Source organism: Eucalyptus grandis, chromosome 11, assembly GCF_016545825.1.
Source record: "Eucalyptus grandis isolate ANBG69807.140 chromosome 11, ASM1654582v1, whole genome shotgun sequence".
In the NCBI taxonomy this organism is placed as follows: domain Eukaryota; kingdom Viridiplantae; phylum Streptophyta; class Magnoliopsida; order Myrtales; family Myrtaceae; genus Eucalyptus; species Eucalyptus grandis.
The window spans coordinates 19711156-19855334 of NC_052622.1; the positions used below are offsets into that span (position 1 = coordinate 19711156).

Below are 144179 nucleotides of genomic sequence, written 5' to 3' on the forward strand. Positions count from 1 at the left end.
TCATTTCCAAAATGAGTAGTTAAAGAGTTCATTTTCTAAGACTAGCAAAGATGCACTCCGCCATGCGTATGAAAAAGCTAGACAATTGAATTTTTTTACAAAATTGCCTTATTACGAAATATTTTAATTGTAAATTTACAAAAAGAAATTTTTGATATAATATGAAATGTTTGTACATATATATGAAAAGATAAAAAAAAAAAATCAAGACATAATTATTGGCACAAGATTGGTTATAAGATAGAAAAAAATCAATTTTAAAGTTAAAATACGTGAGAAGTAAATCAAAATAATCAATCATGCGTTCTTTCATTGATAAATTATTTATAAGATGACCAATTGATCATATTTTGTGAAAGAAGAGAAGGACTCATTTTTCCTTACAGCATAGTCAATGTTCATGTACCCCAATTGAAAAAAAAAAAAAACTAACTCTTTCCAAGATTTATAGTTTTCACCATTCAGTATGGGAACATTGTCTTTAAATTCAGAGAAATTCACAGGTTGCAAAACTACATATCAATCAGTCATGCTTATGTCACAAAAGTTGAGGCAAAATATACATGAAATCATGTTTTACTAATGTAAACATGTCACAAATATTAATCACATAATATAAAAACTACTTGTGGGCTAAGTTTTTAATTTAAGTAGATTCATAATTACATTATGAAGAAACTACCATATTTTAGTCATTTTCCTTAATCCCTATGGGTAAATTAATAAAAATGATATAATATTTCATCCTAATTAATCATATTAATGTAATGAAAATTCATGTAGGATAAAATTCATCATATTAATATGATTAAATACAATTAATGTCCATAAATGTGATCTGGAGGCTCTTAATATATAATTTAACTAATTAAAGATGTTGTGGCTATTCTCTGATTAATTAAAATATATGGATCATTGGATGTTTAATTTCACGCATCAAATACACAAACATGCATGAAGGAAAAAAAATAGTAATTTAATGCCACCAAGGGCAAAACAATAATACTTCAGCCAATGCCAAAATTGTAATTAATTCGGCAAAGGGTGAACTGTAATAATAGCCAAGGAAGAGAGGCAAAATTGAAAAATTAAAGGGTCTGCAATCCTTCGGGTGCGTGGCGTGCACGCTATTGATACCTAAATTTTGATTAGGCTTTTAATTAGGTCTTAATTTATGTATTTTTTCCTTTTTTCGGATAATAAAAAATAGATAAAAAAAAAAGAAAACAACAAAAATGAAAAGAAAATAGAAAAAAAAAAAACAAAACAAATGCAGCCCGTTGGGCTAGGCCTTTGAGCCCAGCCCCTCCTTTTTTTTTCTCGTGTAGGCCCCCACAGCCTGGCCCACGTGACCTGGCCTAGCCCATTTTTTCCCTTTGTCTTCTTCCTCCTGTCTTCCTTCTTCCTTCTTCCTTCTTCCACCTCTGCAAGTCACGCGCGACGACAAAGACGCGCTTGACGACAACCAAAACAGAGAGAGGAGCATAGGCCGGTGGCTGAGGGGACGCAGCATTGAAGGCGAGCATGCCTTCATGGAAAGGGAAAGAAGTGACACAATTCGGCCAACGAAGGAGTGTCGGTCAACACACCAAAGATCGTCGACCCGACCTTCACTGACCGCCACCCCTCGCCTATAAATAGAGGGCACCAGCTCCATCGAAAGCAGGACCTAAAGAATGCAAAGCAAGATTGAAGCAACTGAGTTTCGAAAGCTTCCCTCAAGAGAATTCAATGGAGGCCCGAACGCTCGCAAGTTGAGATTTGAGAGCTCGCAGCCGGAGAGGGAGTGGGTCAAGTCTAAGCGAGCCAGCCGAAGAAGAGGAAGGGCCATCTCGGCACGAAATCTGGAAGGGGGGAAACGTCTACGAGATCAACTCCCGTTGCCATTATCGTTCCCCCCCCACCCCGCACCATCACTGTTCAATCACTAATGTTCGCCGTCTGCCCCAACTCCATCGTAGCCTTGACATTGTCGCCTCAACCAAGCCCAAATGCCGGCACCTTAAGCTGTGCCGCTGTCACCTTAACCAAGCCTAAACACCATCGCTTCAAGTTGCGCCGCTGTGCCGTGCCCTCGCCGCGAACAAGTAGCAGCTACCTTCTGACGCGTTACCTCTGTCGATTCACCGTTGTCGTCACCGATCCACCATCCCAGCCCCTCCATCGATGCCGTGATTAGGCGAGAGGGAGGAAGCATCTCGCTGGGTTAGGTTCGGGTCATAAGCGGGTCGCGGCTGTGAACCGGGTTGGGTGTGGGTTGCGAATCAGGTAGGGTTTTTAAACGAATTGGGTTGGGTAAGCATGGGCCAGGTCGTCGGGTTGCTGGGCTCTTAGAAATATAAAAGGGAAGAAGAAGAAGAAACTGGACTGGGACTACGCATCAGGCTCAACCCGGCTGGGGCTCATGCATCAGGCTCAAGCCGATCTGGGCTTGGGCCCGTCAAACCCAGTTCAGTTTTTTTTATTTTCCAGAAAAAAAAAAAAAAACATCCATATTTTTCCAAAAAAAAAAAAAAAAAAAGTAGGGAAAAACCAAAGAATGATTTATATTTTCAGAAAAAAATCATAAATCCAAAAATTCTTTTTATGTCCAAAAATGAAAAAAGACAAAAAAAAAAAATGTTTTTCCTCTACAAATGCATGGAAAATCCCTCAAAAATCCAAAAGCCTTAAGAGTTTAAACAAAATTAGATACATGAAGCACACGAATGATTAACTAGTGTAATCAAGTCCCTGAACTTAGTTTTCTGGTTGCGCATGAGTGAATATTTTTCCCAATATTTCGCTTGGGTTTCTAATCGACCCACCCAAAATTGATTAGTAGTGATTCTATTTTAGAATTAACTTACAAGTTAAAGATTTGGATTATCAAGTCGTGAATTGGTGGACTTGGGAGAGTCCGGGTTAAGCTTAATAAACATAGCCGAACCATTAGCTTTAGCAGGCGCCCAACCCTATTCGGGTGCCGAAAAAAGAGGTCGTGACACACGCGCGCCTCATCCACCGTGCAGGTGCATGTTGCACACACGCCTGCAACTTTACCCAAGTAGTTTCGTGCACGTGGGCCCACGAGCCAATGGTTGCACTCATGTGGATCCCACAACCTATGGTTCCGCACGCATGGATCCCTCATGCTTCTTCCTCTACATGAACAAAAGCCTTTTTCCCCCATTTTCGTCATTTTAGCGCAATTTTGCGGTCCTTTACTTCGTTAGCAACCCATCTCAAACCAAAATAATTCATGTGTTTTTTAGACCACACCGGCGTGACTACATAGGTCCAAATTTCTACAAAAACGACCAAGAAATTGGCCTCGAATCAAACTAAAATTCCCCAAATACAAACCCTTTACCACCATGACTGCCGTGCAATTAGCCTTCGGCGAACACCAATATGCTAAAATAACCAACGGCTATTCTTCCTCATGACATTGCGACCATATGGTCTGAAGTTGAGGGGTGGGTTGCCAGAATTTAGCAGGGATTGGTTATTTTCCTCTTGATCTCAAAATGGTTGAATTATTGTTCATTCAAAAGCCTAAAAAAATACACCAAAAATTCTACAAAAACAAGGCAGAGGCACTAAATATGCTCTTATACTAAATGTTTGATATACAAATCATATGCGAAAAACAAGATCAAATGTAAAACAGACCTCCAACCATTGTTTGAATTTGCATTTGTTGAAAATTCATGAAGATTCGATGAAATTATGGGCACACTCTACTAGCCCAATCCCCTCGCGTACTAATGATGTATTGCCGAATGAGAGTTTTACATTAGATTTTGTGATTACCTTTACGAAATAAAAAAAAACGTTCTTTTTGTAAATCGTTTCCAATCAAGGCGATTACCAAATAGACAATTGTTACAATGAGGTACGAAACATGGAAAAATTATATATGAAATAGCTGCTAATTAAAAAGAAAAAAAGTGAGTCTGAAAATGTGGAATCATATATATATATATATATATATATATATATATATATATATATATATATATATATATACCTATTTTGCTTTGCTCCTTAGCTTAGCGGCATTAAAAGCGCCTCCTCCATAGCTTGGCGGCTTAGCTTAGCGGCATTAAAAGCGCCTCCCCCATAGCTTGGCGGCATTGAAGACGTGTCCCATCCAGCTGGGTCTCTTGCCGACCTACACGCTACTCCTATTCTTCACGTGTGCATGAGTTATAGAGAAAGGAAGGAAGGAAGGAAAGGGGGAGGGGGCCGAAGAAGATGACTCTCCCTCTCTCTATCTCTCTCTTCTTTTTCTATTCTCCTTCTTTTGTCTTTTTTTCTTTTCATTATTTTGTCATTTCTCAACCCCTCTCTCTCTCTCTCTTTGCACGCCCATAGACTAGAGAGGGCTAGCCCCCTATCTTTAACTTTTCGACTTTCTTCCCTTCTTCTCTTTTTTTTCAATTTTTTCACGTGCAGAGCGCTTCCTCTTCTTTCGTGTATGTGGGCAATATCGAAGAGAGAGAGACCACTTTGTGTCGGTCCATGTAAAAGAAAGAAAAAAGCTTTTTTTTTCTTTAATTGATAATAATTTGTTTATAATTTCCCGAAATGCAATAATAAAATAATAAAATAAAAATAAAGCTTAGTTGATGCAAATAACATTAATGCCTACATGATGTGAAAATCCTTCTTGTTACGGCTGTTGACATATACATTTTGGCAACCCATTTAGTTATTTATTGCATTAAAAAATTAGTGAATAATTCTTTAACCCCTACGAAAAAAATATAGAATTAAATTGCATAGCATATAGTTTTAGGAGCATTTTTTTTTATTTGCATTTGCATCAGGCTGGTGACAGATGGATTTGAATTGGTAGTTTTGAGCTTTAATTTGACGATTTAGACTAATCTCACGAAGAAAACAATTAAGTTTGAGCCCGTTTTCTTCTTCTTCTTTTTTATGACAAAAAATTATCTTGTGAGAAATAAAGATTTGATACTTTCGGTGATATAACAGTGGATTTTTCAATATCCTCAGATAGGGCAAGTGTGACAAAGAGATATTGCGAGCTCATCTTTGCAAGATTTGGAATTTGAGAAAAATTTCATTGCAATATTGAATCTTTATCAATATGTGATAAAATCGGTAGAGGATTGCGTTTAGAAGGTGATGTTTGTGGATGTTGATTTGAAAATGAAATAAAAGCTTCAGTCCCTCACCTATAAATTGGCTCGCATACAGACGGAAAGGAGGGGCACACAATTGAGAATACATGGCCAGGATATAGAGAGCCACAACATAGAGAGAAAACACACGTGAGAGAGAGGAGTGTTCAGCCAAGCATCACGTGGCTGAGCCTCTCGGGTGATCTTCATTCACTGTCCATCGTGCACTGCAGTCTTGCTCAGACACGTCTGATCGCACACGCAGGCTTCACTTTCTTCGAGGTTTTTCTAGCCATCGTGCTCCCTACGGCACCGGGTGATTGTCCAATACTTCCTGATCCAACATCGAGTCTCGAGTTGCGCCTCCAACAATCTCACGGACATACAATACAACGACGATCCATAGAGAGCAAAAGAGAAAGGAAAATCGTGAGCGCGGCAGCCATAAAAAGGAGACCATCAGGCAATCTCCCGCACGTGCTCATACTAATAAATTGAAGCATTGTTGGGAGAAGGCCTGTCTTGGAATTTGAATTCTTTCCACGGCTTGAAGTGTGGAATTTCAGTGAGTGGGCTTCTCTGGGTCCAAGAGAATCGTGAACTAGGGGAAGAGTAGCAGCCACCTGCCACTTCACACCTTGCCAGATTGAAGGAAACACTACACTAGTCGTCCACGCTTGTGTAGTGTTGTCCTCTTACGGCCACGACGAGCTGCAATTGCAGCCAGATCTTCTTGCTCCGCAACCGAGACCCAACTGACGACGTTCAGCAAAGATATCACCACGAGCAAGCCGTGCTCCATCATCCGAGAACTCAAGTCCCGTGACGATTCGCCTGCGAACCGTGAGCTACTCTTGGGCTCCTCATCACGCGGTCCGTGACTTGCGACGACCAGCTGCGAGTTACCTACTGTCTGCAGCGAATCGCCACCACGAGCCACCAGGCTTAGCACCACGATACGAATTTGGAAGCCAAAATTCGAATTAGGTGAAAATCTTAGTTACTTCGATTTCCAAATATTCCGTTTCCTTATCTGAAATATCATTGATGCACATGATTGAAATTTCCGATATGTTATCATGTCCGCAATATTGAATAGCCCTCTTAAATTAGGGACTATTCCCTAATTTCACAACATGCACACGATTGATAGTCCGATTTCCTGCCTGAAATACGACTCGCAATCACACGGAAAATTGCCAATCCGATCTTGTGCGTGGAATATGATTCGTTAATTTATGGATATCAATGTTATATTGCTGGATGTGCTGTTGTGTTATTTAAATCGATTTTGCTTTCGTAAAAAAAATCCAAAAAAAAAATTTGAGTTAGATTAGGTTCATGCTAGAATATTTCTTGTTTTAGGGTTATTTTGCATAGGCAACTTATTTATTTTGAATTTTTGAAAAAATGAAAATCCAAAAAATGCATTCATTTAGGATGTTAGTTTTTTTTTTAAATTTAAATTGCACATTTAATTATGTGTTAATTTTAATTTCGAATTCCATAGAAAAGAAAAAAAGAAAAACTAAAATTAGGGCATTCTTTGCACATCATTACATGTTAGGATAAGATGGCATGTTTAATTTTTCATTTAATTACAGGTTTAGATAATTTCTCCTACATAAGTTGCATTTTAGGATTACTTGGTTAAGATAATATTCTAGTTTAAATTAGGATTTGGCTTAACCTAATTCCTAATACAAATTTGATGATATCTTAACCTGCATAGATAATTCTTGCATTTTTCTAATTTCGAATTTCATGGAAAATGCCAAAAAAAATTGTCTTAGAATAAACCAATTCCATTCTCTAGGATAGATTGCATGCTCATTAAGAAAACACAAAATATTTCACTTACGTCATATAGTTTAGGTCATATTGCCATGTTATATCATTTCATATTAGATTAGTAGCACGCATTGCATAAAGCATGATTCTCATTAAACAAGTGAAAATAGAAATTAAGTGATTGCCTATCTAGGATTGTCGATGTAAATTCCGATCTAACACTACATATTGCTTTCAATGTCATGAGGTAAGTCTTGCATTTTATTCACTACTTTATCTGGGTATTAAATTGGTGGTTTGCACACCCATATGATCATCTCACATGTTAGGGAAGCAAATTAAAATCAATTTAAGCTACTTGCCAAACATTTTTTTTTTCAAAATAAAAGATAAAGGTACTGAAAGGGCATTAGAGAAATCTAGCGTAACCAAGTCCCCAAAGTCATAATTTCTTATTCGCAAGAGTAAAGTAAATCTCTCATTACTTTACTTGAGTTTCCAATCAACTCACCGAAAATAGATTAGTGGCGACTCCTATTTGAAAAATCAATAGCATGTTAAGAACTTGAACCTAAGTTGCAAATTGGTATGAACTTGGGAGAGCTCGAGCTAAGTTTAGGCTTAGTAATCCATTAGCCAAATCCTAGGTGGTTCACTCAAAATTTAGTCACAACAATGGCCAAATTAGTCCCTTATTTTATATACAAAATTTTAATCCTAAATATTTAATCAAATTTAGATATTTGTTCTCTTCATTAGAATAAGCAAAAGTATTCTTGATACTATGATAGTGGTAACATACATTGCAAACGATCTCTGTATAAAACTTTTACACTCAATAACATCTGGTCATTATCATTCTTAAGTTAATAAAGTCAGACACTTGAATGAAAGTATGTTAAGGAATCGGAATATTTTTATTATTTACTTGAAGGCCCCACCAATTAAACAATCCACGCATGAAACATTTTCTTCAATTTTCAACTTAAAAAAATTGGTAAATCCCACAAGAAAGGTTGGTAATCTAGACAGGTAAATTAAGGATAATCAAAGATATGAAAAGTTGGTAACTTAAAAAAAATAAATAAATAACGTGATAACTAACTCAAATAATAGTTAGTAACACAAAATTAATGGGTAAAATAAAAAAAAAAGTTTGTCAATTACTCTAATCAAGTTATGAAATTTCTAAATAGAGTAATAAATTCCATCAGTTGTAATTACGATGAATAAAAGTTAAAAAAAATGATTGCATTATAATCTTTAATGTACTTTGAGAATAATTTTCAAATCATGAATAATTATAAATTATTGTGAGACTCACTTCTTCAAGAATTTGTGACTCACAATAAACTGTTATTCTCACGATACTCAAAGGACTATTATACTGGCAAAGCCCAAAATTTTTCACTCAATAAAAAGTTGAATCTTAGTAGAAACAAATGAATATTGGTGAGTAACTTAAAAGACAATGGGTAACACAAAAGTAGTTGGTAACTTAAATAATGATCGGTAAATTCATGTAAGAGTTATGTTGGTAAGAAAAGTAAATAAGAGTTTGTAAAAGATAAAAAGAAAAAAAAGGTTATTAATTTGGAAACTGTAAAAAATACTTGATTATATCCTAAAAGGATCGATAAGTTACAATAAGTTAATAAAAAGTCGGTAAGTTACAATCAGTTACCAACTCATTCAGAAATATATTTCAGGGAAAAGAATCTGTTTTTTGAGAAGCGGAATAGTAGAATGGCCCCTTTTTCTTAATAACTATCAAAGTTGAACAAGGTTGTTCCGTGGCTATGTTATCTAGTTTATAAAGCAAGAAGAGAAAGATTAGGCAGAAATCCAGGACATTACATCACAGGATGATCATGAAGCACGTGCAAGAGAATAGAAACAAAAGCCTCGTCCTTCAGTATCTGTATTCAGTTGCGTGGTTATCCTTGCCACCTTTGCCTTACACGAAAAGGAAGTAATCCTCAACGTATTCTTTCTTTCTCTGGTATATCCATTGAGATTGTCTGCCACGTCCTTCAGTAACTGTATTCAGTTGCCATGACAGTATGTGTCTGTATAGTGAAATGTCATTCCAATATACTTCTCTTTGGCACTTCTGTGGCATCAGAGCCTTGGCGAGGCAAAGAAACATGTCTACAGACACCACCCGATATCATAGGAGAATAGGGTTCAGCCATCGCCAATGGCTGGGAGGCGTCACCACCACCCTCCGTAAGCCATGTGTCTCACCTTGAAGGAGTTTCATTTTTTTGTTCAAATTTCTTCTCTGTGCTTTATAAAGTTTTTAATGCCGATGCTGGCACCACGAGCTGCTATGTAAGAGCCAAACTGGCTTTCAATGGCTACATCAGTATTTCCATAGGAAGTTGTTTAACTTTAGGATCAACTTGAATAATGAGATACGTACAGTTCAAGAACCTGATTGGACCCAGATTATCCATTTTTCGTCTCCGTGTATAACTCACTATCCTTTAATTCATAAACCTGTGTAGGTAATGTCGGCCACCCTTTGACTGAAGTGTCGTGATAAATGTTCCGTTGTCTTTTGGGTTAAAGACTATGGCGTGGTCAATGTTGCACAAGCAGCAAAACTCAAGATGAGAATGTGCTTTCGTAATACAAGATCCTGGATATCTGACCCCGCCATTTAATAAAAGGTGTGACTGACCTTTCTCAGCTTCTCCTGCCCGAACTCCATTGCTTGCTTGTATTGGGAAGGTGAGGTTGCTCTGTGGGCTCAAGCTAAATCCTAAGCAGACATTTCTTTCATCTAAATTCTCTAGTGTTACTCGACATGAAAACAATGAATATACTAGTCTTCTCCCTGCTCTGCTGCCTCTCTTCAAAGTCCGTTTTGTCGAGCTCCGACCACTACAATGCAATCTTCAACTTCGGCGACTCCCATAGTGACACCGGAAACTTCCTCATTACTGGGGCACTCGCATATCCGGAAATCAAAAACCTCCCTTATGGAGAAACTTTCTTCCACCACGCAACTGGTCGATGCTCAAACGGACGCCTCATTATCGATTTCATAGGTATTCCATGCTCTTGCTTTAATTTTTTCTCTAGCAGGATATTTTATTTTTGAATGCTGACAATAAAGTATCGATAACCTCAAAATTAACGTAAAAAAAAAAAAAATGAGAATGCAGCTGAAGCATTTGGACTGCCATATCTTCCACCATATCTGGCAGTAGCCGAAGGTCCACCTGTCCGCATGGGAGTGAACTTCGCAGTTGCTGGTGCCACGGCGATCGACGGGTCTTTCTTCTCTGCTCAAAATATTACCTTGTGGACCAATGACTCGTTGAATGTTCAGCTTGGCTGGTTCAAGAGTTTGAAGTCGTCTCTCTGCACCACCAAACAAGGTAAATTTCTACCTTGAGTGATAGAGAAGTAAATCAATGACGAACCAAATGAGGGGCTAGCGAAGGCTGTCTGCCGCTTGATGCTTGATGCTTGACGCTTAGTATAACTTTGATGAAATAGGTGCTATAATTTATCAAATCGCAAATAAAAAAACTACTTTATCTTGCCTCCTTGAGATGTGCTATAACTTTTCATTTTTCTGGGTGCAGATTGTGACGAGTACTTTAAAAAGTCTCTGTTTCTGGTGGGGGAGATAGGTGAAAATGACTACAACCTTCCCTTTCTCTTTGGTCGAACCATTGAACAGCTACGCCCTCTGGTACCACAAATTGTTGGAGCCATCATTCGAGCCGTCAGTGTATGTCACACCAACTTATTTCAATTTTTCTCTTGTATTCCACACGAAAGCAATCTAGACTGAGTTCATAAATGGAGCAATTACACTAATTTGGGCCTCTTTCCTATCCCCATATCAAGGACACATTAGGACATAAAAGACCTATGGAGTAGTACTTCATTGGCATGAGCTTAACGTTAAATTCACGTATTAAAATTAAGGATTGCTTTGAAATCACCATGTTTCATCTACGAGCACATGTTGGTGAAACGCATGTTTTAGTCAAGAGCTTAACATTCATTTTTTTCGCAATTAAATCAATGCTCACTTTGTGAGCACGTTGGATATGGATTAAAAAAACAAATTTGACTTTATCACTACGCTACTTGAAAAAAAAAAAAAAAAAACTTCTTTCATTAGCTTTACAAAATGTAAACCCTAATAGTAATAACCAAGAGGAAATTTAGATGCCGCAAGAAAAAACATTGACATAACTAAAATAGTCACTAATACACATTGACCCGCGGTCATGGTGACTATTAGATAAGTACGATGATGTCCATGATGCATGAAGCAGACCCCAGAAGTGATTCATGTATACTTGCAAAATCATCCTTATGATTTGTCTCGAGATTTTTGATTTTCTCATTTCTCACTATTATCAAGTATCCTTTTTTTTTTTTCCTTTTTTTTTTTAATCATCTTGATCATGACAGACTCTGATAGAAGAAGGGGCTGTAAATCTGGTGGTGCCGGGACAATTGCCGACAGGTTGCATCTCCATGTATCTAACTTTGTTTCAAAGCGCGAATGAATCGGCGTATGACCCGAAAACCGGGTGTCTCGAAGCTTATAATGCTTTATTCAAGTATCACAATAACTACCTCAAGCAAGAATTGCAAAAATTGAGAGAACAATACCCTCATGCAAGAATAATGTATGCTGATTATTATGGTGCCTCCATATCTATCTATCGCACTCCAAAGTTCTACGGTCAGCCTTCTTTTCCCCTCTTCTTTTTTCTCTCATATGTCATTGTCAACTTATATTTTTTTAATTAAACTAATAATCTTTTGACAACACATCCATCACCATTCAAATAAGTAGTTATAGATTTATTTTCAAATAACAATCGAGATTCATTGTTATAAAGATGATTTTGAAAAAAAAAAAAATTGACACGGTCTGTACATCAAATGAAAGCCAACTTTTTCCTTTTTCGCCCATAGTTTTATCCCTTTACCTCTAGACTCAAGATTGTCCTTAATCAGAAAAAGTGCCAAAAAAGTCCTAAACATTTTGCCTTTGTGCCGATTAAGTTCTAAACATTTTTTTTTGGGTACCAATTCAGTCCTAAACATTTTTAAGTTGTGCAAATTCAATCCTTTTCGACCAATTTTGGCCGAATTTTGCTGATTGGATGCCAACTAGCTGACGTGGACAATTTTTAATAAGATATATTATTTTATTATTTTATTATTTTATTTTTTATTATTTTGTCTTTTTCCTCCAGCCAGTCGCCGAGGTCCGGTGATCGGCCCGAGGCAACCGCCGGATCTAGCGAGGCGAGCCTCACCCATAGCCGGCAAGGCTCGACCTCGCCAGATTCGGCAAGGGCGAGGCTCGCCCATGGCCTGATCTGGTGAGGTCGAGCAAGGGCCGTCAAGGCTCGACCTCGCCAGATTCGGTGAGGTCGGCCTCGCCCTTACCAGCGATCGCCTCTGGCCGATCGCCGGACCTCAGCGACCGGCTGGAGGAAAAAGACAAAAAAATATATATATATATATTAAAATATTATTAGAAGTTGTCCACGTCAGCACCGATCAGGCCACGTCAGCCGACCAATATCCAGTCAGCAAAATCCGGCCAAAATTGGCCAGAAATGACTGAATTGGCACAACTTAAAAATGTTTAGGACTGAATCGGCACCAAAAAAAGGTTTATGATTAAACCTGCACAAAGGCAAAAGGTTTAGGACTTTTTTGGCACTTTTCCCATGCTTAATCACATAGGGAAATTAAGGGTAGAATGAAATTGATGGACCAATATAATGAAACCAAATCTTAAAGCATCATTTTGTGCTGGAGTGTGGCTCCAAGTGAATTGATTCGATATTTATGGGATTGTCTCCTAAATTAAAAATCCACATCTTGCAACTTAGAGGTGAGCTAAAAAGACTAGCAGTCCGAAAGCCCGACCCACCCTAATTCTATGGCCGGAATTTTAGGCTTGTCCTTTTTCTTTTTCTTTTTTTCAGTTGAACCGGTCTGAGCTTTCGAGTTTGAGATGCTTAGGCCTGAAATAGCCTAGTCCATCCCTAACTATTTTTTAAAAATAAAAATCACATCGGATATATAAAATATGAAAAATTTAGCATAAATATGCTTGAAACACTTTAATATAATGATAAATTACGTTTTCTTTATCATATACTTTTTCTCAAAAAAACATTATTTTTCTCGTATATACGTACACAACAATTATTGAAACATTCCTTATCAATTATATGTAGTGCCATGGGAGCTAACAAGTACATTGTCTTTTGGTTTGTGAACTAAAATCCAAAAACTGAATTATATACATATAACATCAGCAACTTTCGGTTGACGTCATTGACATGAACACAGATGTAGTTACATGATTTGTTTTAAAAGTCTATAACTGAAGGTACACTTTATAATTATTGAAGACCAGGAGATTAACCTGTTCATAATGAACGAGTGCAATCACGCAGGGTTTTACGGAGGGGCCCTAACGGCTTGTTGTGGAGGAGGCGGTCCATACAACTTCAATACGTCGGCGTATTGTGGTCAGTCCGGCTCAACTGTTTGCAAAGACCCATCGGCTTTCGTCGATTGGGATGGGATTCACTCGACTGAGTCTGCTTATCATTATATCGCCAGGGGGTTGATTGATGGTGGCTTCATATCTCCACCACTCCTATTTCAATTTAATTATTTACATTACACCAAAAACGCGGTAAGACAGTTTGTGCTATCGAAGGTTACTTACCTATTACCGGAATAATGAAGATTGGTATGTTACACATATAAACATATCACAAATATTCTCGTCTATAAATTTATCTTCCAACTTCACTCCCTATTTGTCTTGATCGAATTTACTAGGTTTGGTTTTTTCTCATATTTTGCCATATTGGACACGATATCAGGTAATTGTGCTTAGTTTTCAAGTTGAAAGTGTCGGCCACTCTGGAAAATTTAAAATACTAAAAATTTACTCATGTAAATCTTCATCTTTCGCAAACTTGGATAACGATTATTAAGATAATAAGATCAAGCCAACACCATTAGGCTTTGGGCATTTATGGCTATCGACTATAAGGCAAACCTTACACTGACAGATCACAACGATGACCCTGGTTTGATCCATGTGCGCCAACCCCTAAAAGGAGTAATCAATTTCTCTTGATTACGAAAATATATTGTAATTTCGAAAACTCATTTTAAAACGTGTGACAATGCTTTTGTACTTAGTTATGATGATACGTAAAAGTGACTTATGCTTCAGCTTGAATTTATGACATTTCACTACAAAATGTAATGGTATTAGTATGTTGGTCACCATATATGGCAAGTAATTGCCTTCAACTGAATCCATGATAAAACAGGTCAATCTTAGCTATCAATCCTATGAGTCCCATGTGAATTCCACAAAATTCAATTGTCGTAATTGCACCTAGTTGTAGATTCGGGCCTAGGCAAGAATACCTCATATATAAGGATGAAAAAAATTATATTCAACACATAGATATAAAATAATTGGTCAATCATGGAAATAACTCAGGTTATGTTGGATTGATTGTATACTATAATCCATCTTAGAGCCCGTTTGCTATAGCTATGGCTGAGGAATCTATGGCTGAACTGTAGTCATGTGTAGTTGTAATAGTGCAATGAAGTGCTGCAACTTGTGTGTTTGGTGCAGTTGCCTCTTCAAAATTGTCACAAGTTACTACAGTTTTGGAAGTGCTATAGTTATGAAATGTTTATCAATCATTTTCACAACTAAAACCTATGTAGCACCGACACTCTCCGGGAGCCTTCGTGTCGTGTTCGACACTCCGACACATGTCCGACATGCTCCGACACGTCCCGACATGCTCCGACACGCGGTCAACAAGTATCGAAAAATCCAACGCGTATTCAACTTTCTTCGACACGTTCCGACACGTCAGTCTGGAATCCCAACATGCAATTCTAACACGCACGGGATCAATTTTAAAAATTTCTAATACTTGAGGGGTCAAAATATAAATATACAAAAAAGAAGTAATAAAAGAAGTAATAAAAAAATGCTATAAATATACACGCATGGTCAATATTTTCTTTTTTTCAGTTTTTTTTTTTTTTTATGGAATTGTTTTAGTTTTTTAAAAAGTCTATTACTATGAAAGAAGTAATAGAAAATGCTATATATGATAAATAAATAAATTTAAAAATATCATTTTAGCATTTTTCCTTAAACAATGTTTTTTCCTCTAAATTTTATGTGTTATTGTAAAAAATTAAAATAATGAATTATATTATTTAATGTTTTTCAAGTAAATTTTTTATTATTATTATTATTATTATTACTACTACTATTATTATTATTATTATTATTATTTATGTATTTATATATAAAAATATATTTAATATATAACGTGTCAGAATGTGTTGGAATTCTCGTAGCGTGTTCGTGTCGGTGCTACATAGACTAAAACTATTAGGGAATGCCATATCAAATACTCTCTCTCTCTCTCCAAATACCTCGTCTCTCTCCATCCAAATACCTCGCAAGCAGTTAGAGGGCTCACACGAATTAGAATGAAGATAAAGTCCTCATTGAATGATTAAACAAGGACCAAACGCAATCTTCTCGCATCAAGAATTAATTCCTCAAAATAGTTCTCTCTCTCTCTCTCGAACTCCTCTCGATAGTTCACAAAATTCATAGACGATTGAAATATTTTTTATTCATTCATTTTCATAAGTGATTTAAAGAATGAATTTTTGAAAAATATTTTCTAAATAATTTATTTTTCGCAACACAAAGACACTCTATATCTCAAGCTTCCAGTTATTTGCGGAGAAAAATTGCTGTGGTTAAAACCAATTTGAGTGTTGTCATTAAGCAAGTACGTACGATAATATTCACTGCAGCATATCTCAGTAATCGGACACCAACCAAAGTCCTCAATGGTAAAACACCATTTGTGTAATTTTTTTTTAAGTATATGTTTTGGGCGCACTGTAAATGTCAAGCACCCCTTTGATAAGTGCGCTTTGCCGAGAGAATATTCATTGACTATTTTTTTTTTTTTCTCAAAATGGTTACGAACTTTTTTATCTCTGAAACACAAACAATTAATGTTAGCCGCCGTAACGTCACTTTTCGAAAAAAATGTTTTTATCTAGCGCAACATGATAGTTTCTCCTGTTTTATCTATTACTTTCGCAGACGTTAGTGTGCCAAATCAATATGTTTTCTTAATACGTGCATGATTCTTTACCAATCATAGACTCCACTATAGCCGCCCATGCCGCCGTTGATGTGCCGACAAGTTACACGATGCGTCGTTCTCAAAGAGGTAGGCAGCCTCCACCAATTCTCATGCCGGTCGCTGCTCTCTTTTCTTCAAAGTAGCGGCTTATCAGTCTAGAATTATTCTTTATTATAATTTATGAAGGGGGACGTATCTAAACTACTCCCCCAAGTAGCAACTTTACCGCTCTTAAAGATAATTTCGTCAAAATAAATAAAAAATAACTGCACTGGAAATCTTGAAATTTATCATGAAAGTATAATTAAATCATAAAATTTTAAAAAATGGAATCAACTCTTACAATTTATCAAATTCTAAAACTTTTAAAAAGTACAAACATGTCTCAAAATTTGTCAAATTGGTCCAATCAAATTCTTCAGATTATTGTATATTTTAAAAATTTTAGGATCCAATTGCACTTGCTTGACAAGTTATAGGACTTGAACGTACTTGTTGAAAGTTCTAGTACTCGATTGTAATTTCTGACAAATTTTACAACTCGATTGTACTTTTAAAAAAATTTAGGATTCATTTGTACTGTCGTAATAAATTTTAAGATTTCCAATGCACTTATCTTGTTAATTTATTATGCAGGATTCAACGCATCCAAGTTGCGAATATTCCTTATGATTTGACTTCTCAAATAAGCAAGAGTTTCTTTACTCATTTAACCCATTCGATTGGATTTCACAAAGGCTTTACCCATTTAATAAAAGGGCGTCTTTCCTTAATTAAATTGCAAGTCAGCTATTGAAGCTTTGTCTGCCAAAACTCTAGTGTCTATATTGGGAAGGTGAGGTTCCTCTATGATATAAAGGTCAACCCCAAGCAGACTCTTCCTTCATCGAAGTTTTCAAGTATTGTTTGACATGAAAGCCATGAAGATACTAGTCTTTTTCTTGCTCTGCTGCCTCTCTTCAAAGTCCGTTTTGTCGAGCCCTGGGCGCTATGAAGCAATCTTCAACTTCGGCAACTCTCTGAGTGACACCGGAAACTTCCTACTTTCTGGGGCACTTGCATTTCCAGGCATAAAAAATCTTCCTTACGGTGAGACATTCTTCCACCACCCAACCGGTCGATGCTCAAACGGACGGCTCATGATTGATTTCATAGGTATTGTATACTCTCTTTCTAATATCTTGTCTACATTTTTGATCACTTGTATGAAGTCATTTATCATAAATGTATTTTGGTCCCTCCTAAATAAATGAAGGTTTTACCAGAAAAAACAATTTGACTCACAACTCAAATAGCACATCATTACAATGCTATCTCATATGAAAACAGCACATGATCACACTTCCAAAGATCATCTGACTTATGTAATCTAGACGACTTTGCATGTCCAATATATAATCCTATTTAAAATGAGATTAGGTTTTCTAGCAGGAATTTTTATTTTTGATCCTACTAATAGAGTGTTTTTAATCTCCCGATGAATGTAAAAATATGAGGATGCAGCTGAAGTATTTGGGCTGCCGTTTCTTCCACCATATCTCGCAGTAGCCAAAGGTCCACCTGTTCGTACTGGAGTGAACTTCGCAGTTGTTGGTGCCACAGCACTCGACCCGTCTTTCTTCTATGCTCAGAAGATTGGGCCACTCTTGTGGACCAATGACTCATTGAGTGTTCAGCTTGGCTGGTTCAAGAATTTGAAGAAGTCTCTCTGCACCACCAAACAAGGTAAAATTTCTACCTTCTATTGTCAAAAAAGAGGCTAAAGGAATTACTGATTCCGTAGTTTCAATGATCGATTTTAATTTTTTATTATTTTTTCCACTTCACCATTTTAGGTGGTGGTCAACTTTAGCAAATCTAAACATATTATGATTTCACGAACCAATACAAACAAAAAGACTATAGTTAAAGGACATACTCCGAAGTTAAAAATGTATACACACTGATTGAGAAAATATTGGGTATCTCTTATGTGCTAACGTGACAATTAAGAAGACCCCTAAGAGGGCAACACATGCCGCGTGTGGGGGCCCAAATTGTCAGGCCATTGAACTCTCCTCTCCTCTTTCTCTCTCCTCTTTGCACGCAATTCTCTCTCTTCTGCCTCCCACCTCCCCTTCACGCTCTTCCTCCTCTCTCTTCTCTCTCCTCTCTTCTCTCTCTCACGCTTTGTCTCACCCGACTCTCTCTCTCTCCTTTGGTATGACTTTTATGGAAATATGTGCTATAATTTATCAAATTGAACATAAAAAATTCTCTATGGTGAGAGAGATAGGCGACATTGACTTTTATAAAGTATGTGCTTAGTAGAACCTTTACGCAACACGTGTTACAACTTTTATTGTTTATTTTTTGGGTGTGCAGATTGTGATGACTACTTCAAGAAGTCTCTATTTTTGGTGGGGGAGATGGGTGGCAATGACTACATCTTTCCCTTTATTTTTGGTCTAAGTGTTAAACAGCTACGTGCTTGGGTACCACAAGTCGTTGGAGCAATCGCCCGTGCCATCCGTGTATGTTCCACAAACTTACTTTAGCACGAACTTAACGTTAAAATCTAGTTATAAAATCAAGGGTCCTCTCTGAGTCATTACGTTTTATTTAGGAGCACATATTGGTGAGACGTTTCTCTTAGGCATGAGCTGATAATGACAAAGAAATGCCTCAATCACTACACTGTTTGGAGAAACTTCTTATTTCAATAGCTGTACCAAATGTAAACCCTAAAACTAATAATCAAAGTTGCAGTTGAAATGTCACAAAGAAGCATTGACAATAACTTAAATGGTGACTAGTATTCGTAGCACATGTTAACAGAGAGAAAGAGAGAGACCATCAGAGACGTATCATCATCATCATCATCATCATCATCATCATCATCATCATCATTATCATTATTATTATCATTATCATTATCATTATTATTATGATGATGATGATCATCATCATCATTTCACACTATTGTCAAGTTTCCATTTTTTCTTCTTATATTCCTTAAATCATTATAACCATGACAGATACTGATAGAAGAAGGAGCCGTGGATATGGTGGTCCCAGGACAGTTTCCAGTAGGCTGCTCCGCCGTGTTTCTAACTTTGCTTCATAGCCCTAATAAATCGGCATATGACCCAAGTGGGTGTCTCAAGGCTTATAATGCTTTCTTCGAGTACCACGATAACTACCTCAAGCAAGAATTGCAAAAATTGAGAGAGGAATACCCTCATGCAAGAATTATGTATGCTGATTATTATGGTGCCTCCATACCTCTTTATCGCACTCCAAAACACTATGGTGAGCCTTCTTTTCACCTATCTTTTCTTTTTCCTCACAAATTCCATTGACAGTGCATATTTTTTGCTTGAACTAATGCTCTTCTAATAAACCGTTGATGTATGACTTTTATTTTTTACGTGTCACATCCATCACTATTTCTATGAGTAATTATAGATTTATTTTCAAATGACAATCAAGGACCATATCTATAAAGATGACTTTCTATTTAATATAAAAGAACATGCACCGTCTTTACATCAAAGGAACGCCAACTTATTTGTTTTTCCCCACATTTTCTCCCTTACCTTTAGAGTCTTAATCACAAAAAGCAATTAAGGATGGAATGACAACGTGGATGGACCAATACAATGAAGCCAAATCTTAAAGCATTATTTGGTAATGGAATGTGGCTCCAACTGAATTGACGCAATATACATCGAACTGTTTCCTATATTAAAGATTTGCATCTTGGAACCTAGGGTTTGACATGCTTAGGCCCGAAATGGCCAGACCAACCCTAACTACTTTTCAAAATAAAATAAAATAAAATTAGGAATAACATATGAAGATTTATAATAAACTCATAAATAAAATTTACAATAAAAACATAACTAAAATCAAATGACCGAGAATAGATATGCCAATATGAGTTGAATTGGATAAAGTTGCTGCAAACATATAGAAAAAAGATTTTTGAGGCCAAAAATATAATGACTAATCCATTTTAACTTGAAAACAATGAAAAGTCATATTGGATTGAACCTTACTCTGCTTGAGCCGGTTTAGTTCAATTTGGGCATTTCTTGTATTATCGGGTCATCCTGGAGATCGGTCATGAGAATCGCAGGCCCGGTTTATTGGTGATGCGGATGCGGGGCAAGCGAATGTATTTTAATTTCATGAAAGGAAGAACCCTAGTGCTTCGTTGATTTCATGAAATACACCAGATGACAGCACCCCTTTCAAATGTTAGTGAGTTAGAATTAAAATTCAAAAAGAGAATTCACCAAACATTTTCGAAATAAGGAGAAAAGGTAGGAAAATGGTTTTTAGCATAATCAAGTCCCATTTATACTTGAATTTCCAGTTCATAGAAGTAAAATGTGTTCATCCCGGAACTGATTAATTGCGGTTGATATAAGTTTGGCAGGAGTCCGCACTAGGAAACTGTACTATTTCTTCAATGAGTAGTTCGCAGCTCTTAATAAATTGAACGGCACGCTTAAAAATATTTAATAAAAAACCTATTTTGCGGTTGATATAAGTTTAGAGGAGTCCACACTAGGCAACTGTACTATTTCTTTAATGAGTAGTTCATGCCTATCAAGTAATCTGTTAGCTTTTTCTTGATAGTTCATCTCAAGAAAGGCCATGACAACGATCCCAATAGCAACCTACATGGTTTAGTCGAGAGAAAGAGACCAAAGATGAATCGAGGATTGGTGAATCAAGTTGAGAATTGAGGTTCAATTTGAGATGTTAATGCAGAAGGAGCTTGAATTAAAGGAGACTAGACCTAATATGGATCTCACATATGAGAGGAAGATTATTGAAATACCTATGTGGTTGTGTTAGAAAAGTCCTACATTAGAAAATTGGTGTAATGTAGTGGTTAATATATCATAGTTGATTCATAATCATAACTTATTGACTTAAGTTTTTGAGTGAAGGTGAGTCTCACTAGATATGTTGACATGTTTGAATTTGGGTTTCCTCTTGATAATCTCTCCATATGAAGGTACCGAGCTTTTGTTGCATGCTCTGAACATTTTTTAATCTTAGTCAGTGACTCTTCTTTGCTATGGTTAAAAACAATATCAAAGTCGTCATAAAACAACTACATATGATAAATGCTTATGAGTTCTTTAACTCTAAAACTGAGGAATTTTGGGCTATGGGCACTGAAAGTTCTATAACTTGTCACAAAAGTACAATTAAATCGTAAAACTTATAAAAAGTGCAATCAAGTCCCAAAACTTATTAAATTGATTTAATTAAATCCTTCTATTAACTCAATCCAATTTGACTAATGGAGAATGTTGACGTGACTTTTTTTTTTAATTGTTATCTTATACAAATCTAATTTAAATTTAATTTTAAAATAGGCCTTTTTTTTTTTTTTAAAGGGAAGGCTAAGGAGGAGGGCTGCATTGGCAAGGGCCTACAACCCTCGCCGGTAGAAGGTAGCAACCCTTGCGTGCAGCCCTATTCATTTGATTTTTTTTTTTAATTTAGCTTATTTTTAATTTAATTTAAAGAAAATTAGTATTGAAAATCAGATTTAGACCAAAGCGACATCATTTCAATCTTATATTTCATGATTTAACCACGTCATTGCCACGTAAAAGAGAAAATTATTAAAAAAAAAGTCACGTTAGTATTTTCTATTAGCCAAATTGGACGAAGTTAACAGAATGAATCAATTGAATCAATTTGATAAGTTTTAGAATTTGTTTATACTTTTTTCAAGTTTTATAATTCAATTTCACTTTTGTAAAAAATATTAGGATTTCCAATGAACATATTCTAGAAATTTTTAGCTCAAATTCATTAGCACTTATGCACCGGCACAATGCAACAAAATGGGGTTATCAAGCAAAAACATGGCCATTTGCTCAATGTTGCACCCGCATTAAATTTCTAGCCATTTGTCCGTCGAAATTTTTGGGGGCGTATGCATCATCACTGTAGCATATCTCATTAACCGGACACCAACCAGAATCCTCAATGGTAAAGTACCTTATAAAATTTTATTTTATGTAACATCTTTTCATACCTACTTGCATATTCTTATTTGTTTATGTTTTGGGCGCCCTGTCGGTTTATGTTAGCCGTAACGTCACTATTCGAGAAATTGTTTTTCCGCAACACGACAGATTCCCCTGATTTGTCCGTACCCACCCCAGACGTTAGTCTGGCAAATCAATCCACGCTTTCTTTAAAAATACGATATGTGAATAATTCGCCACCGAAGTGGCGAAGTCCTAATGACTTGGATCGAATAAGCAGATTTACTGTACCCTTATGACTCAAGATAGGATTAGATAAGGGGGAGGGTACCATTCCTCGTTGAAACTGCAAGTGAGCAATCAAAGCTTCTCCTGGCCAAATTCCCATTGGAAGGTTGCTCTCTATGAGATAACATAAGGGCTAAAGCTCAACCCTAAGCAGACTCTTCCTTCAGTGAGACTTTCCAGCATCGCTCGACATGAAAGCCATGAAGATACTAGTCTTCTTTCTCTGCTGCCTCCCTTTGAAGCCCGCTTTGTCAAGGCACAGTCGTTACCATGCGATCTTCAGCTTGGGCGACTCTCATAGTGACACCGGAAACTACCCCCGTACCGAGGCGGTCGCATTTCAAGTCATCAAAAGCCTCCCTTATGGCGAGACTTTCTTCCGAAACGCGACTGGTCGATGCTCGGACGGACGCCTCATTGTTGATTTCATAGGTATTCCATTTGATCTCTTTTATCTCCTCTACCTTTTCCAATCACTCATATAAAGTCATATACTATAAATGCATCGCCATGCATTCTCAATCATATACTATATCTGCATCGTCATCCATTCTCAATAGATTAATGTTTTACAAAAAAAACGATTTGAGTAATAACCCAATGGCACATCACTACAATGCTATCTCATATGAAAATGGTTTCGTTATTTTCGCATGAGGCAAACTATATTGAATTATTATTTCAAGAGATTTTAAAATACGAGCAAGAGCAGGTTATATGAAAATAGGAACAGCATAAGTTCCGATCAGCGTGCGTTAAAGAATGTCCACACGTCCAAAGATCATCTGACATTATGTAAACGCTTTTTTTAGACAACTTTTTATATCTAACACAATTCCTATCTGATATTCGGGGAATGAATACCCTCCAACTTTAGGTTTTCTGGAATGAAATCTCTTTTCAAAAGCTACTAATGATATAATAATAAATATCATGATGAACGTTAAATATGAAAATGCAGCTGAAGCATTTGGACTGCCATATCTTCCACCATATCTGGCAGTAGCCAAAGGTCCACATGTTCGTATTCGTAAGGGAGTGAACTTCGCAGTTGCTGGTGCCTCGGCAATCAACTCGTCTTTCTTCTCTGCTCAGAAGATTGCGTTGTGGACCAATGACTCATTGAGTGTTCAGCTTGGCTGGTTCAAGAATTTAAAGTCATCTCTCTGCACCACCGAACAAGGTATATTTCTACCTGTTATTGTTCAAGAAAAGGGGTAAAGGCATTACTGATTCCTTAATTTTTCTAATCGATCGTGACTTTTTTCCTTATATTTATATATTTTTTCCACTTCATCACTTTTGGTCTGGTCGATCCCTATTGCCGGTTCAGTTCAGCAATTCTAAACATATTTCGATCTTACCCAAACAAAAAGACTAGAGGATCTAATGGGAAAAGAAAACTAATGGACCTGATTGAATATTTTGCTCAAAATTCATGGTTTAGTGGTGCCTTTATTCAAAACAAAATAATTCGATGCACGAAACATGTATCTTTTGACATATTAGGGAAATAGTCATGCTCGTCTATTTATTAACGTATTTGTAGGGTCCATCTTATACATTAGCGATAGAGACGTAAATCAATGAATGACCAAAGGAGGGGCTGGCGATGTCTGTCTTCTACTGCTTGCAGATAAAAAATTCCTCCATCGGTCGAGCTGTGCTGTAATTTCTTATTTTGAGGTGCAGAATGTGATCTTTGTGGTGACACTGACTTTTACGAAACATATGCTTGGTATAACCTTTACGAAACGTGTATCATAAATCTTGATTTTTGGGTGCAGAATGTGACGAGTACTTCAAGAAATCACTGTTTCTGGTGGGGGAGATAGGTGAAAATGACTATAACTTTCCCGCTCTTTCTGGTCAAAGCATTAAACAGCTACGTGCTTTGGTACCACTTGTCGTTGGAGCAATCACTCGTGCCGTCAGCGTATGTCACACTAACTTACCTTGATTCTTGACATGTATTCCACACGAAAGCAATCTAAATTATGTCTATTAATGGAGCAATGAACTTAATTTGGGCTTCTCTTGCCATCACCACAAAAAGCAAACACTTCTATATAAAGACTAATGGTGATGTATTTCATTGGCAAGGGCTTAACATTAAATTCACATAATAAAATTAACAATCGCTTTGAATCATTACGTTTCATCTATAAGGGCATATTAGTGAAATGTTTCTCCTAGCCATGAGCGAAACGTTCAATTCTGGTAATGAAATGAAGGATCACTTTTTTTTTTTTTTTTTAAATGAGAAAGAAATGCCTCATCACTACACCTTAATAGTTTTTTTTTTTTTTTTTTTTTGGTGCTGGAGGAACCGGCTTGCAGCCGACAGCCGCGCCGTAAACACCCAGGTAACACTTAAGCAGGAGAACCCACCACCCCTGAGTCACACTTAATACACCTAGCGCATTCCCTGGATTTTGAACCTTTCACCTCTGGGCTGAGGATCAGCAGGGCCTTATCCAGCGGAGCCACCGCGGCCGATGGTTACACCTTAATAGTTCTACTAAATGAAAATCCTAAAATTAATAACCAAGACAAAGTTAAAATGTCACAAACAAACATTGACAATAACTAAAATGGTGACTAATAAATTTAAGATTTTGTGCCAACCAAAAGAAGGTCCAGCTTTTAACATTATACATTGATTTTGTAAAAAGAAACTAGAAAACCTATTAGAGAAGTCCGATGATCTCTATGGTGCATGAAGCACTTCCCAAAAGTGACTTACGTATACATAAAAAGTGATCTATTTAATTTGTCTCAAGATTGCTTTCTTATTTATTTATTTTTTCATGTCTTACAATTATCAAGTTTCCCTTCTTACTTTTCTTGCTCAAGTCGTCATAACCATGACAGATGCTAATAGAAGAAGGGGCTGTAGATCTGATGGTGCCGGGACAGTTGCCGGTAGGTTGCACCTCCATGTTCCTAACCGTATTTCAAAGCGCTAATGAATCAGCGTATGATAATAGAACTGGGTGTCTCAAGGCTTATGATGCCTTCTTCAAGTATCACAATAACTATCTCAAGCAAGAATTACAAAATTTGAAAAGGGGCCTTGAGAGATCTGTACTCTATTGGATGGTAGCATCGAGACTGAAGAAAAAAATGTCCTCTAATAAATCCAGTAATGCTTCGCCCGTCCCTACTGAAGAATATCGTGCGGCTTGACCGAGGCTATGACAAATGCTCTTGTAGCCATATTAATAGATATATTAATCTGCCAAAATGTTGATTAAGCACGGTTTATCTTACCAAAGGTTACATACTCCGCTTGAGCCTGATTCTATTATCGTCTCGAGAATTTTCCGTGCTTCCACCGTAAATTTCTGCTGGATCACGATATCAGGAAGCATGACAAGATGCAGCTACAGTTCGTCTAGGCATTGGCTATGGAGTTTCGTGATATTTTTTGTCGTTAGTGTTTATGACGAAATTTTGCTTTTTGGGTCTGCGTCGTGTATAATATGAACATAGAAGATGGATGTGGAGTAATTACAGACAATGTCAAAAGATGGATCCAAAATCACACATTTCATTGACTCATGACATGTATAAATACAATCAGTGGGATCTCGATCAGACAAAAAAACAGAAAAAAGAAAGGGTGGGTCCAATGGTTGGGAAGGAACTTGAGTCTTCAGATGATCCAAACGTCATAGCATAATTATCAAATTTTGGTTGCTGGAGGTGGAAATGTTGTTCCAGAAGTACTTGTTTCTGCGGACGAAGGAGCTGGGATTCTGCTGGCATGTATGGTCCATTCTGGATGGCATTCCACCTATTGTAATTCATGGATTGTATGAAAATTTTCATCCTCCATTTCTGGTAGATATAGTTGAATCCATCACATAATTGTGGTCTAGAGATTGGACTGTCGTCATAGAAGGATGCTTTTGTGACGTAAGCCATACTTGATCTTTTTGCTTTTAAAAAATAGCACTTTAGGAATTTTAGTGACATGCTCCGATACAAATTAAAATAGCTAAAACAACAATTATGACAACTCTGCGATCCCCTTTTCCTCCCAGATTTCAAGATTTTAGTCCTCACAAAGAGTTACAGTCTAGGAAGTATCAACACTTTCTGAAAATTTTTGTGTCGTATCGAACACTCCGACACGTATTCGACACTTTTCGACATTTAGTCAATAGATGTCGAAACATCCGACACTTGGTCAACTCTTATGATATTCTCCAACATGCGAGTCCAGAATTCCAACATACGAGTTCGGATACCAACTTGTGATTCCGATACGTACGGGGTCAATTTTAAAATTTCTTGATAAATGATGGATCAAAGTATAAAAATATGTAAAAAATAAAAATAAAAATATTAAAAGGGAAAGAAGAAAAACTTATTCTTCTCATCTTTTCTAACTTTCACTTCGTGACATATAATTTATCCTCCAAAATTTTTTTTCTCTTTTCTTCCGACATGCTTTGACACGCTAGTCCTAAATGTGGATTACTTTTATCTTTTTCCAAGTTTTATGGATTATTCGAGTGGAGTTGAATTTGTCGAACTAAAACAATGAATGATACTAATAAATGGTGGATTAATATTTTTAGTGTATATTCATTCTATTTTTATTATTTATTTATTTGTGAATTTAGATCAAATTAATTTGATTAAAGAATCATAAAAATTATAATCTATCATGTATATATAAAAATATACATTTAATATATAAATAGTTCCAGCATGTCGAAATTCTTTAGCTTTTGAGAAATGATGTGTAGGCGTGTCGTGTCGTGTCACGTGTAAAACTGTCGATGTCAATATTACTTAAATTACAATCCGAACACGTAGCATTGCACAAGCGAAAGCAAGAGTGCAAGTTCAGAATTTCCGGCCATCTTCAAAGTCACCTTGTGAACTATTTATGAAGGCCTTTAATCTGCACATATTTGAGGATACTCTGAAGACAAAGCAGGGTTTTTTCACTTCCATTAATAGAGCCTTTTGGTTCTGCAGTCTGCCTAGCTCTCCGAATTGCCTGTCCTCACAAATTTGGCCCAACTGCCGGTTCTGCTTTAGCCTCCTTGGCAGGGGTAAGCCGGAGGATTATTCTCTAGGGTTTTCTTGTCGTCTACGGTGCCTGGCCTCTTCCATAGCGAATGGGATTAACGTGGTGAGAATCGGCATGTTTTTCAATGTAATATTCACTTTTTCTGCGATGATGGATTTTTTCTTCTTTTTTATTTGGTCGGATCCTTAATAGGATTGTCGATGAAGATGAAGCAACTCATGCAGGAACCTTTTGCTCCGACAGCGGCACAGTGATATTCTTTACTTTTTCCAAATCACTGCAATGGTGATCCCGTGGTAGTAAGTACCGCAACATGATTCGAGACACGGATAACCTTCATATGAAATTCTCATTTATTTTGACCTATTTCCGATTTGCTTGTGTATTTAAAGGAAAATTCTAAACTTATCAAGATTGATCTGTGAAAAATTAATTTATCAAGCTATGCGTTCCATTCATCGGCGTTATGATATGCCACTCGATTAAATCAGTCAGTGTAGAAACAACCGCAACGAGCATGCGAAGATGCTCGCCTAAATTGCTTATTAGTCAGGTGAAGCTGAACAATCAACTCTACTTGTGTATCATCTCTGATTCATCGTTGTCATTAAGCACGATTGAAAATGAATCCAACGACAATTTATTTAAAGGGGATGAATACTATGTTACTTGAAAAGGAAACGATTAAAAAATCGATTGGATGGAGCGAAGTTAAGCGTTACAAAAGTCGCATCGACCGAGGAGGGGTTCCTTGAAAAAAAAATGGAGGAGAAGACAGCATGCCATCGATGTTTTCAGTTGCGTGTATATATCATGATCGGGTGACAGAGATATAGACAACGATGGGATGAGAAACATTTTCATATTTGATGTGTCAAGATTTCTCACCCAATCATAATCTACCGTATGGGGTAAGAAACACTTTTATATTTGACGTCAAACGCTACACTAACACATCAAATATATCAAATCTCACACAATTGTAATCTATAGTATGGTGGGGTATGAGGCACTTTTATATTTTGACGCCAGACGCTACACTAACACATCAAAAACGCTTTTATATGTGAAGTCAAAATGAGAAGCGTCTGGCGTCAAAATATAAAAGTGCTTCATACCCCACCATACTATAGATTAGAAATCTTGACACCTCAAATATAAAAGTGTTTCTCACCCCCTCTTAATCTATCATTTGGGGTCGAAGGTCTCGTCCCCATCATATAGGCCTTCACCTCTATAAATACCCCATTGAATATCATGCCATTTTCTTCGCCCTGTTACCTCTCTTCCTTTCCCTCTCTATCCCTCACTCTCATCACTGCGATCGACAAACTGTTGGTCTCGTTCCCACAGGTAAGACCCTTGCGTCGCTCGCATCCCTCCATTTTCTCAGACTTGGTAACTAGGTGAGTTACACCGGGTATCTTATCTGTAGTTGATGTTTGTATTAGGATCCAGAAAAATGGCGTCCCACGTTGCTGGATATCCTCACATAGGCCCCAGGAGGGAGCTAAAGTTCGCCCTGGAATCGTTCTGGGATGGAAAGAGCAGTGCGGAGGAGTTGCAAAAAGTTGCCGTTGATCTCAGGACATATATCTGGAAGCAGATGGCTGGTGCCGGCATCAAGTACGTTCCCGGGAACACCTTCTCATACTACGATCGGGTGCTTGATGCCACCATGATGCTTGGTGCTGTTCCCACCCGATATGGTTGGAATGGTGAAGAGATTGGATTCGATGTTTACTTCTCGATGGCTAGAGGGAACGCCTCCGTCCCTGCTATGGAAATGGCCAGGTGGTTTGACACCAACTAGTAAGTGACGCATCTCAGACAAGTATGAGTGAATCTTTTTTTTTTCCCCGACGTTTAACTAACCCATCCATCTCATACGTCCAGCCACTACGTGGTGCCTGAATTGGGTCCTGATTTCAACTTCTCTTACGCTTCTCACAAGGCCGTTGCTGAGTACAAGGAGGCCAATGAGGTAAACGTTGGTCTTATTATTTCCTCGTTCTTGCTATCTCAGCTGCCTGTTCGATTGGGTTATTTTAGGCTCCACCCAGAAATGAAGTGTTTTGTGTTTTAGTGTCCCGATCCGCATGCAAGCGGAACCGGAATACGAATCGGGTCGGGCTATCGGATTTTATTTTATTTTTTTGGTCGGAAGGCATCCTTTGCATTCTCTTAGACCGAGAACACGAGTACGAGAGAGATGGCGAAGAGTGGGATGAAGAGGAAGGAAAGTGGGGCGCAAAAGAAGAGAACAAAAGAAAGTAAGGAAATGCCTAACATGTGAGAAAATATGAGGTACGTCTCATTTGTCGGCGTGACAAATAAGAAGAGCCTCGAGAACACGACACGTGTCGCGTGCGAAGCCAAATTCTCAGGCTATTTCTTTTCTCTTCTGTCCTCTCTGTCTCTCTCCTCGCTGCGCCCCCTTTCTTGTGCCTCCTCTGCACTCTCTCTCTACCCTGCACGCTCTCTCAGCCCGCTCTCTCTCTTCGCCCCAGTTGAAGCTCTATGTACACCTTCCTCTCTCCCCCAAAAAGAACTCTAGCATCACCCAGCAAACAAGAAGAGACGAACAAATATAATCGTTTCTATTCCTATCTTAAACTCGATCGATTTCCCGTTTCGATTCGGATCCCTATTTTTATTTTTATTTTTGTGGGTTTCTGTGCGTTTTTCGATCCGACCCATTTTAGGCCGCTTCTGTCTTCACCGGCGCGAGGAATCGGGGCTTCTTGGAGGGTGTGGGTTCTCCACCTCGTCGTCCACGCCATCCCTTGGCTGCGGACGTCGCCGCCATCGCCACGACCCACCTCCGATCTCGATGGCAACAGCCGAAAGCCTCGGGTCTGCCCGACCATCCCCTGACTCTCCCCTCTTCCGACTTCCATCCTCTGCAACGCTCAACCCGGGGCCAACAGCGGTGGTCGACGCTCCCGCAGACCAGCTAAGGCCCCCGCTTGCCTCGCTAGACCTCGATCGTGGCTGATCCGAGGCCAAGCCCAGCCCTAAATCTCGATCTCGATCGAGCTCCCCCGCCCTCTCTCGGCGCTCGTCCTCGTCGACAAATTCTGACTCTTTTGTTGGTTGTAATTTGTTGTTTGATTTTCGTCTCCCTGGTGCCGTTGCATAATTCTAGCATTAGTTAAAGCTATATCTGTTTCCGAATTCATTTGCTAATTTCCAGCTTGGAGTAGACACTGTTCCGGTCCTTCTTGGCCCAGTCTCCTATTTGCTGCTATCCAAGCCTGCAAAGGGTGTGGAGACGACCTTTTCTCCTCTCTCCCTTCTCCGGATAATGAACTCCTCTCTCGCAGTTTTCATTTGCTCTTGTTTGAATACGTTTCCTGACCAATGATAACATCATGCAGGGAAGTCGTGTCTGAACTTAAGGCAGCTGGTGCTTCATGGATTCACTTTGATGAGCCCGCCCTTGTGTTGGATCTCGATTCTCACCAACTGCAAGCATTCACTGAAGCATACTCGGAACTAGAGTCATGTCTTTCTGGCCTGAATGCTCTCGTCCAAACCTATTTTGCTGATGTTCCTGCTGATGCATATGAAGTTCTTACCTCCTTCAAGGGTGTCATTGGATTTGGATTTGATTTGGTCCGTGGAAACAAGTCCATTGATTTAATCAAGGGCGGTTTCCCCACAGGTAAGTATCTCTTTGCTGGAGTTGTTGATGGGAGGAACATCTGGGCCAATGATCTTGCTGAAACACTCAGCACCCTCCATGCTCTCGAGAGCATCGTGGGAAAAGGTACTACTTTCTGCATATGTTTTTCAATATATTGTGATCTGCATGTTATGTATCCTTAAGTTGATATCTGAAATTCCTTATTTATCTGTAGACAAAGTCGTGGTCTCCACCTCTTGCTCTCTTTTGCACACTGCTGTTGACCTCGTTAACGAGACTGAATTGGATGAGGAAATCAAGTCATGGCTTGCATTTGCTTCTCAGAAGGTCGTTGAAGTCAATGCTTTGGCCAAGGCTTTGGCTGGACAAAAGGACGAGGTACAATCCGTTATATTTTTGTCAAAGATGATGCTGAAAAGTGGCATACTATGCCCACACTGTCATTGTTGGTATTAGGTTTAGCAGCGGTGGTGATCCATATTGTTAGTTTATTTTCTAGAATTAGTTGCTTCTACTCTATTCCAAATAGACATCGGCCAAAACCAATGCAATTACCTTGTCGTGGGTCTCTTTAATTACTGGCTGCACAGAGTTACATACATGTGGCAATGACAAAATATGAGTTAATGTAATCTAGGCCTGTTAACTGGCACCTCTAGGGTGTTTGTCAAGCATAATGTTCAATTTCCAAAGTATTGATTACTAATGTTGTGAGAGAGTATTTCAATGCTTACTGCCAATGGCTCTGTTTTCAGGCATTCTTCTCAGCTAATACTGCTGCTCAGGCATCAAGAAAGTCCTCTCCAAAAGTCACAAACGAAGCTGTCCAAAAGGCTGTATGTTGCCCTACTAAGTTACCCTTCATTTTCTATGCCTTCCTAAAATAGCAATTAGAATTATATTACTGGTGTCTTGAACTTGTGATATCCTCGTCTCTCTCAGGCTGCTGCATTGAGGGGCTCTGATCATCGCCGTGCCACAACTGTGAGTGCTAGACTTGGTGCTCAGCAAACGACGCTTACTTTGCCAGTCATACCAACAACCATCATTGGCTCCTTCCCTCAGACTGAGGAACTCAGAAAAGTGCACTCTGAGTACAAGGACAAAAAGTGAGTAAACTAGATCTTTCTTTTCTAATTAAACAATGATGGATGTGACATGGGGCCGTTATCCTTTTCGTTATGACCCTCGTTGGTCCTTTGACTGCACTTCGTTATAGGATCTCTGAGGAAGAATATGTTAAGGCCATCAAGGAGGAAATTAACAAAGTTGTCAAGCTTCAAGAGGAGCTTGACATAGATGTCTTGGTTCATGGGGTGCCTGAGGTAAGACAGTCTTTGAATCTGGCATTGTAATTAAGACAGACTATGTTGGATAAATAGGTGGCATCTTATGAACTATGTTTTCTTTCTTTAACATCTTGATCTGGATGTATCCAATACAGAGGAACGGTATGGTTGAATACTTTGCGGAGCAGTTGTCGGGTTTTGCTTTCACCGTTAACGGGTGGGTGCAATCTTATGGATCTCATTGTGTGAAACCACCCATCATCTATGGTGATGTGAGCCGCCCCAAGCCAATGACTGTCTTCTGGTCCACCACAGCCCAGAGCATGACTGCTCGCCCAATGAAGGGAATGCTTACAGGCCCTATCACCATTCTCAACTGTTCCTTTGTCCGAAATGACCAACCTAGGTATGGAAGAAAGTGACCTTCGTGTGTACATGGGATCAATGAAAGAACAAAAAATTTTATTTCTCCTTTTGGGGCTAGAATAATGGATATTTATTTCACAGGTTCAAAACTTGCTATCAAATCGCCTTGGCCATCAAGGACAAAGTTGAGGATCTTGAGAAGGCAGGGATTAATATTATTCAAATTGATGAGGCAGCTTTGAGAGAGGGTCTACCACTGAGAAAGTCTGAACAATCTTTATACTTGGATTGGGCTGTCCACTCTTTCAGAATCACTCACTGTGGCGTCAAGGATACTACCCAGGTTCCTTCATAGCTCCATTTTTTTTTTTTTTTCTTTCTTCTCTCTCTCTTTTGTGTGGGAAGATCTGTTTTCCACGTATAATGATTTCACTCGGTGCCTGTTATTGATTGGCGAGATCCACACTCACTTGTGCTACTCCCACTTCAACGACATCATCCTCTCAATCATCGACATGGATGCCGATGTCATCACAAGGGAGAACTCTGGCTCTGATGAGAAGCTCCTCTCAGTTTTCCGCAAGGGAGTCCAGTATGGTGCTGGGATTGGCCCGAGTGTCTATGACATCAACTCTCTCATGATACCTTCAGCTGAAGAGATTGCTGAGAGAACCACCAAGATGCTCACAACAAATGTATTGTGGTTTAACCTGACTTTGTACTCAAGACTCGTAAACACACTGGGGTCAAGCTTGCGCTCAAGATCTTTGTTGCTGCTACCGAGCTCCTCTGCACCCGACTTGCCGAAGCTAAAAAAGAAAAGTTTGAGTAACGTACTCGTCAGTCAATTCTTCTTGAAGGTAAGGGTGTATTCCTGTCGTATTATTGATCCAGTAAGTGAGTTTCTTTATGGAATGTGAGGAGTCGTAGTCCTGGTACTTTAAACCAGGGAACTATGACTCGTGAGTGAGGTGGTGGTTCGCTCTCGCTCCTATTTAGCTTGTTCTTCCCTTTTTCAATATCCTCTTTTGCTTGTGCTTGAAAAAAAAATCACCGCTTAACTTGATTATAAAGTTTTCATTTTCAATGCTCGATCTTAAAGTGTTATACATGCATCACAAGCTTGATGTATTGAAGTTCACAATGCTTTCTCCGTTAGATTATGGAACTAACCCTGAAACTTGTGATAAGATATATTCTAGGTTTCAGGGTATGTAGGACAAGTTCCGAACTCAAAAAAATGAGGAACATATTCCAATGGATAGGTTGCAAGCACCAAAAATGAGGAAATTATAAGAAATTTGGAACCGCTCACTCCTACCGGACTATATAAAGATATTCACTGTTATCATTTTTTTTTCCATTAATTAAAGTTAGCAAAATTGTGGATCGTCAAAGTAAGATATTTATCTCAAATCAATGATATAATAATCCACGTTATCAAGTAATAAAGGACATGTAGATGCCCTATTTTTTTTTTTCCTTTTCTAACTACTAAAATAAAAGAAAACGGACATATTGACTCATCTTTTTTTAAAATCAAACTTATTATATAAGGTTTGACTTATCGTTTGAGTAAACTAAAGGATTATATTAAATATTGATTAATTATTCAGGGATCATATTGGATAAATTTAAAATTAAAAGATGGCACGAGGCAATTCAGAAATTATTACTGTCATCCTCCCTTAAAGTCAGTAAGGATTCTCCTGGTCCGAACTTTCTTGCTGCAGCATTGTGGCATCACGCACGATCTTGAGGGTCGTTGGGACATAGTCCATGAACGAGACAAAAAAGGAATGGTTTGGCCAAATTGGGAAGGCCAATCAATGTCTATGTTGTGGTCGCCTCTCATCGGCTGGCACGATGGAAGTTGTCGGGGACACCGATCTGGTGACTGTCTCCCGTAGAAAATAAGGGCAATGAAATGGCCAAAAGAATTTGTAAAATAATAATAATAATAACAGCAATCTAGTGCATGAAGGAGTACACTTAAAGTGGGCCCCCTCATTATTTATCCTTGATCTCTCTTGCGATTGCAATCTAGCGCATGAGCATGCGTTCGGGTGTGGGTCCCACTCCCTTCTTCGCTAACAACGTGCCATTCATCGGAGGGCAAATTGGGTAATTTACATGCACGTAATCTCTCCAAGCATGGTGCGGTCTCCGTGGAGTGTGACCCCGCCACCAACTCCACGCAACTTTCCTTTTTTTCATTTATCGTTTTCTTTTCCTTGACCAGCGCATCTACCCACCATCCCCTAATTCAAAACACTGTGCGAAGATTCTTTTTTTTTTCATTTCTTTTTTTCTTTTCCTTAAATATTTACTTACTCTTCTTTCATCTTGTCTTCGAAGTTTCTTAAAGCAAGGCTATGGATAAAAAAAAGGCAATACTTTTTCCAAGGGGTAAAGGACACCACATTAAGTAACGACACGTGTAAACACAATCAATGGGATCTTGATAAGACAAAAATTGGGGAAAAAGAAAGGGTGAGACAAAAATTGGGGAAGCAACTTGTATCTTCACATGATCCAAGTATCATATCATACCTATTAAATTTGGGTGCTGGAGGTGGAGATGTTGTTGTAGAAGTAATTGTTGTTGCAAACGAAGGCGTTGGAATTCTCGGCATTGGTATATATGGTCCATTCTCGATGACCTTCCACATATTGTAGTTCATGCATGGATTATATGAAGATTTTCATCTCATATTGTTAATAGATATAGTTAGATTCATTGTGCATTTGTGGTCTTGAAATGGATTGTCTTCACTAAAGGATGCTTCTATGATGTGAGCCATAATGATCTTTTTGTTCTTGAGATAGCACGCTTCTAGAACTTTGAGTAAGGTACTCTCATACCAATTGAAATGACTAAAACTGCAACTAACAAGAGGTGGTTGATTATTTTAAGAAAATTAAAACTTTGTAATGAAATATATGAGCATGACAAAAAAAAAAAATGAAATTTATGAGAATGTGCTTTTGTAGAAGGAGATTAATTATTCAAATGTAGTAACTTCTATTAGACATATGTTTAAAAAAAATTAAAGAGATCGACAACATTACAAGACAAATTCCTAGTGGCTTAGCCTTCCACTTGGCACACTTTACTAGCTCAAATCTAATTGTCATGAACAAGATTCAAATCCATTGAGCAATCGCCGAGATTTTACGGTTTGTAGATGGTGCTCCCACTACAAGAAACCTAGAAGACAACCCTACAATCCCGTCTCCTCTTGCATAGAATTACAATATGAAGACAAACATCGCATAAACGAAGGCTAAAATGTATGTTGCGATCCAGCGAGAATGCAAGTTCGGAATTTCCAGCCATCTTCAAAGTTACTTTGATCCGTTCATGTAGGCCTTTTGTTTGAGGTGAAATCAGCATGTTTTTCAACGTGTTGGAGGGGTGCACCTTTTCTCGTTAGTACATTGCCGGATTAGTCAAATGTGCTGGTGGCCAAAAAGAAAAAAACTAAGCAATTCAATCATCTTGGTAAAATTGCTCCGAGCACGTAATGTTGTTTACTCTTCCAAATATTTACATTATATATTTTCCCATCCTTTCTTGCCTTTTTCTTTATCATTTTACATAGGGCAGTCTGATGATGTTATTATTTAAGATAGCATCACTTACATTTATGTGTGCGCGCACACCTTGAGCGAGAGAGAGCAATGGTGATATGGTGGTGATGGGGATCACGACCCGATTTCGAGATGCAAGCAGACAAGGGTGAGTGGGGAAAGAGAGAGAAGGTCCCTTCCGATCGAATCATGCCATATGGGGAAGCGATCATAAACAGTGACATAATCGGACTGCCCTATTCTTAATGGCCAAGCGCGGGACACGTGGGGAGTAGCGAGTGAAGGAGACCTTAGCCTAACCAATATAGGCTCCGTTTGGCAACCACTTTACCAAGTATCTTTGAGCCCCTCAAGATCTTTAGGCTAAAGTGGGGGTGTTTGGCAAAAACATTTGAAGGCCCTTTGGAGAAGGCCAGCCTTGTGAAGGCTGAAAGCCCAAGGCATGGGTGCCTGCCTTGGGCATTTCAGCTTTCTCGATAGCGAGGGTACTATTTATTATTATTTTTTACGAAATTATCCTTAAGAACTTTTTGTTTTCCGTTTTGCTCTTGTGAGGATACTTGTTCATCTTCTTCGTCGAGGGTGGCCCGGCGGCAATTTGCTCGGGTCGCGCGACCGGGCGAGGTCGCGCGACCCTCGCCGACGGCGATCGAGGTCGCGCGACCCTCGTCGAGGTCACGCGACCCAGTGCGGCCCTCGTCGAGGTCCCCGACCTCGGGGCGGGTTGCGTAGTCTTGCGACGGCCAATCGGGGTTCTCGGAGGTTGAGGCGGCGTCGCGCGACGCGTGCGACCTCGCCGGCCCCATCCGTGGTCGCCGGAGGTCGCGACGGCGCCACGCGACCTCGCCGGCCCAGATCCAGGGTCGCGGAGGTCGCGAAGGCGTCGCGCGACCTCGCGGCCCGGATCCGGGTCGGCTGGAGGTCGCGACGGAGTCGCGCGACCCGCCCGGATCCGGGTCGCCTGAGGTCGCCGAAGTCGCCGCGGCCGGAAGCCTTGCCCTTCTTTGGTTTTCATTTTTTCATTTTTTTTATTTTTCTTTTAATAATTTTTTTCACAAAAGTCCTTTGTCCCCCAAACATCATTTTGCTCAAAGTACATTTCACAAAAGCTTTTAAAGTACAATTTACCAAACACGGTTTGTATTTTGGAAAACACATTTAACTCAAAGGGTTTTTGCGATTTTCCTAAAGACTTTCCCAAAAGTCTTCCCAAACGCACCCATATTCTACCAAATGAAATGGCAAGCGGACGTCCCTCTCGACCGTGACCTTGGTTTTCCCCTCCTTTAAAGTTCCTTTCCAGTTGGACGAGGACTTACGGGTTTATCGTTCTTCCAAGTTACTTATAAGGTGGTTTATTCATCCTCGTACCCAGAACCCGAATCCGAAACCCCAGCCGGATTAGTCAATTTGTTGGTGGGTCCCCCCGCCTCGCCTCGCCTCGCCTCGCCTCGCTCATCAAGGGGAGTCTCCTCAAACGGTCTGCACGTGATCTTCTTTACTTTTCCGAATATTATTATTAAATATTTAATGTATATACATATGTATTTTCCTATGTTGTAGATAGAGAGAGAGGGAGAGGGGCGGGGGGTTTGGGCAATGGTTGTCGCTTCGTGATTTCGCGATGCATACGGACTATCTAGAGTTATATGAATTTCGACTTACCTCTAATTCGTTTGTTAGGAGGAAAATACTACAACTTATTAAGATTCGTTCGTACTAATTAATTTATTGAGCAATAGCTTATGTTCATTAAGGGAGGAGATTAAAACGCCATTGTTACTTGAAAATATCCAGCCATTTTGTTTGGCGAATGGAGATACGGACAAAAATAGCATGTGTTTGTGGGGGAGCGGGACCCGCTCATTCAGCCAAGACCCGAGAAGACCACCGCCCGCCCCAGAGAAACCGCGTCTAACCCTAAACCATGTAAAATAAAAATCCTAAACCGGTCCCGCTCCACCGAAAACCACGTACCTTCTTCCACGCATTGAATACCTTTGAGCATCATTTATTATGTGGAATTACTTGTACTTGATATGCTTTGACAGCCGGAGAAATCTGTATTCTATTTTATTAGCGTCATGACAGGAGGTTCGTGGGTCCTCACTGAAGAAAATTGTGACATGACAAATCCTCTTGCACGCCCTTTAATCAGCTGGACCCCCACCACTAGAGCCCTCAGAAACCTCACCAGGAAGCGTAACGGAGGGCCACGTACATCCAATTCATTCATGCTTAACTCTTTTGGAAGATGGGGAGTTTCAAAATTTCTCCACCCCAGCCACCGACTGGCTTTTCAATTTCTTCTTTTCTTTTCAATATATATGTGTTGGGGGGCCGGGGGTGTCTGTCTGTTTGGAACGCGTGAAATTTCTTTCTATAAATATCAATTTTTTGACGTGGCTCATCGATAAGATGAAATTAGCAAGTGAAACTTAAACAATATAGTGTGGAGATTAATGTAAAGAACCCTAATCCAATTTAAATAAATTGGGTAAAATTCAATTCCCTTCTTGAAGAACCCTAGCGGAACCTCAGTTTTTTAAATCAGGCAGAATCACCTTATCGAATTCGCAGTGGGGAACAAAAGTAGGTGAACCAACTCACGATCGTATCCACGCAAAGGCAAGAACGAAGGTCAATTCCTGTTGCCTCGGACGAAGAATTTTCCGGAGTTTGTTCTGCGGGCGGGGGGTGTTCATGTTTAGTGCGGTGTGGGTAGTCGGACCCTGGATCTGAAGAAGAGGATGAACATGGAGGAGAAAATATCTGGTCAAGCAGAGCAAAAAAAGAAAGTAGCGCGGCAAATAATGCAACCTATGTTTTTCCATTTTTTAACATTTCCACTAATTTTGTCGACATTTCGCTTTAAGTAATATCCCTTTTGGGAAAAATTTCAAATGAGGACTCAGAATGTCCTTTTATTAGTATTTTTTTGTTAAAAAAGGGTTCAAATTGAATGTTATTCAAATAAACATCTAAAATGGCGATAATAGTTTTAACAAGTCACCTCTTAGATACATGAGATCATCGCTTTGAATTCTAGATACATAGTGTGAATCTTCACTATAGCGATGTGCAAGACAAGATCATCCCCAAAAGAGAGAATTTATAATCTCATGAAGAGCAAGAGACTTAGGGTTTGGTACATAAAGGAGCATGTTGGATTCTGAAAAATGGCAAGTATTTTCATGCCTAATAAATTAATGATATTCGGGTGGCTATGGTTTTCTAAATTTTGAATTCCCTTTAATAAGGAGGACCGTCCATTGTCTCCCTACCACGAAATCACTCAGCAACCCCCACCTGGAAAACCAACGAGAGAAAACATAGGAATTTCAATTCAAAGCTAATCCACCATATTGTTTTTGTGCACATAAGGATGTGTTAGGTAATATTTTATCTTAGGAAATAATTTCTTTTTAGAAATTTTTTTAATTTCTATTTTTTGAACAATTTTTAAATAAAACAATGTGTTTGGTAATTACACAAAGCTTATATTCTCAAAATAATAATAATAAAAAAGAATAAGAATGCGGTTGGTACAATCCATAATTTTTTTTCTTAATGTAGAATTAATTTTAATTTTTAATAATTTTTTTTTTTAGATTTTTCGTTTTTCCCTCTTTTCTTCTTCTTGCTCTTCCTCTAGCCGGTGGCAGTGACCAGCAGGTGGCAAGGGGCGGTGGACGATCGGGAGCGATGGGCGGTGAGGAAGAAGAAAAGAAAAGAAAGAAAATGACTTATTTCTAAAAAGTGTTTCCGAGGATAATAAGTTATTTTTTTCTACTTATTGTTTTTGTTCCAGATTTATTCTCTAGTCACTTTTCTATTTTGAGGAATAGAAAAATTAGTTGATATTACTAAATAGATTTCTTATATTTTTCTGTTTCGAGAAACAAAAGAATGGAAACTTTGAGAAATAGAAACGATAACAAATAGCCCATTAGCATTCACAGCCACCGCCCTTTTTTTCAATTTCTACTTTTCTTTTCATACATACGTATATAGTATACTATGATGGGGTGGCAAGGACAAAGGGAGCAACGCTTTCAGCACATCACATTTCGTTGTTGAATCGATATATTATGATGGGGGAGCAACACTTTCAACAGTGCTTCAAGTGAAAAGACTCCCTCAGTTTAGAGAGAAGCTTAGCTTTGCTTGTTAGCACATAGTGTATCAAGTGGGGTCCTTCAGCAGCGACGCTTTCAGCACAATACTTTTCGCCGTGAATCAATATATCGAGATGGGGGAGCGAGACGAAGGTGACCCCACTCAATATATCATGCCTTCAGCAACAACGCTTTCAGCACAACACTGACTGTTGAAAGTGTTGCTCCCCCATCATAATATATCGATTCAACAGTGAAAAGTGTTGTGCTAACTTATTATTTAACTTATTGCCGATGGCTCCGTTTTCAGGCATTCTTCTCAGCTAATGCTGCTGCTCAGGCCTCAAGAAAGTCCTCTCCAAGAGTCACAAATGAAGCTGTCCAAAAGGCTGTATGTTCTCCTTCTTAGTTACCCTTCATCTTTTATGCGTTCCAAAAATACCAATGAAAGTGATATTACTGGTGTCTTGAACTCTTGATATTCTCATCTCTCTCAGGCTGCTGCTTTGGAGGGCTATGATCATCGCCGTGCCACAACTGTGAGTGCTAGAACTGATGCTCAGCAAAAGAAACTTACTTTGCCAGTCGTGCCAACAACCACCATTGGCTCCTTCCCTCAGAGTGAGGAACTCAGAAGAGTGCACTGTGAGAGGTGAGCAAACTAGATCTCTCTTTTCTAAGTAAACGTTGATAGATATGACATGGGGATTTTGTCCATTTTATCATGACCCTCATTGGTCCTCTAACTGCACTTCATTATAGGATGTCTTGGGAAGAATATGTTAAGGCCATCAAGGAGGAAATTAAGAAAGTTGTCAAGCTTCAACAGGAGCCTGACGTAGACGTCTTGGATCATGGGGAGCTTGGGGTAAGACAGTGTTTTAATCTGGTATTGTAATTAGGACAGATTACGTAGAATTGATAGATAGATATCTGATGAGCTATGTTTCTTTCTTAAACATCTTGATCCTAATGTGTCCAATGCAGAGGAACGATATGGTTGAATACTCTGAGGAGCAGTTGTCTGGTTTGGCTTTCACCGTTAACGGGTGGGTGCAATCTTATGGATCTTGTTGTGTGAAACCACCCATCATCTATGGTCCATTTTGAGCTGGTCCTTTGTCCGAAATGACCAACCCAAGTACAGAAGAATGTGAACTTCACGTGTACATGGGATTGATCAAAGAACACAATCTTTTTTTCTCCTTTCAGGACTAGAATAATAGATATTTATTTCACAGGCTCAAAACTTGCTATAAAATTGCCTTGGCCATCAAGGACAAAGTTGAGGATCTTGAGAAGGCAGGGATTAATGTTATTCAAATTGATGAAGCAGCTTTGCGAGAGGGTTTGCCACCGAAAGTCTGAATAATCTTTCTACTTGAATTGGGCTGTCCACTCTTTTAGGATCACCAACTGTGGTGTCAAGGATACTACCCAGGTTCCTTCATAAGCTCCATTCCTTCTTTTTCTTTTCCTTTTCCTATGTGTGAAGATCCATTTCACACGGATACTGATTTCACTTGGTGGCTGTTATTGATTGGCAGATCCACACTCACCTGTACTCCCACTTCAACGACATCATACACTCAATCATTGACATGGATGCCGACATCATCACAATTGAGAACTCTCACTCTGATGAGAAGCTTCTCTTTGTTTTCTGCAAGGGAGTTGAGTTTGTTACTGGGATTGGCCCCAGTGTCTATCACATCCACTCTCTCATAATGCCATCAACTGAAGAGATTGCTGACAAAACCACCAAGATGCTAGCAACAAACATGTTGTGGTTTAACCCTGAGTTTTTGCTCAAGACTCGTAAACACACGGGGTCAAGCTTGCGCTCAAGATCTTCGTTGTTGTTGCTGAGCTCCTCCGCACTGAACTTGCCCATGCTAAAAAAGAAAAGTATGAGTAACCTCCCTTGTCAATTGATCCTTCCTACACGAGGGAATATTCCTGTCTTTTATCACTGATCCAATAATTGAGTTTCTCTATGGAATGTTAGGAGTCATACTCTTTGGAGTATATTAGTTTTGTCCTTGTACCCTCTCCCCAGAACATGTGGTGCGAATATAAGGATATAGATAATGAATAAATTATTATTACCCTCTTGTGCATGGACGTCCTGCTTTCAATTTCTCTTTTTGTGGGTACCGTCCCTTCGAAAGGAACTTTCCTGCTGTTTCATTTGAAGACACGATATCTGCTGCCGAATGCATTGGCTGCTAAATGATATGGCGATCTTAAAACTAGCTCGTCCATGTATGAACATATCATCTATAAAATCTATTGGTTGTGGTTCCGAGTGCTGAGCTCGAGGGTAGCGCAAGATACTTGAATTGATGTGCTGCAGCGCAAAACTGTAATATTTGAATTGCCGTATAGGCTCTGTCGAGACTCAGGATAACGAATTGGCCATCGCAAAGGTTAAGGTTGTGCTGAGTTAAGCTTGTACTCATGTTATGGACTAATCATACGTTATATTCCGTCAAATTCAAAATAGCTGTTATATTCTTATGGTTTCTATGGTTTCTTTCCACCCGGTCAAAAGCAATAAATGCAATAAGTCAAGCTAATGTTAGTATCCATAAAATTTGATCTGCTTGACCTCCTCTTAAAACTTCTGCCAGGAACAGAAAAAACCTAATCTGCATACAAAGAGTGTGGATTTTAATTCATTCATCCGAGCTTTACTTGCTTCTAAGTGCATCCTTGTTTGGACTACTCCACTAATCCATAGTAGTCACGCATAGGTGGTGATTATAAACAAGCATTATTAGTAAAAACTTGGTCCAAATAGACAAATATACATTTAGAGTCTTACGAAATCTCACTATTCAAAACTTAATCAGCCTGACGTAAAAGAGTTAAAATCAGGAGGGAAAACGACATTTTTCCTATTCTAAGTTGAATAGTGATACGTTCTCCGAATAATTGCATCGGAAACACAAGCCGACTGACGTGGCTATTGTCCATATACAGTTCTGCCATTTTCTGATAAATAGGTAAGACATGGAAGCTTTAAAAAATGGAACAATCTGTCGATTTAATTTCTCGTTTCTTGAAAAATTTAAGGAGCCTAATGATGTATTGGAGATGGAACGACTGTTTCGATGCCAAAAAAATTGTTATCAATTTTTTTTTTTTTTATTTGGGTTGATAAGTAAAATTTAAAATTTCACATCAAGTATTCAAATCAGAGCTTCTTCCTTTTGTAGTAACTCGGAAAATATCTTTCATTTTATGAGTAGAGTTTTATCCGGCACACGATGAGGGAAGTTTATCTGTAAACCGCTTCATTGCAGAAGGCACGTTGGGCGCGGACGTGCTTAGCGGCAGCAATCGTGTTCGCGAGCGCCTGCTCGACCTCGGTGTATCGACGAGTCTTGAGTAAACAGTCAGGATAACCCACACTCCTTTTGGTTCGAGCCAATCAAAAGTCTCCGTGATTCTGTACAAAATCTCTTCAGTTGATGTCATTCTCGGAGAGGAGAGGCCAATCCCGGCAACATACTCGACTCCCTCGCAGGAAATCATCAGAGCGAGTGCTCTTGATGGTGACGACGTCAGCATCCATGTCAATGATTGGGCGGATAATGTCGGGAGTAGCACACCTGAGTGGATTGCCATAAATTCAACCAAGTGGAATCAGTATACGTACTTGTCAAAAAAAAAGAATCAGTATACGTAGAAAATGGAACAGCCCACATAGAAAAAAGGATCAAAAGGAATGGAACCTTGAAGGGGACCTCGGTCGTATCCTGGATAGCACAGTTTGTGATTCTAAAAGAGTGGACGGCCCAATCCAAATAGAAAGATTGCTCAGACTTTCTCAGTGCAAACCCTCTCTCAAAGCTACTCCATCAATATGAATTACATTAATCCCCGCCTTCTCAAGATCCTCGACTTCATCCTTGATGGCCAGGGCAACTCGATAGCAAGTTTCGGACCCGTGAAATAAATATATATTACTCTAATCCCAAAAGGAGAAATAAAAATTATGCTCTCTCATGGATCCCATGTACACATGAAGTTCATATTCTTTCGTACTTGGGTTGGTCATTTCGGACAAAGGACTAGTTGAGAATGGTTTTGGGACCTGTGAACATTCCCTTCATTGGGCATGCGGTCATAAATTTAATTTTCCTCTACATGAGATTGAGAGTGCATTCTTGTCTTCAATTGTTAGTTCAATACTTGAGTTTTTCTATGGATTGTTAGGAGTCATACCGTTTGGGGTATTTTATATTTGTCCTTGCACTCTCTTTCTCCCTTAGAACTTGTTTCGCGTATTTTTTGGTCGTTATGTTTGGTGTATTTAATATGATAGAAAATGTAATTTTTTTTTTTTTTTACCTCTTGTGCATCAACATCGTTATTTCGACTTATTTTTTTTATGGGTTCTGTCCCTTGGGGAGAAACTTTCCTGCCGTTTCTTTTGAAGCCACCTCTTGTATCCCCTGCCGAACGCATTGGCTGCTTATGATACACCGAGCTTAAAACAAGCTTGTCCAGTGTCTATGGATGAACGATTCATCTATCAAATATATCGGGTTGCTGCATTGAGTGCTGACTTTGAATGAGCACGAGTTCAGGTAGCGTGAGATACTCGACTTCATGCGCCTCAGTGCAAAACAGTAACTTTGAGTTTCTGTATCAGCTCCGTCGAGACTTGAGATAACTTTGAGTTTGGGCATCTGATGTGTGACCTCATATCAACATGTGATGATAAAAGGTAGGGAATTTTTTCTATGTAGAGTACAAGTGCACTATAGTCTGGTCCTTTCCTTTGAGATAGATCTAATGCCAACGAGCCTTGCTGGCCCAAGCATGATACGGCCCGATACAATCGGCGCCTGTGCGGGGTCGGGCCCGTTAGGAAAAGGGGGCTGTTAGAAATGGGGTCTGTCGGCTTTTGCATTTTTGTCAATTGTATCTTGAAAGATGTTTGATTAAACCCTCGACACGACACCTGCTTGCAATGCTCTCTGTGATTGCCTATATTCTCGTGATTCAACCGCATGGTTTTGAATCTTGCACCACTTTGTTAAATGACGATGACAGAGCAAGAGGGAGAGAGAATTTTGCACTCTGTTTGATTAGCGTCATGACTGAAGAAATGAATCTCCCCCGTCATGACTGAAGAAATGAATCTCCCCTAATACTCGATGGTAATGCTTCGGGCGTCTTTACTGAAGGCAACTGCGCGACTTGACGAAGGGCCATGACAAATGCTCTTATAGCCAGAAATGAAAATGAAAAATGACAAGATTAAGAAGCACCTTCATTGCGGAAACGTTTGATCTAGCACGACTTATTACCAATAGTTATGTACTTTGCCTAAGCATGATTCTATTATTGTTATACGAAAGTTTCACCGCCTCTGTCCTGAATCTCGTACTGGCGTTATCCATGTCGGTTCGGCTAGATCGCAATATCAAAAGCACGCGACAAGATGCAATTGTAGTTGGTCTTACCATTGGCTAGGGTGTTTCATGACATTCTTCACCGTGAAGCATTCATGAGGGAATTTTGCCGTTGGTTCCATACACTTTGACTAGTTCACCTCCCGGTCAATCTTAAGAGCGTACTCTCCCGTTGACATGGCGCATTTGGAATCGGATCACATTAAAACAATGTTATAGTATTACGGTCTTACATTTAAATTAAGAAAACTACACTTTTAAGAAACAGTACGATTCCCATGGAATCTCATTTATGGGAAATCTTTACGTATTATAAAAAAGAACGTCGCTTCAAAATTTAGATATTATCAGCAAGTGTTGATTCGTTTTGAGGCCCAAACTTATGCTTTTTAGTGTGCAAACCATAGCCCCACAACCTTTCTTGTTGAGATTGGGATTTCAAAGTGAGGACCGAGTCGTCAAGAAATGTATACAGAGGGTGGTGAGGAGGGAAAGGAAGCACATAGGAGGTCGGTCATATATGAAACGAATCTTGCAGGGAGAGAGAGAGAGAGAGAGCACGATGGCGATGGAGTCCGCGGCATGATTGCGACACTTGCATAGACTAGACTAAGTGGAGAGAGATGGGGGTTCACTTTTTATCAAGTCATTCCATTATTAGGTGCATCGTCATGTGACAGATTTTTACTGGAGAAATCATCTAAAATTGAATACATTTCTACTTGTCTCTTAACTTGTTTTCGGAAGGAAGATACTAAACTTGTTAAAGATTGATTTATAAAAATTGATTTTACTGAGTAACACGTTTTTTTTCTCTTTAACATCATAATAATCACCTAATAAATGAAGTGCGCAAAACAACCTCAGTGAATCTACAAAGACTCTCGCTAAAATTAGGCTTTTAGCTAAGTGAAAAGCCCATCTGTGAATCTTGACCCAATCTTGGGATCTAGTCAAATAATAATCACACCTCTAGCTCAAATTTCAAAGCCGAGGGCTTCCAATTATACTTCTGTTGTAGGTCTTGTGGTCATATCTTCTTTTCATTGTCCGACAATTCATGTCGGAGTGCCACGTCAACCCGCGATAGCATTAAATATCAAAATGAACGTGCTCTGAAAGGAAAAAAAAAAACACGACACAAACGGTTCATTCTAGTCGTGGTAATGGATGCTAGTTCTTTTCTTTTTTCTCATTTTGGTCATTACCTTTTTGTTTGCACCGGTTTCTCTTGTACCCTTTTATCAAGCTCCGCGTTTTATTGCTAGCCCTAAAGAAGACCCTTGGATACATGGGGGTGGCGTGCTTCTGGCATCTATCTCGGTCTTTGAACATGGTGGATTCCAGGAAGGAAAGGCCCGTGCTAAGCACGGCGTGCTTTGCAAAGGTCTTTTGAGAACGGCTTCGTGGTCGAGATTCCGTTCAGCTGGGATCAACTTCAATCCGGTCATATCAAAGTGCCTTGCGAAAGTTGAATTCCTACTCTTGCGATAATTTCTTAGCGGTCATTTTCTTCGATTACTCATTTGAAAATACACAACGCACAGGCTTTCGTCAGCCTCAGACAAATAAGCCACAAACCCACCAATTTCCGCGAAACACACTTTATAATTATGTGTTAGGAGGCATTGGGCTTTTCAGATAGAGATCGTTTAAGGATCGTGATTTTGTGGAGTTAATATTATTGGGTGCGTTTCCTTAAGCCGAGTGGGGTCCAATTTTGTGGGTCTTATTCATTCAATTAATTAAATATGGAATTCCTCGTGATTAATATGCTTGGATTCTCGACCCCGGTATATATGGTCCAATCCCCATGGCATTCCACAGATTGTTTGTGCGGAGATTTTTATCCTATGTTTCCAGTAAATATGATTATATCCACCTAACATTTGTGGTATAGAAATGGGTTGTCTTCACTGAAGAATGTTCCTATGATGTGAGCCATAACGATTTTATAGCACTTCAAAAACTTGAGCAACATGCTTTGATGCCAATTAAACTGGATAATGACACAAATTGTCATTGACCTTTGGGCTAATGTAAATATGATTTCTAAATTTTCAATTTGTTCAATATGATCCATAGACTTTTCAATGTAGTTATTGCATTATATAAAATTATTTGATATTGTCCTTCAATTAATTCAAGCTCAACGACAACATTAAATATTTTTATATAGTTTAAGAACAACATTATACATTGGACTAAAATCTAGGAACCAAATTGAACAAATTAAAAGTTTATGAACTCTAATGCATATTGAGTCAAAGTTCAAGGACTATTTATAACATTTTCCCATTAAAATGGCCAAAACAACAACTGAGAATGGGTGATTGGTTGTTTTAAGAACATTACAATTCTTGAGTAAAGATGTACGAATGTGCTTCTGTGGGAGGAGATGAGTAATGCATATGTAGTAACTTCTGTTAGACATATAATAAAAAAATAATAATTACCTTTTGATCTACTTATATACGCCTTTAATATTCAAAGCGTAAGCCGAAAGCTATTTCAGAGTTAAATGAGAGATGTTGACTGTCTTCTCTAGCATTCATACCTACAATCTGTGCAATTAAAGTATACTCTAAAAGACAAAGCAGGGTGTTTACCATTAATGGAGGTTTCTGCTTCTGTAGTCTATATGACTCTCCGAATTGCCCTCGCAAAAATGGCAGGACTACCAAATCTTCTCTAGGCTCCTTTCTGGGGTTCGAGAGCTTGGAGATCTTTTCTAGGTTCTTTCTGTACTCTAAGATGACTCTAGCCATTTTTAGGCAAATGGACAATATGCTCATATCTGCATGTTTTTCAATGTGTTGGTGGTCCCTCGTCCATCACGTTTTTAATTAATAAAAGAAAAATAATTGGATAGCGGTCTTTAATTTATTGTGAGAATAAAAATATATTAAGACAACAAAAAAATCAAATAACAAATAATTATAAATTGTTATGGGGCTCACCCTTTCAAGAATTTATGAATCACAATAAGTTGTTATTTTCACAGTAACTTAAAAATTGTTATGCTAGCCTCGTAAACAATTGGGCAAAAAAATTCGCAACAATCTTTGGCCCAATCGTGGGAAGGAGACTAAAATGCTATTTTTGTTACTTGAGATATCTTCATTTTTGTTTGGCGACGGGCAGCCCCCACGCCCTCCAATCAGGAGTGCAATGCAGTGAAGAAACACCCCCCTCCCCCGGGAACCAAAATCCTCAGCATCCCCAGCCACCGGCCTACTTTTCGATTTCTACTTTTCTTTCAATAATATATATATATATATATATATATATATATGTATGTATGTATGTATGTATGTATGTATGTATGTATAAATGCGCATATTGCGATGGGACAAGGACTTTAACCCCAAACGATAAATTAAGTGTGTCTGGACAGACATTTGATTTTTATTTTTTCCTTGATCTTAATCTAAGGACGGATGGGCCGACTTTTTCCTAATACATATCATGTAAAACTTCGTAACATATAAATTTTGATACGTGATTTCACGCAATACAAACTTTCGGAGAATTTGCTGAAGCTAAACAAAAATATCATAAATTTTTTTGTGCACACATTCTGAGAGTAATATTTAAATTTGTCCAAATGTGCTTTAGGCTTGTGGGCTCGTGAGAGCCTAAGCCAGCCGTCATGCCCACGATTGATTTACTGAGACAACCAAAAGAATCCGACTCTAAACTAATTTAAAGAGGATAAGGCACATTTGAAATGATTTTTATTATTTATTTTTTTCATTAGTATTTGTAATTTCAATTTGTATTTGAGAATCAGGCTCTCATGGTGCCTTGACTTGAGAACACATGTTATATTATTAAATTATGTCTTGAAGTTGGGTAGCCTGTATGAATAAATGTCCAAGTTTGACCGGACAAGGAAATAAATAAAAGAAGAAGATCAGATCATTCATTTGTGTGGTTGACCCAGTAAATTTCCCTCATGGATCCTTTGTGTCTATTATAGGGTAACTTCACCATACGGTAGGAGCTCGAGAGCTCCAAATTGGGGCCGCCCGGCCTGCTTAGTAATCTAGATAAGCTGACATGACAACATTCCTATTTTTAATGTGCCGATGCCCACATAACCAACTTCTCGAATTCTCCTTTGTATGGTTGACAAAGTCGTTCTAGGATTTACTTAAGTCCGAAGAGTTTGTTGTTTTGTCTTATCCAAGAGTAAAGAGAGAAAGGAACGAAAGCTAGGGTTTGCTTTTTAACTTTTGTTCTTTCCTGTAATTGCGGCGCGAATATATACAAGAAAAAGCTTGTGTGCAATGAATTTATATTTAATCGAGTTGGACTTTAGGCTTTTTTTTTTTTTTTGGTCAGTGACTTTAGGTATAATTTAGGAATAAGAAATGTTCACACATGTAAGTGACTGTAATTTTGATTCTTTAACTATAGCTGATTATTTATTACTAGCTCTCCCTATAAATGTAGATACTAACACTGAGATTGAACCGCATAAATCTTTTGTGTCATTTATTATTTATTATTTTTTCTTTAGTTCTCTCGCATTGATTTAATTGCAAGATTTGGGATAGTTTCCATTTTGTCCTGCCACATTTAATTTAATGAGAAATGTTTGATTTTTAAATAATTGTCTTAGGATGCTCTTTCTATAAAATCATTCATTGAGCGTTGAATATCTTGGATATTTCTTTAGAATTTCATGTGCTTCTCTCTAATAATGCTCTTCGCTTCCCGTCTAATTTTCCCAAGTTTCTAGCTTTGTCTTAATTTTCGCGACAAATTTAAAGCTGACGCGTTCTCTGTTGACCGACAACTTTCCAAAAGCCGAAGGAAGAGAGAGAGAGAGAGAGAGAGAGAGAGAGGGAGAGGGAGGGGAGAGAGGAGCGTCCAGCCCAGACGACGTTATTACAGGTGTCGGATGCGCGCGAGTTGTCTAGATCCGCTGATTTCGCACCAATAAAAGAATCGGAAGATCATATATTTATCGCTTACCGACATCTACACTTTATCTAAAATATTCTATCTCGTGGCATGCACGATTAATGCCTTGACAATCGGATTGTCCGAAAAAGAAATACGTTTGACAAGTATTTTCGAGATACTCTTAACACGACTCTAATATGAAAATCAATCAAGATACCAAAGTGCTTCTGAAATCGACTTCTCAACTCCTTATCCTTTAAAAATTATCAATTCGGCTCAATAAAGAAGAAATGCTTGCATTTTAATGAATTGTGCTACTGGACAGCTTCCGCATCGAATATCACACATAGCAAATTCTTATGTAACATTCAATTCAAATGAGCATAGAATTACATAAACCAAAATTCCCCAAAGAAAATATCAAGCGTGTTCTTTTCTTTTTATAAATATATTATTTATCAAGGATCTATCCCTTCCATTAATACACGCCGCATACACGTAGTCACCGCCAATAATATTCAAAACGTAAGTTTTCCGAAAAATCAGGGCGGATAAGGCTCGTGATTATCTCTCCTCCGACGTCGTCGTCATCGTCTTCTTTCTCCGTTTTGAGCACGCCTCCGATTATAAATTGGGGAGCCAGGCCGAGCCCAAACCAGAGTCAGATCCCATCTTTGCTCTCACCTGATCAAACCCATTTAGAGCGAGAAGAAGAAGAGGAAAGAAGGAGAAGAGGAGAATGTCGGGAATCATCCACAAGATCGAAGAGACCCTCCACATGGGAGGAGGAGGCCACAAGGAAGGCGAGCACAAGGAGAAAGAGCACAAGGGCGACCACCATGACAAGGAGCACAAGGAGGGCTTCTCCGACAAGATCAAGGACCAGATTCACGGCGGCGACCACCACCACGACAAGGAGGGTCACGAGAAGAAGGACAAGAAGAAGAAGAAGGAGAAGAAGCACGAGCACGGCCACGAGCACGGCCATGACAGCAGCAGCAGCGACAGCGACTGAAGCCCCCCGACTCACAGTCAGGTGATATTTCACGTTAATTCCTTTTATCCGAGGCATGGATCGAGAGAAACATGTCTTTGCCGGACGGATAGCTGTTTTTGTTTTGCCCTTTAAATTTGTCAGATCTGAGGGTGCGTTCGGTGTTGCAGGCGACCGGCACCGGATAGGAGCGAGGGCGTGCCGGCTGACTTCGTCCTTCTCGTATACTCGTATCATATTAGAGGAAAAAGAAAATAGCGATAGGAGTTTTGTATTTGCTGCTTCGCTTTTAGTCCGATGGCATGCTGGACGTGCATCTTATGTAACTACTAATGTATTTCTGAAAATAAAATGATTTTCATTAACATTCTCGTTCCAACTAAGTTTCAACATGTGCCACATGAGTTCCATTTTGGGATCCACACAATCAATGATTTGGATTTATATCGATCCATGTGTGACTTATGGTCCGGTCGATAAGTTCTCACTCACAGGTTTCCGCCGTAGGATACATTTGCTAGTTTTGGATTAGATTTGAAGTGACGTAAATGGTGGCAGGGGAAAAGAACACGAATCATTTTCCGGGGAATCGTTTGTTGGATGTTCGACGGTCGCGAGTATCATTGTTTAGACATCGATGTATGCAACAAGGAGGCCCATCGTCCTAGCCTAAGCCCTTTTTATGAATCAACCAAATCTTCTGGAGAGCAATGAGGAATTAGGAATTAAACTGAGTAATAGAGTTAGCTTCGTACCGATGAACCAAATAAATCTCGTTTGTTGGATGATTTTAGCTATCACGTGAATCTCACTTTATGCAACGGTTAAGTTAGATAGAATCCATGTAAGACATTTTCTTATAGATATTTCAAACTCCAACCAGGCATTATGATCACCAACTCGATGAATTGTCTAAGGGCGTGATCCTTACCAAAAAAAAAAAAAAAACTTCATGTAATATGTTGAAAATGGGAAAATTGTTAAATTTTTTTAAAATCTATTTTATAGTGGCTAATTCAATATTAAATCTTTCAATTTTGTCAATTCAGTTATAAACTTTTTAATCGTGTTAATTTAACAATAGACCTTTTAACTTACCAAACAAGTCGTAAATCATTTAACGAATTACTAATTTAATCATTTCAATTAATTTTGGTCGACCCAATCCAATAAAAAAATTCCCCCATTTTTTTATTGATTTGTAATATTTTATTCTTTATTTATTTTCTTTTCCTTTCCCACTTTTTACATAGAGTTAGTAGAGTTGCTAGCCACTGGCCAAGAGCCGGTGATCTTTGTTGGCCACTAAGCAAGGGTCAACGTCGGGCGACCCTAGACAGACCATGGATGATGGCTTCAAAGCCCTTGCCGGCTTGCGGATGAGGCTAGTTGGATCTAACGAGGACAAAGCGGCCCTCACCCGCCCTCTCTGTGGTGACAATAACCTGGGTGAGGCTTGCAATGCCCTTGTTAGCCACAATGAGGGTCGCAACCCTTGCCTACGGTCAAAGAGGGCTTTGCAGTGCTCACCCAAGGTCTGATGAGGGTCACCAACCCTTGCTCAATGGCTAGCAAAGGTCAGTGGCTGCATCGGGCCTCTAAAAAAAAAAAGGAAAAAGAAAGAAAAGAATAAAATATATAAAATAATAAAGAAATGGGAATTTAAAAAAAAAATTAAAAAAATTATCCATGCTAGCACAGTAAGTCAACAACACTAAATGAGCCACCATGTCACCCACATTCAGCCAAAATCAGCTGAAAGGACCAAATTTGCAATTTGTTAAAAGGTTTAGGACAAAATTAGTACAATTAAAAGGATTATGATTGAATTGTCATTACTATAATTAAAAGAATTATGACTAAATTGGCAAGTTGTCAAAATATTTAGGATTGAATTAGTCGCAGTACAATAAGTTTATGAATTTTTAGATAATTTTTTATTTGAAGACAATTAAGTATTTCGCATGTGATCTCGCATCAATATGTTATACGGTAAACTCAATGGAGAGTACAAGTGCTCTGTAGTCTAGGCTTTGAGATTGATGTACAATAACACCATCGACACGATTGGGCCTGTGCCAGGCCGGGCCGGGCCGTTAGGCAAAAAAGGGTATGGGAAATGTGTTTCGTGGGCTTAACCATAATTGTCAATTGTACCTTGAAAGATACCAGCTAGAATATGCTGGCAAAGGTCTCCGGAATTGCATATACTGTCGTGATCCATCAAATGGGTTTGAATCTCGGACTACTTGTTGATGATGATAAACAACAGGGCAAGACGGAGAGAGGAAATTGAGTCTTCGTGTTGCACCATTGCACTCCGTATTCTATCTGATTAGCATTAGGATCAAAGAAGCTAATTTCTTCTAAGAAAATTATCCAAAATTTTTTTAAATCTATTGTACTTTAATCAATCGAATACTAAAATTTTTAATGTTACTAATTGATTCATAAACTTTTTCACATTTTTCTTATTAAGTCTATCTGATCAATTTTAGCCAGAAATCGCTAATATAGATACGGACAGTGCCACGTGAGATGAATGGTATTGATTTGGACAATTTTTTGTTTCATATTTTTTTTAATTGAAATTTTGTTATTCTTTCTTGTTTTTTCTTCTTTTTTTCTTCCGTCCCATCACATCAACAGACGGCGGCCTTGTGGCCAAGTTTGGGCAAAAATGTTTATCATTTATGGAGTACATACCATTCTGACTATTTTGGTCGTGCTTCTTCAATCAACTTCCGGAAAGAGTGTCTTCTTAGTATATTCTAATTTAATTTATCAGTCAAATTTTGGATTAAAGCTATCTTTAATTGTCTTTAACTGGAAATTAAAAAGGGAATCTACTTTTGGAAGGGCTGACGTTAAATAAATAAATAATCACTTTGGGACTTAGGAGAGACGGTGTCAATTATGATTTCTGTTTTTGAATACGACAGAACTTTTTTGGACATAAGTCAAAGATTTTCACGCATCTAAGAATTAGAATACTTTCGCATATCATTTATTAAATATAATTTTTATCCTCAATGAGAAATTCGGATAAGGCTTTTGATGTGGTTGAAACTCGAACCAAATGCACGTTTTAGTATCGTTTCATGAAATTTCCACAATTTTAAAACTTCAAATTTTGAAGTACTAAAATTTGGATTTTAAGATCGTTTCCGTTGGTAATCATATCTTCCATTGAGGTTTACATACTACTCTCATTCATTCAATGGTGGTTGGTTGTTTTAAGAAAATTAAAACCCTTTATCAGTGAAAGATGTGAGAATATGCTTTTGTATAAGGAGATTAGCTATGCAAGTGTAGTAACTTCTATCTAACATATACTAGAAGAGTTAAAAGAGATAAAAGATATTTTAAGATGGGATTTATATTGGTTTGACCTTCTATTTTTGGCACACTTCAAGTAGAGACGCAAATAAGGTAGTGGATTGAATTGCAAAATTCCAGCGGTGTGGATCTCTACCTCACAATTGGTTTTCTAACCCCCCAAAATACCCTTTGAGCTTTATTGTATTTGTAATCTCGTTTTATGTACTTGAACTCGTTGATAGAGTAATGCAAGTTCTATTTCTGACACCCCCAAAAAAAAAGGACCTTTCCCTTGGCACTCTTTACTCTCTCAACTCTAATAGCCATGAACAAGACTCGAATCCATCAAGTAATTGCCGAAATTTTACGGTTTATAAACAGTGCTCCCACTACAAGAAGTTTAGAAGACGATTCCACAAGCACAAGCACCTCTTACAACCCTATCATCCCCGCTCTTCCTAGATTTCAAGAATTTGGCCCTCACGTAGAATTGCAATCTGAAGACAAACGCTGCACGAGTGAAAGCTAGAGTGCATGTTGCAAGTTGCAACATATTGAGATTGCAAGTTCGGAGTTACTTTTGATGTGTTTATAGAGGCCTTTAACCTCCAAAGCGATAGCTGGGAGCTGTTCCAGAGTCCAATGAGCCGTTGACCAGCTTCTCTAGCAATCATCCCAGCAATCTGCACACAATTAGAGTATCCTCACAAGGGCAAAGCAGGGTTTTTCCATTAATTGAGCATTTTGCTTGTGTATGGTCCGCATGACTCGGAATTGTCTTCACAAAAATGACAAAATTGCCAGATCTTCTCTTGGGCTCCTCTCTAGGGTTCCAGAGTTTGAAAATCGGATATATCAGTTTAATTAATCAATTTTATAAAGCAATCTCAACAAGTCTCCTATTTGGCCGTCTCCTAGGCAAAATGGACAATGTGGTCCAGGCAGCATGCGTTTTTCTATGTGTTTGTAAAGCAAAGACCGGGAGAGAGAGGGGGGGGAGGACCGGGGACGGTAAGCAGAGAGGGCCAATGCGGATGGTGGCGACGACAGTTATGACGAGAAGCAGAGGGACTAGGGTTAGCGGAGAAAGAGGGAAGGAAGTCCCCCTTTTGATGGATACATACGACATTTTTAATGGGGAGGCTATCTGAAATTTGAATAGATTTTGATCTATCTTTTCCTTATTTGTTTGAAGGAAAAAGATAAACTTACTAAGATTGGTATGTAAAAATTGATTTACGGAGCAATACGTTTTGTTGATTAACATTATGATATATCCTTAACTAAATCAATTGTGTAAAATAATTGCAACGAGTTTACGAAGCCGTATGCTTAAATTACATTTTAGTTAGGTGAAGCTCATTTGGGATTCTTGGCCCACTCTTGGGATCTATTGAACAATCAACTTTACTCAAATTAGATGTGTCAAAATGGATTTATAAACTCATTTCTTAATCTATATTTAATGAATTTAGTTACTATATGGATTAGTTATATTCAATAAATATATTTAGATCAGTGAAACTTAGGACAACACGTGTTAAATGGGTTTACAATTCATTAAGATCCAACCCACCTTTATGACCATTTCTTCATTCTCTTTTACTGTCGCTCAATTCCGCACTTGCTCATTCCGTGATCTCACCTTAGTTTTGAATATGAGATGGAAGTGTTTTAACTATACCGATCATGTCGGGTCATTAGATTTATATTGTATGGAAATAGATCACAGCGAGTATAATTAATTAATTTAGATTAAATAATTTTTTATTTGACCTAAATTCAATTTGATCCACACATTTGATGAGTCGAACTCAAGTATCGTAGCCACCTGTGTCACCGTATCAAGAAGGCATCTGCATCATTATACAAGATGGAAAGGGAATTACAAAACAGTTTATTTTGAGGACGGGGATTAAAATGCTCTTTTTCGACGAATGGAGACGCAGGCAAAATAGCCTTCGCGTGTTTTGTGGGGGAAAATGGGGGCGAAGCATTGAGACTGACGATAGACGAAAGGAGAGGTGCGACCGACCGGGTACAGTTTTTTTTGGTGGGTAAAATTGCGAAGAACGCTTTCCAAAATGACTGAGATTATACAAAGGGAGAGGTGGGACCGACCGGCTACAATGTGGTGATCGAGGATGAAGTTTTTTTTATAACAAAGATCAGGGATGAAGTTTGAGGAAGTGAGTCCTGGAATGCGATGTGACATTTTCCGGAGTTGTGTTTAGACGGTGAAGTTTGAGGAAGTGAGTCATGTGATAGACGAGGGTCCCATCGTCTAATTCTACGATGACGAATCAAGTTGGTTCTTCAAAACTCAAGATGGGACCCATCTTGAGTTTTGAAGAATCAAGTGGTTTTGATCAAGTTGGTTCTTCAAAACTCAAGATGGTCCCATCTTGAGTTTTGAAGAACCAACTTGATCAAAACCAACTTGATTCGTCATCGTAGAATTAGACGATGGGACCTCGTCTATCACATGACTCACTTCCTCAAACTTCACCGTCTAAACACAACTCCTCAAACTTTATCCCTGATCACCACATCGTAGCCAGTCAGTCCCACCTCTCCCTTTATAATATCATCCTCTGCCTCGTGGTCTCTTCATTCTCTTCTTTCTCTCTCTATCCCTTGCACTCTCGCCACTGCATTAGACTCCATTGTTCTCGATTCTGTCTCCACCGAGGTAGGATCCTTGCATCGCTAGCATTTCTCCATTCTTAGGCTGCACAACTGAACGAGTTACACTAGTTACTTACCTGTTGTTGATGTTTCTTCGATGATCCAGAGAAAATGGCGTCCCACGTCGTTGGATATCCTCGCATCGGCCCCAACAGGGAGCTGAAGTTTTCCCTGGAATCGTTCTGGCATGGAAAGAGCACCACCAAGTATTTGCTGGAAGTTGGGGATCATCTCAGCTCATCCATCTGGAAGCAGATGGCTGCCGTCGGCATCAAGTACATTCCTAGCAACACCTTCTCATACTGTGATCAGGTGCTTGACACCACCGCGATGCTCGGTGCTGTTCCTCCCAGATATGGTTGGAGCAGTGGCGAGATCGGGTTTGACGTTTACTTCTCGATGGCCAGAGGAACCGCCTCTGTCTCTGCTATGGAGATGATCAAATGGTTCGACACCAACTAGTAAGGACGACAGATCTTAGACAAGTTACCGAGTAGAAATTAATTTTGTTTTGATGATTAAATTTAACCCATCCATCTCATTTTTTGGTCCAGCCACTACATCGTCCCTGAATTGGGCCCGGATGTCAACTTCTCTTACGCTTCTCGCAAGGCCGTCGAGGAGTACGAGGAGGGCAAGAAGGTAAAATGCAGGTCTTATTATTGTTTTCTTTGTTCTCCACAGCCCATTCGATTGGATTTATATTCAGCCTAAGCCCAGAAATGGAGTGTTTTTATGTTCTGGTAACCCGATACTCATGCGACCCAAACCGGATACGAATCGGGTCGGATCGTAATGGGCTATCGGGTTTAGACCATTCAGGAAATTCTCCTAAAGTCCATTTCATGTTCCCCTCTGTAATTTTTCTCTCCTTCCGCCATTCCCCGTCTCACTATTTTCGCCGCCGCCGCCGCCGCCTCCGCCTCCGATCTCGATGGCAACCGCCGAAAGCCTCGGATCTGCCCGACCATCCCCTGACTCTCCCCTCTTCCAACTCCCATCCTCTGCAACGGTCGACCCGGGGCCAACAGCGGTCGATCGTGGCTGATCCGAGGCCACGCCCAGCCCTAAATCTCGATCTCGATCTCTCTCCCCCCCGGCGCCCTCTCTCGGCGCTCGTCCTCGTCGACAAATTCTGACTCTTTTGTTGGTTGTAATTTGTTGTTTAATTTTCGTCTTCCTGGTGCCGTTGCATAATCCTAGCATTATTTAAAGCTATATCTGTTTCCGAATTCATTTGCTAATTTCCAGCTTGGAGTAGACACTGTTCCGGTCCTTCTTGGCCCGGTCTCCTATCTGCTGCTATCCAAGCCTGCAAAGGGTGTGGAGAAGACCTTTTCTCCTCTGTCCCTTCTCGGGAAAATACTTCCCATCTACAAGTAAGATAATGAACTCCTCTCTCGCAGTTTTCGTTTGCTCGTGTTTGAATACTTTTCCTGATCAATGATAAAATCATGCAGGGAAGTCGTGTCTGAACTTAAGGCTGCTGGTGCTTCATGGATTCAGTTTGATGAGCCCACCCTTGTGTTGGATCTTGATTCTCACAAACTGCAAGCATTTACTGAAGCATACTCGGAACTAGAATCATGTCTTTCTGGCGTGAATGTTGTCGTCGAGACATATTTTGCTGATGTTCCTGCTGAGACATATAAAGTTCTTACTTCCCTGAAGGGCGTCGCTGGATTTGGATTTGATTTGGTCGATGGAACCAAGACCCTTGATTTAATCAAGGGTGGGTTCCCCACAGGCAAGTATCTCTTTGCTGGAGTTGTTGATGGGAGGAACATCTGGGCCAATGATCTTGCTGGATCGCTCAGTACCCTGCATGTTCTCGAGAGCATTGTGGGGAAAGGTACTACTTCCTGCATATGTTATTTCCAAATAGTGTATTTTGATGATCTGTTTGTCATTTATGCTTAAGTTGATATCTGATAGACCTCATTTATCTACAGACAAACTTGTGGTCTCCACCGCCTGCTCTCTTTTGCACACTCCTGTTGACCTAGTTAATGAGACCAAATTGGATAAGGAAATCAAGTCATGGCTTGCATTTGCTGCTCAGAAGGTCATTGAAGTCACTGCTTTGGCCAAGGCATTGGCTGGGGAAAAGGATGAGGTATGGTTCGTTATCTTTTTGTTAAAGATTATGCTGAAAAGCAGCATAATATGCCCACACTGTCATTGTTGCAACTAGTTAGTATTAACAGTGGTGGTAATCCATATCATTAGCTTATTTACTAGAATTAGTTGCTTCTATTCTATTCTGAATTGTCATTGGCAGAAACCGATGCAGTTAACTTGTGGTGGGTCTCTCTACTTACTTGCTGTACAGAGAGCTACATACATATTGCAACAACTGGATAAATGCAGTCACTGGGGTTCAAATTTCTTAATTGAAACTAGGCCTGTTAACTAGCACCTTGAAACTAGGCCTGTTAACTAGCACCTTTGGGGTGTTTGTTAACCATAATGTTCAATTTCTGAAGTATTGATTACTATTGTCATGAGAGGGTATATCAATCCTTACTGTGGATGACTCTGTTTTCAGGAATTCTTCTCTGCCAATGCTGCTGCTCAGGCCTCAAGAAAGTCCTCCCCAAGAGTCACGAATGAAGCTGTCCAGAAGGCTGTATGTTCTCCTGCTTATTTACACTTCATCTTTCATGATTTTAATGTTATCAATTAAACGGTAGTACTGATTTCTTCAATTCTTGATCTTCTTGTGTCTCTCAGGCTGCTGCTTTGAGGGGCTCTGATCATCGCCGTGCCACAACCGTGAGTGCTAGACTCGATGCTCAGCAAAAGAAGCTTAATTTGCCAGTCCTCCCAACAACCACCATCGGCTCCTTCCCTCAGACCATTGAACTCAGGAGAGTGCGCTGTGAGTACAAGGCCAAAAAGTGAGTAAAACGAGATCTTTTCTAATTAAACAATGTTGGATATGACATGGGCTGACCCTTACTGGTCCTCTGACTGTATAGAATCTCTGAGGAAGAATATGTTAAGGCCATCAAGGAGGAAATTAACAAAGTTGTCAAGCTTCAGGAGGAGCTTGACATAGATGTCTTGGTTCATGGGGAGCCTGAGGTAAGACTTTGAATCTGTTACTGTGATTAAGACATTATGTCGAATAAATAGGCAGCATCTTTTGATCTATGTTTTACATTTTTAACTTCTTGATCTGGACGTATCCGATGCAGAGGAATGATATAATTGAATACTTTGGGGAGCAGTTGTTGGGCTTCGCTTTCACCATGAATGGGTGGGTGCAATCTTATGGATCTCATTGTGTGAAACCACCCATCATCTATGGTGACGTGAGCCGCCCCAAGCCAATGACTGTCTTCTGGTCCACTATGGCCCAGAGCATGACTGCACGCCCGGTGAAGGGAATGCTCACAGGCCCTGTCACCATTCTCAACTGGTCCTTTGTTCGGAATGACCAACCCAGGTACGAAAGAACCTCACGTGTGCATGGGATCGATGAGTATTGGGACTAGAATAATAAATCTTAATTTCACAGGTCCGAAACTTGCTATCAAATTGCCTTGGCCATCAAGGACGAAGTTGATGATCTTGAGAAGGCAGGGATTAATGTTATCCAAATTGATGAGGCAGCTTTGAGAGAGGGCCTGCCACCTAGAAAGTCTAAGCAATCTTTCTACTTGGATTGGGTTGTCCGCTCTTTTAGAATCAGTCACTGTGGTGTCCAGGATACTAGCCAGGTCCCTTCATAGCTTGATTTTCCATGCGGTTTGTTCCATTTTCTACGTATACTGATTCCATTTGGTGGATATTACGGCAGATCCACACTCACTTGTGCTACTCCCACTTCGAGGACATCAGACGCTTAATCATTGACATGGATGCTGATGTGGTCACAACCGAGAACATTAGCTCTGATGGGAAGCTCCTTCTGATTTCCTGTGAGGGAGTCGAGTATGCTGCCGGGATTGGCCCCTCTCGGAGAATTACATCAACTGAAGAGATTGTGGACAGAATCACAAGGACGTTTAATTGGCTCAAACCAAAAGGAGTGTGGGTTATCCCTGACTGTTTACTCAAGACTCGTAAATACACTGAGGTCAAGCCCGCGCTTGCGAACATGGTTACTGCCGCCAAGCATGTCCGTGCCCAACTTGCCTTCTGTGAGGAAGCGGTAAACAGAAATGGGGTGTAGACTTCCCCCATAAATCTATTTTTCCTCTACACGAGAGTGCATTCCTTTCTTCTTATCGAGCTTCTTTATGGATTGTTCGGAGTCGTACTGTTTGGGTTATTTGGTTTTTGTCCTTGCACCCTCTTTCTACCTTAGAACATGTTTCGTGTTTTTAAGATGATAGAAAATGGAAAAAAAAAAAAAATTACCTCACGTGCATCAACATTGTTATTTCAACTTCTCCTTTAATGGGTACCGTCCCTTCGAAAGAATCTTTCCTGCTGTTTCTTTTGAAGGCACCTCTCGTATCCGCTGCCAAATGCATTAGCTGCTCATGATACGGCAAGCTTAAAACGAGTCTTGTCCATGGATGAACGATTCCACTATCAAGTATAATATATTGATTGCAGCACTGAGTGCTGAGTTTGAATTAGTACGAGTTCAGGTAGCGCGAGATACTCAGACTTGATGCGCCGCAGTGCAAAACTGTAATTTTTGAGTTGCTGTATCGGCTCCGTCAAGACTTGAGATAACAAATTAGCCATTGCAAAGGTTGTGCGGAGTTAAGCTTGTGTTCATGTCATGGACTAATGATGTGTTATTCAATGTTTAGTTCGAAATAGCTGTTATGTTCTTATGGTTAACTGTTTTCTTACACTCAGTCGAAAGCTATAGACGAAATAAGTCTGCTTGACCTCCTCCTCTTAAGACATCCCCAGGAGTAGATTTTTATTCATTCATTCATGCAAGTTTACTTACTAGCATTTCCCCCAAAATCTTCTTCTGAAGCAACTTTCCGAGGCTTTCAAGTTCTCGCTAATTCGAAACTTAATCAGCCTGATGTAAAAATGAAAAAAGTTAAACTAGCAAAAGAAGTTAAAATCAGGAGGAAAGCAACGCATCTCCCATTCTCAAGTTGTTTCGCCGGTTTTGATTCCCGTGAAAAATCTTTCACCAACGCTGTGCTTTGGTTTTATTATAGGAGACTCCGATTCTGTGTTGAGTTTTGGATAGAGAATGTCCAATGCAAAGGGAATTTTATTTCCAACTTGCATGTACAACCCTTGATAATCGTTGCCTAAATGACTCAGACTAACCACTGCTAAGCACAAATCACACCAGAATTCAATTAATGATGTAATTTGGGCACTAATAACTGGATAGCCTAAACTTTGAACTCAAACTATGCCGGAATTCAATCTACAACACAACTTGTTTTAGGTGTAAAGTTGGAATTTAATTAACAATGATACTCTGGATAACGTTGGAATTGAATCAACGATGCTGGACTTGTGGAACAAAATCGGAATCTAATCGATGATACTGGACTAACTAGAGAAACATGCCGGAATCTAATCAACGGTGGGAATCTTGAAAACTACGATTCAATTGCAATAAAATAAAGATAAAGTAAAGGCAATTGATGTGTTGTTTGGGGGGCCTTTCTCTTCGGAGAAGCTGCGGTATTTATAGGGTGGACTGATGTTCTTTAGTTGGTTGCTCTTTCTTGGTCACTACTTACAATCTCCACATTTTTCATTCCTTCCGGACGATCTTATCTTTTTAACAACCGCTTCCTAACCCGTCGACAATGCTTGTGCAACTTTCTTGTCAAGCAAATAACTATTTCTTATATTCGCGCACATTTCTCCCAATAATTATTCTCGTTTGAGTCCTACTACCAAATCCCATATAATCTTAAATCTGGTGCACTATCCTCATAACCTGACACGTGGCCATCAATGACCTGGCCGTTGACTCTGGAGTTGGTTTCTAAAATTTCATCGAGGCTTAGCTTAAGTAGCCTCCACGAAAACTGTTTTTCTTTAATTTCGTGAGCCAAAACAGGGCGTTTTGTTCAACCAAAACTGGCCATCAGGTACTTTTGGGTGTCAACACAAGTTGAACGGTGAAACGTCCTCCGAACAATTTCGCTGGAAACACAAACCGGCCGACGTGGCCACGGTCCATTTACAGTTCTACCCTTTCTGCCACAGTCTTCTTAAAATATTGATTCTGACAAGAATTTTAGAAGAATTTAAGAGGCTATGATGTATTGGCGATGGAACATCAGTGTCGGTGAACAAAATTTGTTTATGATGTTCTCTTCACGAGTAACATATAAATTGTACACTTAGTATTCAAATTACAACTCCTCCCGCTCATAACATCATTTTGGACAATTTCTGTCACTTTTCGAGTAGAGTTTTACTCCATAAATGTAAACGAGACAATTTGGGTGTATTCAAAGAGATAAGCTGCAACAAAAATATTCGAACATTTCCTGTATTATAAAAACCGTATCTACAGATCAATTTAGTATGCACTACTTAACTATCCACACGTATTAGAACGTTTTGATTCGGAAAGATAATAAATCATTGATTCTTACTTGGTGAAGATGACACCCGATGAGGTAATTATGTGATTAATAATTTTAGCACCACTTAAGCGTTATTTATTTATTTATTGTGCCCAAGAAATTCATTGATTTTGTCTTGAAGTCAAGCTAACATATAAACCTGGCCAAAACAGAAAAAACAAGCTAATATGTAAATCAAATTCGGTTCGCCTGGACCAGAAACTAATCTATGATTAGAGATAAGGAACCATGCACATGACATATAGTTAAAAAAGGGCAATCCAATCTTGACTTGCCTAGTGAATATTTACTTTTAATAGAATTCATATACGCCTCTTAATTAAAGGAAACAATGGCACTGCCGGTCTTTGAACTTTTTCTTGTTATTCAAAGTAATACATTAACTTGTTTTTTCGTTCAATTTAGTCCCTAAATTCTGAAAATCAACTCAATCTAGTACTTCCGTTTAGGTGTTGCACCACGTCGCTTGTATTTTTCCGAAGTAAAATGCTGAGTCAGCTTTGAGTTGGTCAAAAAATGATGTGGCTCGCCACATCCCTTTGAGTTTCAAGTCGCATCTTTTCCTTTACTTTCTTTTTTTCCTTTTTCTTTTCCAGACTCTTTATCCCTTCTTCTTCACCTTCTAATCAGTTGGTATTGCCGGTCATCACCACCATCATCGTGGCATCCATCACCGCCTTCATCATCTTCAACCTCTCCATCACCGCCATCACCATCATCGTTCTCCATCGCACCAGGACCACCGCGGCTTTGTCTCCCTTGAGCATTGGCCATTAAAAATGCTCTCTCTATATACCCTTCTCCCTCAAATTTAAAATTGAGGCCTGCGCCACCTCATGTCTAAGGTCGTGACCTTCGATCCGAGGTCACAGATTATCCCTGGTCGAATGCCGACGCCTGAGATATGAGAAGGGCACCACCACAACAAGGACGATCACGAGAAGAAGGACAAGAAGAAGGAGAAGAAGCACGAGCACGGCCATGACAACAGCAGCAGCAGTGACAGCGACTGGGTCCCGTTTCACAGTCAAGTGATATATCATGTTCATTCGTTCATCTGAGGCATAGATTGAGAGAAACATGAGCATTGCCGAACCAATCACCGTTTTTGTTTTTTCCTTTATATTTGACAGATCTGAGATTGTGTTCTGTGTTGCAGGCAAACGGCATCGGATCGGAGCGAGGGCGTGTGCCGACTGACCTCATCCTTCTTGTCTAGTCATATTATATTAGTGAATAATAATAATAATAATAACAATAGGAGTGCTGTATTTGCTGCTTTGCTTTTAGGTCAATGACATGCTGGACGTGCAGCTTATGTAAACTATTAATGTGTTTTGTGAAAATAAAATGTTTTCCATTAACGTTTTCATTTCGGTTAAGTTTCGACAACTACCACGCAAGAGAATTTTATATCGAATGCCTTCTACATCATGCAAATTAAGTTTGTTTGGATTGTCGATTGCATGGGTTCCACAATGGAATCCACATGATTAATGATTCGGATGATTTTGATCCGATTTATAGTCTGCTCACATAGTTTTTTGCCATGACATATATTTCCACAAGTGAAGTGAGTCTTTTTTTAGAGTGACTAGTAATTAGGAGTGAAGCTTAAAACAATAGTTCTCGAAAGCAATAGACCAATCCGATATGCAATTTGTTGGATCATTGTGGCTCTCGTGTGAATCTCGCTTTATCTAACCGCTCGGATAACCTGATTTATAATGAGATCGAATTCATGTAAGACTCTCTTTTATAAATATTTCAAACACCTAATTAGGCCGTACGTCCTTATTTGCAACACTTGTCTAATGCACTCGATTGCGAAGGATAAAACCTTACGCAATAGGTTGATAATAATCAAGCATATGATCTGTGACCTCATAACAATATGTCACGATAAAAAGAATGAAGTTTTCTCTATGTAGAATACAAGCGTACCATAGTCTGCTCCCATGAGATCGGTGTACAACTTCGCAATGGCCGGTAAGCCATGCCGGTCCAGGAACTACAGCCTGACACGATCGCGCCGGTGCTGGGTCAGGCCCGTTAGGCAAAAGGGCGGTCTTGGAAATGTGTCCGGTCGGCTTTTGCATTTTCTTGAACCCCGCAACATGGGCTTGTGATGCTCTCTGTGACTGCACATGCTCTCGCGATTCAACAGTAGGATTTTGGATCATTGCGCCACCTCGTTAAATGATGATAAAAAAGCAAGATGGAAGGAGAAATCTACACTCCGTTCTGTTTAATTAGCGTCATTACTGAAGAAATTAATGGCCTCTTATACTTACAGTAATGCTTCGGGGGTTCTTACTTGACAGAGGGCCTTGACAAATTGCTCTTGTAGCCAAAATAAATAAAGGTAGTACATTATATTTATATGGTTCAGTTCAGATGACCTACCTTCATGAGGAAAATGGTAAATAATTTCACTATAAATATAGAACGGAGGGAAGAATCATATTCAAATCACTCAAACAATTTTAATGCTTCACATTTGCTTTGTAGCCAAAATAATGTCTCGGTCTCATAAATGATTACACAATCTCAATACAAGATTTATTTTCCCTAGAACACGGTGTAATTGACGAGAATCCTTGCCACTTTGCACATACAGCACTAGGGGTGAGCGGTTCCCGGTTCCTTACAGGTTTCGCCTAGAACCTGGAACCTACCCGCAGGTACAGGTTCCTAATTTTTTGGAACTTGGAACCTACCCGTCAAAACCAAGAACCTGTAACCTACCCTGTCACGGGTTCCGCGGTCGGTTCAGATTCCAACAGGTTCTTTTTTCTCTTTTTTGTTTGTTTTATTTTTAGTTTTAAAAAATGATAATGAACATGGTACACATTTACATAAATGATTAGCAAAATTAGGATCCCTTGGTTAGGAAAATTGTCTAAATAATATACAAAATTGACTAGGTGAAACATACCATGCAGCAGCAAGGAGAAGTTGCCTCCTGTTATATAGTCATATATAAGGAGCTTCTCATCTTTTGAGTAGTAATATGCACGAAGTGGAATGACATTCAGATGCTGTCCTACCCTTTGCACGTTGTCCATTTGCTGCTCAAACTCTCGTTTCTCCGCCACCGCTTCCTTCAGCCTTTTCACCACCGACAGTTGATAGTGAGGGCTGCACTTGAAAAGCTCCCAACATACTTGCGTATTCAGCAGGGCATTCTTGCTTGAGAAGATGGCAAGATAACGAGAGATTAATATCGGGAATCTCGGGTTGTGAGAGAAGAGCAACTTGTTGGAGAGGTTCTTTGAAGACAGCCGAGGAAGTCAATGATAAGTTCTTGTTGAAGCTTAAGCAAAGGATTGAGATGGTTAGGCATTTGAATACCCCAATCAACTGATGCGCGAGAAATGGAAAAATATTTTAACCCACTTCTAATCCAACTTTGCACCTACAGAGAAGTTCAAATAAATGAGGTTCAGTGGATTAACAATAAAGGAAAAAGTAGTAGCTAATTGTAAAACTATCAAAAACAATTGTTGTTTTTATTGGCACTCAAAAGGAGATACTTTTGAGTTCCTAGAATGGTTATAGTTGATGTTGATGGACTCTTGGCCTTGAAAAAAACGCTCAATTATGTTTTCACCTTTATTAGTAGAAAAAGAAGGCTCTACAAATAATATGAACTGAGCCACCTTATTCATGTCGATTGAACAAGCAAGCTGCTCAGCTTCATTCTATCCTAAGTGAGGTGGCATGATAACATGCCTTTACAAACCTCTTCCACCGATTGCGATACATATGAAAGCCAACAACATCACCAAATAATAGATACGCAACTCATCACCGAACGGCCACTTCAATTGATTTGAGTTATCTTTGTAGCAAAACCTTCAGCTTTTATGACTGATTTCATTGTAAGACCCCAAGTTTGCTCATTATCTCCTTTCCTAAATAGTAACTTGAGAATTCTAAAAAAAGCGATTGCGGTAACCCCTTGTGTTTGAAAAGTTTCAAAACATGGTCCAATACAGATTATGGCACTGTCCAGTAAGATGATCTTTGTTTTAAAGCCTCTTCATGTCAATGAAAATATTCTCCTAATTATCCAACACACTCCTCAAATAGCAATCATCTATTATGGAAGAAACAAAATAGCAATCACCCACGGTTAAGGAGGAGGCCAGATGTGCTTCATTTCCTTTCTTTTCCACAAAACTTTACTCTTTCCAGTCAACTGAAAAACTCAACTTATCAAGCTTGCCTACAAATTTGTATAGACAGAAATCGCAGAAGGAAGACATTTGTCTGAAGATGCTACCCCAGTTATCCAACTTTTATTAAAGCGTTGCTCAATATTCTAAAAGTGATGCCCAACTCACATCAAGTGCATATAAAAAGATTAATTCAGCTGAAAGAAGACAACAATGGAACATTGCCTTTCTTAAATAGAGAGGTTAGACATTGTCTCACCTCATTTAAATGAAATGGTGGCTTTATGAATTCTGGTAAAGGGAGGATGATGTCGGTGCATGTTTCAGAGAAAAGAAGAGAGATGATGAACTTGTCTATGATGTTGAAAGTGAAAAACAATTTCCGGGATTTTAAAATTTGAAGTCATTTTCCTCATTTTTGGGTGTGGCTTTTCCTCTTGATGAAAAGTTTTTCACTTAGACCAACTAACTTTCCAGCATCAAACACCATAATAAGATGAACGCGCTTTAACACCATAATAAGATGAACGCGCTTTTTTAACAATCATTTTCAAAGAAACAAGCAGAGCCAACAAAAAAACAAGCAAAATTTTCATGTTGTGCTGATAGATTGCCGCCAATGTGATCAATATTAAACAGCATGAAGAAACTACACTATCCCACGCAGTACAGTCGAAATCTCATTCAAAAGTCCCCCCAAATATTAGCACAAAAGACTCTCTCCACAGCTCAACATCAGCCACGATAGAGAGAAGGTGCCCAACAATTTGTCAACAGTTGCGCAACACTTCCCATAATTCAACCACAGCTCTCACTAAGCAGCACGGACAATATCAATCTCCACGCAACATAACCAATCTAGACCCTAAAGCGGATTCCATAGAAATCCCAATTCCCAAGGAGAAGCCGGAAGAACATAAAACTCACCCGTCTTGCGAACATTAACCTTCCGCTTATTGGGTTGAGGCTAAGTAGGCGCATCATTCGCCTCGCGAGCCGCTCTCTTCGCCAATTTGGTCTGATGCCTCTTCCCCTGTGTGGTGCGCCAAGTAGTTCCCCTCGTTGTTGTGCAGCGTCAAGCAAAGCTTACACTCATAATTGCAACCACCGAAACAAGCCCGGTGCCACCGTCGGCCCCATAAAAACATCAAATTGACGCGAAAGCCCGGTGGGGGGGACCGATTGCGAGGGGGAAAGGAAGGGCGAAGTCTGAACTGCCGTGGTGGTTGTGCATGAAGTAGGGGTCCTTGGCGAGATCGATGGTCTCGAGGGCGTGGCGGCGGAGGCGCTCGCGGCGGTCAATGGCTTCGTTCTAGGCGGAGGCGGCGCCCCTACTCCTGGGCTTCGAACCCCACTCCCGATCCATTCTCTCGCCGTCGTCGAGCCTGAGTCGGGGTCGAGGGAGTCGAGACGCTGGAGTGGACCGAGAGAAGAGAGTGAACGAACTCGAAAGTGAAACCGAGGGAAGTCGCGAGAAGAGAGGGGAATAGCAGTGAAAACCAATTAGGGTTTTCGGTTCCGGTTCGGTTCGATTCGGAACAAGAACCGGAACCGAACTGGGAACCGCCGATTCCCAAAATATAGAATCGGGAACGGAACCTCTCTCCTTGGAACACGGAACCGAATCGGAACCTGCAGTTCGATTCTCCGGTTCCCGGTTCTACCCGGGAACCATGCTCACCCCTACACAGCACGGCACACCTCTGCTCACGTCAACAAAGCTTGCTCCCGGCCTCCCACGAATGAAGGATGTATTATAATATACAAAAACGCAAAATTGAGTAACCGATTTCAATCATGGGAACTTTTTTTTTTTTTTGTCAGTCCTACTCTTTTCCTACTCTATACTCATTCTCAGACTTTTGCCCTGCCTCTTGCAGGGCGTTGGAGTCGAAACCCATTCTTAAAACTTACACGTTCCCATCCTATCCTTCCCTGAGAATGTGGGGATTTGAACTCCTCACCTCCCCCTTCCATGTTGGAAGGGTGGCGTAGGCGAATCCCGGTGGTTAATCATGGGAACTTATGTTCCATGTGAAGAAGCCCAATTCCGTCAATCATGGAAACATATATTCCATTAATTGTTCTTTTGAGTAAAAATTTACAATATCAGTGCCCATGGTTTTGTAATTAAAAGTTATTTTTCTGGAAACACTAAAGGAAAACGAAGTTTTTGGCAAGAAAGAGAAAGTCTAGTTGCTTTTAGCAAGAAAAATTCAGGGAAATTGACATATATTATTCGTATTGTTGATATCTAAATTTTGGCGAGTTCGATTATTTATTTATTGCATAGAAAATTAGGAGGTAATTTTATCCCAAAAAAATAATAATTACATAGCATATAAATTTAGATGCATTTATTTTTTAATTTGCATGTTTTGTATTTTATTTATTGGACAGGTGGTGAATGGGTTTGAATTAATGTTTCTGAGCTCTAGTTTGGCAAGCTAGACTAGGCCCATGAAAGGAACAAATTAGCCCAAGCTTGTTATTTTTTTAATTAATTATGTTGTGAGAAATTGAGATTTGATGCGATATTACGGTGAATTTTTTAAATTTAAGAAAATCGCATCACAATCTTATCTTTAGCAATAGGCGGTAAAATCATTAGAGGATATTCGGGATATAAAGAAAATAAAAGGATTTTTGTGATTATAGGGGTTATAAGCAATCTTCGTATGAGATGAAATATTCCCAAAAATTGCATTTGTTTTCCCTACATAAGGAGTGCACGAAAAAGAGGGGCTTTTCTAGGATTTCTTTCCGGTTGACGAAGGAAGAAACACAAAAGTCAAAAGGTTAAAAGAGAGAGGAGGGAAGAGGGGTTTTCGGTTCCTTGGAAAAAGAAAAGCAGAGAAGTGACGTGAGAGAGCAGAAAAAAGAAGGAAAAAAGAAAAAGAAAAGAAGAGGAACAGTGTTCTCCTTCACCGATCACGCTTCTGCCTGTTGCCGGAGCCATCCCCTGCTGTCTGCACCACCGATCCGCCCTGCCGGCGTCTGCTGCTGCTGCCCGCCGTGCCTGCGCTCGCGCCGCTGCGCCTTTGCCTCCGCCGCGCCCCGCGTCGCCTGCTGCCCGAGTCTTCCGCCCAGACACAGCAACGCCGCCCCGCCTTCACCGGTGGTCCGCGAACTAGCTGCCGCAACCCGCATCAGCACCGGCGCCCCCTGTTGCCCGATCTCTTCGCGCAACCACCGCGCCAGAGCCGTCTAACGCCGCCCCTGCTCAGCCCGCGCTGACCTGCAACACCCTCTGCCAGAGCCTGAGTCGAGCCACTCCACCCTCTGCCCGACGAACTGCTCCTCCGTTGCAGCCCGACGCCGATCCTCTGCCGTTGCTGCCGAGTCGCTCCCACCAGCCCGACGAAGCTGCTGCTGTGCCGATCCGGGTCTCCGCCCGAGCGCCAGACACCGCCGGGTTGCTGCCCGAGCGCTGACATCCGCGCCTCCTCTTCCGCCTCGCCGCCGCCCAGAGCCGAACCCCTCGCACGGCACCTCCTGTTCGCGACCTGCAGCGACCCGCCAGTCCCCACGCCGGAGATCGGACGACCCTGACCGGTGCCCGACGGTGACCAGCCACCGCCACGCCCAAGTCCCGTGTGAAAAAGAAAAGGAAAAAAAGAGAAAATCAATTTAGGTAGTTTATTTTCATTTTTATTTTTCGTTATTATTGTACAAATTAGAACCTTGGATTTTGATGAATATTGCGGGCATTAACCACAGGGGTTTTTGTCCAAATTATTGTAGTTATAATCTGATCCGTAAAACGTTGGATCATTTTTTAATTACATTAATTTTTGGGCATTTGGATAGTATTTTAACTGTTAAATCATTATAATTATTAATTTGGTTAGTAAGATTTCGGATAAAATTTTTAATTATTTTGAACCATTTTTATATATGTCGAGATGTTTAGGGTTAGAGTAATCGTTAATTTAACCTATGAGACAACATGTTATTTTTTCGACTATTTTAATTCTTTATTTGTTAAATATCTTGATTGTTTAGATTTAATGTTTATTTGATAATTACTTATCATTAAAAAAACACTAGAAAATAAATAAAAAATCAAAAATGAAATCTTGCATCGAGAACATGTTGGTTTCGTAAATTAGGATTGCATTTTTAGATAGTTTTGGAATAAATTAGGATTGATTTTAGATAATGTTTGCACATTTAGATAATTTCATTTTCTTAAAAAAATAGTTTTCTAAGATAAGATAGGGTTTAAGGCAAATTAATCCATAAAATAAATTAAAAAATGATTCGTTTTAGATAATTTAATTAGGGTTTTTATTAATTCCGAATTTCAATAAAAAAATACAAAAAATATTAGGTGCATAGTTTGCATAGTAGGTTCATTTAATTAGAATTTGTCTGTTAGTAAAATTAGGTTATTGACAATCATGTGTAATTCTCCTTGTTATTGTTTCATAATCTTCATGTTGTGGAAAATAATGGTGCATTATATACTATGCCCAAAGGAGAGTTTGTGATGTGCTAATTATTTTGTAGAATTGTTCATTGCCCATAATTGATCTTATTGCATTATATGTGACAACACTACAACTGTGTTTTATTTTAAGAATGACAAGATTATCAATGCATGTTTATCAATTTCGAATTTGTAGTTAGGATGCATGTTTCAATTTCAAGATAAAAGAAAACCCAAAAAATGCTTTGTGTGTTTAGTTCTTTTAATGGAAGTCTTTTGATTGTTTAATAGTGATTGAGCATTCGTGTGATCACCATTTTTCATAATAGAGATTTATGTTAAAATAAATCAAAGTTGCTTACAAAAATATTTTGGAAAATAAAAAGAATGGTACCGAAAATGCATTAGAGAAATCTAGTGTAACCAAATCCCCATACCCTTAGTCTAAAATAATTCTCTGTTATTTTACTTAGGTGTCTAATCGACCTATTGTAAACTGATTAGTGGCGACTCTTAGATAATAATCATTTGCATGTTAAATATTTGAATCTTAAGTCACGAATTTGTATGGACTTGGAAGAGTCCGAGCTAAGTTTAAAGACTTAGTAGTCTATTAGCCTAAACTTAGGTGGTGCACCCGAAAATTAGGGTGCGTTTGGGAACCACTTTTGGGAAAAGTTTTTAGGAAAATGCAAAGATCTTTGAGTTAAAAATATTTTCCAAAATGCAACCGTGTTTAGTAAATTGTACTTTGAAAGCCCTTTGTAAGTATCTTTGAGTAAAATGGTGTTTGAGGAAATTACATTTATAAACAACTTTAGTGATTAATAAAAAAAAAATTATCAAAAAAAAAAAAAAGTTCACCAACGGCCTTGGGGTCGAGTGGCCTCCAACAAGGGTCGCCCGACCTAAATCTAGGTCCGCTGGAGGTCGCGCGACCTCGCGGCAACTAGATATGGTCGCGTGGAGGTCGTGGCGACGCGACTCGCCGGGGTCGCGCAATTGGCCGGTGACGGTCACCGCGACCTCGCCGACCTCAGCCATGACCTCGCCAGCCTCTTGAGCTTGTCTACGCTGTTGGAGAAGAAGATGAACAGTAACATGGGCATTTCAAGAATGCTCAAAGCCCAAGGTAGCCTAGGACTTGCCTTGGGCTTTCAGCCTTGCAAATGCCAGCATCTCCCCAAAGCCTCTTGAAAAGTGGTTCCCAAACACCTCCATTTTGGCCCAAAGGCCTTTAGCCTCTTCCAAAGCAGTTCCCAAACGCACCCTAGGTCGCGACACATATACTTTGGCCTAATGGGTAATATCTTTTTAAAATTTTTAATTTGTTCAATATAGATCATGAACTATTAGTGAATGTTTACAAACTATAAAAATGAGCATAGTTTCCGGTAGAATCGAGAACTAGTCTGGTTCCAAGTTCCAATGCATCTCAGTCTTCTTGGTGGTTCTATTTCTTTAGGAATCTGGAATCAAACTGAGAATAAGGGAATCGTGACTCATGAGTGAGGTGGTGGTTCACTCGTGCTCCTTTTTAGGTTGTTCTCCCTTTTTCAATATCCTCTTTAGCTTGTGCTTTAAAACAAGTCAACGTTTAACTTGATTACGAAGAGATCAATAGCGTTTCAAAAGCTTGTTTGGATGCATTTATCGAGCATTTCCAGTGAGAAAGTTTTCATTTTCGATGCTCGATCACATAGTGTTAATACATCACAAGCAAAGTTTGATGTACTGAAGTTCGCAATGCTTTCACTATTTAAAATCCTTTTTGTATCATACCAAGAAGAAGGAAAAAAAAACCTTCGGGTACATTAATAAGGCGACAATCCTGCGATGTTCAAACAATTCATGTTTAACGTGGTGTTTTAAATTAAGGGTTCTTTTGTTTCGAGGGAAATTGTTTTCCGACATTTAGATGTTTGAATGATGGAAAACAAATTGTTCTACCAAACGTTTTCCATAAATTGAAAACAATAAGTTTAGATTTTATGTTACGTGTTTTCAATTTTTTATTGTTTATTTTATTTTACATGTTCATCTTTTACGAATTATTGCTGTTGACAAATGAGAAATTTTCATTTTTGTTGTTGCATTTACTTTCATTTTGATTAACTAAAAATGAAAAAAAAAAAAAAACTTGTTAGATCATGGAACTGACCCTAAAACCTATGATAGGGCAGATTCTAGGTTCGAGGACAATACATGATAGGTTCCAAGTTCTAAAAAATGAGAAAACTGTAAAGAATCTGGAACCACTCACCCTTACTAGATTATATAAAGATATTCACTATTGTCCATCCATTAATTAAAATTAAGAAAATTGTGGATCACTGAAGTAAGATATTTATAATGGACATGTTAATGCCCTAATTTTTTTTCCTTTTCTAAATTAGTAAAAAAAAAAAAGGCATACTAACTCATCTTTTAAAAAATAAAACTCAGCATATAATCAGTCATGTTATCAAATAAGGATTGACTTATCATCTAAGTAAACCAAAGGACTACATTGAATATTTACCGATAATTCATGGGCCACATTATGTAAATTTAAAATTGAAAGATGATATCATCTATTGGATAAAAATTGGAAATTATTAGTGTCATTCTCTCTAAAAATATAGAAGGTTTCTCTTGGTCCCAACTTTCTTGCTGCAGCGTATTAGTGGTGTAAGTGGTTCGATTCAATTCGGTTTTTTGGAAAATCGAACCAAACTGAACCGAACCAATAAGGAAATTCACTAAATCGAGCCGAAATCCCAATTCAATTCGGTTTTTTTATTTTTACTTTTGTTTTTGCTGTTATATTGTAAGATTAATTTTTCAATCAGATTGTCTTTTGCCCAACAAGATAAAAACTTCATTGGTTTTCATAAGAATTTCATTTTTTTAATTAGGTGAGAAAATAAATTAAATATATCATTATTACTTTTCCAAATGAAAATCATTTTGTGAATGCTACCATGTGGAAATAAGCAAAATGTAATATTAAATTCTGTAACAATTCAATTACCTTAATATTAGCATTTTACTTAATATTTTATCACTTTAAAGACACCAAAATCCTTATTTTTGCATGAAATCTAATGTAACATGTGAGGTGTATAATACATATAATAGATAATGAAGACTTGAGGACACAATCCATGGTTGCGTATTTTGTATTATGAACTCGCATAATAGGCTTGGAGAAGAATTGATCATGCACATCTTCGGGGATATCATTAGAAATATCAATGGTACCAATAAATGAATTTAATTACAAAAAAATTAATGAATTTTATATTATCTTAATTTACTAATTATAAACTAGACTGATCATGAAATGGTGGAGTGGTCTAATATTAGTGAAACAAATGTTAGAGCCCAAGCAAATTAATGTTTCAGACTCCGTTCGTTCGCACAAAATATGGTTTTTTAGAAAATATTTTCTAAGAAGTTATTTTCTAGGAAAATAATTATATTTTTCATTGTTCGGCTGAAATCTGAAAATGAACTAGAAAATATTTTTCATTGTTCTTTAAGAAAATCTTTTCTTACATGCACCCTTTCAATAAATTATTTTTATTTTTTAAATCGATTTTTTAATTATTTTTTATTCATTTTCTTTCTTTTTCATTTTATTTTCTTTTTCTTTTTCTTCTTCTCCTTCATTGGTGGTCGTCGGCCTATAAAAAAAAAAATAAAAGGAAAAGGTATTTTTATGAAGGAAAGTGAGGTGAAAGAATGTATAATTTTTTTTAGATTTTATCGATTTGGTATAGTTAATCAAACTGATAAAAACCGGATCAATTAAAAAAGTTTCAACTTTTAAATATTATCCTAACCGAAATGAAAAATTCGAATTATTTGGTTTAATTTTTGACACTCTTACGTGACATTGTCATGTTACGCACGATCTTGAGGATCGTTGGGACATAATCTGTGAACGAGACAAAAGGCATGGCTTGGCAAATTGAGAAGGCCAATGTCTACGTTATGGTCGCCTCTCATTGGCTAGCACAATGGAAGATGCTGGGGACACCGATATGGTGAATATCTTATGCGAGAGCATCCAATGTAGCTCCATCAACCAACTCAAAATCATCGATGCTTATCCAAGCCAAGAAAGAAATTGGGCATTATGTGCTTCGATGGATCATTTTGAATGAATAATGTCAATTACTTATCGATACTTTGTGGTATATCGATAAGTATCAATGGGAGGTCATTTTAAATGTCTTGTATGACCAATTAATGAAATTTCAAGAGGATTATTTTCTAGTCAAGGGAGGAGCACGAATTTTGGGAAGGCTAAAGGTTCACGAATGCTGTTCAAGAATATGGAAAGCCAAAGGTTCAAGAATGCGGTTCAAGAATACAGAAAGCTAAAGGTTCAAAAGTGCGAAAGGCCGAAGATTAAAGGCATTTAGTTTCCGTGTTAATAAAAGCTTTTCTTAAGTTCCTAGGTGTCTTTATTTTTATGTAGCTCGAGAGTCGAATGTTTAAGTTCCTAGGTCATTAAAGTCTATTTTTTATATTTCCTAAGTTTAAAATCCTCTTATAAATAGGGGAAAACTATCCAATGTATGGGAGATACGAATTTGATTAATGAAAACGGCGAGATTTCCTCTACTTGAGTGAACTCCTTCGGAGAGTGGATAACTCCTTTTGGTCTCTTTATCCTTGGAGCGTAGATCACTCCTTAGTGGTGAGCCAAGAAGCCTTTTTATCTTTGATTGGTGGAATCTTTAGGCCTTGGTGGTGAGCTTCTCCTATCCCGAAGTCCTTTATCCTTGGTTGATGGAAGCTTTAGGCCTTGGTAGTGAACTTCGTAGCTCTCGATCCTCATCCTTAGTTGGTGGTGTGGCCTTTATACCTTGGAAAGAGATTGTTCTATTTTTTCTTATTCCCCTTTGTTTCTTCACCATACACTTAACCACAAAATTCCCCTCTGAAAAAATTTCCGTTCTGGAATCACTCACCCCATCACGCATCACTATCTCCCCCACTCAATAAGGGCAATGAAATGGCCAAAAGAATTTATAAATGATAATAATAATAACAGCAATAATGGCTACCTAGTGCATGAAGGAGCACATTTGAAGTGGGCCCCCTCATTATTTATTCTCGATCTCCTCTTGCGATTGCAATCTAGCGCGTGAGCATGCGTTCGAGTGTGGGTCCCACTTCATTGTTCACCAGCGACACACCGTTTAATGGAGGGCAATTCGGGTAATTCAGGGCTCGTTTGGTAACGATTCTATTCCCAAAAACAAATTTTGATCAGAAATTATTCTTTTTTATTCTGTTCAGGGAATAATTTCTAAGCATTTTAAGCCGTTTGGTAACTGTCCAAAATTTCTTATTATGGAATAAAATTGCGTTTGGTATCGTGCTTAAAATTTATACTCCAAATCATTTTCTTTTAATTTTTAAATAATTTTTTTTTTTCCTTTTTTTTTTTTTTTTTTTTTACTTTTCTCTCCAGTTCTTCTTCTTCAAGTGGCCGGTCATCAATTCAGTGACCGGCTAGACGAGGGCGACAACCAGCGGCAATGGGCGGCGGACGACAGACGGCAACCGTGGGATGGCAGTAGATGAAGAAGAAGAAAAGGGAAGAAGAAGAAGAGAAATATGATATTGATTCTTAGATTTTTTCCCAGGTGAACAAGAATCGACTTTTTTTTTAATTTATTTTTGATTTTGTTCCAAATCTACTTTCAAAACAAAAGAACAAAAAAATAGAAATTTGTTTCAGAACAAAAAGTTTACCAAACGTGATTCTATTCCAAAACTATTCCGGGAATAAAAATCAGAATCAATCACTATTTGATGGTTATCAAACAAGCCCTCACTGTCCCACAGGAGAAAATATTGGGTACCCTAAAAGCTCCACATTATTTTTACTCGAACCATTTAGAGTGCAACACTTGTCAGTGTCAGGTCCACGTTGTCCACTTCAAACCTTCAAACCAAGGCGCGGGCGGAAGGAAGGCAGGGCATTCTCCCTCCTCTGTCTTCTCTCTCCTCGTTACCTTCTCTCTCTTCCTCCTCCTCCCACGCCGACACTCCCTTTGCACTCTACCCTTCTACCCTAATGCACTGAACCTTCCCGTCTAGCGCCTCCTCCGACGGCCATCGCTCCCTCTAGACGATGCCTTTCTCTCTCCACTCGACGGCCTCATCCTTAGGGCTGCATTCTCTCGGCGCACTCACGCAACGTCTTTCTTCCCAAATTGCGCTCTCTCCTGATGGCCGATTTCGCTCACTCGTTCCCTGACTCGCGACCGAGAAGCAATCACTTCACCCTCTCATCTAATCTTCCGTCGACGACTTGCTTTCCGCTCTGCTCGAAATAGTCCCTCGAGAAGCCCTAAATCTGCAACCGCAAGTCAAGTTTGATTTTATTTCCCGAGTTTGTATGGTCGCATCTTTGTTTTGGGGGAGAAAGTACTTAGAGCTTTTGTATCTAAGCGCAGCAACACGAGAAAGCTTGGCCTCTCCTACATAAGTGAACATTTTACGAATGAAAGTGCATCGTTTGCTGCGATGTTGTTCTTACATAAGCGATCATTTTTCAGCTACTTTGATCAAGTCTCTTTTCTGAAGGGTTTATGATCAGTTCTGATGCAAATGACTTTGCAGGATGGGCCACTAGTTTGTCTGCTTATGAAAGCATTGTGGATTTAAATAACTCTTTCTTTAATGTTGTTATTGAGATGGCTAAAGCAACAACCAAGAAAGGGAAGTTGGTTGTTTTAAGAAAATTAAAACACTTTAATGAAATTTATGGAAATGCGCTTTTGTGGAAGGAGATTAATTTTGTAGATGTAGTAACTTCTATTAGACATATATTAAAAGAATTAAAGGGATCGAAGACATTACAAGATTAATTCCTACTGGTTGACACTTTACTCTCTCAAATCTAATAGCCATGAACAAGACTCGAATCCATTAAGTAATTGCAAAGATTTTATGATTTGTAGATGGTGCTTCCACTACAAGAAAATCATAAGACAATTCTACAATCATAAGCACCCATACAACCCTACAATCCCCTCTCCTCTCGCATAGAATTACAATCTGAAGACAAATGTTGCACAATCGAAGGCTAAAGTGTATGTTGCGACCAGCGAGAATGCAAGTTCGGAATTTCCAAACATCTTCAAAGTTTACCTTTGATCCGTTTATAAAGGCCTTTTTGTTTGAGGTGAAATAAGCATGTTTTTCAACGTGCTAGAGGGGTGTTTGTTCAAAAAAAAAAAAAAACGTGCTGGAGGGGTGCACGTTTTCCTGTTGATAGAACGCCGGATTAGTCATATGCGCTGGCGGCGTGGTGGGTCCCCCGCCTGTCACGTCACGTTTGTCGATAATGGACTGCCTACCTAAGCAATTCAATCATCTGGAAAAAGTAGCGGGAGCTCGCATGTAACCTTGTCTACTTTTGCAAATATATACATTATATATTTCCCTTCTTGTTCGCATTTTCTTAATCGTTTTAGGGAAAATGTCACAAATGGTCTCTATACTATTACTCAATGCGCAATTTGTCTGACTTCTCGACGGCCGATTTGGTTCATAAACTATTTGATAAATGTCTTATTTGGTCCACTTCGAACTTTCGATCGGCTCAATTTGGTCTCGAATTATTGATAAATGTCTGATTTAGTCATTCGTTACTGTTTTTACTTTTATTATTATTTTTTATTATTTTTAATTATTTTTATTTTTTTTTTTTGCTTCTTCTCTCTTCCTCCGCCGGCCCGGCGGAGGGAAGCCGCCTCGCCGGACGCGCAAGTAGGGCCCTCGCCGGCCGAGCGAGGGAGCTCGCTCAACGCCGGCAAGGGGCTCCCTTACCGGCTCCCCTCGCAGATCTGGCGAGGGAGCGCCTCCCCGGCGTCGGGTGAGGGAGCCCCTCGCCCGACGCCGGGTGCCTCGCCGACGCCGGGCGAGGGGCTCCCTCGCAGATCTAGCGAGGGAGCCCCTAGCCCGACGCCGGGCTGCGAGGAGCCGGCGAGGGAGCCGGCTAGGAAGCCCTCGCCGACGTCGGGCGAGGAGCAGCCCGTCGGGCGGGGCTCCCTCGCCGCATCCGCGAGGGAGCCCGCCGGCGTCGGGCGGAGCACCCCGGCGTCGGGCGAGGGACTCCTCGCCAGATCTCGCGAGGGGCTCCTCGCCCGACGCCGGGTGCTCCTCGCCCGACGCGGGAGGGGCCTCGCCGATCTCGGCGAGGGAGCCGGGAAGGGAGCCCCTCGCCGGCATCGGGCGAGGCTGGCTCCACGGAGTCGGCATGAGGGAAGAGAGAAGAAGCAAAAAATAATAAAAAATAAAATAAAAATAATAAAATAATTAAAAATAATAAAATAATTAAAAATAATAAAATAATTAAAAAAAAAAAAGAAAACAGTAATGAAGGACTAAATCAAATATTTATCAATAGTTTAGGGACCAAATTGAGCCGATCGAAAGTTCGGGGACCAAATCACATTTATCAAATAGTTCGTGGATCAAATTGAGCCGATCGAAAGTTGTGACCAAATCGATATTTATCAATAGTTCAAGGACCAATTGAGCCGATCGAAAGTTCGAGGACCAAATTGCACATGAGTAATAGTATAGGGACCATTTGTGACATTTTCCCATCGTTTTACAAAGGGGCAAGCCGATGATGTCACTATTTATAATAGCATCACTTTTGTTTATGTGTGCGTGCGCGCACACACATAGAGCGAGAGAGGGGAATGGCGATACGATAACGAGGGAGACAACAACACGATTTCGAGAAGCATATAGACTAAGGTGGATGGGGAAAGAGAGAGAAGGTCCCTTCCAATCGAATCATGCCATATGACTAGGACCTGTCACATTTCGTGACACATACAGACTATCTAGAATTTGGAGGAATTTCGACTCACCTCCAACTCATTTCTTTAAAGGAAAATACTAAAACTTATTAAGATTTATTCGTAATAATTAATTTATTGAGCAATACCTTCTGTTCATTAAGGGAGGATATTAAAATACCATTGTCACTTCAAAACATCCAGCCATTTTGTTTGGCGAATGGAGATACGGACAAAAATAGCATCTGTTTGTGGGGGCCAAATTGGGGTTTAATTCATCGAGGAGGGGATTCCCAGAAAAATAGCGTGTGTTTGTGGGCAAAATGAGCATGCTCCTCAGCGCGCTGGTGGGTCACCTTGCTTCAAAGTCCAAACCCTCGCGCCTCCGCTCATTCACATTTCTCGTCAAAATGGGGATTCCAAGAAAAATAGCATTTCCTGTGGCCTCAGTTTATCCCCTATTGTGCCGGAAGGATAATAAAATATTAACGTTGCTCAGCTGCTCCTTTCGCAAAACGACATCCTTCGACATCGACATTCCTCGTGGGTGGATTGAGTCCTGATTCGGACTTCTCCCTCCTAAACCCACCTGCATGCGGTCCGATCAACACTGCGACTCCCATCGCTTTTCGCCCCCACAAACCTAGCCCGACTTCCTCCCGATTTCCTATCATTTTACGTTTATGACCACATTCTGCTTTATGGATATATTCCTTCCACCAAATTTAAGTTTTCCATATAAAGCATAGGAAGTTCCTCAAGGAAATCAATTACTACCGTGCATCTTGGCCATCCTCCAATGGAGAAAAATCATATTCACATAAACTAACGGGAAACATTCAACTTCCGAGACCCGTCAAGTACCAATCAATAATCAATGACCTTGACCCGGCTTCAAAAGCCAGCCCACAGCTCTCTTTTCCTCGGACCGTTCTGTCTCTTCGTTTACACTCGCACGAAGTTTAGCGGATGGATCATCTTCTCTCTCCGCTGATCCTCGACCTATCTCCATTCGTCAAACAAATAGTATTTTAATGCCCTTCCTCAAAATTAAGTGTTTTTAAAAGGGAACCAAAGCAGTCATTATAACTCCTCTCCTTCTCCTAAACTTTTCTCCTCTGCTGATACTCACCCATCTCCATTAATCAAACAAATAGTATTTTAATGCCCTTCCTCAAAATTAAGTTTTTCTAAAGGGAACAAAAGCAGTCTATCATACCTCCTCTCCTCTGCTGATCTTCAACCCCATCTCCTCACCTCTTCACCTTCATCATTTTACATTATTTAAAGCGAATTGATCTTTCCACCCACCTCCGGCTCTTTAAATACCAATACTCCATATTTCCTGTTATATTGTGTCTCAAGTTTGAGCCCGTTAGATTAATACGCATAAGTTTGGCCAAATAACAAAGTTCAGGGAGACTTTGTGATGTCTTCGAATTTTCTTGTTCCGGCATTAATCCCATCTCTTCGTGCGTATGCGTAGAAGGAAGAAGCCAAAAGCTGCATGGGGTTTTATTCTTCAAGCATGCAAGCAAAGTCAGAGAAGAGAGATTGTCTTCTGCCGAAAGAGGAAGTCCACAATCTTCTGCATTAAATATTGGACCCACCACCTGCTGCAAGTGCACGAAGAAGACGCATGAAGAAGACTTCTTTTACGCATGCCTCTCTCCGAGAACAAGAAATTTGAAGACTGCAGCCCACCTCATTTCACGGATCAATGGCACACGTTTCTGACTATTATCCCTCATCTCTGCCGCCTCATTAAATGCTTGCCCATGCACATGCATGATCTGCATGCATGCCTACAAATATGGTGGGCGTTCGGTGCCGATTGCGGCTTGTCTTGTGGGCGCCTGCGCTGCAGCATTTAATGAGGCCATTTATTTTCATTTGTTTTGTCTTGTCCTCTGCCGTTCTCCCTATATAAGGAGAAGACGTCTGAAGATGCGATATAGAGCAAAACAGAAAAGAGCTCAAGAGAGAGCGAGAAGAAAGAGCTCGAGAGAGTGTGAGAGACGAGAGAGCTCAGAGAGGTTTTGTGCTGAGTTGAGTCCATTGAGTTGTTTTGTTAAACACCGTGGGTATCGGGTATAAAGTAGGGCTGGGAAACACTTGAGTGCATGAGTGTGATTGTAATCCTGTAATTCTCCAATTTATAGTGGATTGATTTGCTGGCTCTCCCCGTGGACGTAAGTTCCGACATTCGGACCGAACCACGTAAATTTCTGGTGTCCTGTCATTTTATTGTTCCTCGTTTTATTTCGATCGATTTCTATAACTCCCAACATAATTGCAAATATACGATCCGCTTCTGCTGAGACGCCGATTTACAACATTTCCTTTTCGTTGTTCTCTCCCTTCTTTGTCTTTCTATCCCGCGCACTCTCGTCCCTGCAATAGACAACAGTTCTGTCTCGTTCTCCAGTTCAATCTCAACGAAGGTAGGATCCTTGCGTCGCTCGCATTCCTCCATTTTTTTAGACTAGGTTGCTAGGTATGTTACGCTGGGCTACTTACCTGTAATTGATGTTTTTTCAATGATCCAGAGAAATGGCGTCCCACGTCGTCGGATATCCTCGCATGGGCTCTGGGATGGAGCTCAAGTTCGCCCTGGAATTGTTCTGGGACGGAAAGAGCAATGCAGAGGACTTGCAGGGAGTTGCGGCCGATCTCAGGTCATCCACCTGGAAGCAGATGGACGCTGCCGGCATCAAGCACATTCCCAGTAACACCTTCTCACACTATGATCAGGTGCTCGACACCACTGCAATGCTCAGTGCTGTTCCCGCCAGGCATCGAGTACATTCCCAGCAACACCTTCTCCTAAACTTCTCGTGCGAGTACTGACCCGGGGCCAACGATGGTCATTGACGCTCCTGCAGACCAGCTAATGCCGCGGCTTGCCTTGCTAGACCTCAACCGTAGCCAGGCCCAGCCCTAGATCTTGTCGAGTTCCCCCCGCCCCTGTCCTCATCGTCGACAGCGACGAGAAATTCTCACTTTTTGTTGGTTGTAGTTGATTCTTTATTGCTCGTATATTTTTGTCAGCTCATCCATTCTTGTTTTCCTTGCGCCTTTGCATGATCTTTGCTTTACTTAAAGCTATCCGCTTTTCAATCTATTCGTAAATTTCCAGCTTGGAGTAGACACTGTTCCGGTCTTTATTGGCCCGGTCTCCTATCTCATTGTGTGAAACCACCCATCATCTATGGTGATGTGAGCCGCCCCAAGCCAATGCTGTCTTCTGGTCCACCATGGCCCAAAGCACGACTGCTCGCCTGGTGAAGGGAATGCTCACAGGACCGGTCACCATTCTCAACTGTACCTTTGTCCGAAATGATCAACCTAGGTACAGAAGAATGTGATCTTCATGTCTACAGGGGATTGATCAAAGAACATAACCTTTATTTCTCCTTTAAGGACAAGAATAATAGATATTTATTTCAAAGGCTTGAAACTTGCTTCAAATTGCCTTGGCCATCAAGGATGAAGTCGAGGATCTTGAGAAGGCAGGGATTAATGTTATTCAAATTGATGAGGCAGCTTTGGGAGAGGGCCTACCACCGAGAAAGTCTGAAGAATCTTTTTATTTGAATTGGTTGTCCACTCTTTTAAAATCACTAGCTGTGGTGCCAAGGATACTACCCAGGGGAAAAGTACTAAAAAAGTCATAAATCTATTGTATTCGTATCAATTCAATCATAAACTTTTTAATTGGACTAATTTAGTCCTAAGCCTTTTTACATCGGTACCAATTCAGTCCATCCGGCCAATTTTGGCCGGCTAGCAGTGACCGAACGCTGACGTGGCAATTTTTGATATTTTTTTGAATTTTTAGTAATTTTTTCCTTTTTCTTTTCTTCCTTCTTCCTCCTTGGACTATTCTGGCGGTGGCCGGTCAGCCTCCGTTAAGGCTCGCCGGCCACTGGGAGAGGGCCTCAAAGCCCTCGCCTGCCATTGTCGAGGGTCGCCACCCTCGCTTGGCCTCTCCTAAGGCCGCCGGCAAGGCTCATGGAGAGCGGTCCAGAATGGCGACGTCTCGGCGGTCGTGGACCTCCTCAACCAAGACCCTCTCCTCCTCGACAGGATCATTGTCCTCGGCGTCTCCGACACGCCCCTCCATGCGGCCTCCGTTCGCAGCCACGCCGACCTTGTCCGAGAGAGCTGCACCGCGCCCCGGCTCGCCTCGAAGCAAGACTCCCGGGGCAACTTGCCGCTCCACGGCCGTCGCCAAGGGCCATGGTGAGATCGTGGGTGAGCTCCTGTTGGCCTCGCCGGCCCCTCGCCCGCGGTCGGCGAGGTTGGCCTTGCCCATGGCCTTGGGCAAGGCCGAGTGAGGGCTGCGAAGCCCTCGCGAGCCGCTGGCGAAGCGGCTACGCTAGGATCTGGGTGAGGCCAGCCTCGCCGGCCCCTCACCCGCGGTCGGCGAGGCTGGCCTTGCCTAGATCCGGCGAAGTCGCCTTGTCGGCGGCTCCTAGGAGAGGCCGGGCGAGGGCTGCGACCCGCCGGCAGGTGAGGGCTTGAGGCCCTTGCCTAGTGGCCGGAACAGTACCCAAGGAGGAAGAAGGAAGAAAAGAAAAAGAAAAAGAAAAAAAGAAAAGAAAAATGAAAAATTACTAAAAATTCAAAAAAATATTTAAAAATTAAAAATTGTCACATCGCCGGCCAAATCACCGACATGTCCACGTCAGTCGGGCACGCCAAAATTGGCCGGATGGACTGAATTGGTATCGATGTAAAAAGTTTAGGACTGAATTGGTCTAATTGAAAAGCTTATGACTAAATTGGTACCAATGTAATAAATTTATGACTTTTTTGGTACTTTTCCCTACTACCCAGGTTCTTTCGTAGCTCCATTCCTTGTTTTACTCTTTCTCTTCCTTTTTTCTACGTGGAAAGTTCTATTTCCCATGTATACTGATTTCATGTGGAGGCTGTTATTGATTGGCAAATTCACACTCGCATGTACTCCTACTTCAGTGACATCATCCACTCAATCATCGACATGGATGCTGACGTCATCACAATCGAGAACTCTCGCTCTGATGAGAAGCTCCTCTCAGTTTTCCGTGAGGAGTCGAGTTTGGTACTAGGATTGGCCCCAGTATCTACGGCTTTCACTCTCTCATAATACCATCAGCTGAAGAGATTGCTGACAGGACCACCAAGATGCTCGCAACAAACATATTGTGGTTTAATCCTGAGTTTGTGGTCAAGACTCGTAAACACACTGGGGTCAAGCTTGCGCTCAAGATCTTCGTTGCTGCTGCTGAACTCCTTCGCACCGAACTTGGCCGTGCTAAAAAAGAAAAGTATGAGTAGCTTCCCTTGTCTCAACTGATCCTTTCTACGTATGAGGGAATATACCTGTCCTTTATTATTGATCCAATAATTGAGTTTCTTTATGGAATGTTAGGAGTCATGCTCTTTGGAATAATTTTTGTCGTTGTACTCTCTCTACCTCCTAGATGTTGTGCGTATACAAGAAAATAGAATACGAATATATTATTAGTACCTCTTGTGCATGAACGTCCTGCTTTCATCTTCTCTTTTTACGGGTCCTGTTCCTGTGAAAGAAACTTTCCTGCTGTCTCATTTGAAAACACTTCTGATATCTGCTGCCTAATATATTAGCTGCTAAAGATGTGGTGAGCTTAAAACTAGCTCGTCCATGGATGAACATTTCATCTATAAAATCTATTAGTTGCAGTTCCGAGTGCTGAGTTGGAATGAGTATGTGTTTGAGCAGCGCAAGATTCTCGACTTGATGTGCTGCAGTGCAAAACTGTAATTTTTGAGTTGCTGTATCGGCTCCATCGAGACTCGAGAAAACACATTTGCCATTGCAAGGGTTAAGGTTGTGCTGAGTTAAGGTTGTACTCATGTCATGGACTAATGATATGTTATATTCACGTCAAATTCAAAATAGCTGTTTTATTCTTGTGGTTTCTTTCCACCCTTTCAAAAGTAACAAGTGAAATAAGTCAAGCTAATGTTAGTATCTTAAAAATTTTATTCTGCTTGACCTCCTCTTAAAATATTTTCTCGCGAGGAAGGAACAAAAAAACCTCTATATAGAGAGTATATTTTTATTCATTCATCTGAGCTTTACTTGCCTTTGAGTGTATCATTGTTTGGACCACTCGACTAATCCAAAGTAATCGCACATAGCTGGTAATTATAAACTAGCATTCCTTGTAAAAACTTAGTCCGAATCGACAAAAACACATTCAGAGTCTTACAAAATCTCACTATTCAAAGCTTAATTAACCTGACAGATAAGAGTTAAGATTAGGAAAGAAAACAACATTTTTCTATTCTAAGTTGAATAGTGATATGTCCTCCGAAGTATTGTGCCAGAAACACAAGCCGAATGACGTGAACATTGTCCATTTACAATTCTACCATTGTTGATAAAGAGGTAAGAGCTATGTAGCACCTACACGGACACACGACACGCGACACGACACGACACGACACGACACGACACGCCGACACGTTATTTATTAAAAATAGAGAATTTTGACACGTTCCGATACGTTATATATTAAATATATTTTTATATATAAATACATAAATAAATAATAATAAAAATAGCCTATAATTAATTTGCACGAAAAATATTAGATAATATCATTTATTATTTTATTTTGTTATAATAATACACAAAACTTAGAGGAAAAAAACATTGTTTAGAAGAATGCTAAAATGATATTTTTAAATTTATTTATTTATCATATATAGCATTTTTTATTACTTCTTTCATAGTAAAAGACTTTTAAAAATAAAAAAATTCTAAAAAAACAAAACTGAAAAAATAAAATTGACCCCGTGTGTGTATGTTTATAGCAATTTTATTACTTCTTTTATTACTTCTTTTGTGCATATTTATATCTTGACCCCTCAAGTATTAGAAATTTTTAAAAATTAACCCCGTGCGTGTCGGAATCACATGTCGGAATTCGGGACTCGCGTGTCGGAGTGTGTCGGAGAGAGTTGACCACCTGTTAGATTTTTCGACACTCGTTGACCGCGTGTCAGAACGTGTCGGGACGTGTCGAAGCGTGTCGGACACGTGTCGGAGTGTCAGACACGACACGAAGGCTTCCAGAGAGTGTCCGTGCTACATAGGTAAGAGTTGAGACCCTAAGAAAATGGAACGATATGTAGACTTTAGTTTCCTGTTTCTTGAAAAATTGATATTTGGCAATGGAGCGACTGGTTTGATGCAAAAAAGTTGTTATCATTTTTTTTTGGTCGACTAGTAAAATTCATAGTAACATTAAAAAAATATTTATCACTTTGTGAGTAGACTTTTATCCCGTCCACGTAGACAAGACAATTTTCATGTATTCTTGGAGGTTAGTTGTAACGAAATATTCGAATATCATTAGTTATAAAAATTGTATCTACAAAACTTTTTGGTATACAATATTTGTTTGACCACGTCGTTTTGATTTGGCGAAAATAATAAATCACTGATTCTTTGTTTGTTGAAGATTACGGGCCATGATGTAAATATGTAATTAATGACTTTAGCACGACTTAAGTGTTTTTATTATCTATTATGCCCAAGAAATTCATTGATTTTGTCTTTTAGTTAAGCTAACATATAAAACCTGGCAAAAAATAAGGCTAATACGTAAGTCAAAGTAAAGGACACACTATTAAATAGGTCGAACTGAATATGACCCATTTCACGATCTTGTTTAAAACCTCAACTCAAACTTGACACGCCTATTCAGTATTTTCTTTCACTTGAATTCATATGACCCTCTTAGTTAAGGGGACAATAGCATCGACGGTCCTTAAACATTTTTTCTGTTATTCAATGTGATACCTTAATCTTTTTTTATTCAATTTAGTCACTAAATTTTGAATAAAATCAACTCAATCTAGTCCTTCCGTCAAGTGTTGCTCCTTGTCAATTGTAATTTTCTAACATGAAATGCCGAGTCAGCGATGAGTTGGTCAAAAATTGATGGAGCTAGCCGCGTCCTTTTTAGATTTCAAGTCAGCATCTTTCCCCTTTCTTTTGTTCCTTTTCCTTTCCTTTTTTTTTCCTTTCTCCTTCTTCGCCTCCTAATCAGTTGGCATCGCCAATCATCACCACCATCATCGCAGCGTCTATCACCGTGCGCTATCATCGTCTTCACCCTCTCCCTCCATCATCATTGTTCTGCATCACACCAGGACCATTGCGGCTTTGTCTCCTCGAGCTTTGACCATTAAAAATACTCCCTCTATATACCCTTCTCCCTCAAATTTAAGATTGAGGCTAGCGCCACCTCATATTTGAGACCTCAGCCTTCAATCCGAGGTCATAGATGATCCCTGGTCGAATGCTGCCACCTCGGATACGAGGAGCGCACCCATAGATCGAGGGGAGAGAGAGAAGGTCAACGACCGATTCGTCCAAATGCAGCTTTGCTGGAGGTATTAGATTTGTGATCACTAAAGAATAAAAAAGTAGCATCAATAATTTTAGGACATCATGTGATATTGCATTCAAGGGTTTTAATTTAAAATGGTGGTATCAAAAGGGCATTGTAGGGACTCTAACTCTTCCTTGCAAATGAACACTTGAACCGCGAGTTTCTCTGATTTTCCTAAGTGACAAATGTTTTCACACACATATTCTAGGTGCCCAATCAGCTTTGTTTTCTTAAATTTGATTGGCTCCTGCTTCATTTTTTATCTTTATATTTACAAAAACCAAGTTTTCTTAAAATTTTGAAGCTCTTTTCCTATCACATCTCTCTCCTTGCCAAAGGGGACCCCAACCCAGGGACAGACTTGGCCCTACAATAAGTAGATTATTATATATATATATATATATATATATATATATATATATATATATATATATATTATCTTCCATTATAGGACAAAAAGGGACAAAAAGAAGAAGAAAGAGAAGAGGAAGCACAAACACGGCAGCAACATCAGCTGAAGCCCGATTCATAGTCAGGTGACATTATGTGTTCATTCCATTTATCCAAGACATAGATTGAGGAAAACATGTTTTTGCTGGACGGATAGCTGTTTTTGTTACTCCCTTTAAATTTGTCATATTTGAGGGTTTGTTGTTCGGTGTTGCAAGCGATCGACGTCAGATCGAAGGGAGGGTGTGCTGGTTGACTTCGTCCTTCTTGTCTACTCATATCATATTAGCGGAAAAAAAAAATACAATAGGAGTGCTGTATTTGCTGCTTTGCTTTTAGTCCGATGACATGCTGGACGTGCAACTTATGTGTTCTCGTTTTGGTTAAGTTCTGAGCCTCTGTCATGTGAGAGAATTCTACATTGGATGACTTCTACATCATACGGACCAAGTTCGTCTAGATTGTTGATAACAACGATTTCCACGATGAGATCTACATGATTAATGGTTGTGATATATGAATTGTAGTCTTAGTCTTTTGAGATCAATGTACATCTTAGCAATAGCCCATGGGCTGTGTCGGCCCAAGCACGGTATGGCCCGACACAATTGGGCCCGTGCTGGGCCGGGCCTTTTGTGTGTGTGTGTGTGTGTGAGAGAGAGAGAGAGAGAGAGAGAGAGAGAGAGAGAGAGAGAGACGTATTTTGTTTGATTAGCATGGTGACTGAAGAAAGAAATACATATCCTCTGATAAATCCAGTAAGGCTTCGCCTGTCCCCTGTTGAAGAAGATCACGCAACTTGACAAAGGGCCATGACAAACGCTCTTGTACCCATAATAATAATAATAATAATAATAATAATAATAATAATAATAATAATAATAATAATAAGAACCAACTTCATAGCCAAAATGTTGATTAAGCACGATTTATCTTACCAAAAGTTACATACTCCGCCTAAGCATGATTCTATTATTGTCCCAAGAATTGAGACCTTTCAGGCTTCTGTTGATCAACTGGGACTTTTGGTTGCTAGAGGTAGAAATTGCTGTTGTAGAAGTAGTTGTTTCTGTGGATGAAGGCGTTGGGATTCTTGATGTCAGTATGTATGGTCTATTCTCGATGACATTCCACAGATTGTAATTCATGAATTGCAAGAAGATTTTCATCCTCCATTTCCGATAGATGTAGTTAAATCCATCGAACTTTTGTAATCCAGAGAAATAGACTGTCTTCACTCAAGGATGCTCCTATAACGTGAGTCACAATGATCTTTTGCTCTTGAAATATAGCACTTCAAGAATTTGAGCAACATACTTTATTACCAATCAAAATGGCTAAAACAACAATTACGACAACTCTACAATCCCCTCTCTCCTGAGATTTCAAGAATTTAGCCCTCGTATAGAATTACAATATGGAGACAGACATTGCACAAGTGAAAGCTAGAGTGTAGCGACGCAGCAAGAATATACTCTAAGCTGCCGGGTATACTCTTAGGCTACTTTATCTGGGGTTCCAGAGCCGTGAGGATATTCTCTTGGCTCCTTCCTCCTTTCAAGCGCAAGTGGACAAGGGTGGTGAGCATATGATTTTCTATGCGTTGTGGGGGTACCGAAACCACCTTTCTCGTTGGTCTAATATAATGCAATATCAGTCAATGTGATGATAGGTCCCATAATGTAATCCCGTTTGTCCATTGATATTCTCTTGGCTCAACGAGCAACTTTTCCTCCAACATCGGGAAAGGGAACTCCTTTACTTCTCGAAATCTCGCCCAACAGTGGTGCTGGGTGACAGATTCTGACGTAATTCGAGGCGTGAATGAGCTTTACCTATTTGCTTGAGTCACGCCCCCATCACTTGTTCTTAATTTAAAGCCGCCATCCGAAATCTACATGGATTTCATTTTATCTCTGTCTTATTTATTTGGAGGAAAATACTAAAACTCATTGAGCCTGGTCCGTAAAGATTGATTTATCGAGCAATACATTTTGTTTATCAACGTTATGATATATCACCTAATTAAGTCAATCGTGCAGAAACAGTACAGCGAGCATACAAGGACGTTGGCCTAAATTACTTCCTGGCCAAGGGAAGGAAATGAAAGTACAGACTGTCACTTGAAAAAGAAACGATTAAAAAACATTATACGGAGCATGGCTATTTCGATGCACGCCATCCTTTCTAGGCCCACCGCCGAAACCCCACTCCACAACTCCAGATTCTCCGATTTGCATTTCGATATTCTTCTTTTCTTTTCAATATATATGCCAGTGCCGCCATCTCTCCAATTCGTGTTAACGTGGCTTTACTCGCACCGCGAAAAGTTTCCTATAAAATCTCTTTCTAGCTAGGTGAACAAAACTCATCTGGAAATCTTGGCCCAGTCTCGGGAAGGAGATCAAAATGTTGTCTTTGTTACTTTGAGAAATCCAGCCTTTTTGTTTGACAAAACGACGAACAACCCCACAAGCTCTCCGATCAGGAGTGCAATGCAGCGAACCCCTCACCCCCTAAACCCTCAGCATCCCCGGCCACCGCACTTTTTTTCGATTTCTATTTTTCTTTTCTTATATATGTATATATCATGATGGGGTGAGAAGATTGTCGACCACAATCGCTGTATATTTATATTTATACATATAATACATATAATGGGGTGACAAAACACTAAAAAAAAACAGACGGTTTCGCAAAAACCAGGTTTTGAGGTCAAAACCTGGTTTTGCCAAACCCTCTGTTTTTGGAGTGTTTTGTCACCACATTATTAATGGAAGGGTAATCATGATTATTCTTCCAAATCGGAGAAACCATAAATATTCTACAAATCCCGGTTTTGCCAGGTGTTTTGTCACTCCCATTATATATATATGGCGATAGGGTCGAAGATCTCGTCACCCCATCATATACACCTTCGGCTCCACAAACACCCATCGTCCATCACGCCATTTTCTTCGCCCCGTTCTCTCTTCTCTCTCTCTCTCTCTCTCTCTCCTTTTGTCCCTTGCAATCTCGTCCCTGCGCTAGACAACAGCTGGTCTCGTTCCCCGGTTCAGCCTCCACGAAGGTAGGACCCTTGCATCGCTCGCATTCCTCCGTTTTCTTAGACTAGGTAACTAGGTGAGTTACACTGGGTTACTTACAGTTGATGTTTGTACGCTGATCCAGAGAAATGGCATCCCACGTCATCGGATATCCTCGCATGGGGCCCCAGAGGGAGCTCAAGTTCGCCCTTGAATCGTTCTGGGATGGAAAGAGCAGCACGGAGGACTTGCAGAAAGTCGCGGCTGATCTCAGGTCATTCACCTGGAAGCAGATGGCTGATGCCGGCATCAAGTACGTTCCCAGCAACACCTTCTCATACTACGACCATGTGCTCGACACCACCGCGATGCTTGGTGCTGTTCCCACCAGATATGGTTGGGAAGGTGGAGACATAGGACTCGACGTTTACTTCTTGATGGCTAGAGGAAACGCCTCCGTCCCTGCCATGGAGATGGCCAAGTGGTTTGACAGTAGCTAGTAAGTGATGGACAAGTACCAGTAAATCGTTTTGTTTTCGATGTTTAACTAACCCATCCATCTTCTCTTTGATCCAGCCACTACATCGTGCCTGAATTGGCTCCCGACGTCGAGTTCTCTTACGCTTCTGCCAAGGCCGTCAACGAGTACAAGGAGGTCAAGAAGGTATCGTGAGGTTTGATATTACTCACTAGGGAGTAACGGTATCGTGCAGACCGTAAGGAAATCGGGTGACTTGTTTACCCCGTTCCTGATGAAAATCGCGAATCCCTCTTGGTATGCTAGCCAACCGAGTGGGATTTCTGATACTATATAAAAATAAAAATAAAAATCAGCCAAAATAAAAATAAGGGAATAAAAGAGAAAATTGTTAACATCGTAAGTGTTAGATTTTCTTTTTTTACATAAAGTGCTAAAAAGAATGATTTCAAATCTTTATATCAAGAGAACATAATTGCAGAATTACTGATAACAACAACATCGGTGCAAAAATGTTTCGCAACTTGTATTTTTCCAATCAAGCATTTATTTGTTTTAACGACAAAATAGAACCAAAAAAAAAAAAAAAAATAGCAGCCCCAAATTGAAGACCTAAGTTTATTGAATCAAGTTCTGTCACCCCCAAACCAAAAGTTATCGTTCCAAATCAATGATTTTAAGCGAATTCATCAATTTGTGGGGATGGAAAATTTAATAGTGGGTTATTTTATCCCTTAAGTGATTCATGCATTTTTTGGATCATTTAAAAGTGAGGATATTTTTATCATGTACTTAATGCATTTTTTTTTTTTTGGTGGGGGAGGGGGATTTGGTTGGAAGCATTACAAGGGAAAACATTTTTGACGCCATTAAATAGAACTATAAAAAAAAATCCAAATTCAATTTTCCGAATCCGCTCATTCCATAATACAAAAACAATACTGCTATTCAATATTGCCGTAGTTATGGTCTTCAAAATCTCTGTAAATTTTCCCAAGCTCCGGTTAGCAAATTCTCACAAATGGATTGTTTTGTGCAACCATTACTCATGATTAGGGTCTTTAAAAATATAGAGATATCAATCACGATTCGGTACAACCCTTCCTACACGAATTGAGATGAATGGTTTAAGTCATTTTTCGTGGGGTGGAGTGACAATTTAATTCAGATGTAAGTTTCAACTCATTCCCTTTACGAAAAGATAAAAAAAAGTTTGAAAATGAACGTTATCAGAAGCTGACAAATAAAAAAAAAACGCGTGTCGAGTGCGGAAATACCGGGACATGAAAAGTTCCCTTTTTGTGACCTGGTCCAAAAGCCAAATTGCATAGAGTCCGAACCGGCAAACAAACGGGTACGTGTCGGACTATCGGGTTTAGGCCTAGTATTTAATGAAAAAAATCCGACGGTCTTTATTCCATACTCCCCAATGCTCTCCTCTCTCCTCCCTTCCCTTTCCCGTCTCACTCCTTTGCCGGCGGGCGCCCTCGCGACGCTGCTGCCTCCGCCGGCAACCCCACGACCCACCTCCGATCTCGATGGCAACCGCCCAAAGCTCGGATCTACGCGACCATATCCTGACTCTCCCCTCCGCCGACTCCCAGCCTCTGCAACGCTCGACCCAGGGCCAACGACGGTCGTCGACGCTCCTGCAGACCCGCTAAGGCCCCCGCTTGCCTCGCTAGACCTCGATCGAGCTCCCCGCCCTCGGCGCTCGTCCTCGTCGACAGGGACGACAAATTCTGACTCTTTTGTTGGTTGTAGTTTCTTGTTTAATTTTCGTATGTCTTTATCAGCTCATACATTTTCATCTTCCTTGTGCCGTCGCAAGATCTTAGCATTATTTAAAGCTATCTGTTCTTGAATTCATATGCTAATTTCCAGCTTGGAGTAGACACTGTTCCAGTCCTTCTTGGCCCAGTCTCCTATCTGCTGCTATCCGAGCCTGCAAAGGGTGTTGAGAAGACCTTTTCACCTCTGTCCCTTCTCCATAAAATACTTCCCATCTACAGGTAAGAATTTAAACTCTTCTCTATCAGTCTTCACTTGCTCAAGTTTTGAATACTCTTCCTGACCAATGATAAACCATTCAGGGAAGTCGTGTCCGAACTTAAGGCAGCTGGCGCTTCATGGATTCAGTTTGATGAGCCCACCCTTGTGTTGGATCTTCATTCTCACCAACTGCAAGCATTCACTGAAGCATACTCGGAACTAGAATCATGTCTTTCCGGCGTGAATGTTCTCGTCCAAACCTATTTTGCTGATGTTCCTGCAGAGGCATATAGAGTTCTTACTTCCTTGAAGGGTGTCGCTGGATTTGGATTTGATTTGGTCCGTGGAACCAAGACCCTTGATTTAATCGAGGGCAGGTTCCCCAAAGAAAAGTATCTCTTTGCCGGAGTTGTTGATGGGAGGAACATCTGGGCCAATGATCTTGCTCTATCACCGGTACCCTCCGTGCTCTCGAGAGCATTGTGGGAAAAGGTAATACTTTCTGCATATGTTTTTCAACATAGTGTGATCTGCGTGTTATGTATCCTTAAGTTGATATCTGTAATTCCTTATTTATCTGCAGACAAACTTGTGGTCTCCACCTCCTGCTCTCTTTTTGCACACTCCTGTTGACCTGGTTAACGAGACTGAGTTGGATGAGGAAATCAAGTCATGGCTTGCATTTGCTGCTCAGAAGGTCGTTGAGGTCAATGCCTTGGCCAAGGCATTGGCTGGGAAAAAGGATGAGGTATGGTTCGTTATCTTTTTGTTAAAGATTATGCTGAAAAGCAGCATAGTATGCACACACTGTCATTGTTGCTACTAGGTAGTCTTAAGAGTGGTGGTAATGCATATTGTTAGCTTATTTTCTAGAATTATACTCTATTCCGATTAGTCATCGGCAGAAACCGATGCAGTTACCTTGTGGTGGGTTTCTTTAATTAGTGGGTATACAGAGCTACATGCATATGGCAACAACTGGGTAAATACAGTCACTAGGATGCAAGGTTCTTTACTTAAACTAGGCCTGTTAACTAGCACTTTCAGGGTGTATGTCAAGCATAAAGTTAAATTTCCAAAGCATTGATTACTAATGTCGTGAGAGGGTACTTCAATGCTTATTGCTGATGGCTTTGTTTTCAGGCATTCTTCTCAGCTAATGCTGCTGCTCAGGCCTCAAGAAAGTCTTCTCCAAGAGTCACGAATGAAGCTGTCCAAAAGGCTGTATGTTCCTCTGCTTAGTTACCCTTAATCTTTTACGCGTTCCGAAAATACCAATGAAAATGATATTACTGGTGTCTTGAACTCTTGATATTCTCGTCTCTCAGACTGCTGCTTTGAGGGGTTATGATCATCGCCATGCCACAACTGTGAGTGCTAGACTTGATGCTCAGCAGAAGAAATTTAATTTGCCAGTCATCCCAACAACCACCATTGGCTCCTTCCCTCAGAGCGAGGAACTCAGAAGAGTGCACCGTGGGTACAAGGACAAAAAGTGAGTAAACTAGATCTCTCTTTTCTAAGTAAACGTTGATAGATATGACACGGGGCTTTCATCCATCTTGTTATGACCCTCATTGGTCCTCTGACTGCACTTCATTATAGGATGTCTTGGGAAGAATATGTTAAGGTCATCAAGGTGGAAATTAAAAAAGTTGTCAAGCTTCAAGAGGAGCTTGACATAGATGTCTTGGTTCATGGGGAACCTGAGGTAACACAGTGTTTTAATCTGGTATTGTAATTAGGACAGATTATGTAGAATTGATAGATAAATATCTTATGAGCTATGTTTTCTTTCTTAAACATCTTGATCTTCACGTGTCCAATGCCAGAGGAACAATATGGTGGAGTACTTTGGGAGCAACTGTCTGTTTGGTTTTCACCGTTAACGGGTGGGTGCAATCTTGTGGATCTCATTGTGTGAAACCACCCATCATCTATGGTGATGTGAGCCGACCCAAGCCAATGACTGTCTTCTGGTCCACCATGGCCCAGAGCATGACTACTCGCCCGATGAAGGGAATGCTTATAGGTCCTGTCACCATTCTCAACCGGTCCTTTGTCCGGAAACGACCAACCTGTGTACAGAAGAACGTGAACTTCATGTGTACACGGATTGATCAAAGAACATAATCTTCATTTCTCCTTTCAGGACTAGAATAATAAATACTTATTTCATAGGTTCGAAACTTGCTATCAAATTGCCTTGGCTATCAAGGATGAAGTTGAGGATCTTGAGAAGGCAAGGATTAATGTTATCCAAATTGATGAGGAAGCTTTGAGAGAGGGTTTGCCACCGAGAAAGTCTGAACAATCTTTCTACTTGGAATGGGCTATTCACTCTTTTAGAATCACTAACTATGGTGTTAAGGATACTACCCAGTTCCTTCATAGCTCCCTTCCTTATTTTATGTGGAAGATCCATTTTTCATGTATACTGATTTCACTTGGTGGCTGTTATTGATTGGCAGATCCACACCCACGTGCACTACTGCCACATCAATGACATCATCCCCTCAATCTTGGACATGGATGCCGATGTCATCACAATCGAGAACTCTCGCTCTGATGAGAAGCTCTCGTTTCCCATGAGGGAGTCAAGTATGGTGCTGGGATTGTCCCTAGTGTCTATGATATCCACTCTCTCATAATACCATCAGCTAAAGAGATTGCTGATAGAACTATCAAGATGCTCACAACAAACATATTGTGGTTTAATCCTGACTTTGTACTCAAGACTCATAAACACACTGTGGGTCAAGCGTGCGCTCAAGATCATGGTTGTTGCTGCCAAGCTCCTCTGCACCGAACTTGCCCATGTTAGGAAGGAAAAGTATGAGTAACATCCCTGTATTCTGGTCTTTTTATGTTTATATGATTACTAAGTTTCTCTATGGAATGTTAGGAGTCGTACTCTTTAATGGAGAGGCTATTTGACTATATTTTGATTTATCTTTTTAACTTGTTTATTTGGAGGAAAATAGTAAACTTATTAAGAGTAGTATGTAAAAGTTGATCTATTGAGCAACACGTATTGTTCGTTAACATTACAATACATCACTAAATTAAATCGATTTTGTAAAATAATCGTTAACGAGTCTGTGAAGATGCTCGCTTAAAATACTTCTTAGCTAAGTGAAACTTATCTCGGAATCTATTGAACAATCACCTCTGCTCAACTATCAGAGCCCACCATTTCCCACCAGAGCGTGAAGGCATCGGCTTCTTTAGTTAATGAGAGATTAAAAGTAGCAGTGTGCACCCCTTCAATCAGGTGGACAAAATAAAACGAGAATTTCTAGGCGTGGAACAAACGTCTACTTTTTTCTAGCTCTTGTGAAGCATGGTGGCCTGATTCTTTTCGTCTTCTTTGCAAGAAATCCTACTGCTGTTATTGTATGTCGATTTGATGATTTAAATGTCCGAACGTACAAAAGCAAATACTAGCGATAAGTTAAAGAGTTAATATCACAAAAAATCCTGAATTAGTATATATATGGCAATTTTACCCCAAACTTACTCCAAGTTGGCTATGACAAATTTACTGTTCGTTGGTTTTCGTTAAATTTTATCATCAAATCGCCAAGTTGCATAATACATGATAATTGACAAGTATACTAGTCTTGGGTCTTACTCTATATCTATCATAGATGTATCAATTTATAGTTTTTGGTGGTATTAATTCATTTTAACCGATTCACCATTTTCGTCCCTTGTATTAAAAATTGAATAAGTTCGATTATGTATAATGGGATCATTATATATACATATATAATATGATTCAATATTCTTACCGAAGAGATCATCTAAAATTGAATAGATTGACTTATTTCTAGCTTGTTTGTCTGAAGGAAAATATTAAATTTATTAATTACTGATTTGTAAAAATCGGTTCGCTAACTAATACGTTTTCTTTCTTTAAATTATAATGCAGCACCTACAAATGAATACCAGTCTCGGGATCGATTCAGCAATCACGTCTAGTGTAATTTCATATACTAAATAACAAAGTCCAACGTATCCAGTCCTATCGGGTACGGGCAGGCCTCACGGTCATTAATCATTATACATGGTACTTACCACAGGACATCTGACAAACTCTCCTTCGTCTTTGTTCCAGCAGAGACATCGAGAGAGGACATAGGAAATTAACGACAGTTTCTTATTAGGGAAGGGGAAGACGTGCGGGCGTCCCGTTAAAAATTAAAGCGAAGACGACAAATTGGGTTTGTCGCGGGGCATGTGCAATTTGTGCATGTGCGTTGGTTTGTGGGACCCAATATTCTTAAGAAGATGATGACGAAGACGGCAGAAGGAATGGGGTGGTCGCGGCAACGATGGGGAGGTCGCGGGAAAAAGTGCCCGACCAACTTTTTCTCTTATCTTTTTTTTTTTTTTATCTTTTTGGTCGGAAAACCACTTTGAAAACAGCTCGCCGCCAAATAGCTAAAACCGCTTAAAATGGTGGGCCTTTCTAAAAAGAGCTTAGCTAAAGACCTATGTTTTTTCCATTTTTGCAACCTTTCCACTCATTCTTCCCCTATTCGGCTTTGCCCTTGTCTTTTCCATCAACCTACAATCTTCAGCTTTGTAAATGCGATAGTAACCGACCAAAATGGAAATAAAAAAATAAAAAAAAATGCGATGGACAGCAGTTTGTCTCTTTCCTCGATTCAGTCTCCACAAAAGTAGGACCCTTGCAGCGCTCTCATTCCTCCAATTTTGGACAGAATAACTGAGTTGCGCTAGGTTACTTACCCGTAGTTGATGTTTGTTCGATGATCCAGAGAAATGGCGTCCCATTCCTACATTTTTCAGTCCAAAACATTATCTAACTTATACATTCTTATAGTCTAATTTTAAATGATAAACAACTACTAAAAACTCCAAATTATGTCCACCGTGATATGTTTACCATAAATTCTTTTTGGTAACCAAAATAATCCGAAACTTACAAGCACCGTTAAAAATTTATCTATACATGAAAAATAACGTTGTTTTGGCTAAAAAAATCATTTGATGGCACAATGACAAATAAGGGTAGATGCGAATGTAGGCACAAATTTGGATTTTTTTTTTTTTTTATAGTAACTCAATAGTGGGTATAATTTGAGGATGTTGATCTCACAAAAATAAAAAAAAAAATTCAAAATAGATGTGTCGCTGTGGATATAATTGGGGTTTTTGGTGGTTTTTTCTTAGCTTAAATTAAGGTAATTAGAATTTAAGAAACAATAGGATTTACATGGGATCTCATAGACGGAGATTCTTCACGTATGTGAACGTCATTTTAGTCTCATAGATGGGATTCTTTGCATATATGAGCATTATTTGAACAACGTTGATTCGAAATAGCGTTGTGAGAATGATTACCTTGCCGATGTAGTAGAAACCTTTACTAAGGTACGGAAAAGAGGATTTTACAGAGGAGTAGTAATTGGGTGAGATAAAAGAGACTTAACCAATTTCTGATACTATATTGCAAATTTGACAAACTAAACATCGTACATGAGCTCAATCCCATCAAAACTAAATATAATGAGCAAATGTTGATTCGTTTGAGGCCCAAACTTATATGCTTTAAGCCCCACAACCTTTCTCGTTGACATTGGGATTTCATATAGTGAGGATCGAGTCGTCAATAATATTGTGAGAGAGACAAGAGAGAGAAGACCGGACCGATTTCGTTACAGAACCTCCCAAACGCTATTTTGTGAAATTGAACCCATGTTAAAGGGTATCCGCTTAAAGCCGTGGTTTCTCACCTCTAATCATTCCAGAATCCATTCCCTTGCACTCTCCAAATGACCTGTTCCCCATTTTTATGTCATAATTCTTTTCCCTTTCGTTTTGAAGGTACTGGAAAAAAAGGTAAGGCGATCCTAATCAAGAATCTTTGACCAAACCTCTACAGGCCCTGCAGCCTATGTCTTCTCCATTTTTCTAACCTTTTTTCACTTATTCTGTACCCATTCGGTTTTATCCATTTCTTTTCCATCCACCTACAAACTGCGGATGTGTAAATAACCAGCCTACCACTCCCTTCTCCTCGCCCCGTTCTCTCTTCTTTCCCTCTCTATCCCTCACACTCTCGTTACTGCAAAGAATACAGTTCTGTCTAGTTCCCCGGTACGGTCTCCTCCAAGGTAGGATCCTTGCATCGCTCGAATTCCTCCACTTTTTAGACTCAATAACTGAGTGAGCTGTGCCAGGTTACTTAACTGTAGTTGACGTTTGCTCGATGATCCAGAGAGATGGCATCCCGCATTGTTGGATATCCTCGCATGGGCCCCAAGAGGGAGCTCAAGTTCGCCCTGGAGTCATTCTGGGATGGAAAGAGCAGCCGAGGATTTGCAAAAAGTCGCAGCTGATTCAAGTCGTCCATATGGAGGCAGATGGCCAAGGCCGGCATCAAGTACATTCCCAGCAACACCTTCTCATACTTTGATCACATGCTCGACGCCACTGTGATGCTCGGTGCTGTTCCCGCCCGATATGGTTGGGATGGTGGGGAGATTGGATTCGATGTTTACTTCTCGATGGCCAGAGGGACCGCCTCTGTCCCTGCTATGGAGATGACCAAGTGGTTTGACACCAACTAGTAAGTGAGATCTCAGTGAAGTACGAGTGAATCATTTTGTTTTTTCTTCTTCTTTGTAACTAATCCATCCATCTCATTTAGTCTAGCCACTACACGGTGCCTGAATTGGGTCCCGATGTCAACTTCTTTGCATCTCCGAAGGCCGTCAACGAGTACAAGGACGCCAAGAGGGTAATAGTTGGCCTTATTCCACAAATTCAGTGCCGGAATTCCCCGACATGAAAAAGCTTGTTTTCTGTGACCTTATCCAAAACCAGAATCGCATAGAGTCCGAACCGTGAACAAATCAGGCCGCCGGGGGTTGTTTCGCATCCGACTACCGGGTTTAGGGTTTCTCTCTCTCCTCCCTCCCTTTCCTGTCTCACTCCTTCACCAGTCGCCGCCCTCACGATGCTGCCGCCTCCGCTGTCCTTTTTGATGAAACATGTCTGGCGACCCAAAGACCCACCTCCAAACTCGATGGCAACGACCGATAGCCTCGGTCTGCCCGACCACCCCCGACGGACTACCAGGTTTAGGTTAGCACTTAAGAAAAGATCCAATAGTCTCACTCCATGTTCCCTGGGCACTTCTCTCTCCTCCCTCCCTTTCCCATCTTACTCCTTCGCCATCCGCCGCCCTCATGATGCTGCCGCCACCGCTGTCCTCGGGCGACGAGAAATTCTCACTTTTGTTGGTTTAGTTAATTCTTTTGTTTGTATATTTTTATCAGCTCATCCATTTTTGTTTTCTTGTGCCTTCGTATGATCTTAGCATTACTTAAAGCTATCCGTTCTTGAATCTATTTGCTAATTTCCAGCTTGGAGTAGATACTGTTCCGGTCCTTCTTGGCCCGGTGTCCTATCTGCTGCTATCCAAGCCTGCAAATGGTGTTGACAAGACCTTTTCTCTTCTGTCCCTCGGAAAATTACTTCCCATCTACAAGATATTATTAAACTCTTCTCCCACAGTTTTCATTTGCTCATGTTTGGAATGCATTTCCTGACCAATGATAAACCATTCAGGAAAGTTGTGTCCGAACTTAAGGTAGCTGGCGCTGCATGGGTTCGGTTTGATGAGCCCACCCTTGTGTTGGATCTTGATTCTCACCAACTGCAAGCATTCTCTGAAGCATACTCAGAACTAGAATCATGTCTTTCTGGCGTAAATGTTCTCGTCCAAACCTATTTTGCTAATATTCCTGCTGAGGCATATAAATATCTTACTTCCTTGAAGGGCGTCACTGAATTTGGATTGGATATCATCGATGGAGACAAGACTCTTGATTTAATCAAGGGTGGTTTCCCCACAGGCAAGTATCTCTTTGCTGGAGTTGTCGATGGAAGGAACATCTGGGCCAATGATCTTGCTGAAACACTCAGCACCCGCCATGCTCTCGAGAGCACCCTGGGAAAATTTAATACTTTCTGCATATGTTTTTCAATATAGTGTGATCTGCATATTATGTATCCTTAAGTTGATATCTGATCCTTATTTATCTGCAGACAAAGTTGTGGTCTCCACCTCTTGCTCTCTTTTGCACACTCCTGTCGACCTAGTTAACGAGACTGAGTTAAATGAGGAAATGAAGCCATAGCTTGCATTTGCTACTCAGAAGGTCGTTAAAGTCAATGCCTTGGCCAAGGCATTGGCTGGACAAAAGGATGAGGTACGGTTTGTTATCTTTTTGTTAAAGATGATGCTGAAAAGCAGCATAGCATGCCCATACTGTCATTGTTGCTACTAGAGAGTTTTAACAGTGGTGGTAATACATATTGTTAGCTTATTTTCTAGAATGAATACAGTCACTAGGATGCAAAGTTCTTAATTTAAACTAGGCCTGTTAGCTAGCAACTTTAGGGTGTATGTCAAGCATAATGTTCAATTTCCAAAGTATTGATTACTAATGTTGTGAGATGGTATTTCAATGCTCATTGCTGATGGCTCTGTTTTCAGGAATTCTTCTCAGCTAATGCTGCTGCTCAGGCCTTGAGAAAGTCCTCTTCAAGAGTCACAAACGAAGCTGTCCAAAAGGCCGTATGTTCCTTTGCTCAGTTACCCTTCATCTTGTATGCATTCCAAAAATACCAATTAAAATGATATTATTGATGTCTTGAACTCTTGATATTCTCGTCTCTCTCAGGCTGCTGCTTTGAGGGGCTATGATCATCACCGTGTCACAACTGTGAGGGCTAGACTTGAGGCTCAGCAAAAGAAGCTTAATTTGGTCATCCCAACAACCACCATTGGCTCCTTCCCTCAGAGCGAGGAACTCAGAAAAGTGCCCCGTAAGTTTGAGGACAAAAGGTGAGTAAACTAGATCTTTCTTTTCTAATAAGCGATGATAGATATGGCACGGGCTTTTATCCATTTCGTTATGACCCTCATTGGTCCTCTTACAGTAGTCTTTTCCAGATCGACGTACAGAAATGGCAATGCCTGATGGGCCGTGCCAGCCCAAGCACTGTAGGCCCGACACAATTGAGCCCATCCCGGGCCGGGCCTGTTAGGGAAAAGGGATCTTGAGAGAGAGAGAGAGAGAGAGAGAGAGAGAGATCTGTACTCTGATTAGCATCGTGACAAATGTCCGGCAATAAATCCACAAAATGCTGCGCCCGTCCCTATCGAAGAAGATCGAGCGACTTGACAAAGGGCCATGACAAATGCTCTTTGAGCAATAATAATAATAATAATAATAATAATACTAATAATGAATCGACTTCATTGCCAAAACGTTGGTCAATCACTATTTATCTTACCTAAGGTTACATGCTCCGCCTAAGCATGATTCTACTATCATCCCAAGAATTTTCTATACTTCAATCCCAGATCTTTGAAATAGCGCTGCTTATATTGATTGAGCTTGATCAAGATAACACAAAGCATGTGACAGGATTCTGCTGTAGTTCGTCTTGGCATTGGCTATGGAATTTCATGAGATTCTTTGCCGTTAAGTGTGTACGAGGAATTTTGCTTTTTGGGTTTTCGTCATGTGCCACATATATAGAAGATGGATGTGGAGCAATTACGGACCATGTCAAAAGATGGATCCGAAATCACACATTCCATAAAGTCGTGACATGTATTAACACAATCGATGGGATCTTGATCAAATAAAAAAATAGAATAAGAAAGGGTGGATGCAATGGTTGGGATGGGAAGGAACTTGAATCTTCAGATAATCCAAACATCGTAGCATAATTATCAAATTTTGGTTGCTGGAGGTGGAAATGTTGTTGCAGAAGCAGGTGTTTTTGCGGACAAAGGCGCCGGGATTCTTGGTGCTGATATGTATGGTCTATTCTTGATGGCCATTCCACATATCGTAATATATGGATTGTATGAGGATTTCCATCCTCCATTTCATATATATAGTTATAGTTAAATCCATCGAACAATTGTGGTCTGGATTGTTTTCACCGAAGGATGCTCCTACGATGTGAGCCATAATGATCTTTTTGCTCTTGCAATATAGCACTTCAAGAACTTGAGTGGCATGCTCCGACACCACTAAAAATAGCTAAAACAACGATTACGACAACCCAACAATCCCCTCTCCTCTTAAATTTCAAGATTTTGGTCATCTGAAATTCGCGTGGATTTGAACCTATCTCCGATTTGTTTGTGTGTTTAGAGGAAAATAGAAAACTTACCGAGATTGGTCCGTATAAACTGATTCATCAAGCAATGCCTCCCGTTCATCAACATTACTTAATACCACTTGATAAAAAAGGGAATTCAATGACGGTTTATTTTAAGGAAGGAGACCAAAATACTCCTGTTACTTGAAAAAGGAAACAATTAGAAAACTTATTGGATGGACCGAGGTGAGGTTCCTTGAGAGAGAGAGAGAGAGAGAGAGAGAGAGAGAGGAAAAAGGCACGCCATCCATCTAATCAGCACTCCAGATGCCAGCTTGCCTTTCGATCGCTTCTTTCTGTGCCTACCGCCAAAAGCGCTCCTCAGCCACAGGTGCCAAAGTGCCTTGCCATCTCTCTCCTCTTTTCAATATCCAGACTGCTCATATAAAACAAATCTTAGAGCAACGTGGTATTTGTCGAGCCGACCCACCATCGGTTCCATCGATACCCCCATCGTCCCACGCCATTTCTCTGGTCCCGTTCCTCCTCTTCTTCTTCTCTCTCTCTGTCCCTCGCCATTTCCCTGGTCCCGTTCCTCCTCTTCTTCTTCTCTCTCTCTGTCCCTCGCCAATCGCGTCGATACCGTCCCAGCATATTTTTCAATGCTTTGCTGGGGTACCACTTTCTTTGTTACGTTTCCTCCAAAAGCGGGCATGTGACCTTCTTTTACTTTCCCAAATCACTGCCATGGTGATCCTGTCGTAATGAGTACCGCAACATGATTGAGGGAGACGCGGATGACCTTTGGTTTTGCAATGGTCGCATATTTATAATTGAGCAGCTATCTGAAATCTGAATAGATTTTGACTTATCTCTAATATGTTTGTGTGCTTAGAGGAAAATACTAAACTTATCAAGATTGGACTATGAAACTGATTCATTGAGCAATACATTTTATTCGTCAACATTACGATATTCCACTTTACTAAATTGATTGTGTAAAATGATTGTAGCAAGATGACCGCCCCCCCGGGTTACTTTTTTTAGCCAAGTGAAGCTCATCTGGGAATCTTAGGGGGTGCATGATAACCAAAATTTACATTTTTGAAATAATTTTTCTATTCCGCACTTTCGGAATAGAAATCATTTAATAAACCTACTCAGTTTTTCTATTTTTGTAATAGATTTATATTCTTAAATTGATTTGGAAGAAAAAACAGTAGTAGAAATTTTATACTTCTAATTTCGTAAGAGAAATCAAAAATAATTTCTCTCACTAAACCCTTATTTGAAGAGTCCTCCCTCATCTCCTCTACGTCTTTGCCTCCTCCTCCTCCTCCGCCTCTCCTCATTTTATTATAAATAAAAATAAATAAAAATAAATATATTCATTTTATTCATTTAAAAATTAAAATAAATTTATTAAAAATAATTTATTTATGATAAACAAAAATAAATTATTTTTATTAAAAATAAATTTAATAAATTTATTTTTATTTTCCTTGAGTGTTTTGCCAAATAATTTTATTTTTATTTTTATTTTTTATTCATTTTAAAATAAATTTATTCGTAAAATAAAATAAAATAGAATAAATAAAATAAATTTATTTTTAAGGATATTTTTATTTTATTTTTTTATGATTTATTTTATTCTTTATTTTTTGTTACTAAATCATTTTTATGTTTATTTTTTATATTAAAGGTCGTCGGTCATTGCCGCCGTCGTCCGAAAAAAAGAAATTTTGTATTGCTATCAAACGAATTTCTATTTTTATAATAGAAATTTTGTGTCGTTATCAAACGGTTATTTTTGCTTAGAAACTTTTCTAGAAATAGAAATAGAAAAATTTATTTATGTTCCGTAAAACTATTTCTAGAACGTAATGGTTATCATGCGCGCCCTTAACCTAGTGTTGGGATCTACTAAAGAATCAACCCTACTCACATACCAAGAATTTTCAATGCTTGGGTCGTAGACCCTCGGAATAGCATTACCTATGTTGGTTGAGCTAGATCACAATATTGCAAGCATGCGACAAGATGCAGCAATAGTTCGTCTTCCCTAAAAAACCCTAAACTTTAGGTTTAGTCCTGAATTTTTCCCAAACTTTAGGTTTAGTCCCAAATCTGCCCCAAAATTTTCTTTTCATCTCATAAAAACCCCCAAACTTTAGGTCCAATCACAAATCTACCCTTTTTTTTGTTAAAAAAAAATCATTAATTTTTACTCTAGTCCTAAATCTGCCCTCGTTTGCCCTCCATCCAAAAATCGCGGCTATTCATCTCTAATTTTTATATCCTAGAAAAGTTTTATTTTAAAGATAATTTTCCACACCGCCTTGCCAGTGTGTATTTATTATCAATGAGGAAATGCCAAGTTAAGTTGAGACTAGACCATGGGGTAGATTTGAGAATAGATTATCGGTGATTTTTTTTTTTTTTAGACAAAACAAAATTCGAGGTAGATTTGAGACCGAACCTAAATTTTAGGGTTTTTTCCTAGACAAAAGAAAATTCGGGGCAAATTTTGGACTGATCTAAAGTTTGGAGATTTTTATGGGACAAAGAAAGTTCGGGATAAATTTGAGATTAAACCTAAAGTTTGGGATTTATAAGGAAATTGGCCCATTGGCTATAGAGTTTCATGATATTCTTTGCTGTCGAGTGTTTATGACGACATTTTACTTTTTTTGGTTTACGTCAAGCGCAACATGTATAGAAGATGTATGTGGAGTAATCATGGACTTTGTCAAAAGATGGATCCAAATCACACATTTCATTAAACACAATCAATGGGATCTTGATCAGGAAAATAAAGGAGACAAAGAAAGGGTGGCTGCAATGATTGGAAGGAACTTGAGTCTAGAGATGATCCAAAAATCATATCATATTTATCAAATTTTGGTTGCTGGAGGTGGAATTGTTGTTGTAGAAGATGTAGTTGTTTCAGCATATGGAGGCGCTATAATTCTCGGTATTGGGATGTATGGTCCATTCCTGATGACTTTTCACATATTGTAAATCCAGGGATTTTACGAAGATTTTCATCTTCCAATTCCAAAAGATATAGTCAGATTGATCGAACGGTTGTGGTTTAAAAATGGACTGTCTTCATCGAAAAAGCTCCTATGGTGTGATCTGAACATCCCAACACTCTCGGAGTTCTCCCCCCGATACGCAGTCTCCGGCAGCGTGGACGACGACGTGGAGAACCTACACCCCTCCAAGGAGCCCTAGCACTTAGCGCCGATGAAGACAGAAGCGGCCAAAAATGGGTCGGATTGAAAACGCACAGAAACCCACACAAAGAAAACCGGCGATCGGAATCGAAACGGGAAATCGATCGAGTTTCAAATAGGAATAGAGACGATTGTTTTTGTTCGTCTCTTCTTGTTTGCCGGGTGATGCTGGAGTTCTTTTTTGGGGGAGAGAGAAGAGGGAGAGAGGACAGAGGAGCGAGAGAGGTTAGCCTGACAATTTGGGGCACACGCGACACGTGTCGCGTTCTCGAGGCCCTTCTTATATGCCAACGAGACGTACCTAATATTTTGTCGCATCTCAAGCATTTCTTTATTCTCTTTCTTTTGTTCTCTTCTTTTGGGGCCCCACTTTCCTTCCTATTCATCCCCCTTTCACCATCTCTCTCTGACTCAGTCGAATGATGTTTTCCTCGATCTAAGAGTATGCAAAGGATGTTAAAAGGAAGGAAAAAGCTTCCGACCAAAAAACAAAAATCCGATAGCCCGACTCGATTCGTATTCGGTTCCGCTTGCATGCGGATCGGGACACTAAAACACAAACAATTCATTTCTGGGCCAGGCCGAATATTAACCCAATCGAACAGGCAGCTGTGACAGCAAGAACGAGGAAATAATAAAGACCAGCGTTTACCTCCTTGGCCTCCCTGGACTCGGTGACAGCCTTGCGAGAAGCGTAAGAGAAGTTGACATCAGGACCCAATTCAGGCATAACGTACTGGCTGAACGTATGAGATAGATAGGTTAATTAAACCGTCAGACAAAAAATAAAATAAAAAAGATTCATTCATACTTGTCTGAGATGCGCCACTTACTAGTTGGTGTCAAACAACCTGGCCATTTCCATAGCAGGGACGGAGGCGTTCCCTCTAGCCATCGAGAAGTAAACATCGAATCCAATCTCTCCACCATTCCAACCATATCGGGCGGGAACAGCACTGAGCATCATGGTGGTGTCAAGCACCTGATCGTAGTATGAGAAGGTGTTGCCGGGAACGTACTCAATGCCGGCACCGGCCATCTGCTTCCAGATATATGTCCTGAGATCAACCGCAACTTTTTGCAACTCCTCCGCACTGCTCTTTCCATCCCAGAACGATTCCAGGGCGAACTTTAGCTCCCTCCTGGGGCCTATGTGAGGATATCCAGCAACGTGGGACGCCATTTTTCTGGATCACCATACAAACATCAACTACAGATAAGTAACCCGGTGTAACTCACCTAGTTACCAAGTCTGAGTAAATGGAGGAATGCGAGCGACGCAAGGGTCCTACCTTCGTGGAGGCTGAACCAGGACCATGAACTGTAGTCTTAATGCAAGGGCGAGAGTGAAGGAATAGGGAGAGAGGAAGAAGAAAGAGAACGAAGCTACCCGGAGGACTGGCAATATATAGCCAAGTTTTAGAACTTTATAATCCCTGGGTTGGCGATCCAAAATTCCGTGGAGTCGTACATAGCCAAGCCAAGTTAAATAGTTTTATAATCCTGAGTTGTAATCCACGGGGATCGGAATTCTTTTATTTATACCTAAGTTGACAACGGGACTGATCCGGTCCCTTTCGTTCTGCGTTACCAGAACGAATGGGACCAGAGCAGCTGGTAATACGGATCGGAATTCTTTTATTTATACCTGAGTTGGTGGCTTGAGTTGCATATATATATATATATATATATACAAATCAATTCTGACCCCTCAGAATTTTGGATTATAAAAATTCTGTTTTCCAACCCTCCGTACGTCTCTTGTCAGGCTCGGGTCAGTCCCCCGTCAACTCTCGTCTCCTGAAGTACATATGCTAAATAGAAAAGAGGAGATGGGGCTACACTGCACTGCACTGCACCGCGCCCCCGCCCCGACTGGGGCAGAAGGGTGTGCCGTTAAGGAAGTATTTTGATCTCCGTCCTTAATTTTTTTTTTTTAATTTCCTTTTCATATCGAATAATAACGCTGATGCCTTCACGGTACGGGGGGCACTAGGGGTGTCAAAAAAACCCGACCCGACCCGAACACGACCCGAACACTAAACAAGCATCATACGTGTTTCGGGTCTTGATACTGTTTGGGTAACACATATAAAACAAGTAAAGAAATGTGTTTCGGGTCGGGTCAGGGTTGGAACATTGTTTGCCCGAAACACGTTAACTCCTACTTCCGAACAAGCGAACAAACACAAACAGTAAACACGTTCTCATCTTTCTTTACCGTCAAACACAGACATTTCCCTCTCGGCTCGCCTTCTTCTCGACGATCGTGCCTTTGCTCACGACTGCCTCTCCTCCGATCGATGCGCCTCCCCTCGCCGCCGTCACCACCCCTCGTCTCAACGCCCGAACCCTAGTCGCCGCCGAATCGCCGATCGAAGGTTGCCGCCGCGTGAAAAGCCCTCGTGTCCGTGCTTCCATCGATTTCTTGATCCGCGAGGAGCTTCGGCGTCCTTATTCTTCGTTGAATTTTCCTATTGATTTTTTTCCGAATTCGATTGGCTATGGTGGTGGTGAAGGAGGAGGCGGGTGCTCTTTTAGGGCTCTGTTTGAGGTCGCTCTCTTCGTTCGAGCTTGCTTCTTTTTGAGTTCCGTGGGGTTCGAATTGTTTTCCTTGGGAGCAATTTGGTCTCTCTCTTCCTGTGGAAATCTTGGGACTCTAGGCTGAGCTGAGGTAGTGATGTAGGCATTCGAGAGTTTATGCGGTCTAGCCGTGTTTCCGTGTTGTTCTTAGCATGTGGGCTAGCCTTTGCTGGTGATGGGGTAGTAGTAGTTAACCCCATATGATCTTAGAGATGTTGGGAAGACTTGCTATATTGGGTGGTGGATGAATTCTGTGATGTAGATATTTTAGTGCACAAGTTGCAAACAGGGTTCAGGACACTTTGAATTTACTCTGTGCGGGAGAGCTGTTGGTGTTGATACTTCAAGAATCTGTTTAATATTGAATTTTATAGGACAGAGATGAGGGCAGCAATCCTTTATGGCATGGAATGTTGATTGCTCCATCACTTTCAAACTAAGCTTGAATGAAGTGATGATAATCTGATGGACACGTGAGTTTTAGCGTGGAAAAATTCAGAATTACTCCTCTATGGCTCCTTTACTTCAATTGAAATTGATATTTAGAAATGGTGCTATTGTTGAGGGAATGTAATTTATATTCAGGAGGAGCTTGTAAATTAGACAGACCGATGGACAAAAGTTGAAATTGTCTCCGATGTAGTAATGTGCCCTTTGTGAAAGAATAGAATGAATGTGCACTGTTTTCAGCATATCATGCTGCAACAGTTGTGGACTAGTAACCGAGGAAAGTTGAAGTTAAAATGTGGCGCCCTTTTTACTATTAGCGTAACTTGCAACCTATTATCTGTGTTTAAACTTCTTTTCGAATGTTTCCTACAGCTCCTTTCAGTATCATCATTCCTTGGGGCAATATTTTGCTTTTCTGCCTTTTGTTTCAAGAGCATGTACCCTTTTCTGGCTTTTTTTGCTATTGGTGAGCTGCTGGTGTTTGCTACACAGGTGCTATATCTTATCACCAGTCAACATACTATTTCATCAGAACCTAGTACTTCTCAGGGCTGCCTCAAATGCCTTTTGGACTTCTTGTCCATTCCTTGCAATTCTTGCTCATCGAAATAAAGAGACATGGAGAGAGAGAGCAAAGAAGAAGATGGGCTCTCAACATGCTCTCTCGCTTCTCCAAAGAAGAAGTCTCTAATTGTGGCAATCACGACGGCTCCGCATCTTCCGGCGATTCTTCTGTCATGGCTCTTCTCGTTTTTTAGCACACCTTGGGATCGATCGTTTTGCGGGGCTCTTGCAACCGGGCTGCGCTGTGAGTATTGGTGCTGCACCAACCACGCTATGCATTCCAAAGCAATTTATGAGCCATCTACTTTGTCTTTTATGGAGTCTTTGTTTTCTCTGTGATGTTTCTTCTGTTCATCGTCACCAAGAAGCTTTTGTTGGACTGCGGTTTAAGGACGAGTCATACTCACCCAGTTCTTTCCAATTCATGAATATCTAGTAGCCTCAAGAAGATACAATTAACTTGGTTAGCGGAGGTTACGCATCATATGGCCTGTCCCTGAAAAAATAGCATTCGCAGGAATTATTGCGGTATTTTGTGTTCTTATAATAACCTGTTCGCATAAGATTAGGACTGTTACAACCACCTGAAAAAAAAAGAAAAAAAAAAAAAAGAGGTTATACCCGGCAACCCGGCTGAGCCCAGGCCGATCGACCCGAAACACATTAGATGGTCTAATGTGTTTCGGGTCGGTTCGGGCCGGGGTCAGTGTGTGACCATTGTGTTTTGGGTCGGGTCGGGTAACAGCAAGACCCGACCCGACCCGACCCATTGACACCCCTAGGGGCACGATGAACTATGATATTTAAGTTCGGCTCATTAAACGTGCGGGTCAGATTGAATTTAGATTGGATGGAAAATAGTCCGATCTAAATTAATTCATTTAATCCACTATGTAATATAAATCTAGTGATCCAACACAATCACTATAGTTAAAACACTTCTTTATTTAATTAAATAAATATAAACTCATACCCAAAATTAAGGTGAGATTGCGGAGCGAGCATGCGTGAGATCAAGTAATGGTGAGAGAGAGTGATGAGAAAATCGTAAAGGTAGATTAAATCTTAGTAAGTTATGAACTCATTTAACACTTATGTTATCATGAGTTTTACTAACTAGTTTGGTAATTGAGCACTATGCTTTACAAACATCGTAAAGGTGCTAGTTAACAGGCCTAGTTTCAATTAAGAACTTTGCACCCCAGTGACTGCATTTATCCAGTTGTTGCGATACGTATGTGGCTCTGCACAGCCAGTAATTAGAGAGGCCCACCACAGGTTAACCGCATCGGTTTCTGCCAATGACAAATCTTTTTTTTTTTTTTTTTTTGGTCAGTCCTACTCTATTCCTATTCTACACTCACTCTCAGACTTTTGCCCTGCCTCTTGTAAGGCGTGGGAGTCGAAACCCACTTCTGAAACTTACGCGTCCCCACCCCATCCCTCTTTGAGAATGTGGGGATTTGAACCCCTCACCTCCCCCTTCCATGTTGGAAGGGTGGCCACTAGGGCGAATCCCAGTGGTTTGCCAATGACAATTCGATGTAGAGTAGAAGCAACTAATTCTAGAAAATAAGCTAGCGACATGGATAACCACCACTGTTAAAAACTACCTAGCAGCAGCAATAACAGTGCGAGTATATTATGCTTCTTTTTAGCATCATCTTTAACAACACGGGAGAAAAAAATGGGTTTCTGTTTTTTTTATTTATTTAAAATTTCGGAGAAGAAAAGAATAGAATTAGGGCTTGTTTGGTTCGGTTTTGGGGAAATGCTCTTGGGAGAATGTAAATATCTTTGAGGTAAAGGGGTTTTTCGAAATGCTAGACTGTTTGGTAAACTATAACTGAAAAGTGCTTTAAAGAAATGCAAGACTGTTTGGTAAATATATATTTGAAAAGCTCTTTAGTGTAACCAAATTAAGTTTTTTAGTTTTAGTATTTTTAAAATTGCAAAAAAGAAACAATGACTATATAGCATTTTACATTTTCATGTTGAGAGTAATGTAAAAGATATATATATTAGTAAATTAATTTAAAATTATATTAAAAGAACTTGATTATAGATTAGATGCAAATCTCAACTTTTGGCCTAAGGTCCTTTTAGGTTTGTTTTCAACTTTGAATGATTTTTTTTAATTATTGTAGTATTAATCATCTTCGTTAATTAATTATCATTCTAATGTATTGATAAAAAGTTAGGCTATTGATTGTCAAAAGATAAAAATGACAAAAAAAAAAGTGAACCCAACATTTGCAAAGAGTTTTTATTATTTTTTAAAATATAAAAATAAAATCCGATAAAACTTCGTCGCCGATCAACGGCGGTTGGAGTGTGGGGAAGATGACCGGTTTAAAAAAAAAGAAGTCAACGGATGAATAGTAGAGGTGACTTGTATTTCCGAAATGTTGAAAACCCAAAGCAGATCACGTGTTTTGGCCAAACATTTCAAAAGCTACGTTTGGCCAAAGACACATCCAAATACTAAACCAAATATCTCAATTTTTCCTAATGGGCTTTTGGGGCTGAAAGACCCTTGGGAATGCTAAACCAAATGGGGTTTAGATGTTATTTAGCCGATTACTAGATAGGTCCGTACTGATCACTAAATCACATGATTTTCCATAGATCTCCAAGAGACGTTGTGTGATGTACATTGAAAGCATACAAAATGAAGCCTTTGTCGGATCTCTATGCACAACGAGGATGATGAACATTCATCAATTTTTACAAAATCCTACGATCCTCGCATCGTTATCCGACCAAAAAGAGGAAAACGATTTTACAGTCGATGGACGCGCGGCTCGAGGCGGTTCAGGCTCCCAACACGGCCATCGCCGCCATGGACGACCAATCGAAGCTGCTCCGCATCGGTCTCTCCCTCGCCTGCTTCTTCTTCATCGCCGCCTTCATCTTCAACCCTCCGTTGCTGATCTCTTCGTCCCTCAGCTCCACGTTTTAGCGAACCAAGCGACCCCGCCCCCTTGCCTGCCCCCGTCCTTAAGCGCACCGCCGTGGACGAGGATCCTCATGATCCTGGCGTACTGCAGGGAGTCCGCCACCTGCAGCGCCGTCACGCCCCCGTTCGTCCTCGTCTCCACGTCGGCCCCCTTCTTCACCAGCAACTCCACCACGTCGAACTGCCCCGACTCCGCCGTGTAGTGCAGCGCCGCGTATTCGTCCTCGTCCTCGCGTCCACGTCCACGCCCTTGTCGAGTGTCCTCCCGGCGTCGGCTTGGCCCTTGAACGTGGCCCGGTGCAGCGGTCCAGCCGTGCTGGTCCAGGCCGTTCACGGCGGCGCCGCTCTCTAGGAGCCGGTTGATCGCCCGGACGTCGCCCTTCCGGGCCGCGGCGCCGAGCCGGGCGGGAGGTGGTAGGTGACGTCGACGGTGAGGGTCTGGAGAGGGGGGATGATCCCGGACTGGGGCCGGACGGTGTAGCGCGGCTTGTTCAGGGGCTGGAGCCGAAGGCGACCGGCATGGTGTACATGACGGTGCGGAGGGTGAGGTGGCCGGAGCACTTCTGGCCCGCCTCGATCCGGACCGCCACGACGTTCGACGGCTCCAAGCCTATGAGCCGGTCCATGGTTCGAATCTTTACGTCCGGATGCGTTCGCTCTTTGCGGTTGTTTTCTCTCCTCTTCTCTTTTGATTAATTAAGGAAGTGTCGAAGGTTGGGGAGGGGAGGCCGGCGCGAATGGGAGAGCGCCACAAGGTGGTGTAGAATTCGGTGCGGAGTGCGGACTCGTTCCTTTCGGCGTCTAGACTTCCTCAAGACACAGCCGAGTAGAAGTTAAAGAAGGGAGAAAACTGTAATTGAAAATTGAAAATTGCGGAGTCATTTAGACCATAGCAACTGAAAATTGCAAGCTAATGAGAAATGTGCACGTCTCTCTTCTCTCTCTCTCTTTTTGCATTTTCTGAAGTATACTATGATGTGGGCGTTTAAAGGATCTTCTCTGGAAACGGACTGGGCATATAGGGGTTAAAAAGGGTTAGATTCTCTTGATTTGTTTTTAGCGCAATAATGGGTTTCTTGTTAGCAAACTAATTCCGCAAAGTACAAGAGGTTAGCATAACGATGGTCTTGTCTATGTTGAACATTCTTGTGTGGGGACCAGAAAATTTTTAGGTTTTTCCCCTAGCCCTTTGGCCACGATTAGGAGTAAGTTTCACTTTCATAGACCAAGTACATGAAGGACTATGGGAGTATGTGAAGACCGACACGCCACGCGACACGCGACAAGATATGAATCTGACGACACGTCGACACGTCATTTCTTAAAAATAGAGAATTTTGACACGTTCCGACACGTTATATATTAGATATATTTTTATATATAAATACATAAATAAATAATAATAAAAATAGCCTAGAATTAATTTACACAAAAATATTAAATAATATCATTAATTATTTTAATTTGTTACAATAATACACAAAACTTAGAGGAAAAAACATTGTTTAAAGAAAAATGCTGAAATGATATTTTTAAATTTATTTATTTATCATATATAGCATTTTTTATTACTTCTTTCAGAGTAAAAGACTTTTTAAAAAAATAAAGCAATTCTAAAAATATTGACCCCGTGTGTGTATATTTATAGCAATTTTATTACTTCTTTTGTGTATATTTATATTTTGACCCCTCAAGTATTATAAATTTTTAAAATTGACCCCGTGCGTGTCGGAATCGCGTGTTGGAATTCTGGACTCACGTGTCGGAGCGTGTTGGAAAGAGTTGACCACGTGTCGGATTTTTCGACACTCGTTGACCGCGTGTCGGGACGTGTCAGACACGTGTCGGAGTGTCGAACACGACACGAAGGCTTTTGGAGAGTGTCCGTGTTACATAACTAGGGAGTGGTTTTTTTTTTTTTTGAACAGAAGGAGTGGCTGATTAGACAGTTTGTTTTTTTTTTTTTTTTTTTTTTGGGTCATTCACTCAAGAAAATAGAACACTAAAGATCAACACATGCATTAGAAGTTGGCTCATTGAATTATTTGAATTATGTGAGGAGTGAACCTTTTTGTTTGTTAATGAAGTGGTTTTTCTGTCGATAATAAGTAATATGTGAACAAATCAACCTAGACAAGGGACAAATCTACTTTCGATGATGCAAGAATAATATCGTTTAGGACTACCTTTTCTTTTAGTTCTACCCAATACACCACGCACAACAGTCAAATTTGCACTAGAATGGCCAAGTTTACAAAGAAAATGATTGAGTGTAATTATCATATAAAAATGTATTCTCTCATATATTAAGTTAATGTGGATTAAGCATACTCCAAACGGCTAGCTATCAATTATTAACATGGGAAGTAATTTATGCTACACCATTGGTATTTTAGAAGAGATAACATTTTGCCATCTTTGGTTAAATAATCATCTAGTTCAATTTGATGGGAAAACTTAACGATATATATTTTTGTCCATCAAGTAACAATTGTGCATTTACCAACAATGTGTGTAGCTTAGACGGTAAGAAAGTTTACGCCGTTCCTTCTTTTCCTTCTGAACTTGGATTCAAGTATTATTGGGAGTGGTTAAGAGTAAAAGTTTTAATACACCAAGTTGAAATAGTGAGAGCGTGTTCTTAAAATAGCTTGACTAAGTGGATGAGTTGAATACGCAAAATTGATGGGGATACTACCCAACAACTAAATCGATTTATTTATTTATTTTTTGCAAAATCCTTTGAAGACTGCTTGTATTATTATATTGGGATAAAGTTAACACTTTCTTCTCTATGTCTTTTCCTTCTTTTTTTTTTTTTTTTGCATTTCACTGGCAAAAAAGTGTAGGACCTTTGAAAATCAGGTATTAGTCATTTTACACATTTTTTTTTTTGAATCAATCATAGTTTGCTCAGCTCGTTTAGGCATGGAAGCCCTTTTTTTTTTGTTGGGAAACTTTTCAATATTTTTTCCTTTTCTTTAAGGGATTAAATTAGAAAATTGCAGGTGTCCACAACACTTGTGGAGAACATGAAGGGGTGTTTGGTTCAACTTTCCCAAGGGGCTTTGAGCCCTCAAAGCCCTTAGGAAAAATTAAAGGGTGTTTAGTTTAGCTTTCAAATGTTCTTTGGCAAAATGTTTGCACTTGGAATGCTGAAAGCCCAAAGCAGTGGGGACACCTTTGGGTATTTCAGCATTTTTGAATGCTGGTGGGAGGATTAATGAATTTTTGCTTATTACTCATTTTACCCTCAAAATTTTATTAAAAAGTCCAATTTTATCCTATACAAAACAAACCCTAACTCTTTCGAGGCTTTTCTCACGCAACGCTCTCTCACGCGACGCTCTCTTCCTCGTCGCTCTCTCTCCCTACAACTCGACAGCTTTCTTCTCCGTCTCTCTCTCTCGCAACTCTTCAACAGTGGTCGTTCTCAGTTTTGGATCCCTATAAACTCTCATTACCTCAACGAAGCTCTCTTCCTCTTCTTCGGCCTGTTTCGATTTCTCTTCACTCCACTTCGCTCGTTGCTCCCTCCGGCCAGGTACTCTTCTGTCCTTCCACTTCCCTTCTGCAGGCACTTCTCTCTCTCTCTCTCTCTCTCTCTCTCTCTCCCCTATTTTGTCGAGGGTATTGCTCGGTTTCATTGATGATTGTCTCTAGAATTCGTTCTCGAACGAGGCAAGATTTGGGGTTCCAGGGCTCTGATGATGGGTTTTGAATCCTATGTTTGATTGTGGTTTGAATTTATCTTCTTGGGTTCGATCCTTTGCCCTCATCTCCTTTTTTTTTTCCCTTTTTGGGTCGTAATCTTGTTGGGTTTTGGTTCGGCGTCCCTGTAATTTGCAGGGTATTCAAGAAAGACTGTAGATGGTTGAGGTCAGTGTGAGATGAGGGCACCTTGTAATCGCTGAGAAAATAAAATGGTCGCAGTTGTTCTCTTTTTTTTTTGCTTTCTTGTATGAGGATTTGAGATGAAGGGGAGTCTCGAATAGGTCGATTCGTGCCAAATTACTACAAATAGTAGCTCTCTACGAGGATCTTGTTAATGGTTGAGTGTTTCTTGGAGATGATTGGTTAGGAATTCAATTAACTACCTAATAATCTTATTTATCGTGGCCAACTTTGGATTAGAACTTAGTAGGAAGATGGATGGGGTAATCGTTCCTATAGACTGGTTTCTGAATGTCCGTGCGAAGCTATCTAAAGTGATCTGTGAAACATGCCAAGGGTTGGCAATTGGGACTTTATGTGTAGTTGATTATATCAACTTTGTGAGGGAACCACCTATGGGTCATTCTGGAAATATGTGCTGCTAAGAACTGGAGAAAATATTAACAATGCGTAGAAGTGAAAATTGATAAACCATGAGCTATATGGTCTCCTGACATTGCTTTGACTGCACTTTGCACATTCTTAAATCAAGAATGGGAACCTTTCAAGTTTCTGCCTTTCATTTTTCATGCATGACCAGCACTTATGGCTTTTGAAATTGATTGTCCTGCTTTTGTAATAATTTGACATCACTTTTCTTCCATCCTGTTCACTTGCTACGTTAATTGTACTTATTGTTCCTTGTGATTTGGTCACTCCAGGGTCCTGCACGCCCAACTTTTATGTTGTTTTTTGCTCTTCTGCACTTTACTATTGAAGCAGCTGCAAGCATGAGAGTGATTATAGGCTGGTCTTAACTTTTTCGAGGTTGTTCATTGTGGCTGTCGATGCCTTATATATATAAACTATTTTCTGGAAGATAAAGTAGAATAAACTTTTGCATACTATGGGGTCTTCATATTTGTCTTTGTGATAGTACATTGAATGACCAGGCAAGATGGACAAACAAATGGGTTACTTAGATGGTGAATCTATGCTGCGCGATTCTGGTTATTAAGAAATACTCATTATTGCCAAGGTGGCATGAGTTTACTTTTTTAATGATGAGTCATGTTCATCATGTAATCGTCTCATGCGGAGTTTAAGCCTATCTTTGCCCAATGATGGATATGTTTAGTTTACACATTCACTGTTGTTTTAGGTTTTGGATGACCTAGTATAATCAAGGATTTTTTTTTTATGCGAGTACAATCTTTTTGCGTGTTCTTATTTTTTCTTAATGTTAGTTTTCTTTTCTTTAAGTGAATATCTTCTAGTTTTTTAATAAAAGAGGGCCTGAGTGGTTGATCTTGTTTGTTTGTTTCTTAAATTTGTTCATGTCACTTTACTAGTAGATGAGTTCATCAAAGGAAAATGCATTTTGGAGCTCGGGTGCATCGAACAAATTGAAAAAGGCAATCGTCCTGTAAACAACAAAAGAGATGGATGGACAGTCATAATTAGTAAGTTTGAGGAGCTAATGGGCAAAAAATATGATAAACAAAAAAAGAAGAGTAAGTGGGATAACCTCAAGGAAGAATGGAAAAGATGGAGGTCATTGCTTTACAAGGAAACTAGATTAGGATGGGACTCAAGGAAGAAAACCATTTATGTGAGTGACGAATGGTGGGAGCGTAAAATTCAGGTTTTCCTCAATTCTTTTTTTATTTTCATGTTAAGCTCACCTTTAATGATATAACTTATGCAAATGATTTATTATAACAGGCTAATCCAAAGTTTAAAGCTTTTAGGATGAAAGGCATACATCTTGATCTTGAAGTAAAGTTAGATATGATGTTCATAGACACAGTTGCTACTGGAGGAATCACATGGAATCCTGGACAAGGTTTATGTGTTGATAATGATGTGGAGACCACATAACATGGTATCGATGATGTTGTAGGGTCTACTGATGAAAACTTAGAGGATTATGTTGATGAACCAACTGGAACTCAAACTCGTAAGAGTGCCACATAGACTTCAAAGATGCAAGCTCGAGGAAGGAAAGATAAGAAATTAAGCACAAGAGAGGAGCTCAGAATACAAATTAACAGGCTGCTTACAGTTGTTGAGAGTAGGAGCACTACTAGTGCTGCATCCAATGCAACTAGTTTAGTCGGTCCTTATGAGGACCTCATAGAGATATTGGATTCCATATCGAGATTTTAGAAGACGAAGACTTGTACTTTTTTTCAATTTCTCATTTAAAGGAAAAGATAGACAATAAACAAGTTTTCATGAGCTTAAATGATGATGCAAAGAAAGTAAAGTATCTCAAATATGAGATGAGAAAAGAATCAAGTCTTCGTAGATAGGAGGATGTTAGCATCTTATTGTTTTCATGTTTGAAGTTTAGTCATTTCACTTTGTTTCCATCTATGGATCTTTATTTGCAGCCTTTGTGAACCTAATTTCAAAAAATGTTTGATATTGGAATTGTTTTCATTTGGTGTTCTCTTAATGTGATAGTTTGCATATATGCGATGGTTAATATATTGTTTCTCTTTATATTTTGTTATTTGAAACAGTTATGGATGATTTATGCGATGGTTAATACATTGTTTCTTTTTATAATTTGTTACTCGAAGCAGTTATGGATGATTCACATACAAGGGAAAATCATGAGCAAGAGGAAAATGAATTATGGGATCTTATCTCAGCCACTCAAGCTGCAATTCTTTATCAAGTGACCAACCTTTGCAAACAACCTTGCATGACCTTAATATATACAAGTTATGTATGGGTAAAAGAGTTGATTGGTGAAGATGTTAATCCGATAAGGTGCTATAATATGTTTAGAATGCGTAAGATTGTATTTGACAATTTAACTCATGATTTAGTAACACGTTATGGCCTTCAAGGATCTAAGAATACTTTCTTCATATTCTAAGACATGGTATAGGTAATAGATTAGCACAAGATCGTTTTCAACGCTCCCGAGAAACCATAAGTAGGCACTTCAACTTAATTTTAGATAAAGTATGTGATATGGGAAAAGATTTGATCCAACCAACTGATCCACAATATAGAAAAGTTCCAGAGAAGATCAAGAAAGATCGACGATTTTATCCATATTTTAAGGATTGCATTGTAGTTATTGACGGCACACATATTCCAGCGGTTGTACCTAAGTATGATCAAATTTGTTTTATTGGTCGAAAATGAACAACTCCTCAAAACGTGTTAGCCATATGTAATTTTAATATGGAATTTGTCTATGTTTGGGCTGGTTGGGAGGGACAAGCTCATGATACCCGTATCTTTTATGAAGCTATTGGAAGACGTGACACAAATTTTCCCCATCCTCCTCCAGGTATGTTAGTTAATGGTTTAGATATATCAATATATCAAATTGGCATATGTTGATTAAATTTACAATATATATAGGTAAATATTACTTAGTAGATGCTGGATATCCAAATCCTACTGATTATTTGGGGCCATATAAAGAAGTTAGATATCATTTGCCAGAGTTTTAAGAAGGTCCTTCACCTACGGGATATCAAGAAGTGTTCAACTATGCCCATTCCTCACTACGCTCAACAATTGAGCGAGCCTTTGGTGTATTGAAACAGAAGTGGAGGATTTTAACTTACATGCCAAGTTATCCATATGAAAAGCAAGTGCAAATTGTGGTAGCGGCAATGACTTGCACAATTATATACGGAGAAATAACGTGACTGATACGGATTTTGAATAAGCAGAATTGGATCCTGATTATGGATATTCAGTTGACCATGATGATGCACATGAAGGGGTGGGTGCTTCAAATTCGTATGCATCTCCGGACATGGTACTTTTATGTGATGAAATAGGCATAAGTTTACAAAGTCGTTGAGGTTTGTAATACTAAGTATAACGTATTTCTTTTTTCCGGATATATATGACCATGTTTACTATCATGAAATGACTCTTTCTAGTCAAATTTGTATGAGAGGAACTTGGTTTTATTTCTTTTAATTAGGACCTCCCTTTTTATATGCGGTGCTTACTCAAAAAAATTAGCATCTACAATTGGTCGCTTCACCATCCACCGAATAAGTTTACTTTTTTTTTTTAATATCATTTTTATCTTTTGACAATCAATAGCCCAAATTTTTATCAATACACTAGAATGATCATTAATTAATGAAGATGATTAATACTACAATAATTAAAAAAAATATTCAAAGTTAAAAACAAACCTAAAAGAACCTTACACTAAAAGTTAAGCTTTGCATTTAATCTATAATCAAATTCTTTTAATATAATTTTTAAATAAATTTACTAATATGTATTTTTTTATTACTCTCAACATGAAAATGTAAAATGTTATATACTCATTGTTTCTTTTTTGCAATTTTAAAAATACTAAAATTAAAACACTTAATTTAGTCACACCAAAAGGCTTTTCAAATACAAGTTTATCAAACAATTTTGCATTTCCCTAAAGCACTTTTCAGTTTTAGTTTACTAAATAAATCTAGCATTTCGGAAAATCCATTTATCTCAAAAGTATTTGCATTCTCCTAAGGGCAATGATCACAAGAGAGACCGACGACAAAAGCAAAGGTGGGGCCCAAGTGCTAAACAAAGTTTTCTTAACAATGTATTAACTGTGAATACACTTCGAAATTACACCTCATGCACAAAATTCCCTTTATTATAATAATAATAATTTTTTTTTTTTTTTGGCCGTTAGATTGCTTTTTTAATTTACTAGGGGAAACGGTCACCAGGTTCGATGCTAACAGCATATGGAAGAGGAATAACCGAAAGCATCCTGGTGTTGCGGTAGGCTACGAGAGGAGACAATAACATAGACAAAAGGCCCTTCTCCAACTGACCGAACAATGCCGTTTGTCCTGTTCGTTTGATTACGTCCTAACGATCCCCAAATCTTAGGTGATTGCGACAGATGCCGTTTGGTATTTTCCACCAGAAAGCAATGGGCCTTCTCTTTCGCTATTATTTTCCCTTTTCTCTTATTTTTTTTGCAAAAAAAAGGGACTTCTTTAATTTGGAAACCACCTGAATATTATTAATTTATAACAATCGGAATGTTTGCCATTTGGATTGATGTAACCCACTTCATTATGCAGGGAAAATTATCTAAAAAGTCATAAATCTATTGCACTTTTGTCAATTATAACTTTGTTAATTGAGTTCTAAATCTTTTTATTTTTTGTCGATTCAGTCCATCCGGCCAATTTTGGCCGAAAAATGCCGACGTGGACACCGGCGGTGCCATGTAGGACTATCGACGCCGACGCGTGGATAATTTTTAATAATATATTAATATTTTTTTTTGAATTTTTATTATTTTTTCTGTTCCCCCCTTTTTTTTTTTGGCTTTCTTGGTCTTTTCCGGTGGCCGACCATCGGCCATCGGCCACAACTAGCTGGCTGGCCTCACTCGCCACAAGTGAGGCCCGATCGGGCGAGGAGGAGCTCCGGGCAGGGGAGCCCTTGCCAAGCGCGGCCCGGCAAGGGTCGCCGGGCAAGGGCCGGCCTCACTAGATCCGGCAAGGGGAGCACTCTTTGAGGCTCGCCCTCGCCCAGGCGAGTGTTGGCCTTGCCTAGACTAGATTTGGTGAGACCGGCCCTCGCCCCTGGCTGGGTGACGATCGAGAGTGGGAATCGTTGACAAGTGATGGCGACGATTTTTCATTGAGTAGACAGCAACATGGGGCTGAGGATCGAAGTTGCGATGAGGATGGCGATGACGCCGATCATGAACGACGAGGAGAAGAAGAAGACGACGGGAAAAAGGAGAGCTAGGAACAATCGAGCAAAGTATAGATAGATTCCCACTCTCGCTCGTCGCTGGGTAGGGTGAGGGCCGACCTCGCCAAATCTAGTTTGGGCGAGGTCGACGCCGCCAGGCGAGGGCGAGCCTCGGCGAGGACTCTCCTCGCCAAATCTGGCGAGGCCAGCCCTTGCCCAGGCGACCCTTGTCGGGCTATGCCTGGGCGAGGGCTTCCCTCGCCGGGGCTCCTCCTGCCGGTCGCCCGCCCGTGGCGGGTGAGGCCAGCTGGCTGGCTGTGGCTGGCCACCGGAAAAGGCCAAGAAAGCCAAGAAAAAAAAAAAGAAAAAAAGGGAAAAAACAGAAAAAATAATAAAAATTCAAAAAAATTAAAATATTATTAAAAATTGTTCACATTAAAACCGATAGTCCTATGTGGCATTGCTGACGTCCACGTTCGTATTTTCAAGCCAAAATTAGCCAGATGGACTGAATTGGCGAGAAATGAAAATGTTTATGACTCAATTGGCAAAATTAAAATGTTTATGATTTAATTGGAAAAAAAGTACCATAGATTTAAGACTTTTTGGACAATTTTCCCCATTATGTACCAAATCACAATTCTCTCGCTCGTTGTGAGATTAAAAATTCTCTCTCTTTCAGGGACGATGTTATTATGAGCGTTGGTCCATGATATGAAAATCATACCATGTATTTGAGATTCAAAGCGGTGGCCTTGTGTGTTATAGAAATGGCTTACACATCCTTTATCTTGCCTGAAAACCCAGAAAAGCGACATGACTTGCGGGTCAAGCCTTTGAAATTCATGGGTTTAACTCCCCCCGTCTCCCATGCTCCTACCTGAAATTTCAAAAATAAAAAATGACACGATTCACGTTGTTTCTGTCATGCCACTGAAATTGTATTCATGGTGCCATTCTTTTGATTCAAAATATGTTTCTACCGGTGTAAAAATCATAAGTTTTCTCCCATTCAATGTAGAGATTTGGGGTGTTGAATTTTTTCTCATAGTGCCATATCCGTATGATAAAAGGCAAGGCAATGGTAGTAGTCCTCTAATTTTCATGATTTTTGCTTTTGGAATGCTGATGTGACTGATATGACGATTTTAACTGTTTTAAATGTAATGAAAATATATCAATATTTTATTGTGAAATAATACGAACTTTCAAGAATAAAGAAAATAAATAAATAGTTGCAAAAGTGTAGATTAATACGCAACAATATAGGATGGAATTCTCAATACAACATTCGAACATGCTTTTTAATGTATAAGAGTTTAAGATGTGACTAATCGGAAGCTTATTTCAAATATTCTATGCATAATGCAGGAGACGAAAATTGTTCTTCATATGTGTGAAGAATCTCCATCCACCACATCCCACGTGAATCATCATTTCTTAAAAACCTAATTTTCTCTTTAATTTAAATTTATGACAACGATATCACATAACATAGTTTTACGGTTCACCAATTGTCAAACTAAAATTCTAAATACATCGGACAGATTGGGTACCGCGTCTTTAAAATTGCACAGGAGAAGTGAACTAGTTGCGAAAACCAGATTTATACACCCCCGATCGCCATTCAAAAAACTTAAAATTTGTCGAATTTCCTAAGTCCTACTTTGTAGCTAAAGAGGAATTTTTTCAACCCATCGCTTGTCTTTGCTTTGGTAGGGTCCAACATATTAAGTCATTGAATCGATGTGCGAACGATTCGAGTAGGATTTGTTGCGGAGGAGACGAATAGAATCAGGTCGACCATGCTTTACAAAGAGCCAAAACTGTCGATGTTGTTTGATTAATTTCTAGTACTACTATGTAATTAAATACTTATAATAGCGATAGCTTCGAAGTTTACGAAGTCAAACGATACGAATTTTTAATTTTCAAGCTAAAGTAGGAGATCAAAATGAGGACAAATGCACTAAGTTATTTGGCCTTTTACAAGATGGGTTGTTGTCATCTGATGCGTATATGTCGGAATAATTTAGTTTAAGCCCGTAAGAGTTCCTAGTTCGACTTGGCTTGGTGGCATAGGAGTTTCTTGATGTAGAATTCTGCTTTTCCATGCCAAAAGACGGAAATTTCTTTTTGGAACCGAAAAATCTTCACAAATATTTGTTAGTGTTTGTTGACGCTAATGACCGAATTTTGGTTATAATCGACGAGTATCAAGCTCAGTCGAAGAAAGTAAAAGTTGGTCAAAACGGATGTCATCAATAGAAATTACCTTCGATCACTTCAAGAAAAATCAATAATGTGCCAATAAAGTTATCGACAGCGAATAGTGCGGAGATTATCGCCAAGAGCCGTCGCCAATCAACAATCGATAGATGAAGTCATCGATAGCATATAATTACAGATTTTCTCGAGTATCCAACTAGTGTCATTTTTGAACAAACAAAGGTTTGCCAAACATCACTCAAAGACAAAGATGGTGGATTGAACAAGCATAAAATTGCCCAATAGTTATGTCTATAATCTCAGAACTTGTAAACCTAGCGTGGATAATCAAGTAGCAGATTGGGTCATTAAAGCTCAACCTCATAAAACTCTCCATTTGAGCCGGGAGTTACTCAAACTTTTCTTTCATAGCATGCGCAAGTTCAATGCGGAGGACCTCGACAACATCAACCATGTTATCAAGCGCACGTTTGACTCCATTGTGTTCACGAGTCTTGAATTTGTAGTCAGGGTTAAACGACAATATGTTTGTCGCGAGCTTCTTGGTGAGACTGTCAGCAATCTGTTTGTATTCTGGGAGACGGGATGTCATAAACGCCGGGGCCAATCCCAGCACGATACTTGACTCCCTAGCGAAAAACTGACTCACCGGAGCAACAGTTCTCGATTGTGATGACATCAGCATCCATGTTGATGATTGAGAGGGGGAAGTCGTTGAACTGGGAGTTGTATGTGTGAGTGTGGATCTACCAATTAGTAACAGTCACCAATTGAAATCAGTATACGTGAGAAACAGATCTTCCCACATAAAAAAAAAAAAAAATGAAAAGAGAGAAAGAAAAGTAAGGGAACTATGAACAAACCTGGGTAGTATCCTTGACACCACAGTTAGTGATTCTAAAAGAGTGGACAGCCCAATCCAAGTAGGAAGCTTGTTCAAACTTTCTTAATGGCAGACCATCTCTCAAAGCTAGCTCATCAATCTAAAAAACATTGATCCCTGCCTTCTCGAGATCTTCAACTTCTTCCTTGATGGCCAAGGCAATTTGGTAGCAAGTTTCAAACCTGTGAATTGAATCTTTATTATTCTAGTCTTGAAAGGAGAAATAAAGTTTATGTTCTTTGATCAATACCATGTACACATGAAGTTCCCATTCTTTTGTACCTAGGTTGGTCATTTCGGAAGAAGGACCAATTGAGAATGGTGACAGGGCTTGGAAGCATTCCCTTCATTGGGCTAATAGCCATGCTTTGGTCCGTGATGAAAAGGAAGTGTGGAGGATTGGTATTTATAGAGCCCGAGGTGGGGTGGAAAGGTCAATTCGCTTCAAATAATGTAAAAAGACAAAGGTGAAGAGGTGAGGAGAAAGGATGAAGATAAGTAGAGGATAAAAGTTAAGGAGGAGGAGGAGAGGCATGACGACGGGTTTTGTTCCCTTTTAAAAATACTTGATTTTAGGGAAGGGCATACCATTTGTTTGACGAACAGAGATAAGTTGAGGAGCAGCAGAGGGAGAAGTTGGTCCATCTGCTAAAAAAAAATATGTTCTAGTGTAAACAAGGAGACAGAACGGGACGAGGAAAAGGGAGTTGTGGGCTGGATTTTACAGCTGTGTCAAGGTCAATGATTGGTACTTGACGGTCTTGTAAGCTGAATGTTTCATGTTAATTTGCGTGACTATGATTTCTCCATTGGAAGTGTAGGAAGAAAGTCAGCGGAAAATGACTTACTTTTTTCTATTGCACAATGAGCAATTTACCCTAGAACGATTGTTGAATTGCAGATGAATCACAAACAATATTACTTCACGTTGGTCTAAATGTAGTCACGAGAAAAACATTTAATTTTCACAGCTTAAATGCCAATTGTTTTAAAGTAGAAATGGAACGCCTTCTTTTTCTTTTAATAGAAAATGGACAAGAAAAGGAGAATGCTTTCTTTTTGAGCGTATGTTTTGCCAACAGTACTAACGGTTATTTTCAGAAGAATTTTGTGACTTTCTCATACCCTTTCAAAGGGTGTCTTTTCCATCATAGCATATCAAGACGAAACGGTACGTATTGCACCCCATCATGGACGTACTAATAAAGTACAACATCTTCCACTTGGACATGATGGGCTTGATAGCACTCTATCAAGAACATAAGGTATTCAACATTTATCAACTTTAGAAACAATTCATATTACCATTGAGTACACCAGCACTTGGGAGCTCAAATTATGCACCTATTAGGGATGACATAATGGCTACAACCCTAAAAAGAAATAAACAATTGATGTCTCACAGTACCCCAGACATATTTTGTTAGATCAATCCAAGTACACCTATTTTTTAAAAGCTATACTTGACTATTCTCAAAACACCATATATTTACAATCATATCTGCAATTACAGAAGGTGATATAATTAATTGATCAGTAAGTACATGTGATAGATGTAAAACAACAATAGTCTTCATTCGCACTCATGTCTCTCTCCATTTCAGAACAATTGCTTTCCTATACACGTCCCATAAAGCCATATTTATTCATGACCACCGCTAACATGCTAAAATAGCAACATTGATCTTTCACTTCGAGAACATAGTCAGAAGTAACATATGAGTAAGTTATAAATTACCGTAAGAGCTCACACGATGAGTAAATAGGAATAATTTCACTCACCTTCCCTTGTTGGTCATACAATGCACATATAGTATGAATTACAAGTTATAATTGACTTCTCTTTCTATAAGAGCGTATATCAATTATTAAATATATCCACTATACGAATTGTTGCCTAAACAAAGTCACGTGCTTTTCAAGTACTCAAGTTTAGCTCGAGTGCTATATCAGCTCGATTTCTATAGCACCCAATTAAGTACTCACATCAGGTATCTTTCAGGTATACATGATTATGAGACTATCATGTCCGGTCTTATTATATATAAATCATAGACCTCATCTTGACTCCAATCAAGGTGACATTTTATGTACTAAACTTGCTCTTCAGCATTTATTTGTACATAACGTTTCATCTCAACATACTAACTATAACACTTGAGGTGATTGCTTGTGTGAATGCGTCAATCATTGCCTGTTGACATACTTTTCAATAATATATGTGTGTTTGTGCTAGTCTCATAATTGATTTGTACTTATTGATAAAACATCAAGTTAGTAATAAATAAACAAGTACAATACATATATCCACATATACATAAACTAATGATCATCTACAATAATACATATCACATTCTACGTAATCTTAGTAATATCCTGTGAGTTAAGAATGTCTCTAAGAACAGCCTTCGTAAATGGATCAGCAACCATTTTATTAGTTGAAATGTATTGTAAGATCATTTTTTTCTGCGTTATTATATCTCTGATGAAGTTGTTCTTTATGTCAATGTGTTTCGTCCTTCCATGATACTTGGGATCTTTCATATAGGCAATGACTATTTGACTATCACAATAAACTATCATCGGTCTTAAAATCTCAGTGACAATGGCTAAATGTTTCAAGAAATGTTTTAGCCATATTACTTCTTGCACTGTGACAGAACATGCAATAAATTTTGCCCCCATTGTAGACAAGGCCGTGCATGTCAGTTTCTTGTTATTCTAAGAAATTGCACCTCCATTGAACAAGAATGCATATCCATAAGTTGATTTACGCTCATCGAGGTCTCCACCCCCAATCAACCTATAAATAGCCTAATAAGTGTAAACTATTCATTTGGTAACAAAGTCGATAATCCATGGTGCTTTTTAAGTATCTCAGGATCCTCTTCACTGCTTTCCAGTGTGCTTAACCGAGATTTGATTAATATCGGCTCACCAATCCCACGGCATAACATATGTCGGGTTAAATACGCATCATGGCATACATCAAACTTCTAATCATACTTGCATAAGAAACAATTTCCATCACTTTATTTTACTTTAGAGCCTTAGGACACATCTTAGTACTTAGGCTTTCACTTTACATGACAAGGGTATCAATGGGATTACAGTATTACATATTGAAACGTTCAAGAATCTCCATTATATAAGACTCTTGTGATAAAGTAAGGAGTTTCCTTGATTGATCTCTTTCGATCTTAATTCCTAATATATAAGTAGGTCCTCCCATGTCATTCATTTCAAAATTGGAGGACAAACATTCTTTTATGGTAATAACCAAAATCTTGTTATTTCCAGCCAATAAAATATCATCCATATAAAGAGATAGAATCATAAATTTATTTTCGAACAGCTTGACATATACATAGTGATCTTCTTCGATCATTATGAAATCAAAAGTTGTTATGGCTCGATGAAAACGAAGATACCACTATCTAGATAATTGCTTAAAACCATATATTGAACGATAAAACTTGCAAACTTTATACTTTTGACCTTTAACTATGAAAATTATTGGCTGCTTCATATAAATTTCCCCATCTAGTTCTTCATTAAGAAATCCCGTCTTTACATTCATTTGATGTAATTCAAAGATAAGGCGTATTGAGATAAACTTTAAAAATGGTGAAAATGTTTCTTTATAATCTATACCCTCCTGTTGAGTATAACATTTTGTCACAAGATGGGCCTTATACATTTTGATAGATCCATCCGCCCTTCACTTAATCTTAAAAACCCATTTGTTTCCAATGGCCTTGCGATTAGGTGGTAGATTAACTAAGTCCTAGACGTGATTTGCTCTCATTGACTCTATCTCATCTTCCAAAACTTCTCTCTATTCTTCCTTATTAGAGGATGAGAGAGCCTCTTGGACAGTCTTAGGCTCGATATCGTCTTTTTGAGCAATCATAAATGCTTCCCCTTCAATCTCAAATCAACAATGGGGAATACTTTTACGAGTACTTTTACATAACTGAATTTTTCTTGAATTCAGTTCGCCAGGTGATGTAACACTCCTATTAGGTCTTATATATTGAGATAAATCTTCATTTCCCTTACAACATTAGTGGGTGTGTTATTAAAATATTTTATCTCATATAATTGGAAGTTCTTATCAATCTCATCTCTACTAAGAAAATCGTTTTTCAAGAATATGACATCTCGTGACTCCATTTAAGTCATACTTTCATAAGCTTGTTAACCTATGACAACATACCCTTTGGAGTATTCAGAATATTTTATAAAGATACATTTCTTCTTTCTATGACCTAATTTGTCATATTTATGGGAAGAATCATAAACATAAGTTGCACATTTGCATGGACATAGATTACTTAAGTCTGGTTTCCTACCAGTTCACAATTCATAAGGGGTGGAAGTGACCGATTTTGAGGGCACTCGGTTAAGTACATAGGCAACAGTTAATAACGCATTTCCCTAATAAGAGATAGGTAAATTTACTTGCGCCATCATAAACTTAACCATCTCTAATATGGTTCTATTCCTTCTCTCAGCAACCCCATTTTGTTGTAGAGTACCAGGAATAATCAATTGTTGTACAATTCCCTTTTTATCACAAAGAGCCTTGAATTGCTTAGATAAATACTTACATCTATAATCAATTCTTAATACCTTTATTGTTTTGTTTAACTGATTCTCTACCATCGATACATATTGTCTAAAGCAATCTAATGTTTCTAACTTATATGAGATCAGAAAAATATAACCGAAATGCGTGAAGTCATTTATGAAAGTGAAGAAATATGAGGCTCCATGCCTCGCCCTCATGTTCAAAGGACTACAAATGTCAGAATGTATGAGTTGCAATGAAAATTTGGTTCTAGATCCTTTACTGAATGGTTTTCTAGTTGTTTTTCTTGCTAGACAATGTTCACATATGGGTAAATTAACATTAGTGAGTGACCCTAAACAGCATTATCTAGCCAATCTTTACATTCTTTGTAACCTGATGTAATCTAATCTAGTATGTTAAGTACTTGCATCAATTTCAACATTGTTAGAAGATGCAATTAAAGAAAAATAACAATCGACATTAACATTGTTTTGATCATAGTCAATATCTAACATCATAAAACTATTCATTACATAACCTGGATAATAATAAACTGTTTCAAATAAAATGTCAACACAATCACCATGAAAATTCAATATATAACATAAACAAGAAGAACAACTACGGAGACCAAGTTTTGTCGAAGATCTGAGAGGACATCATATATGAATAGGTTTCGACCACCATGTAAAATTAATTTACATATACCGATACCCTTAACTTCAATTCTTAAGTTATTCCTTACAAATATTCATATTCTTTTAGACTGTTCAAATGCTTCTCGGTATCTAGTTACGTGGTCTGTTGCTCTTGAGTTTACAGTCCACATTGGATAAGATTCAACAAGCATTATAGTGCTAGAAACAAAAGTATTACTTAAAATAATGGAGTAATAGGGTACCTCTTTCGGCTTAGTGCATTCACGAGCAAAGTGACCCATCTTGCCACAATTGTAGCACTTCATCTTGGCCTTGTCTTTCTTCCCACCATGGTTCTTGCGTTGGAATGTCTTAGCCCTTTTAGGCACCTAAAAAAGCTAAGACATTGTAGCACTTCTTCTTGGCCTTGCCTTTCTTCCCACCACGCTTCTTGCGTCGGAATGTCTTAGTCCTTTGTTGTTGAATTAATGATTCATTTTGTGCTTGAAGCCCGAAGTTTTGCGCGAACTCGATTCAGCAACATAAATATAGGTAGAGGATTTTATAGCCTTTAGATGCTCATTCTCTAATTCCAAATGACGCGTTATATCATCAAAAGTGATCATATTTTTATTATGTGTCATGTTGATCTTCATATGCTTCCAATTATTAGGAAAAAACCTTATATCAGCCTGAACTTGTTGTTCATTAGTAAATGAGTGACCTGCTAACTTTAGCTCATGAATTATGTTTGACATCTTCCGAAAATGCTGCCTCATTGATACATTTGGGCACTTTTGGTATGTATTAAACTTGATGGTGATGTACCCCCAAACTTATCTTTTAAAGCAACCTACATTGATTGAGCTTTATCATAATTTCAAATTCACACATGAGATCATTTTGCGTATAACTTAGCAACGTGATGCTGGCTATGCTCTTTTCTTCTTTCAAGTTTGATAAGCTTCCAGATCTCTTATGTGTTGAGTTGAAATTCCATACTCAGGTTCATCCATGGTGTGGTTGAGAGTTTTCAAAATCTCTTGCTCCTTAAGAATGTACTGAACCTTTCGGTGTCAAATATCATAATTGTCACCGTTCAACATTTCACCCTTATTGAGGTCAGCCATAATGGTCTTAGAAGCCAAAGTTATAATCAATTGCTATAACAAATTAACATAATAAACGTAGAATCAATACTAGCACACTTTTCAGAGTAACACACATATTTAATTTGCAGTAAAGACAAACTAAATTGATAATAATTCAATAAAAGACACAGAAATGAAAGTTCATTATGTTCCCAATCAGTTTTTATGTACAATTGTTCTATTATCATTAATTAGTTTAATTTACGCAATTTTAAGTTTCAGGTGAGAACTCCTTTGAATTCTACCAACCTATGAACATCCACTAGAAAAAATAATTACATGACCTCATGTAATTTTTACATTTTTCTATTAACACAAAAGCATAGCATGATGTGAACTAACGTACAAAAATAAAATAAAAAATCATGCGGTAACTACAATCGATACTGTAATTCAACATGTAACGGAAAAACAAGGATTTCCTACCATTGTTTGAATTTTTTTGGAGCTAGAAAATTGCAAATATATTAAACTATATACATGCTACCATCGAACCAAGCTCTACACAGTATATATGATACCATTTTCATGTAGGCTAGCTATAGTATTTCCAAAAAAAAATAAAATATAGGCTAAAAAATAATAAATAGTATATTTAAACCCCAAAATACACGTATTCAAGGTTTCCTACACATTTTTATACCTTTAAAAAAATTTAAAATATAAAATAATCATACCATAGTGTAGAGCATATCTATATGAATCAAACGCTGTCGACCACGCTCCAATCAAAACTCTCACGCGCCCACATGCACCGCACAGGTATGCAGGTTAGGTCTCGGGTTGGGTCAAGATTGGCCGGCTGACTGCCACTAGCGATGACGTCAGCACGCATTGGTTCGCTGACACGCACGTTGATATTGCTAGTATGAGTACCTAGAGGGGGGGTGAATAGGTGTCTAAACAATTTATCGATATACGGAAGCAATTCTTAGCATATGATAGAAAGTAAATACTCTTAATTATCAAAATGAAATACGATCGAGGTAGAGAGAGAGTAAGGAAGAGAAAATTGAACACAGATTTATAGTGGTTCGGCTTATTCCAAGCCTACGTCCACTCTTTCGCACCGACAGCCCACCGGCTGGATTTTCACTATGATCAAAAGAGAAGTTACAGCACAGCTTTGCCTTGATTCCACAAAGTGTAGATGTTCTACCACACCTTCTCAAGGTCTCTCACAAATCTAGACTCTCTTTTGTATACAAGTATTCGCTCAAGGGATTTATCTAAACAAATAGGAGCTTCAGACTTTGGAATTCTTCTATCGTGCACTCCTTGAACAACTAAGACAGTCTTCCTTATATACTCCTTTATGCCATCATACCCGTTGGCACTTACCAAAGGAATTCCTCCAATCTACCCGTTGGACGGAATCAATTAGGAAGATTGTTCAAGCTATTAAAGGAACGTGTTGATAGCCCATCAATCGTTCGCCTATACAATCGGGATCTCGGTTTCCATAAGCGAACCTTCCAATAATACTTAGGCAATCACCGGATCTTCAATTATCGAATCAATCTTCGATCAATCAAAGGACTCCGTTATGTCTTCTCCAGCCACGAGATCTTCTCCAGTTGATAAGGTCAAATCCTTAACGAAACATTCAGTTCTCGGATAACCTTTCTTCAAATGATTAGAAGCTGTCAATGAGGATAGACTTTGAGTCTTGAGTCCGGCTGTCCAGGAGGTCTTCGGACTTTAAATAGCGTAGCCCCGCAAGCCTTCGACTAGACCGAAAGAAACGTTTTGTCAACTTCAAAATACTTAAAGAAGATTTCTCCAACAATCTCCCCCTTTTTGATGGTGACAAAACTTTCCTGCAGATTTGGATATCTTTGACCTGCAAAACATTCCTTAAACACATATGCATATCTTATAGAAATAAATGGCTAACAGAAGAACACTAGAATCTGCAACCACAGAAAATAGGTTAGTCCAGTATATGATTAAGCCATTCATAAGATATCAATATTGATTAATAGAAGCAATCAAGTCAAAGTCTAGTTCAGTTCTCATCCAGACATAAACAAAGTCAAACGGGTTCAAACCATAAACCTCAAAACAATCCAACAAACAAAAAGTTTAATGAATGAAAAGTTTTTGATCAAATCTTGCATCTCTCCCCCTTTTTGTCATCATTTAAAAAGGATGAGATGAAGTTAAGATTGCTTGGGAACGCAGACAAGCTGGAAATCTTCCATAGATTGAACGATGCCTTCCAGCCTCTTAAAGTCTTCCTTTAGTTGTGCAATCTCCTCACTCTTGGCATTGGACTGATTCTGAATAGAGAGGGCTTGCATTTTATCAATTAATGAACAGGAAGAAGCTTGACCTTCATTCTTCAAGCTTTGAACTTCGCATCCGAAGGCATAAATCTGACCTTTCATCTCAAAGAGAATATCCATGATTCTGCGAAAATCTGCTCCATTATCAGTCTGAGTACTTGCTTCGGCTCGATCTGATGGAGTAAATGCAGAAGATGGTAGATTAGCATAATCTTGCAGATTTGGCGATGACACTTCATGACCTTCTTCGGAAACCGAGATGCATAAACATCCTCTAGGTCTTCGGTGAGCGCGACTCCTTCACTTGCATCGGGACATGAAGACTTCACTCCTTTCTCTCCCGATCTCCCCGTTTTCATGCCTACGGGTGGAGAAGAGTGTTCTTCATGTTCTCCTTCTTCTCTTCTTTCTTCTTCTTGTCTTTCCTTTCTCGTTTCTTTTTCAGCTTCTAATTCTTCTGCTTCCTTCTCCTCTGCTTCCTTTGTCATTTGTTCCGAGTCTTGCTGTGGAACAGGACGACTTAAATTCTTTAAGGCCAATACAGAGAGAGTGATGTCTTCCTCATCATCTTCATCCTCTACGAGGAGAGCTCTTCTTCTCTTGGATGGAGCAACCATGGGCTCCTTCCCTTTTCTTTTAGCGCGAAGATATTTGATGAGATTTTGCAGGAGTCTTCTCCTTGAATTTCTCCAACTCCTTGCTCGTTCTTTCGCACGCATTTTGGTAACCATTTTCAGACCTACCACCATATGATCACATGGTCGAACACAAAGGATTTGTGGAGGCTGAATATTCAGATGTCTGAATAACTTCGTAACAAGGCTTGGATAAGGGAGTTGACCTCTGTCCTTCATCATTGGCCTATACATGTGAAACATCACGGTGTGAGGGAGAGAAAACCTTTTACCAAAAGAATGGCATACATCGGCTTGGCCTCGAACTTGAGACATCGGTCTTGGAAGTTGATTTTGGTCGGAGGCAATTAATTACAATCTTGTGAAGCAAAATGTTGTATGCACCCATCCTTAAGTATGTGATCTTTTCATCTGTTCTCCTGTCCTTCACTAGTTCAAGTGTGGCCCAAGCAATGGAAACTTTGTTTGTTTGATATCTTCCTCTTTCGACTTCTAACACATCGCCAAACATGTTCATATCCACAACATAGTCTTGGTCTTTTACGCTGAAAGAGAATCTATTCGCATCCAAAAGCTTAGATTTGAATAGAAATATGCAAGTTAATTCAGCATATGCCTCAGAAGTCGAGCGTAACTTTTCAAGTTGAAGATAACTGAACTTTTCCCTTAAGTTCACATTCACTGCATCCAGAAAGTCAAAATCCACACTCCTAGGGTTTATTACCCCACGCTTCAGCAATTTTGAGTACAGATCCTTTTGCTCATTTGATCTGAACAAATCTCCCCTTTTTCCTTGATTTTCAACCGTAACACCCATCTTCGGTTGAAATTGACCGTACAATTTATCATCATCATTCCCATCCACAGATTATTCGATCCACGAGGATCACTTGGGATATTTGCAAGGGTTTCCTCGCCCACCCCTTTTCGAGCAATTCCCAAACTTTCCATTTTTTCAGAAAAATATATTCGTTCCCATGACCTTTGTCTTTAAGAAAATCATCAATGTATTTCAAAGGAGTACGAATTCCTTTTAGGGCACGATATAACCGGTAAATATAAGCGGGCTTTTGAACTCTTACAGAGTCTCGCATCCTCGATGATTTCTTCCCGATGTTGATGATCAACTCCTTGAGGACTAGATGGAGGAGAATGACGCCGTTGAGAATGTTGTGGGCTCGCTGTCATTGCGGAGCCACTTCATCTTCAGTAAGATCGAAGTGCGTAGGTCCCTCACTCATCCTCTCGTGGTCCCCCGCTTGCGATTCTTGAGGATTTTCTTGAAGATGACATCTTTCTCGTTTTTGGAAGATTCCTTGCTTGACTTTCCAGGAAAGATGACAACTTTTTTAGGATTGAACGAAGAAGACAAACGGGAATGGAGGATTGATGCTTTCTAGGGTTTTTGAGAGAAAAGTGAAGAGGAATCACAAAGTGCTCGTTCGGTTAAAAAGAAGAGTAAACGAATCGTCACAAAGGAAATAAAAATATACCTTTTCAAAATAAACTGTCTTTATCCGCATAAAAATAGCTATTTAAAAAATAACTTCCCTTTTATAAATGAAGCGATGCAATATTCACGTCGATTAAATATAGCAACAATTTAAACACGGTCGACGGTCGTACCTTTTCAAGATGAGATTCAAGGGAGAAAGACTTACGGTCGACGGGGACGTACCAAGACTGTCTTTCGGATAAAGTCTTGTAAGTCTCGAGTCGAAGGTCTTTAGACTTTGATATCCTCATACCTCAAAATGTTGAGTCTGGACCGTATAGACTCAAATTGATTTTTCTCCAAAGGCTTTGTGAATATATCGCCCGGTTGATTCTTTGAGTCAACAAATTGAATTGAAACATCTCCATTTTGAACATGATCTCTAATAAAGTGATGTCGAATCTCTATATGCTTTGCTCTTGAGTGGAGAATTGGATTTTTGGTGAGGTTGATAGCGCTGGTGTTGTCGCAATTAATCTCTCAGTGCATGAGTCTTCAATTTCAAAGTCTCTTAGCTGTTGTTTTATCCATAGAATTTGCGAACAGCACTTCCAGGTGGCTACATACTCGCTTTATTGTTGAAAGAGACACAGTGCTTTGTTTCCTTGAAAACCAAGACACCGTCCCTGTTTCCAAGCAACCGGCAAGTTCCCGAAGTGCTTTTTCTATCAACTCCGCAACCGCCGGATTCGCCTCGAATATCCCGAGGAAGATTAAAGTCTCCCCTCTTAGGATACCAAAGACCGATGCTTGATGATGAAGCCACGTATTTAATGATGCGTTTGGCAGCACCGAGATGGGATTCTCTAGGATCCGATTGAAACCTTGCACGAGATGCAAACACTCAACAAAATGTCAGGTCTAGAAGTAAGATAAAGAAGTGAACCAATAATACTCTGTACAGCTTTTGATCAACTTTCTTTCCTTCTTCATCTTTGTCTATCTTCAAAGAACTTGACATCGGTATGTCGGTCTTTTGCACTTCTCCACCCAAATCTTTTGACAAGATCATTAACATATTTTTCTTGATAAATAAAAGTTCCTTCCTTCAATTGTTTTATTTGAAGACCAAGAAAGAATGTTAACTCTCCCATCATACTCATTTCAAATTCATCATGCATAGACTTAGAAAATTTCTTGCACATATTTTCATTTGAAGATCCGAAAATAATGTCATCCACATATATTTGAACAAGTAAGAAACTTTTGATTTCCTTTTTGATAAATAAATTCGTATCTACTTTAACTTTAACAAAACCATTTTGTATCAAAAACTTACTTAACTACAGCCGTACCAAGCTCGAGGTGCTTGCTTTAAACCATACAAAGCCTTTTTTCATCCGAAGACCGAGTCCGGCTTCTTTGGGTCTTCAAACCCCGGTGGTTGTTCCACATAAACTTCCTCATGGATAAATCCATTTAGGAAGGCGCTTTTGACGTCCATTTGGAATAACCTGAAATTCTTATAACAAGCAAACGCAAGTAATAGTCGAATAGCTTCTAACCTTGCTTGGAGCGTAAGTCTCATCATAGTCTATTCCTTCTTCTTGCGTATATCCTTTGGCCACGAGTCTTGCTTTGTTTCGTACGACTTTTCCTTTCTCATTCATCTTGTTTCGAACACCCATTTAGCTCCAATAACAGTTTTACCTTTTGGTTTGGATGTCAATTCCCGGACATCATTAATGCTGAACCTGTCTGAGCTCTTCTTGCATAGCTTCAATCCAGCTTTCATCGACAAAGCTTCTTCTATGCTTTTGGTTCAATTTCAGAAACAAGAGCTACAAAGACTAGACTCTTCTCGCCTTTTGATGCAGTGCGAATTCCTTCATTAATTTCGCCGATTATAAGATCTTTGGGATGACTGGACTTATGCTTCCAGTTACTTGTTGATTTGTCTGATTGATGATCTCTCTCTTTGATTGAATCTTCACGAACATCCTTATGCTGGTTTTCCAGAGTCTGAGATGCTTCTTGAGTTGTAAGCTTTGGAAGGTCTGGGAGCGAGGTTCGACTCTTCTTGATGAGTCTCGACTTGATTCATCTTGTGTTGAGTCTTGAAATTTGACATTCATTGACTCCTCCACAGACGGCTCTTCTTGTTATAGACTCGAAGGCTTTGCTTGATGTAGAATATCCAAGGAAGATACCTTCAACTGATCTTTTTCAAACTTACCAACTCGATCTTTTGCATTTTTCAATATAAAACATTTGCAACCAAATACATGAAAGTATGAAACAATAGGCTTCTTATCTTTGAACAATTCATAAGGGGTTTTCTCTAGAATAGGTCTTAAGAAGACTCTATTGATGATATAACAAGCTGTTGAAACAGCTTCAGCCCAAAATCGTGAAGAAATCTTGCTTTCTATTAAAAGAGTTCTAGCCATTTCTCGAAGAGATCTGTTCTTTCTTTCCACAACTCCATTTCTTGAGGAGTATATGGAGAGGAGAACACATGATTAAAGCGATTCATCACAAAATTTTGTAAAATCTTGATTTTCAAATTCACCTCCATGATCTCGTTCTTATACAAGAGATAACACATCCTTTTTCATTTTGAATCTTTTTAGCAAACTTTTCAAAATACGAAAAGGTTTCGGACTTACTTGCAAGGAAATATACCCAAGTAAAACGGGAGTAATCGTCCACAATTACTAGGCAATATTTCTTACCTCCAGTACTCTGTGTTCTGGTTAGTCCGAAGAGATCCATATGCAGCAACCGTAGTACATGATTAGTAGAGACATGATTTATTGGCTTAAATGAATTTCTTACCTGTTTTCCCGGAATACATGGAGTACATGGATCGTCTTTTGATAAGGTAACAGGTAGTCCTCGAACAAGCTGTTTTGTTGAGATTTTGGCTAACCGCTTCATGTTGACATGACCAAGCTTTCGTGCCATAAACTTGCTTCGTCTTGAATTGAGATAAAACATTGCGATTCATTTGGTTTCACATCCGGAAGATAGATGTTTCCATGTCTACGACCCATGAAAGACTCGAGTAGAGTCTTTTGATTCCAACATATTCCTTCTTGAAAGAAGATCTTGAAACCAAGATCACACGTTGACTAATGCGAGAAGATTGTAATTGAGTCCTTCCACTAAGGAAACATTACTTATTGTGAGATTTCCAATTTTCACAGTTCCAAATCCCACAATACTTCCTTTGATGTTTCCTCCAAATGAAACTTTTCCACCATTTACTTGAGCAAGCTTTATGAAACTTTTTGAGTCTCCCGTCATGTGTCTTGAGCATCCATTTTGTCAAGATACCACTTTACCTTTCTTTGACGGTGACCTGCATTTAAAAAAGAGTCTCAAGCTTTCTTTGGTACCCAAACTTTCTTGGGTCCTTTGGTGTTAGTAACATAAGCAGTATTAGCCCATATTTTCTTAAATGGTTTCCAAACCATAGGACACTCTTTTTCAAAATGATCCGGATCATTTGTTACATTTTGAACATTTTAGAGCATTCCTACCTCTGATTTAACAAAAACTTTCTTGAAGTGATTTTTGTAAACCTCATTCGAGAGTCTTTTCTTAATCCTTTCTTTTACTTTAGGAAAATCAATCAAGGGAATTGTTTCTTCTGTCATACCTAGACCGGACTTATTGAAGTAAGGTCTTTTGTGCTGAAAGAATTTTCTCAAGTTTTTCAGACCCTATAGAAAATTTCTTTGATATATTTGATAAGTCTGTTTTTTAAAAAGGCATTTTCTTTTTAAAAGATTATCTTCATTTTCTTTAAGATTGGAAACAGACAAGTCTAGACTTTTAACTCTTTCGCTAAAACATTTTCCTTTTTTTTAGAGCTGAGTTTTCTTTTTCAGTTCGGAAATTCTTTTGAGAGAAGTCTTAAGACTAAAGCATAGTTCGTCAATATATTTAGAAACTTTGACAGGGATTTTAAAATTACTTGCCTCAAAATCACCGTCTCGAGTCCGATTGATCGAGTCTCGATTGTGCCATCGACATAGATTGGCATATTCATTATCACTTTCTTCACACTCGTGTCACTCCGAGTTTCAGCTTTGAGAGCTTTTGAAATTTTTCAGCTTTTCCTTTCTTCTTCTTCAGAAGAGGACAGTTGGGTCTGATGTGTCCCTTTTTCTTACATTCAAAGCAGACTATGTCTTTGTTTGATTCCTCATCATCAACAGACTTGGTCTGTTGTCTTTGAAAGCTTTGTTTCTTTGAGTTGAACCTTCTTCCTTTTCTATTCAGTTTTCGAATCTTCTTATCATGAGAGCAAGCTCCTCATCGTCCATATCTTCTTTAGAATCAGTATCATCGAATCATCATTTGATTTTAATGCAATGGATTTCTTACCTTTTGGATCTTCATCTTCATTGATTCGTTCCACTTCATAAGACCTGAAGAGTTCCAACTAGCTCGTCGACGATAGTGGCATAATTCTCTCGCGTCTCTCTTATCGAAGTCTTTATGTGATTCCAATCCTGGAGAGTCCACGTAGTAGCTCTGATACCAATTGATATTGCTAGTATGAGTACCTAGAGGGGGGTG

General features: G+C 39.4%; 7 protein-coding genes and 5 pseudogenes across 7 annotated transcripts; 10 read left to right on the forward strand and 2 right to left on the reverse strand.

Annotated features, from left to right (window-relative positions):
• Positions 1-5228: 5228 nt before the first annotated feature.
• LOC104440918 (GDSL esterase/lipase At5g45910) lies at positions 5229-13715 on the forward strand. The gene is made up of 6 exons (XM_010053910.3): positions 5229-6119; positions 9434-9979; positions 10097-10312; positions 10523-10671; positions 11367-11643; positions 13385-13715. Exons 2-6 carry the CDS (start codon positions 9736-9738, stop codon positions 13675-13677), a joined length of 1179 nt encoding a protein of 392 aa, XP_010052212.1. The 5' UTR covers positions 5229-6119; positions 9434-9735; the 3' UTR covers positions 13678-13715.
• Positions 13716-17029: 3314 nt separating this feature from the next.
• On the forward strand, positions 17030-20892 carry LOC104442625 (GDSL esterase/lipase At5g45910-like). Its single transcript, XM_018871797.2, has 5 exons — positions 17030-17311; positions 17660-17881; positions 18521-18669; positions 19174-19447; positions 20783-20892. Exons 1-5 carry the CDS (start codon positions 17068-17070, stop codon positions 20890-20892), a joined length of 999 nt encoding a protein of 332 aa, XP_018727342.1. The 5' UTR covers positions 17030-17067.
• A 1531-nt stretch (positions 20893-22423) lies between these two features.
• Positions 22424-25635, forward strand: LOC104440917 (GDSL esterase/lipase At5g45910). Its single transcript, XM_039305156.1, has 4 exons — positions 22424-22878; positions 23408-23629; positions 24234-24382; positions 25321-25635. Exons 1-4 carry the CDS (start codon positions 22638-22640, stop codon positions 25633-25635), a joined length of 927 nt encoding a protein of 308 aa, XP_039161090.1. The 5' UTR covers positions 22424-22637.
• A 3323-nt stretch (positions 25636-28958) lies between these two features.
• On the forward strand, positions 28959-33873 carry LOC104425286 (5-methyltetrahydropteroyltriglutamate--homocysteine methyltransferase). Its single transcript, XM_039304230.1, is given in 12 exon segments — positions 28959-29308; positions 29393-29480; positions 30693-30826; positions 30874-31268; positions 31360-31523; positions 31901-31981; positions 32088-32254; positions 32365-32470; positions 32590-32840; positions 32942-33143; positions 33259-33505; positions 33508-33873. Coding segments are annotated over 12 exon segments (2310 nt in total). The 3' UTR covers positions 33633-33873.
• Positions 33874-34666: 793 nt separating this feature from the next.
• Positions 34667-42962, forward strand: LOC120289804 (5-methyltetrahydropteroyltriglutamate--homocysteine methyltransferase-like). Its single transcript, XM_039305157.1, has 8 exons — positions 34667-34693; positions 40823-40903; positions 41010-41164; positions 41275-41380; positions 41500-41561; positions 41754-41874; positions 42060-42330; positions 42901-42962. Exons 1-8 carry the CDS (start codon positions 34667-34669, stop codon positions 42960-42962), a joined length of 885 nt encoding a protein of 294 aa, XP_039161091.1.
• An 833-nt stretch (positions 42963-43795) lies between these two features.
• Positions 43796-44648, reverse strand: LOC120289805 (annotated as a pseudogene).
• A 6796-nt stretch (positions 44649-51444) lies between these two features.
• LOC120289400 (protein SRC1-like) lies at positions 51445-52220 on the forward strand. Its single transcript, XM_039304231.1, has 2 exons — positions 51445-51891; positions 52020-52220. The coding sequence occupies exon 1, from the start codon at positions 51595-51597 to the stop codon at positions 51868-51870; it is 276 nt and encodes a 91-aa protein (XP_039160165.1). The 5' UTR covers positions 51445-51594; the 3' UTR covers positions 51871-51891; positions 52020-52220.
• Positions 52221-57969: 5749 nt separating this feature from the next.
• On the forward strand, positions 57970-62137 carry LOC104429354 (5-methyltetrahydropteroyltriglutamate--homocysteine methyltransferase-like). The gene is made up of 11 exons (XM_039304228.1): positions 57970-58319; positions 58413-58500; positions 59110-59237; positions 59319-59710; positions 59811-59974; positions 60407-60487; positions 60592-60758; positions 60840-60945; positions 61059-61309; positions 61382-61583; positions 61664-62137. Exons 1-11 carry the CDS (start codon positions 57970-57972, stop codon positions 62036-62038), a joined length of 2304 nt encoding a protein of 767 aa, XP_039160162.1. The 3' UTR covers positions 62039-62137.
• Positions 62138-84388: 22251 nt separating this feature from the next.
• Positions 84389-87160, forward strand: LOC120286141 (annotated as a pseudogene).
• A 6738-nt stretch (positions 87161-93898) lies between these two features.
• LOC120289397 lies at positions 93899-99189 on the forward strand (annotated as a pseudogene).
• Positions 99190-102473: 3284 nt separating this feature from the next.
• Positions 102474-109617, forward strand: LOC120289806 (annotated as a pseudogene).
• An 18754-nt stretch (positions 109618-128371) lies between these two features.
• LOC120289807 lies at positions 128372-129231 on the reverse strand (annotated as a pseudogene).
• Between the last annotated feature and the right edge of the window lie 14948 nt (positions 129232-144179).

What these genes read in the sequence shown, in the direction of transcription:
- LOC104440918 (XM_010053910.3), top strand. Translation starts at nt 9,736, where the DNA reads ATGAAAACAATGAATATACTAGTCTTCTCCCTGCTCTGCTGCCTCTCT. An exon ending in TCTCTGCACCACCAAACAAG is followed by an intron (nt 10,313 to 10,522) that starts GTAAATTTCTAC and finishes TTCTGGGTGCAG; the next exon opens with ATTGTGACGAGTACTTTAAA. An exon ending in CCATCATTCGAGCCGTCAGT is followed by an intron (nt 10,672 to 11,366) that starts GTATGTCACACC and finishes TGATCATGACAG; the next exon opens with ACTCTGATAGAAGAAGGGGC.
- LOC104442625 (XM_018871797.2), top strand. Translation starts at nt 17,068, where the DNA reads ATGAAAGCCATGAAGATACTAGTCTTTTTCTTGCTCTGCTGCCTCTCT. An exon ending in CAATCGCCCGTGCCATCCGT is followed by an intron (nt 18,670 to 19,173) that starts GTATGTTCCACA and finishes TAACCATGACAG; the next exon opens with ATACTGATAGAAGAAGGAGC. An exon ending in TCGCACTCCAAAACACTATG is followed by an intron (nt 19,448 to 20,782) that starts GTGAGCCTTCTT and finishes TTTTCTTGATAG; the next exon opens with TTCATCTCAAGAAAGGCCAT.
- LOC104440917 (XM_039305156.1), top strand. Translation starts at nt 22,638, where the DNA reads ATGAAAGCCATGAAGATACTAGTCTTCTTTCTCTGCTGCCTCCCTTTG. An exon ending in CCTCATTGTTGATTTCATAG is followed by an intron (nt 22,879 to 23,407) that starts GTATTCCATTTG and finishes ATGAAAATGCAG; the next exon opens with CTGAAGCATTTGGACTGCCA. An exon ending in TCTCTGCACCACCGAACAAG is followed by an intron (nt 23,630 to 24,233) that starts GTATATTTCTAC and finishes TTTTGGGTGCAG; the next exon opens with AATGTGACGAGTACTTCAAG.
- LOC120289804 (XM_039305157.1), top strand. Translation starts at nt 34,667, where the DNA reads ATGGAAGTTGTCGGGGACACCGATCTG. An exon ending in TTGTCGGGGACACCGATCTG is followed by an intron (nt 34,694 to 40,822) that starts GTGACTGTCTCC and finishes CTCCGTTTTCAG; the next exon opens with GCATTCTTCTCAGCTAATGC. An exon ending in AGAAGAGTGCACTGTGAGAG is followed by an intron (nt 41,165 to 41,274) that starts GTGAGCAAACTA and finishes ACTTCATTATAG; the next exon opens with GATGTCTTGGGAAGAATATG.
- LOC120289400 (XM_039304231.1), top strand. Translation starts at nt 51,595, where the DNA reads ATGTCGGGAATCATCCACAAGATCGAAGAGACCCTCCACATGGGAGGA.
- LOC104429354 (XM_039304228.1), top strand. Translation starts at nt 57,970, where the DNA reads ATGGCGTCCCACGTCGTTGGATATCCTCGCATCGGCCCCAACAGGGAG. An exon ending in AAAATACTTCCCATCTACAA is followed by an intron (nt 59,238 to 59,318) that starts GTAAGATAATGA and finishes AAAATCATGCAG; the next exon opens with GGAAGTCGTGTCTGAACTTA. An exon ending in TGTGAGTACAAGGCCAAAAA is followed by an intron (nt 60,759 to 60,839) that starts GTGAGTAAAACG and finishes CTGACTGTATAG; the next exon opens with AATCTCTGAGGAAGAATATG.